Raw genomic sequence first — 109,801 nt, forward strand, 5'->3', positions numbered from 1 at the left:
ATAGAATGAAATTTACCAAGTTAGGCCAAAATATAGTGCGTTCGGCATTAGATATAATCTTTTAACTGGCGTCAGGCGGAATCGTTTATTTACAAAATGATCACTTTTCAGGAGGCCCCCCAAAAACGGTATGTTTGTTCCATCATTAATATTGCATCATCAGAGAGCGCGAAAGCCATTTTAAACACCTTAGATTGGTCTTTTCTTCTTTTTTTTTTAATATCACACAGGTGTGGACTGATCTCTGTAAAGTGTCCAACAAAATTTGCAACCAATACAAGATGGATTTCCTTGAATATATATTGAATCATGGCAACTGGTGTACACTTGTGAAACCGGGCTCCTATCGTAACTGTCCACCTATAGACAGTCAAAATGTTAATAATTCTATAGGTTTAGTATGTCTCGAGTTGGGTGAGCCTGTTATCCGGCGGATACCTGACCTTATTTCAAGTTCTTGTGTTCTTGTGACGGCACGAACCGGTATCGCCTGCGGGCTGTCCTCTTGTGGCCGTTTTACAACCAGGAACTAGAAATCTGCCATTAATTTCATGCAAATTTAAGGAAAATGCTATATTGGGATTAATATGCATTTCTTTTATCAAAAGTACTAGTGGTATCCATTGGCTAATCAAAAGATGAGTACTCGTAGTGGTCTCAGATTTGGGGGGGGGGGGGGGGGTCATTCCTATTTGTGTCACGTGATACTGAACATTAAAAAGCCATGCATTTATTGTGTCAAAAATGAATGCACAGTAACTGTGTTTGTTGTTGCAAGCATATGACTTTTGTGAATGTGAAACAATCTGCAGATCACATGCAGTTAAATTGCCAAAGTTTATTTCAATTGAATGCTTTCACACTTCTCCTCATGAATGTATGTACAGCAAACGCCACCCAAAGTCAGCTCATGATTAAATCGAGGGGAAGGCATCAAAAGCGACCAGAATAAGGAAATACACAGTCAAATCCCTAATTGTAAGGCTATATTATGTGTTTTGCTCTATACAGTCTACAAATGAGAGACTTTTAATGTCATTATCTTGCCAGTGATTTACTGTCTATAGTCACAACTGGAGGTAGGATTCTATAAACATGAAATGCTTTCTAGCAACATGGTGCCAAATAATACGTGGAGCTCCCGCTAAGTAAAGTAGCTGTATAACAGAGAGAGCGAGATACTTTTGTAACAATTGCGTATATTGTATTGTTTAACATTGACAGCAAAGGAGAATATTGAACTAATAATTATGAACAATATATATTAGATTCAATTCAATATAACATAACTGTGTATGTCCTCCTATTACAAAAGCTTTGGTTTAAAAATGTAGACTTATTGAAATGAACATGACCGCTACAATCCATTGAACATCGTAAAATAAGGCATCGTTCACTCTAAGGTCCCACATTGTAATTCATTATGAAGTAACATGCATGTGGCGCCACCCAATGAAATAGTTTCCAAATGTTTTCCACAAAGAAAAAACCCTGTTCAAGTTTGACCACGTATAGAGATCAGATCACATAATGCATGCATGCATACAAACCACTCGAATTGAAATGTCAAGGAAAAAAAGAAAGAAAGGAATTTGAAATCTTTGAGGTATAGGTAGGACTGTGCGCACAAAGTTCATCCTGAAATTTAACATTTTCGTCCCAATGGCTGAAGTAAAGCAGATACACCAAACGAAATGAATATTCACCACTTATTATCGTAACATAATCCCTCTTGATTAAATGATGCTTCAAAAGTGCACCGCAGTGGAACAAATGCATTATTATAATCATATATTTAAAAAAAAAACAAAAACATATATCACAAAAACATCTGACCCTGTCAACATTTTGTGTTGTAGAAATAGCCAAATAATCAAAGTTAAATATTTCAAACAAAACATGATTTTATATTAAATTTACTGAAGTCTTTTTTTTTTTTTTTTTTTTCTGAATTAAGTAAAGTTTATACAACAAGGCAAGCCTTTTTTTGAAAATGACATCTTAACGTTAACTGATGGAGAAAACAGACTTTGGTATAACTATTGTGTGTACATAAATACTTGTCGTGCACCGTCGCAGTAGCAGCGGATTAACGTTATCTTAACTTTCCACCTCCTCCCGCGATCAGTCATGCCTGAGAAGTCATTTTGTTAATCATTGTTTGAAAGAGGATATAGGAAGAGTATTAGGGCCACACTTGGGGGGAATACATCGGTAATCTACGAGAAAATGTAATGAGATTTATGTTGGAATGCTATAAGAATAAAGTTGGAATATTGAAGGGAAAAAAAAAACCCCTGTAATTTGAAAGAGTTCCACGTCAAAATTCCCTTAAAGGAAAGTGCATCGGTCTCAGGTCAGAAGCTGGAAACCTGACATGTTATTACAAGTCACATTTTTGTCATAACATTTTGAGTTGATTGAACAAAATGATCCTAATGGCGAGATCATTGATGTGGCACGATATTGTAGAATACTTTTTAAAACTCATTAAAACTAGCACTTAAAGGTGCAGTCTGCCGGTTTCACTCAGGAAAAGGTACCTTTTAAATACAGGATTTAAACAAGCAAACTACTCAATTTACAGATCTGGGCTTTTCTTAACATGTGGAGGTGATTTTGTCCTAAACCCCCACACCGCCAGCCTGTATTTTGCCATTTTGTGTTTGTTTTGTAAACAACGGGCCGTTTCTGTGGAGAGACAGTGATTACACTCCTCCAGCCAATCACAGAGCGCGGGTGGGGGGGTGGGATTGGCGTGTTATGACAAAATCACCACCAAAGATTAACATAAACCCAGATGTTTAGACTGAGAAAGTTAAAGTGTGTACATCCTGTATTTAAAAAGTGCATTTTCCTGAGTGAAACCTGCATACTGGGCCTTTAAATGTAATAATAATGACATTCCATTTTTAAAATTCTAACAAGTAAGATTTTTAATTTATTCAGAAAATATGTCCAACTGTATTCTCAGAATATGGCTTTATTCTAACATCTTTTTTTTTCTTTTTTCTTTCTAGTGTGGCGCTAATACAATGTACCGCTACATGACAATGTGAGGTTGGAACCGGGTCCTCCCAGTGAGATCAATTGATACATTGTGTTGATGGCTGCTACCCCGCAGCACTATCTGATGCCTCGTTTCTATTTCAGACATGCGAGCCGGCTAAAACCACCTCACAATCAATTAATTCCTCAGCCGTTTTGATTTTCTCTCGCTGTGCTTGCAAACGCATTGGTCATTTTGCCGCTAACCTCTGTGGGTGCAAAAATGCAAATAAAGGCCTAAAAAAATGACATATTAGGCACCAGGAATGGCAATGAGCAAACGTGGTTATTTATATGAGCCACATATGCCAAAGCTGCGTTTCGACACTTGTTTAAATAGTCCGATGGAAGAGAAACTGAACAACAAGGCAATGAATCAGATCTGTCACGAGAGGGGTCGGATGAGATCATATTGGAAAAATCAAACGCCCTCCTCGGTTTTTTCAGTGAACAGTTTCTGTCATTATCTTACTGCCAATAGAGTGATGTTGTCATTCTAAGGTTTGTGCTGGCAAAAACGTGTCAGAGTAACAGTACAAGAATGAACATTTCAACACATCAGAAGCACTACGGTTTATATAAGAGTTCTTGGCCCACTCGGGTTGCTGTACGGAAACGCCATCCAAACTAAAAAGCAGGCAGAGGTCACCTTTATGTTCTTCCTATATTGTGTAATGAACGCTAAACCTTAACGAAGCATGTCTTAAGACGCCGGCCGCCACTACTGCATCTACCACTTTTGGAGCACTCTATCCCTCGCGGCCTCAAGCTTCCTCAAGGGCTGCGGGCTTCTTCAGGTCCCGGATCTGCTTGACCAGATAGTTTTTCTCGTCGCAAAACTGCTCATCCTCGCACCGGTCCGTCTGGAAGTGGCTCAGGAACTCCACCAGCTTGCTTTGGTTCTTCAGCAGGATGTCCAGCACTGGCTGAGTCTTGTTGGGGTTTGCAACAAACACCTGCGACATCCAAACAAGGTAGTGTTCGTTTTGTTCACGAAAACTAAACAAAAACATTTTCCTCAACACACATTTTTCACCAGGCAAAAACTGGACTGGACTAAAACCCTCATTAATAATCAATAAATGGGACTAAATCAGCATGCAGTTTCATCGACTAACAAAGATGAGACGGAAATGTGCTTCACTTAATAAAAACTGAACTAAAATCCATGGACGTCATGAACAAAGGCGAGACAAATATGATTTTGTAAAATCATGTCTGCAAATCTGTCACGTGACACAGCCCCTTTCAAATCTGCAGCTAGCAAGTGCAGACAGACAGATGCGATAGATAGCTAGCTAGTTAGCTAGCTAGCATAGCTAGCTAGCTAGCTAGCTAGCTACGGCATCAGGAAAAAAATACCAACCAGAGAATCCAAGTAGAAAAAGAAAAGAAGTTCCGCTCACCTTAAAAACATGGAATGCTTCAAACTGGATGTTGCGGCTGTTATCTCTTAGCATGTTCATCATCAGCTTCAAGTTCTCTGCTCGGCTGATGTACTTTGTCATCACTGTGAAGTTGTGTCTATCCAGCAAAAGTTCGCCCAGGAGCTGAAAATGTGTTTCCAATCGTGATTGTCGGCGGCAAATATTGACACGGCTTCGATTCGCGTTACAGCTGTGAAGGCGGTACCTTTAAAGACTGTCGTTTGGTGACGTAATTGTCAGAGTGCAGGAGCTTCTCGTATTCTGTAAACACCTTGTAGACATTTTTAAAAGTGAATATTAGATCAAGTCACAACGTTATTTCTGTGGAGGAAATTTGAGCATTTACCGGGTCATAATTGTTCTCCAGGAAGTCAGCGCACATTAGCTTATGCCTTGTGAGAAGGTCCTGCCAGGGGAAAATAAAGCGGTGAGAAGAACTGCAATACAATGCTGAACAGACAGGATTTAAAAAAAAAAAAAAAACTGTCGTAGCATTACCTTGAATGATGCAAAGGCATCTGACGCGATGTCGAAAGTGGAGAGCTCCACATATCGGAAGAAACAGTAGAACTCTTCGGAGAAGAGTATCGTCCTAGCTAAGGGCTCATGGCGTAGACATTCTCGCAGCATCATTCCGCAATTCAGAGCCACTTCTGCACTCTCATATCTGTACAGATGCACACATACAAGTCAGGTTTATTCATTTACATCTGCACAAGGTCAGACCTGCAATAGCCTTAATTATTCTGTCAATCAAAGCAATAATGTGCAATGTGCATAATTCCGCTCTACAGTAAATTCTCACAAAACCCCAAAAAGTCGAACCGCTGACTGGATGTCAACATACCTCGTAAACTTCATCAACTCTTCTGCACCATGAATATTTAAGGATTATTTTAACTTGTGTTTTGCACATTCTTCGGCGTATTTGGGATTCTACTATGCCAGGGAGGAAGAATGATGATCATAAAATGCTACACGTGTGCCTGTCCTGGGTGGGCAATAAAATATGAGTAAGCAAAAAAAAAAAAAAAAAAAAAAAAAAAAGTTGAACAAAAATATCAAAACAAGAACAGAATGCACTCTTCCAAAGTACATTGTGAGTCATCTGCAAGTGCATGAAGTAACCATCCCTTTGTTTTTATTCTTTGAAGATGGATGAGCGGTACACAAGATGGATGGATACACAGCACGTCGATTGAATACAATTTTGCAATTGACGGCAAGGGTTAATAAAAAACACAACTGTTCTCCTCTTTGATAAAGCTTAATGAAAAGGAAAATGACCTTATTCAACACATTTTAAAGAATTTCTTTTGCTTCCGTTTCCCCGGCAATCTTTGAACGACAGAAGCTGCTTAGATAATTGTATTTGAAAAATGTAATAAATTTAAGTTAATCAATAAAATGTATTCATCACTCACACCTATTTAAGATTGTTACTTAAATGTTGCCTCTATAATTAATAATGTTTTATTTTAAATGAGAGGTCAACTTCCATCAAGACTCCACTATAAATAAATTCTAACTAAAAATTGTGGCATGCAACGTGACTTTGAAAGTAAATAAACCCTTCCGGGAGGGAGGCATTATTGCAGGACAGTCTTTATATACCGCATTATTTGATCTAGGTCATACAAAGACAGCAGCCTCAGCTGACTAACAATATACATTGCAAATCCACAATACACAACCGTTTTTACAATTAAGATAGACAGCTATAAAACTGGCATTTGACAATCATTCTTTTCATTTGCATGTCAAACGCACAAGTAAACGCAACAAGTTCAAGCTCGCACTCTGGCAGTTGTTGGAACATATTCTGGCTGGCTTAAAAATTTGCAAGGCAAGTCATCGCGTCAGAAAAAGCCTCATGGTGTGACTATAAATGGCTAAACTAGAGATAGACTGATATGTTTTTTTTTCAGGGCCAATACTGAAGTTGATTATTAGTAGTCAAGGAGGCCGATAATTGATATTTGAACCCAATATTAATTTTCAGTAAAAAGGAGGGAGTATTGGCGTCTTTTTTTTTTTTAAATACAAATGCCAATCTTGACTCTGTTGTAATGTTTGAAAGCATGTCTATTGAACAATTTTTCAGACTTTTCAAAATGACGTGTTTTTTTTGTTTGATTGTTTTTATCTTAAACAGTTGACATACTTTTAAATTTCTAACAAAACGTTCAGAGCGCTCCCAAGTTTATCAGTAAGTCTTAAAAAGTTAGATGGAAACTTAAACAAGTAAATACCATATCTCTCCACTTTTCTACAGTAAATATTTTTTTCCCCAAATTGAAAAATACCTGAAATCAAACTTTAACCTGTTTGTTTTATTGTCGAACAAAAACAAATGGTTTAGCAGGTTAACCAGGGTCAGTAGCATCTCTTATAAAGTTAAATGAAAATTTAAATAAATAGTTCCCTGAGATTAAAATGGTTTTAGATGTACCTTATATCAGCCATCAGATTTAAAAAAAAGGCCAATACCGATATTAGTCAAAATACCCCAAATGGGCGCCGATTATCGGTCTCTCTCTCTCTCTCTAGTCTAGTCTAAACTACTCTTGTTTCTGATGTGAATCAAACAAGAGGGACTTACCCTTTTAAAAGCATGAAGAGAATCTGTTGGTGTGTAGAGATGTATTCTACCGTCGGAGTGCGTGTGCCAATCTGCCGTCTCACGATATTACTGAACAGATGAACCACATCCTTCTTCCCCTGTGTAAAAATAATAATAATAATAACTTCGTTTAAGAGCTTAGTCAAGATAGCCTACATAAAAAAAAAGCATTTTGCTGTTGGCATTTATGATTTGTCGCTCACAAAACAATACTTTGTGAGGATACAGTGAAGCAATGGGGTGCATGTTTCCCTACCTCAAAGTCAATCCTTTGCAAATTAGCAATGAGTGAAATGAGAAGGTTGGTGTTGTACAGCTCCTGTGCAAGCTGAGCCACCGCCTCCGTCTGAGGCTCCTTATCACCTGTCCCACAAAGTACCTCCTTCAGGGAAGCTAGATTTTTTGAAGCTTCCTCTGCCACCTGAGAAGTACACAGTTAAATTAAGGGACGTTCATTTTCAAGTCAAAGCAATTTAAATGTTTTCATTTCCCCAACTATATCACCTTTTCACACTTTTTACTTTCCCCAGCGTCCAGCTTTTCCATGTATGCCACATTCTCCTTCAAACTCCTCACAATTTCTGCTGGACTCTTCTGTGACTTTCCGAAAGGAAAAGGCATGACTGAATGAGATGATCCAAGCCCTGCCATAAAAGAAATACGTACAACTGTGATGAGCATCAGGAAATGGTTGCAAAACGCACACCTGAGGAAATAAGGCCACGGCGACAGTAAGGTTAGTTGATTTTAGCGGTAAGTCGACAATGACTAACAAACTATGACCAGACCAGATCAACACACCTAGCAAGCGACGACATCAACTTCCTCTGGCAACTTTGCTTTGAAGTTAAAACAGTTGTCGCCGGTGTCGACTCAAACGTCAGAAGTACATCAATGTTCGTCACTAAAAGTTTAGCTAGCTTGTGACCTACTGGCAAAAAAAAAACGAGCAATCTCCGATACTACGCGGAGAGTGAACACGACGACCAACATACCAATACGGATTAAAGAGCCTCAAGTGTCAAAACTTACCAACCAAATGCGAAAGTTGGAGGAAACCTGGTGGCTAAAGGTTAGCTAGTAAGCTAGCAGTTCTTACTTTCCTTTTTTTTCACCGTTAGTTTGCGTTTAAATGTAACCTTATCACAGATCGGTCGCTTTATATGCTCGACTGGTTGCAAAATGCGGCTACAATATTCTCTGCTGGACTGCCATCGTAGCGGTACTGTAAAGCTCGCAACTTTTGACCGGCTGTCACCTATCTAGCTAGCTGCCTAGTTGAAAGGAGATGGCTGGCGTGACTGACAACTTCATTTCCCTGTTGTCTAGTGTGCAGTTGAAACTCTCGTCCTCTCTCCCCCTCTCCTCTTGCCGGGGGGCATGTTTTGCCCCATTCAATGACTGACGTCGATTTTAGCCAATCGTGTTAAGAGTACGACACACTTCTGGAACCGCCCCGTCTTTGCCAATGTTTGTTTTATGAATTAATTCGTCTTGTTTGGGCGGGTGAATTCATTACTAATTTAATGGTAATGTGCTATAATGGAGATTAAGTACATCTAAATCCACTTATCTGGTTGAAAGAGTACTTAACAGCTGTAGTGGGAGTGGTTTGCGACCCTGTACAGTACTGCATATTTTTATTTCTATTAAGTTTTCGATATTATTATTATTATTATTATTATTATTATTATTATTATTATTATTATTATTATTATTATGTAGTGAAAAGCCAGGGAATAATTAAGGTAAACCTTACTGATCTGAATACTGCAGAAAATACTGCTTTTTACTAGGGATGTTCGATACCACTTTTTTTCAGACCGATACCGATACTCAGACCCTCAGTGCTCACCGATACCGATACCAACTGCCGATACCAGTAGTACATTTTGACAAATAAAAAAAAAAAAATCACTAAAAGATATTTTAAAACAAATATATTTCCTTTAATTTTGACCAAAAAAAACAGCACAGTCACTCTTCAATAGTCTTAACGCTCAAAATAAAACACAAAAATGCTCTTTTAGTTTAAGATTCACAATTTTGAAGTATTTCCAAACCGGTGAAGTTTTGGTGAAAAACTGCTGCAAGCTAGCGCCAGTTACAGGCAAGGAGGACTCACTTAACGTCTTCCAACTCTGCCATCGGTCGCTTGTACTCGTCTGCGTCACGAGTACTCGAGTACTTGAAAAAAGGCTGCTATCGGCCCGATACCGATACCTGGTATCGGTACTCGCCCATCCCTAATTATTATTATTATTATTATTAGTATTATGTTGTGAAAAGCCATGGAATAATTAAGGTAAACCTTACTGATCTAAATACTGCAGAAAATATTTCTTTTTACGCATACATTGTCATGTCTGGATTTATTTATTATTATGAAGTATGAACCCTCCCGCACTTGTTTATGCCCTTTCAATCCACGAGAAGGATGTGTGCAAAACGTTTACGGCTGCACCCTTAACCAAATCCCCGGTTTGGACGGTTCCCCGTTATACACTAAGATACTGTGCGAATAAGCTGGCTCCTTTCTTCACTGACATTTACTGGAGTCATGCCGTGTGCCAGCCTGCTTCAAGGAAGACTATCTCAAACACAAGGACCATCAGTACCAGAATTCCTCAGCTCAGGGCTGTGTATACTTTCCCCCTGGCTCGTCTCTGCACTTCCAGCCGTCAGTTCGTAAAACTGATCAAGTTTTCGGTCAACGCCACCCTCAGGTGATGAGACTGCCATACAAGGAAGGAGGAATACAGGTTTGTGTGTACACCCAGAAAACTAGATGAAGATGGATTTCAGGAAGGTCACAGGTTACCCTTACAGCCTCATCCATCTCCACCAAAGACTCCTTCTGTTTCCTGGGCACAACAATCCTCAAGTCAAATGGGGGCTGGCCATCAGCTCATTCATCTAAAAGCCCCAGCAGAGAATGTTCTTCCTACAGCAGCTGAGGAAACTTAAACTGTCAGCTATGTTGGTGCAGTTCTACACGGCCATCATTGAGGTCCATCCTCACATGTCCTCCATCAACATGTGTGGTTCACTGGTGCCAAGTGCCCGAGATAGGCACAGACAATAGCACAATAGAAAGTTGGCTGTAAACTGCCATGCTGGACCTGACATCTCCAGGACCTGCGACGTGGAGGCTACAGTCAATGCGGACTGTAGTCTCTTGTATGAACAGAATATTCAGACTCATGAATTAGAAATAAACATGTATCGCTTAAAAATTCACACCTACACCTGATATCTATTGCCCATTGTTTTTCCTTAGTGTATTTATATTTTATTTTTATTATTATCATTGTATGTTTCATGTTGCACCATACTGGAGCAACAAACTAGTTGTAAATTAAACCTTTACTCAGGCTGCAAGAAGTTGAGAAATGCTAAAACATATTTATAAATTAGAAGCAACTATTGAAATAATTTAGAAGTTTTGCATAATGCACCTGCATACACAGTATGGTACTCCCCATTAAAGTTCGCCAACTTGGTGTAAGATTATGATTTCAACATGAATACATTCTTCCCCGCAGTGACTATGGTTTCACGTACGGTACTGTAACTATAAAGTGTCTTGCATCCGCGTTGTATGCCAAATCACATTTTCACATTTCCAGACACCAGAATGCAACTCGTCACCCACGCTTTTATTCTGAAACTCACACCCGGAAGTAGCGAGCGCAAGGCCTTGGTAACTAGCTTAACCGTAGTTGAGTGAGGGAAGCACACGATCACTTGTGAAGGACGGCGAAAATTCAGTCGCCACTTGCCACACTTTCCTATTTTAACCTCCTGGCGCCGTAAGATAATAATTGGCAGGTAAGACTTTTGTATCGCGGCCTTGCGAGAACAGCCAGCGTGCTCCGTGGCCTGCTGTGGATCGAGGCCGTTGTGCTGGCGCTCAAGCCAAGCTGCTCTCTTCTCAGGGATACATCACGTATGGCGCTCTTTGCTTTCGAAGCGGTTTGCAAAGACCCGCGCCTGTCATGACTATATCCCTCATTTAAAGGGAAATATTCGCTGCTTTTCCGCTTCCCACTACCACCGAAACAAAAAGTCCTCTTTTCAGACCTTGGCCTTTTTTTTTCTTTTTTTTTTTAAACTGGGGCCTTGTGAAACATTTCGAGGCGTTAAAACGTCCCCAGTTCCAAAAAAAATCACCATTATAGCTAGTTTGTCGGAGAAGGAGATACACACCCCCTTTAATTCAAAACTTTGTGGGAAGAAATCTGGGGGAGTTTCCTCGTTTCATGAGCAGCAGCAACGTATTCCTCACATTGTTCGCCTGTGCGATATATTGAAATGTTCATTTATGAGGATTGTTTGGCGAACAGTTGACTTTGTAATAAGACGTATTTAAGTATGGTTTTCATGGGCTTATATTGTGTTCGCACACCGATGTAGCCGCCGCAGTGAGGCGATGGTGGCTCTGCTATCATGGCAGTAATGGCTCGTTCTAGGCGTCGCAGTACATTGTTTGTCTTAAGAAAAAATAATAAAACACTTATTTTGACGTTAATATTGAATCTCATCTTCAAATGTTCCCGTCTATTACATCCATCGAGGCCGCTGAGCAGCGTTTGAAACACACCATGCCTGAAAAGAATGCACACATTTAGAGCTTAACCTTGTTGACAGAAGTGGTTTTATTTTTCCACACAAGTGCCCAATTAATGTGTAATATTAATATATTGTTAAATATGAATATGTTAATATAGTAAAAAAAAAAAAAACATAATCTTTACAAAAAAGAAAAAGGTTTTAAAGTGTAGCACAACAGATATCTTGTTCTAAAATGGCCCATTTTCTATAGAAATCATATTTTTTCTGACAGAATAGATGCAAAAAACAGATTTGGTACATATGCAGTGCACAGAAAATACTGAGAAGCTAGTGTCAGCGCAGTGTATTGCATCATTTCAGAATTGCATATGCGCAGGTACTCAGGTCCTCATGTACACTGTGTATATGATTGAAGATATAATTGGTTTGGTCCTGATTTTGCCTAATTAAACAGTTACATTTACAGTGACCACTGGTGTTGCATCCACAGGCCTCTGCTGTGCCGATAGAATCAACTACCACTGCCATTATACACAAAACAGTTTTTCTGGTTTAGTAATTTAACAAAAGTTGAATTCATACTTAATTATATGTCACATATGTGCTACATCTGTTACGGAAGAAGTGATGATTCAGCATCTATGTGGACCTCAGACATCTCAAGTCTGCGTCTTGGATGCAACGCTCTAATTTTATTTTTTCATCACCTTTTATATTCTAGTTTTTTTTCCATATCCAGTTGCATGTTTGACTCTTTTCACCTGGCTTCAGTTCATCACTCGTACTGTGGTTGAAGGAGTTTTACTTTTGATAATGAGGTGTTTCGTCTGTCTAATCAAGCTGGTCTTTTTCACTACCTTTGTTTGATTTTCATTAGGAAGTCATCCGCTCTCAGCGCTCCAGATCATGTCTGGGCAGAGGAAAGGTGCTGCGGCTCGCTTGCCTAAATGCGCCTTTTGTCGAACCAGCCGGGAAAAGGAGTGCGGGCAGCTGCTCGTGTCTGACAGCCAGAAGGTGGCAGCCCACCACAAGTGCATGGTGAGCAGAGCACAGTGGTCTTTTACTTGTAGCATGTGAATCCAGAAAGTAAGTTCACCTTCACTTGGCTTATTGCATAATTCAAACCGGAGGGAATCTTTTTTTTTTTTTTTTTTGTAATTTATTTAGTCACTGTGTAAATGTTATTTATTTATTTATTTATTTATTTATATATACAGATGTTTTCTAACCTTGGATTCGTAAATATGTTTTTGATGAATATGAATGTTAGTAAATGTAAAAGATATTATACCGTAGTGTGGAGATTTAAATATACGGTTCATACTTATGTGGATTATGACCCGGGATATAAATGATAAATTACAATATTGATTCTACCATTACTGATGGGATTTAAAACTTAAAAACCAAAAAAAAAAAAAAAAGATGGACCATGCTTATGGCTAATGCCCATAACAGGCATTTAAGAAAATTGTAGGGCTGCTTCAGTGTTGACCAAGTTGTTGTGTCACATACATGGTTGCTACATCTGTGCTATCCTAAGGGCAGTGTGGTGCACACATGCAGATAACACCACCTACAGTAGTAAGAAAATAGCAAAAAACTAAAGTCGAGAGTACACCTTATTAATGTACTTAAGTCATTTTTGTCATGTATTTCATTGTGAAAAGTGGAGGAGGAAGCGATATGTTTTACATTAATTTTCTGCACCGCGCTGCACTTTGAACATAAACCAGTCACCAATTAACAAAGTAGCTACAAGTTAGGTATTCTGGATGTAATGAAGATAAAAATGCTCAAATTAATGACACAATTATACAAAGCTAAACTCACTAAACATTGGACAAAGCCCAATTTGTTATTGCGTCATTTTTTTCCTTTTAAATAAATAAATAAATCTCTAGTCTTCGCATTTGTTTTGTGTAGAATGTGGTTAAGCATTTGTTTTAATGGTCTACTCTGGTTAGATTGCTGGTTAGTTATCTTGCACTTTTTGTGATTTTTTTGTGATAGATAGATAGATAGATTGATTGATAATGGTATGCCTTTACTTTAAGAGTGTGATATGTCCAAATAAGTTGTCTTTGTTTTATTTTTCCTTTTGTTGTTTTTAATAAAGTCACTGACAAGATATGAACTTGGGAGCTGGTGGATACAAGTGCAAATAATGTTTTTTTTTTTCATGTTTGTGGCCTAGCTTTTCTCCTCTGCCCTGGTCTCATCACACTCTGATAATGAAAACATTGGAGGGTTTTCTGTTGAAGATGTAAAGAAGGAAATCAAAAGAGGAAACAAACTGGTGAGTCTTTTTATTTATTTATTTTTTTTAAATTTTGAAAATAATAATGAGAGCGCTCCACATACCGCTACAGATGTGCTCGTCATGTCACCGGCCGGGTGCTACTATTGGCTGTGATGTGAACACGTGCCGGAGGACTTACCACTATTACTGCGCTGTAAAGGACAAAGCCCAGGTTAAAGAGAATGCATCACAAGGAACTTATCTGTAAGTTACTTTCCCTTTGGACTCCATTAGACCGTTTGAAGAATGCATCTTTTCGTGAAACGATTGAACTACTATTTGCTCCCAATTGTAGAGTTTACTGCCGCAAACATCGAGATGCTTCTCGAGATGGCATTGAAGGTAAGTCTGTCTACAGTGTAATAGAATTTTTATATTTAACTCATTCACTCCCAGGCATTTTCACTGAAGCAACCCCATTCGCTCCCGGCTGTTTTACTGGATTTGGACAGATTTTGCAAGGCCCCCACGATATTGTGTTCTATTGCTATAAAAACATGGAACCTACCAAATGAAAGATTAGAGTCTCTTCTTTCATCAGTATAAAAAGTATATTTCTATCTGTTTCCGTTTTGCAGCAATTAGCATTAGAATGTAGCTAAGTTTCATCATTATTCACAAATCTGTTTAGAATTGTGGGGAAACAGCTTATTTTCAACATGGCCCAGGTTGAGCTCTTATACTCTGCTGCCACCTGCTGGCCGGTTTTATAATTCCTACCATTTTTTCCCCCGTTCTCTGTAGTTGAGAGCCTGTGTCAAAGCCTTCTGTATGCTCTAGCGTAAAAAAACAACAAAAACGTATAAATACGTCTTTGGGACACGTAATACATTTAAAATAGAACATATATTTTGAGAGCAAATGAGTTAATATTTCTAATCCATGTACCTTTCCCCACACTTGTACAACATTCAAATGGGTAAAACGTTCAGTGTTTTTCTTAATTAAAGGTTTCGCTCTGATGTTTTGTTTTCAGGTGAGGAGGAAGGTGTGGCCAATGACTCGGACGCTTCGCCGCCGCAAAATAGGGGCAGAGGAAGGTTTGAGAAAGGACGAACCAAGCTTCGTGGCCAATCAGAAGACACGCGCTCCACTTCCTCTCAGGCTGCAGACGAGGAGACTTCCTCACACGTAAGACTTCACACAAAGACATTTCCAGTGTGGGCTGATTGAATTTGGCCTCTCAGTGGTGTCGCCCTACTGTGCGTTGCAGCGGGAAAGGTCGCCTCTTCGGGCCAGTCCGGGTGATAGCGGCCAGCGCTGTGGCTTTTGCCATGCAGGTGATGAAGAAAATGAAACGAGGGGCGTGCTTCATACCGATAACTCCAAAAAAGTGGCTGCTCACTATAAATGCATGGTAAGTAAAGGTCTGTGTGAGCGAGTGTGCATGTGTGTCGAGAGGGAGAAGGGGGACAGACATGTTGCTGCAATGAACTTAAAGGAATACAAGACTTATGAAAAACGAACAAATGGTTCATTTCAACTCTTCCCTGAAAAAAATTGTCAATTGATGTTGAGCGATTATGATCTTATCGTACTTTTTATGAATGTTTTTGCATTAAGTACAGTATCGGCCATTTTGGACAGTCACGTGATCATTGTGACGTATTGCGTGCGTAAAATACACATTGAATGACATGGCTGCAAGCGACAACAAAGTAGCACTTGTTCAAAAGCAGTACAGCCACGAAGGACTCTCCAAACATTTGTGTCCAGCCGAAAGTGAAGATGAAAGGAGGACACGTTCAGCCGGCTGGCTCAGAGCAAGTTGAAGTTGAGGAATGTCTGAAAGTCGCGTGTTAGAGAGGGATAGACCGATTATCGGCTGGGCCGATTATCGGCGCCGATATTTAGCATTTTGAGAAATATCGGCATCGGCCATTTTGACGAATCATATGGCCGATAATAGATCCATTTTTTTTTTTTTAGTGTTAACTTCAGGAAACTAATTTGAATGTAAATGTTTTAAAAAAGTTTTTATTTTCATTTTTGTCGACCCTGGGAACTCTCTGCACTTTCTGTTTTTGGTTGAAATTAAAACTGAGATAAGTAAAAATTTAATACTTTGGATATTTTTAAATTTTGGAAGACTTTTATTTCGTGTAGAAAAAAAAAAACCTTAAAAATATTTTACTAACCCTAAAAGTTGCTCAATAAACATATGCTTTAAAAAAAAAAAAAAAAAAAAGATAAGAGCTAGAGTTTGTATTTTTTCCAAATTTTGATGTCCCTTTTTAGTGAAAATGAATATCGGCTCCAAATATCGGTTATCGGCATCCTTCACTACTAATAATTGGTATCGGTATCGGGCCCGAAAAAACCTTATCGGTCTATCTCTATTAGAGAGGCTCAAATTACCAGTCAAGTCACCATTGACATTGTTCACTCTGGAAATGTAAGTTGTGGATGGTCCCTAACATGGAAGGGAAACAAACGGGTGACTTTTATTCTGCCAGGCCATGCTACATGTTGTGTGCTTAGCACGCTTTAGCCCACATTAGGAGAGGCCACCCCCCACACGGAATGACATGAGCCCTGGTTGAGAATTTTACTCTGAACAGAATTGGTGCAGTATTGGGGATCGAAGACTGTCTGTCTTTTTCTTGCCCGTTACGTCAGCAAACTCACTTTCAAGTGAATGACGGCAGCTGTCATTTTACGCACGGGATACTTCATCACGAACACGTGACCTGAATAATGGCGTTCACCAGGGTATGTTCTTATTTTGATACTTAATTGGTTTAAAAAAAATAATTTACGGCACAAGATGCCAGAGATATTTGCACTTTTGTTCTTTATATACTTATATGCTTTAAGTGTTGCAAATGTGCTGTGATTTTGAATCTCCTGTTCTTGATTGACAGCTTTTTTCGTCTGGGACAGTTCAGCTGACCACCACATCGCGCGCCGAATTCGGGAACTTTGATGTGAAAACCGTAATCCAAGAGATTAAGAGGGGGAAAAGAATGGTTAAAAGATTTTTCTCTTGATCAATTACTCTGAAATGTGCCCTGTTCTCATCTAATGCCAATTTCCGGTTGTCTTGTCGTATTTGAAGAAATGCACACTTTGCACCCAGCTGGGCGCGACCATTGGATGTGAGATCAAAGCTTGCGTGAAGACTTACCACTATCACTGCGGGGTGCAGGACAAAGCAAAGTACATTGAGAACATGGCACGCGGAATTTACAAGTGAGTACCACTCTGACCAGTCTTATTTATGGTCTAGTAAAATGCTTGCACAGTCCATTCTTTACAGTGTTTTATTGAGCCACATCTTTTGTAGGGTATGAATTCGTATTGTTCCGTTAGTTACAAATCCTCCTTTTTTTTTTTTTTTTTTTCAGACTATATTGCAAGAACCACAGTGGCAATGAGGAGCGGGATGAGGAAGATGAAGAACGAGAGAATCGCAGTAGAGAAAGAGCAGCGATCGACCACGGAGGAACACCGTCAATGCAAGTGAATGGCAACTAGTTATAATGTAAGTATTTCATGTCCATGTTTTGTAAATGTGTTTGTATTTTACATGGGCGTGCGTTTCATACACATGAGAACAAGTATATAAAAAGATAGGATAAAATAAATCAATGTTAGTGGTATCGATATGTTTTGGGAAAATCCGTAAATACGTGTAACTAACTACTCTTGTATTGCATCTTTCTGCTTTGCAAATGCACATCTAAAAATTTGTTTTTAATTAATAACCTGGTTGAATTTACTATTTCGCAGGTTCGATGGGAGTGCAAACAGCAAAACTTGTGGGAGAGCTATGCGATTTTCTACAAAATCTCAACCTACTCTCAACGTTGTGGTCTTTTTAGTTTCCCCATAAATTGTTCTCAACACCTCACCTTCCCAAAATAAATGGATGCACTGCATTGAGAGTAGACGAGCTTTTCACGCACTGGTGGTACCTACAGAGCATGGACTCCTGCAGAATTGTGAAAAGCCAAAGGATAACTTTCTCAAAGAGTTATGGACGTACCTTCAACTATTTGTGCTACTGTCATGAATAAGAGCTGGATAGACTGAAGTTATAATTGTCACCTCATAGACTACTACTACTACTACACATCGTGAACCCATTTCTTCCTTTTCCCTTACTGCAATATCTGTCTCCAGTCTCTACCAAGTTGTGCAGGTTTATCATTTTTTTTTGTTTTTTTTTGTTTTTTAAATCATATCTTTCAGAATCTCTTCATGTTAGCCTTTCTTTCTTGATATGTAATACATTTGCTACCGTGTAATCATCATGAGTAATTTTGAATGTGTGGATTTCTGATGGTCACAAGTCCAAGTTTTACTGGCATGCACTTGCATTCGTCCACGTTTGATGGTGGATTCTTGTTTTTCGGTTTAGCCGCGAAAGAGGTCAGTACGCAGCAGCTCTTCAGGAAAGTTGTGGCCTGACTTTGTTTGGTGTGATGTTACATGTATCTCTACAAATGTATCCAATCATTTTTGGAAATAGAAAATGTTTTTGTATTTTACATGTTTACTGAAAAATGTGGTCTTATTTGAGTGTTAAAAAAAAAAGAAAAAGAAAAAAAAAAGCAAGATTTACTTCTCGTATAGCTGGTAACTCGGTGTTCCGCTTGCAACAAGAGAGGAATGTCACACCAGCCAAAGTATCATGAAGTCACTGTGTATCTTTGTGAATTTAATTTTACATTCTTGAACCTGACTGAAGCTTATCTTGCTCACATGGAACATTCATTCTGCCTTTTTAGTATTTTCAATAAATTAATTTGTGCATTTGATTCATGTAAATGCACAGATTTCTTTTTGCATATTTGTTTTTATTATTCATTGTAACACTTAAATTGTGCAGTTTTCTATTCTAATTTCAAATTTCTAGATCATGATAGTAAAATGCCTAAAGAGGCTGGATTTGTTTTTTTGCTTTTTATTTTATCTTATTTTATTTTATTTGAAGTACAGGAGTTGAATCACTATTACTTTTACCACAAAATGTTGCCACTGCCATGTCCCAAACCCCAAAGCGTCCGTTACAGAAAGGGGGCGGGTCTCCCAAATCCTGCTGCTTGATTGCTCGCCTTGTTCTGACGTCACCCCGACAACGTTCTCAATCCACAGCGGAGAAACGTCATGCGAGTGTAAACCGGAAGGGTACAGCGACGCAGCTAGCTTCTCCATGTGAGCTGTCAGAGGGTACTGTAACATTAGGAACTGTATTTTTTTTTCTTTTTTCCCTCCTCCGACATTTCGGGGAGCACGGTACAGTAAAGGGAAGCCCGGTGAGAACAGACATGGCGACATCCGGCCAGTGTGTTGTGGTAGGTCACGCTCGCCTCACAGAAAAGACATGCGGGCAAACATATGGGCGAATTTCCGATGTTCGCTCCTCGTACGTGGGCATTATGTTTTTATTGAGTTCGTGTATGCCGATAATGCTTTGTTAATATGCCTTTTAAGCGTTTTGTGTTTGTCACCGTCTCAACGGTTTCAAGTGTGACCTGCGGCTACGGTTACACGCACGCGCCAACCCATGCTTTGTGGACGTGACTCGAGATTTTTTTTTCTTTTTTTAACCGCCACACTGCCATTTCGTGTGGACCTTTCAGAATAAAATCAACATTTATGACGTCACCATACTCTGTATGGTAAAGTAATCGTGCTCCCGTTTCATGAGTTCAAGTGCTGTTAAGTGCACTGTTGCCAAACATGGAATTTTCCTGTACAAACTTCAAGGTTGTCCTCAACGAGAGTTCACCTGACATTATGAGTGGAAAAAAACACACACACAACAATCTCAGTCCTCGAGGGACATCTGCTGTGTACACTACTGTTATCTGGATTTCAGATTGTTTAGCCCAAACAGATGGGCATGGTTTTGTTTTTGTTTTGTTTTTTGGTTGTTTTTTCATCCACATGCGCCATAATTGTGCTCTCATACCTCTTAACCGCATTTTCCGTTAGGACGCTTCACCACTCTATAGTCAAAACGTTTAGTCTACTTTCGATTACTCACCTTATTACCAGGGCAACTCAAGTTCTGCACCAGTTTCTCAGCTTTCACATGACACAATGTTACGTCGTCCGAGTTCATGAGACAAACAGTTGTGCAGGATATTTGACAAAATACAGGAAACATTGTGTTGGGTTTTCAAGGAAATCTATGTATGTATGGGGGTGTACCCGATATTTTCACAAAGCCTAAATTGTAAACACCTCTCAGGTTTTTAATGCCAACAACTTTGTTGTGTGCTCAAGTGTGTTGTTTTGACCTCCTGTAAAGAGATTATGGTTTGTTAGGTGCTAGTATTACATTGACCAGTGGTAAAATTTATGAATTGTTTATCTATGAGGAGGTACAATGTCATGCTTTTCCAAATTCTTATCATTTTTGCCTTGGTGAGTGTCAGCATACTATTATTGTATGTTGCAGGAGTTTGGAACCTTTTCATGGGAAAGTAAAAGCCCCAATAACCTTGTCATCTTAGCTTGTACTTTCCCTTTTATCAACTGAATCTAATGGGAACTCTCCTGCCTCGTGCTTCCTTTCAGATCACCGACGAGGAGCAGGGGTACGACCTGGACCTGTTCTGCATACCAAAGCACTATGCATGTGACTTGGAGAGGGTCTACATCCCACACGGGCTCATTTTGGACAGGTTGGGCTTTCACGGTTTTCACGAGCTTGCAAAAATATGACATTAGCTATCATATATATTTTTTTAAATATATATTCATTTATATATATTTTGTCAGCCTCTACTGCTAAAATGGGTTTTAAATATGCTCACTGGTGTCTGCCTTTGACAATTATGGCGAAAGAAAGAATGTGTTCATGATCCAAAACACACAAGCTCGTTTTTGAAGCATGGTGGAGGTAATTTCATGGCTTGGGTTTGCATGGCTGCTTCTGGAACAGGCTTACTACAGTCTCAAATGCCCATGCTGTACAGTGGTTATGGCTAGGAGGGGGCATATTTGTATTGCCTGCGAGTTTTCAAATTTGAACATCTCGAAATAGTCTGTTAATGAAATGCTTGGTGTGGTTGACCACACGACATATAGCTGAGCTTTAGAAATGACGTTATGCCTGTTGACACCAAAATATAAATAGAACCTACTGGTGCCGACTATAGCATAATACTGAGCTATCGAACCTCCCGGGCCCTTCCCTTCCCTTCCCCTCATGTGATCCCAGGACGGAGCGACTGGCCAGAGAGATCATGAAGGAAATGGGAGGGCACCACATTGTTGCCCTCTGTGTGCTGAAAGGAGGCTACAAGTTCTTTGCAGACTTGCTGGACTACATCAAGGCGCTGAACAGGAACAGTGACCGCTCCATCCCCATGACGGTGGACTTCATTCGCCTCAAGAGCTACTGTGTAAGTATTTTTATTTAAAAATAATAACAAAAACTATAATCACATTTTAAACTGCATGTTTTTCATCTCCAATGTGTTTACTTGATTCCTGTTCACGCAGAATGACCAGTCAACGGGAGAAATCAGAGTCATTGGAGGGGATGACTTGTCTACTCTGACCGACAAGGTGAGTGAGTGATACTTCAAATGATCTCATTCTAGTACAGGGCTGGGCAAGCTCTGCCCTCGAGGGCCGGAGCACTGTAAGTTTTGGAGGTTTCCCTCTTCCATCATAAGCTGATTCGTGCACACCGTAGCGGAGGAGGCGTGTCCTTGGTAAACAACGACTGTAGAGCACTTTAGCGTGTCAACAAAAAGTGAGCACCGCCAACTACTTCCACTTCTTTTCTGGGACTATTCAGCACTATTTTCTCCTTTTTTGAGGGACGTGATAGCACTTTGACTTTTTTAGTGGCAATCTGGTGGCCGGCAGTTGCACTAAAAATAAGCTTTGGCATGGATGATAAACACTTCTGCTGCCTCGGTACAGTTCAACAGCAAGTAAATACACTTACCCGTACTCGAAGCCGATTGGCTACCGCGAGGCGAAATGCGAAAAAAAGTAGATTTTTTTTTTTTTTTTAACTTTGGCGAATATGCGAGTGTGCGGATTTTCGTCACGAATGTGCAGATTTCGCTACTGCGCCCCAGCACTTAAAACGCATCGTCCGCGCTGCCCCACGCACGTTCGTTCCGGTGCGCACGAAGTTCATTGAATACTTTTTACCTCCCACTTTTGGTGTGAATGCAGCATTATGCAGAGCTTGCTGATGAGCTGATCATATATCAGCTGTGTTGGAGAAGGGAAGCATCCAAAACTTGCAGGACTCCGGCCATCGAGGACCGTGATTGCCCATCCCTGTTCTCGTATTACAACCAAGTGCCACTTATTGTCATGCACTGCTGCAGTGAACTCTCTGGGCCCTCTTTTTGTTCCAAAGTGCAGTCTAATGGTTGCACAATGCACATGGTTGGAATCTACCACTTTCACAAATAATTGCCGTAATACAAAAATTGAGATACCTTTAGTATGAGCGCAGTCTACTTTCTGTTCTCATTACCAAATTGCCAGACGCACAGAGAATCTGCCACGAGAATCGAGATGCAACACATTTTTATGCCGAGCGCACGTGCACCAGTCAACAAAAAAATAGAGCCCTCTGTGTTGCTGTGCAATGAACGGGCACAGAGAGTCATGCTCAAGTCAGCCTTCTTGAGCTGCTTGTTAAAGTAAAATGTTCATTCCATTCATTCATTCATTCATTCTCCGAATCGCTTATCCTCACTAGGGTTGCGGGAAGATAAAATGTTTCCAATCCAACTCAACTTAATTTCTTTTTCACAGAATGTGCTGATTGTGGAGGTATGTATATGCATTTGATACTCTTGTAGTTGGGTTTCTGCTTGCATACCAATTAAGAGAGCTTCTCTGGTGATGTTTTTAAGGACATTATTGACACTGGGAAGACGATGAAGACATTATTGCAACTCCTTAAACAGTACAATCCCAAAATGGTTAAAGTGGCAAGGTAATGTAAATTCCTTTGAAACTACGAAACTATGTACTTACAGTTAAGTGCAGAAGGATTTGGACAATTAGGCACAACGCCCTCTATGTCCATTTTTAAAACTTGTCTTAAAACACATTTTTATTCTTTTTTTGACTTGCATGAGTTCAGTGACTAGTCCACTTTTTTTTCTTTCTTTTTTTTTAAATTTTAAATCGTGCTTCCACAACATCAACAGAAGTCAATAATATTCTGGAGAAAGTATAGATAGTTAATTCTGTCCATTTTTATTATTATTTATGTATTTATTTATTTTCAATATATCCTTATTAAATGAAATAATGTAACTTGGTTTCCATCTACAGTTTGTTGGTGAAAAGGACACCACGAAGTGTTGGGTACCGACCAGACTGTGAGTTCAATTTTTTTTTAATTTTAATTTTTTTTTTTTTTTTTTTTTTGTGTTTTCTGTCTTGAGGTGCCTTGAATATATTTGGTGTCTGTCTTCCAGTTGTAGGCTTTGAGGTTCCTGACAAATTTGTGGTGGGATATGCACTCGACTACAATGAGTATTTTAGAGATCTAAATGTGAGTTTGCATTTTCTATTAATGAAATATAGCCACTGTCTTATTACAAGTCACTTTAAATCATTTTTTCAATTCTTAAAGGGATTACTTTACTTATTTAGCCGTTTTTGGCAGTCAAACATAAATATTTTGCCTGTAATAAATTTGATATTTCCATTATTTTTCATGTACAATTAGTATCTTTAAAAACACAACTTGCTGTCGACTGAAAACGACATCACAAGGGCTCAGGTAACCAATCACAGCTCACCTGTTTTCTCGGTTTGGTCATGTGACATTCACGAGCTGAGCTGTGATTGGTTACCTGAGCCCTTGTGATGTCGTTTTCAGTCGACAGCAAGTTGCAAAATGCGTTTTTAAAGCTACTAATTGTACGTGAAAAATAATGAAAATATCAAATTTATTATAGGCAGAATATTAATGTTTGACTGCCAAAAAATGGCTAAGTAAGTACAGTATCCCTTTAATTGTTGGCTTCTTTTGTGTTTCAGCACATCTGCGTCATTAGCGAAACGGGGAAGGAGAAGTACAAGGCATGAAGGGCACCTTTATTTTTTGATGGCTGGTTCTATTTTTTTTTTTTTTTTTTTTTTTTTTAAGACCAATTTTATTTTAGAGTGCATCAAAAAAAAAAAAAAATTGCTCAGGTTATCTACTCCCAAGTTTCAGCTTTTGCAACTTCATCGCTTACTTAGCTCTGATAAAGGAATGACTGGCCAGTACAGTATGGATATAGTCAATAGATAAGTTTGACATATTTTTTTTTTTCTTACACAACCAAAATGATTGGCAAAGTTCAAAAAGATAAGAACTTTGACATTGGTTTTAAAGATATTTGCACTGTTTGTTGGTGTGTGGTTGATCTAGTTCTGTCAAGGATGGGCAAAGAAATTACTTTTTTTTTTTTTTTCTTCCTTTTTATATTTTACTATCAACACACATTGAGTCTGGGGGTTGACAGTTGGATAATATTTCAGTGGCAGCATTTTTAGTTTTTGCCAAAGTAGAGATTGATTCCTCTTTCATAGTCTCCTCGGCACCTCTCGCAAGCTGTCGTCTCGCAGCGTTACTAAAACGAGTTTCTTTTCAGTGTTTGCTGGTGCGTGTGACGATACAAGAACATGCTGGCAAAGTTTCATAGAACAACACTTGAGGCAATTTTCTCTGGATCAACAAGATTGTTTCGTTAGCTAAATTTCAATTCATTTGTCTAATAGCATAATTGCTTAATTAATTAATTATTAATTAATAATTGCTTAAGTCATCTCTTTCTGAAAACAAGAAATTTTTTTTGTATCAAATTCATCAAACTATACGGGACAGTCGCCTCATTTCAACCTTTGCAGATTAACATGAAACATAGATGACTCAGTTAAGCAAGCGCGTGTATTTTTTTTCCCGTTGTATTGTGACAGTAAATGCAAAAAATGATTTTGGCTATTAATGTAACGAATTACAATGTACAGTTATAGACAAACCGGAAGCGATGAAGGTTGAATTTCAAGAAGTTGTTATGGATGAAACACTCGTCATTTTTGTTACTTATAGATAAAATCTGGCAAGCGGAATGTTTTTTCCACTTCACTTTTCACATGACTGCTCTTAAAATAATTCTTTTTGTTTGTTTGTTTTTCACCCCCATTTCCCCACAGAATTTCTTAAAAATCATACATTGTGTTTATTAGCTTTTTTCTTTGAAGAGTTTTTTTTTTTTTAGGTTTCGATGTGATATTTTTTTTTTCTTTATTTATTTCTTTTTGGGCCTCAATTATAAACGGACTTTTTCTATTCGTGGGCCAGCTTGGTCCCTATCAACAGTGAATTTCGGGCGTCAACTGTATTGTGTATATTATTAATAATATACTGTATAGGTTAATAATACCATTTGCCTAAGAATTGTGCCCATGTGCTTTTTGCCTCATCATTTAGCTTTTATGATTTTTGAAAGCAATGCTGCTAACTTGACGTACAATATAATACCACTGTTTTATTTTAAAAGGTTTTTAATATTTTACAAAAAAAAAAAACTGTTAGTCTGCTTTTACATGTCGACCCCCAGATACTTGCGGTTTGGCACCTGTCGATACACATATTAGTGGATTTTTTTTATTATTTTTTTTTAATACCCCCAAAATCTTTATATATATATATATATATATATATAATTTTGGACATAGTTTTTTTTTTTTATTTTGGGGTTTAAAAATATATTGATTTTTCTCTCTCTCCAATGCATTTCAGTGGCCGTTAAATATCGACGGATTTTGAGTCGACTGTACTTGTTATCAAACTGTTGTGTGATGTTTGTGCCCACATTTCAATGTTTCCACTTATTCCGCATGTACAGTATGTTGTGGGATGGCACTTATGTGTTGCTTTCCCACTGGAATCACAAATTAAGTGTTCTGTTCCAAAACACATCAACAGGCTCAAGATGAATCCTGAGGGTTTTTTGTTTTGTTTTGCTTAAATGATCATTGGATGTATTTGCGTGTCAACCTAAGTCTTAATGTCTTAGTGTTAAATTACAAGTACTCAAAAAAACAAAACAAAAACTTTTAGTTTTGAACTGTCTTAACTAGGCAGGTATGACCAATTTGTTCACCTTTGACATTTTTTTTGCTACTCTACACAAGCTCTCAACCAGTGGTGCCACCCCTGTAAATTATTGTTGCGTTTTGCTGTGCTGCTCAATAAATATTCACACCCTGAGTTGCGTATCTTAATACATTTGATCATTTAGTAGCTGCTGAATCGTTTTATGGAAATAACATTGCTTCTAAATTGATGAGTTCATACATTTAAAATGAGACAAACTGAATGTTCTATGTCACTGATGGTGTCATGGTACATTTGCCTGACTTTTGGTACAGCCAGCAAGGGTTCGGTTCCCACACTGTGAATGAGAGAGTGGATGCTTGTACATCATGTACCCTGCATGTGACTGCATGGGTGGCAACCACAGGGTGTAATCTGCCGTTTGCCCAAAGTCAGCTGGAATAGGCGCCAGCCGCCCTGTGAACCTAAAAAGAATAAGCAGAGTTGGAAATGGACGGGATGGATGAATGCATGATCCAGATTTTTGAAATGCTTTTGAGGCACAATGTCAAACATGAATGAAACCGTCATGGATATAGCATTCTGGGACTTTTTTATTTTTTATTTTTTTTTATATATTTCAGAAGTGGAATGACCGCATATTAACAGATTATTTAAAAAAAAAAAAAAAAGTATTGTCACGTGCAGATTCGAAATGAGTTAGTTTAAATTGCAACAGCAGAATGGCTGCGTAATGTAACGGAGGGATTATTTGAGGTAACTATATTCAATTAAAAGCATTAATGTCTATTTGTATTTTTGGGGGTTGGCTTTATTTTGAGTTTAGTCCTCGTCGATGGCGCGTTACCGTAATGCAGGGTCCAATTATTGAGGTGGAGGCTGGCCTGACGGCAATCCTGAAAGGGGCGTGAAGTTCGGCTATTATGCTAACAAGTAGCTGCTGCTGTTGTGATGCGATACTGTGAGGATCCAATGCATTATTGGCGGCGAGCTGCAGAAACGGAATAACGTATATTTCGAGGCCGTAAATTTCTCCATTCAAGTGCTGAGCTTGTTTCAGTGGGACGTCGTCGATAACGACTATGGACGCGAGTGTTCAGCTAATGATGAGTGACCCGCCGGCTCTCTCTGGACATGGCATTACGGCTATTGGCGCTAATGCTAATGCTAACGCTGCTAGCTAGTTAGCTTATTTGGGTAAGCCGCTGATCTAACTGGCGGTCAGCTAATGTTAGCGAGCAACAAGCTAAATCCCAACATCGCAAACAACAGCTGTGTGTTAAGGAGAAGGATAACCGCGAGTTATCAGAACCACTTGATGTAAAACTACATTTGACTGGAACGTTCATTGTGTACTTGGTTATTAGTTGGTAATTGTAGCCGCATCGAGCTACTTTATGACATGCGCTAGCTTTCAATGGTAACAGTTGTTGTCAGTAGTCACGCTCTTGCAACTCTCAGCTCGGGTCGGTGGTCATTGTACTGCGTTTAGCCATCGCATGTTAACTATCCTTCTGGAAAAGTTGGCGAACCCCACATAACGTTACCAATAACGTTAACTGGGACAATCCGTGCATGTTCTGACAATTTGGTCTCTGGAATTGCAGTGACGAAAGGTTATTTGGTTTGACAACGTGAAGTTTTCTGCACGCTCGAGTTTTGTTCAGAAAAAACGGGCCTCGTTGATTGCGCTGGCTTCTGGGTCTGATTCTGGAGCCCCCCCCCCAGTTCCTGCCTGATTGATGATTTTGTCTCAAACGTGTGAAGTTGATACGTTCCGAGAGCAAACATGTAACCGCGTAGACTTGGCCTTTTGGATCGCAAAACGAATCGCAACATTAACTTGGCAGTTGGCACGATGCACAATTCAAGAGTCCTGTCACAAGAGAAGATGGAACTAGACCTGGACGGCCCATCTTCCTTAGTTCAGACCGAGGGACAGCTGAGGAGATCCAGCAGTGCGCCCATGATTAATGGCCTCAGGTTCTCTTCCTAATTCTTTTCACTTCACGTTTATTTCATTGTATTCTGCAAGTGTAATCTCTTGGCTAAGACAAAGTTTGTCATTGCAGCGATAACTCCCAAGTGTTCCAGAGAGAGGTCTTGAGATGCCGCAGAAATAGTACGACGGTTGTCAACAGGCCCAACATGGTTACCAAAATCTCATTTCATCGTCATGTCTATTTTTTTTGGAGTTATTCAGTTTGTGAATGTTGAACCTTCGTCTTCGATCGCAGGTTCCGTCGTCGCCCATCCGTGTTCCCAGCACCAGGCTTCATCAGATCAAACAAGTAAGAAAAAGAACCTCTTCTTCAACAACGACCACTCGCGTAGTGACGTAAGCATGGCAGAACACCATCTCCCTCTCAGACCATAGAGACGAATGGTGCTTTCTAAACGTGCAAGAGTAAACATTTTGGGGTTAATAGGACCTTCGGTCTGAAAGAAATGATCGCTTGGTAGTACCAGACTCCAACAGAGACATTATAGTGATTGCGTAATTGTTGTTGTTGTTGTTGTTGTGGTTATTTCAGTCGTTAACACTTTTATGTGCTGTCTCAGGAAGAAGGTGTCGATCTGATGAACCGAGAAACGGCACATGAGCGGTAAGTGTTCAGATTTCACACTCGGATTCAAATTTGTCACCATTATGAGGTCTATAATAACTACGAAGGAATATGTTTTACAAAAACTGAGCAATCAGTAATCTCCAGTTATATCCACGTGCTACTTGTTGACATGTACTCATAAAACATCAGGAAATGGTGAAATTGTCCCTTCGGTGGTTTAAAATGATGCTTCATGTTTTCCATTTTCGTCCACACAGGGAAGTTCAAGCTGCTATGCAAATAAGCCAGTCGTGGGAGGAAAGTCTTAGTCTGGTAAGGAAGCTCACTCGACTTGACACGCGTCAATGTCATCTACTCATCTCTCGACTGTACTTCCTCATGGCATGTTTGGGCCTCCGGTCATCGCTGCTCTTTTGGTGGAGTTAGCGTGAACGAACATGCTAGAACAAATAATAAAATCACTGTATTTGGGAGTTAACAGGGCCACCAGTCTTTCAAGGTCAGGCTGAGTTGGTAGTATAATACTCCAACATTATTTTTCATGTCTTACACCATATTAGCGTATGGTGAACCAATTTTGTATTTATTTACTTTCTTTCTAGAGCGACAATGATTTGGAAAAGTCTGCATCATCATCTCCGAAGCGCATCGACTTTGTGCCCGTGTCCCCGGCACCGTCCCCAACCAGAGGGATCGGGAAAAAGGTCAATCGAACTTTTTTATTTTTATTTTTTTAAGTCTGTTAAAATGCGCAACACCTGATTGTACTGCCGCTGAGCAAGATGACCCAGCTGACCTTTTTCTACCCCAATGGCCACCTTTGGCAATTATTTTGATTGTATAATGGTGGACGACTTTAGTGTTGTCTAAACCTTTTGTTGTCTGTGCTTTTGCTGTAATTTTACATTTACAGCAGATGTTTTTAAAGATTATTTGGCCGTTAAATCTCTCATTAATGGAATATATCATCCTAGGGCTGCTCAATTATGGGATAAAAATAATCGCGATTTAGGGGTGTGAATTGCCAGTACCTGACGCTTCGATTCATATCACGATTTATAGGTCACGATTCGATTCGATACCGATTAATCCCGATATGAATTTATAAGTCGATTTGTTTTTTTTTGTATTCGTTGCTGGGAGCAGCAGTGCTTTTCTCCTTCCCTTCAAATCCTCGTGAGCAGCAACGGCCTCACCCCCAGTCCGATACCAAGTCCAACCAGGCGCTTTGGGTGAGTCTGTACTCTTCTATTGATCTTTACCATGTCACAGTTGGGGGAAATGTGCCGGTTCTGAATGAATAGCAGCCTCACTTTTGATGTCATTTGTTCTGTATTCATTTACTTTTAATGATTGTATGATGATTTAAAAATAATGCTAGAGTGTATCTCGACGACAGTCTGATTGTAAATTTTGTTTTTACCCTCAGCCGACGTAGCCAGAGCCCAATCAACTGCATCAGAGCCAGCATACTTGGCCCCATAAAACGCAAAGGTAAGTGTCAATATTTAATTATTAACTGCTGATAATTACTTTAAAGCTTCCGTTACCATTTCCTGCTCGTACCGTGTGGGGAGTGTCACCATACCACAAGCAATAATAAGAATCATAAACATCATATTAATCATCAGCATATCAGTGGTTAAAGTAACTGCGTCTTGTCAACAAGTACACGATGCATGTCATTTTAGTTTAGCAAGTTTGCTCCTTTTGAGTTTGTGATTTGTTGTTGTTTCCGCATGTATGTAACACTTGGCGTTTAAAATCCAACAGTTTTTTGAACCCCCCAAAAAATGACAATACAAAAAAATCTACTGGTAATATCATATAATTTTGTTGTTTTCTCTTACTGCGCAGGCGAGATGGAGACAGAGAGTCAGCCGAAAAGGCTCTTTCAGGGCACCACCACCATGCTGTCGTCTGACGTCTCCAACTTGGCAGATCTCGGCTCCTGGTAAGACATTCCAAGTAGAACTGGATTCCTTCGAGTCTCACGAGAAAGAAACTGCGCTTGTATTTTGGTCAATGTGCTTACATTTATTATATTATTAATTTAATATTAAAATAAAAAAAAAGTTTTATTTTATTTTTTAAATTATTTATTTATTTATTTTTTATTAAAAAATGTAAATTATTTCTTAGATTTACCTCTTGAATTTACCGGATATGTGTTCTCAAGTAATTTGAGAACAGTTGTATGTAAGTAGTTTCATTACTGTAGCCTTAACTTTTACGAAGTGGTCACTGCATATACGAGCGTTGTCCGGCTTTGCTCCCCCCAGATTTCAGACGAAGGTTTTTAATCCAGGTCTGCTGTCTTCTTTCAGTAATTAAAAATAAAATAAAAATCACCTTTTTTTGGGTTACTACTTTCGGGCCGCAGAAGTAGCTTTTATTTTTTTCTCGATTAGACCGGTTGGTACAGCACAAAACGTCGGCATTGTCTCATCTTTTTTTTTTTTATGAGGAAGTTACTTCCTGTCCGCCATCATGGGTTGGGCGCTTGTCGTGACGTCACATGAGACCGACCTATAACTCACTTTTTTAATTTGCAACACAAAACTAATTACCATATGTGGTGTTTTGCATTGTTAGAATTAAGCTAGCATAATTAGTTCTAAATATGATTTTGGCTGAAAATTATTATTTTTTTTTTGAATATACAAATTGTACTTCCTTATTGTTTTACGTGTTAGTTTTACAGTGAACTTCAAACGGGAGTGACAGCGTTAGGGTTAGTAAGTGAAAACCCCTTGCTTGTTCCTGTTCCTGTCCTCTAACTCTGCGTTTTGACGCAGCCACTCCCCAGACGGTTTGATGGACGGCAGCCTCAGCAGCGTCTGCTCCTCCACCGACTCGCCGGGCAAAATGGAGGGCGTGTCACCTTCGTCGTCCAGCAACTCCCCCTTCGCTTCCCTCCAGGATTTGTCTCCCAAGTGAGAGGCAATATAAGGAACGTCGCAAAAAAACAAAACAAAACGTCTTCTCTGGCCCAGGGAAAGTTTTGCGCTTTCTAAATGTTGCCGGTTGTCCAGATGCGTTCGTAAGTCGAGAAGCGAAAGCCATGTTGTGACTGAACGATGCTGAGCACAAGCTGCTAGCTTTTTTTTTGGATGGATGGTGCTCAGCTTCACTCGCATTAGTTGTACAATGACAGTAAGCTATCGTTCATGCGCGCGCCCCTCAAACAGAAATATGACATCAAGCACTGGACAAAAATCCATTTGGATTTGTGGATTTCCCCCCTTTTTGTGCTCTGGACCCCGATTTGTCCAAAAGGCCTTTATATGTAAAGACTCCAGATAATTTTTTTTTTTGTAAGAAAATATTTAACTTATTGTCTTGATGCATTGTTTGCTATTATGTATATACTAATCTTATGAATAGCTTGTATAGTTTTAAAGTTGGTGTGATGAGGTTCATGTTGACACATTATAGCTACAAAAAGGAATATAAGGAAACTTCACTGTTATTCCGTAGATGAAACTGTTCCTTTGGTTTAAAAAAATGTATATGTAAACTGTGGTTTGTGTTTTTACCCCCCAAGTGGCCTAAACACATGGCAAGTTACCAGGAGGAGCAATGAAAAAAAAACAAAAAACTTGCAGTTACTTGCATACAACACAAGTTGGTCTTCATAGTGTCAAACACTAAAGGCCTCTCCGAGTTTTTTTTTCCCCTTCTGGAAAATGTTATTTATGATAAAAATAAAAACTTTATATATATTGAATAGGATGATGATAGTGTTCTATCCTCCTGAGTAAAAGTGTAAATTTGTGATGTCATTTGAATGCAGTTAACATCCAAATGACGCCGATGGTTTGTTTTTACGAAAGGCTGCTGTTCCTGCTGTGGTTCTTTGTTGCACAGGGTACTCGTTTTGTTTTGTTTTTTGTTTGCAGCCTGTGCTCGTCCGAATTGAGGGAGACGTTTGACTGGACCTCCAATTATTAGAAAAGCTATAACAAACAGTATGTTAAGGATCAAACTGTTCTGTGACTTTTTTGCACCTCGATTTGTGATCAACAGTCGCTCCCTCCTGTCACCGCTTTCTGTACAAACAAGGATGTGATTGTAATCGTTTGAACTATGAAGAATGGTTTGTTTGCCGTGATGCAATTGAATGTCACTTTACTTTATATCCAAAATGAGAACCTGGAAAGAGTGATGAGTTTGCCCGGCTGTCGATGCATGAGGTTTTTCTTGGGCACAAGTTTCGTGACATCAATTGTTCAAACCTGGCTTTTGCTTTTGTGTTCATATCAAAGAAAAAAATACATTATTTCTTTGTCTGCTGCGTTTGTGGACTATCAGCTCTAGAGCATGTCACAGATTTTTGCTGTCAACCGCGAACCTCATGCACAGCATTAACAAGGCTCTTGAAATAAAAACTATCAACTCTAACAGGCTGATGTACTGACAGTTTATTATAATAGTATTTTTTGAGCAAAAAGCATTTTCTTGACATGATTGCTGAGAAAAAAAAAAAAAAAAGCATTCAGATAAGTACCAATACATGCAGATAAACTGCATTGTCTTCAATCTACACTTACATGACTTGAAACATTAGTTACAAGTAAATACAAATAAGAAAATTGGTATGGCTTTACATACATGTAATGATGCATTATTCTTTCACACTGCCGCTCACTTCACTTTCATAACAATAAGACGTGGAAGCACGGGGCGATCATGCTTCTTCACAGGTCCTGCTCGGGGGGACGGACTCCCCCCCCCCCAGGTCCGTTCACAACAATGTGCCACAAACACAAACCTGCATTCAAAAAGACAAAACGCTCAAATGTTTCAGGAGTGAAGACGTTATCGGGAGAGAAAACCTCCCCGTCGACAAATGAAACGGCGGCGTTGTGTGGCAATGTCTGATTTTGCTCGGCCCCCCTCTCGGCTTCGTGCATTTCATGTGCGAAGGATGACCATTGTGAGGAGTCCTGGAATGAAACAACAGTCATATCTTAGTCTTTTTTTTTTTTAATCTATCATCCTAACTGATCTTGCGAATGTCATAAATGTATTCAGCTCACCGAGAACATAAGCAGCTACAAGTTTCTTGTTAACACTTAAGTGGAGGTAGACAGGCACAGTGGATTCTTGCTCCCCGAGAGTTGGGAGCATCAGGGCGGCCACACACACCAGCCCGAGTAGCACCGTCAACAAGCTGGGCCCTCCGGCGGCAGGACGGCTCTCTGAGAGACGCGCATTCGTTAGCAAAACTCACACAGACAAATATTAGAATATTAAAGACAAATATTTTGAGAGTAAACGCTACAACAGCGGGCGCCATTTTGGGAAAATGTGTTCTTATCCATCTCGTGGGGCGGCCATTTTGTCGTTTGCTGTCGGCTGAAGATGACGTCACAGTTGCTCAGGCGACGACCAATCACACCTCACCTGTTTTCTGGAAGCTGAGCTGTGATTGGTTGTTACCTGAGCAACTGTGACATCATTTTCAATGTGACGTCAGAAGCGTTGGAAAACCGAGGTTTGACTGTATCCTCGACCCATTTGAAAACGCTGCCAGACTGAAAGACTACATTCCCAAATATGTGTATCTGGCTCCCTCTAGTGGTCACAGTCCCCACGCCCCTCACCTGTCTGAAAAACAGCCTGTTCAAAAAACTCGCCGTCGGCCAGCTGGTGGTCTTTGGCCCTGCGCTCATCATCTTGCGAGCGGGGGCCGGCGTGCTCGTGCGAGGCGGAGGGTCGCAGCGTGGCCGTGACCTCCTTGCGGCCCAAAGCTTTGCGTTGACTTTGCTCCGACACCTGCAGGCGGAACTTGTCGTACACGCCGTAGTGGCATGGCCGCACGTCTCGCAGGCGGATTACGCTGCAACACAGGCGGAAGTTCGGTTCAGCGGATCACATTTTTTTTTTATCACTGTTACTGATGATTGTGATGGATTTTGTTGTCTTTGTCATGTTGTTAGATAAATATTGATTATGAATCGCCCCAGGTGGACGATGCACACACATAACGAAATGAAGTTCACCTGCAAAGGTTAAAGTTTATTTTAGGCTCATCCTGAAATGTCAACTTTTTTTGCGAGTAATGTATTTTGCATGTTCAAACACACAAGAAAGCTCACATGTCAACACAACACTGCGGCTTGACAGCTCCGGTTGCATCCACCACAGTGTACTTGTTTGGCGCTGTACACAGCACTGGAAGGAAGGGGGGGGGGGGGGGAAACCAAAACAAAACAAAAAAACGGTCAAAACACAACAACGCTCATTTGCTAAAGTCAGGTCCAAGTGCTGGCGTGCGTGCTGACCTTTGAACTTGAGGGCAAACTCATAGGGGTTGTAGAGGGTGAGCACCTGCTTGTGAGACGTCTGCTCATCGGCGTAGAAGACGAGCTCAGTGGGGAACACGAACACGGGAAGGTTTCCTTCCACCAGCTCAGGCTGTCGATGCTGCTGCTGCTGCATTGGCCCCCACTGAGCTCTTTTCCGTCCCCCGTCCACAGTCTGCCCGGGGGCCCCACCTTCTTCCCTCACTCCGCAAACTCTTCGCAGGCTGTGTGGAAGAAAAAATGGCACTCCTGGGTTCTATGGCATGGCACTGTGAGGGGACAAAGGTGAACATCGATATTAAATATTAATAAGGACATTCAACTCGGTCACTCGTAGCCCTTTATATGGACACAATATTTTTATTAGGCAACTCTTTTCACGTTTTAAAAATGCAAACGTGGTACCATTTGCTTTATCTGGTAATTAGTTCATCGTGTGTCTGTAAAGTTCGAACTCAAATCATATATGACGCCAACTTGCTCCACGCGGTCGTCTGTTTACATGTTTTTATGTTCAGAGTGGGAACACGAGGGCTAGTGCTGGTGTCGCAACATTTAACGCTCCGTAAAAACACTCACGATGTCCTCTTGTTCTTCGTCGTGTGGGTACCAAAAAAACAAACAAACAAAAAACGTTTCCACGTTACACCGCATGTGTCATGTAATGGAATGTTATGTTGTCGTTCTTCGCCTGTCCAAGAAAGCTCATCTAAAAACGCACATTAAGCTTTCATGTTAATGTTGTGGTGTTCATTTTAACGGGTTATTTTACACATCTTGCGTTTATAGACACTCGCCACCAATCGCCAAGTAATCGTAAATATTTTAAATTCGTTGACATTTCATCCGATTAGTTATATTGTCATATTATTGTAGCTCAAGAGCTAGCATGCTACGACTAGCCGAATGCTAACCCAAATGCTAACCGTCTGTGAATTGTCCCGACGCTTTTGCCATACATTACAATCAAACACGTACTTTTTTTTTATAGAACAACCACAAATTAAAGTGAGGAATTACCTTAAGTCTAACGTTAATGTCACCACCGGTGATTTCTTGTGCCGACGCCACTGTGGTGCTGTTTCTTTCCAGCCTTTTTTTTTTTTTCTTTTGTCAATAATAGGCTGCAGGGTTCGCGATGCATGCCGGGAAGGCTTCCCAGAACATGCTAAGACGTCAACAAAACGACTTGACATCAAATGTTTGCTGTTTACGATCTTTACAGCCACATACACTCAAAAGTGCTGCGGAATCAAATACATGTATATAATATACTGTATATCATATTTAACCATGATCGTTGAAATCACGATAAAATCGCATTTTCACAGTGGTCATGATGCTTCACGGTCAAGCACATATTGTTTCAAAAATATATGCGTGGGCAGTGAAAACGTAATTAATGTGCGCATTTACGACACAACATATAAACAGTCACTACCGCAGGACAAACAAACGCAACACTACCACGTCGACCTCGTTGCTGCTGCTCGTTTATATAGATTTGGCACGTGATGTGGGCGTGTCTATAGCATGCCCGCTGAACCAATGACGTCGCGGCGGAGGGAGGGGGCGTTCCTTTCAGTTGGGAACAGAAGTTGAACAGCGCGAGCCGAGCCAGAACACTGGAAAGGCGGACAGAGGGAGGGCAGAGGCAGCGGCCCTCTTCTGGAGGGAGGGGGGGGCTTATTATAACAAATATATACGCACATGTGTGACCCGCTTGGCCGTACTATAGGTCATATGTGGATAACAGTTAATTAAAAAAAAAAAAAAAAAAAAAAACATACAACAGCGGCTTGCCATTTAAAATGCCTATTTTAGTTTTCCTGTTAGACACGTCCGCCTCTATGAATCAGCGCACTTATTTGGGTACGACGTATCTGGACATTGCTAAAGGCGCGGTTGAGGTCTTTATGAAGGTAACGAATGCTTTTACCCCGACTTTTTTTTTTCCCAGCAAGTGTGCACCGTTGGCGAGCGTCGGCTTCCTTGGGCGAAATCGGTCGAAATTAATATATGTTGTTTTGGTTTTCCTTTTTTTGACAGCTGCGTGCCCGAGACCCGGCTAGTAGAGGCGACAGGTACATGCTAGTTACATTCGATGATCCACCATACGGAGTGAAGGTAATTAGCAACTGATACAATTGTTACATTTGCCAGTCCAACTTGTTTTTCTGTTCGTGGGATTTTATTATCCGTCTGGTGTGTTGCCAGCATTCGGTGGCCTTCCGGTAGCAAAAGAGCGGCAAATTATTTGTTCGCGCTATCCGCAGAAGCAGAGCAGCGCTGCCTCCTTACATCCAGCGGACATTTTGCTTTTGTGTAGAGAAAACTCTCGGGCGTTGAGATGGAGGCGTAGAAATTTATTATCGACTGTGACGTCACTTTCCCCCTCACAGTTCACCGTCCTCGTTTGCCAACGAAGCCGTCACTCATCATTAACCCCGCCCCTTGGCCTATTGGCGTATTACCATTGGTCAAACATGAGCTGAAAGTTGATAAAACCTCCTTCACTGGACGTGAGTGCGATGAAACAATATATGATGATTATTTTTCATACCGATACTGCAAGCACTGTTTCAGCACACAATCACACCCACCCCTCCCTCACTCTCAGCACTCTCATGCATCCTTGCGTGTGATGGATATTCCTAGGGACTCATCATTGTTGACATATGGCATTCAAATGAATACCCAACCGTCTTCCTAATCTTCTGCCATTTACACTTGTTGTGTCCCAATAGTTAAAAAAAAAAAAAAAGTAATAAAAGCTTCCCTCCTCCAAAATACACACCCACACCATGGACAAATATTGATGCAACCTGTGATCCACTACAATTATTCCAGAGCCCCCCTCATCATGTCATCTGTTTGCGATATTTTATAACCTGGCACCTGACACTTCGGATTTTCATACCAGATGAATTTACATCCTATCTGTGAGTAGCACCAGCTCAAAGAGGTTGACAACAAAAAGATTAAAACATGTTGAAAGAGCATTCTCATCCAACTCTACTCATATTAAAACCGGGACAACGGCAAATGGAACATTTTGTTTGTTAATTCATCACAAACCTTGATCATAATATCTTGGAACTGCAACCTAATTGATTACTCTGTATAGTACGACTATATATACTGCATCCATTATAGCGCAATGATTGTGTTGATATCTAGGTTGAATGTGAAAGCAAGAATAAATAAATAAAATCAGCCATTTAAGCTGAAACTTCTTGCTTGAGCATATTTGTAGCTACTCAATTGTGTTGGCTTGTATAGTTTTATTTTATGACTTTCAGTATGAAATTAATAAGTTATATTATTATTATTATTATTATTTGTTTTTGTGCCTCTTAAAAGTGAAGTGAAGCTTTTCAATCCATCCTCAGATCAAAGCATTTTGCATTACATTCAGGAATATTCCATTTTCAAACGAATTCTTAATAACTCATATTTTTCTACTTAATCTTGTTAGCCTTATTACTGTGGATAGGAAAGCAACATCTGTGCTAAAAAATACAATTTTGCGAATGAATATGTTTATTGCATGGTTATGCAGATATTCATTTATTTTCTCAATCCCTAAACTTGAGCATTCTGTTGTATTGGCTTAACAGTCCAAGTCATATGCACACTGTTGAGGTCCCAGCATTTTTTTTTTTTTTTTAAACAGTGCTCTGATGCTGAATGTCAGTCTAGTCATAGATAATTGTTTCATGGTGAGCATCTTTGTAGTTATTTTGAAAGAGGAACAATTTTCACAGGAACATGTTGTGATGTTTATATGGCATATGCTCATTTGGCATCTCTCTTTTTTTTTTTTTTTTGCCACCATGTATCATATTGATATTATTACCGGTATATAGGCTATCCCTTTTGCTTAGATAAGTGTGTTTTTAATGATCAAGTAAACAAGCATTCATCATGCTTGGAAATGGAAATTTCTTCTGACCTTTGCATTACCTTTTCACAGTCATGTCATCAAAGTGTAGTTCACTTCTTACAGTCCCTTTATCCCCTACCCGCTCTTTGTGTTTGTTTTTCTTCCAATCATATCGCCTTATGTTGTGTGTGTCTGATTTGTGCACGGAGGTTTGTGATGGAAGGACACGATTTTTCTGCCTGGGACTACTCCAATTGTGCCGTTACGCAGGCAATAAATTGTTGATGGAGAAGGAGAGGGAGGCTGGTGGGTGGGAAGAAAATAAAAATATTCTGTAGTCTGAATTATTGAGTGCAAGCTGGGCCTTATATGTCTACCAGCCTACACGAGGGTGTATCCGCTTTACTGGAGGCTATGCCTGGCTCGGTAGCTCAGCGTTGTGGCTGCAGTGACCTAATATTATACATGCAACCACAATGGGATTCCACCTACATCATGCTTTTCTACTCTTGCGCTATTTTCGCCTAATTATGTTCTAAGTCAGCAACCTTTACTGTCAAAAGATCAATTTGTGGCCAAATAAATAACGGAAAATCTGTCTGGAGCAACAAAACATTTGAAGATTGTGATGAATGTGATGAAAGTGTTCATCTAATGTTCTGAGGGCCCAAGAGCGAATTCGAGCTGCATCCAATACATACCTATCCTCTTCCGTTTTTGGGGGGATTTTTTGTTGTTGTAATTTTTCAGACTTTGTTTATCATGTATTTTGGACTTTTTTGGCAATTTTATGGACATATGGTAATTTTCTGCCTCTCTTCTTCGTTTTTGGACATTATTTGGCTATTTTTTTGTTACTTTTTTCTACCTTTTTTGCTATCAAATTTCTGACATTTTTGACAATTTTGTGGCTATTTTATGGCGGTAATTTTCAGGATTTCTTCTTTTGTTTTTGGACATTTTATAAGTGCTTTTGAAAATATTTTCCTTTTTGCCTTTTTTTTTTTAAATATTTTTTTTCTGATTTAGCAATTAGTGGACATTTTATGGCTATTATTTGAACATTTTCTTTTATGCCTTTTTAGAAATCAATTTTCTGACTTATTTGTTTGCAATTTCAAAGACATGATAATTTTCTGACATTCTACTTTTGTTTTTTGTTTTTGGACGTTTAATGGTTACTTTTTTATGTTTTCTTTACTGCCTTTTAAAAAATTCAATTCTGTGACATTTTTGGCAATTTCATTGATTTTTTTTTATGGTAATTTATGCTTTTCCTCTTCCTCTTTTCTGTAATTTTTTAAAACTTTTTCATCTGCCTTTCGTCTCTTTTTTTCCGACAACTTAAATATGTGACTCATGTTATTTTTTGAACATTTAATTATGCATTAAAAAAAATATCCAAACCATTAATTCATGTCAGGAATATTTGATCATAAAAATGAATACGTAAAGAAACATTCATTTCTACTAATTGTTTTAGCGATCCACGGGAAACCACAGGGAGGGACGAAAGAGCCACATGTCGCAACAGAGCCGCAGGTTGCAGACGCCCTGTTTTAAGCAAACATATCGACAGTGGCACTTCGAGCTCTCTTCTGCCCCTCCCTTTTCAACATGAGAAGTGGTAATCTTGCAGGTCATCCTTAGATTAAGCATGAAGCTGCAGCAACTGAAGTACTTGACCTCTCTGGAGAAAAAGTCCAAGAACAGCTCGTGCACACCCACATCCTCTCCTTCACACAGAACAGGCAGCAGCCGAGGTGTATTTTTGGACCCTTTTGTAGGAAATTAGACTCTTCGGTGTGGATATGTCTACGTGTATTATTACCAGTTTGAAGATTTTGTCTCATGTAATGTTTTTGTCACATCTTGATAAATGTGAAGTGTTTGGATCTCAGTTAACGTGTGGAGAATGCATTAGCCATTTTCCTTTCTGATTAAACCATGTCTCTCTGGGTTAAAATTCATTGGATACCGATTCTGTTCTGCTGCGTTCACCCTCTCGCCATTTGCGTTTCAGGCCGGTTGGAAGGAGAACCATGCCACCTTCATGTGCGAGCTGAAGAACCTGCAAGCGTCTGGGCTGACGACGTTGGGCCACGCTCTCCGCACGGCCTTTGACCTGCTTAATCTCAACCGGCTCGTCTCAGGCATCGACAATTATGGACAGGTGACGTTGTCGTCCTCTTCTGCAGTGTTATTTTGTTGCTTCCAGGGATAATCGAAAGATGCGCGCAGTCGTATTCGTCACCTAGGGAGAGTGCTACTCACTTATGGTTCTCCCACTTGGATTAAATCCACTGTAAAAGATTTCAGTTCACCTCCTTGCCAACTTTCCTTCTCACCGCCTGTAGCAATGATTTTTTCTTCAGTTTTCTATTCCTTATCTTTAAACTCATAACGTGGATTTTAGCTTTCCAGATGCCTTGTATGCTTTGTGGGCTGTGTGTGTTGTGGTAAGGTCTTCCACATGACTCATTGAGGTGTAGAATTTAGTTCAAGTGCAAGAAGCATCCTGTAATTCATTGGGTGTATGCCATTACTTGGGGAAATACCCTAATTATAAGAGGTTATATTTTGTAGCTGTTGTTTTGGATGTCATTATGTGCTGTGTTCTTTTTTTTTCTGTCCAGTCCAGTGATTCTACAATTTCAATTTTTAAAAAGTTTACACTCAATGCTATATTGATTGAATTGAGCAGAAAATTCTCACATCCACATCAACTTTGCCTGCTTGAGTGAAGGATTTGATGAGCGTAAAAAGCTTGTCGTTGGGCTTTATTCAAAGAAGACGTCTCATTCTAATCCACTCCATCTGGCTTCATATTCTTCACTCCTCTCTCACGTCTCTTCCTCTGACAAGGGCCCGGGTGGATTACTATGCTGAAGTGGTGACCCCAGTTCAGGAGTGTGAAAATCTCCTTAAGCATTCTGTCTGCGTTGCAGGAAGACAAGGCCGACCTCTACAGGGCAGTCGTGGTGGCCTCTGTCTCGTGTGCGTAACACGGAGCCACTCAAGCTGTTTTAAGAGGAATTCTGTAACCAAGCAACAACAACAATCTTTCATAGCCAGCGTTTGTTGTCGACGTGATGCTCATATATTTGTAAATATTGTTTGATTGGTCTGCCTCACAGCTACATGGCTCCATTTGAGGTCTGTGGGGTTTTTTCCCTCTGTGGAGTAAGGCTGTTACTATCAAATCTTTTTAGATTTGATTATCATATTGACTACAAGTATTCCAGTTGAAAAATGTTCCCTACAAAATCCGATAGACCAGTGAGCAATGCACCTTTAAATAAGTTTGCAAAAGCTGACGTAGCCGAAAGCGCATCTTGGGTGAGCCGACGACCTGCTCAAACCAAGGACATGAGTGCGCTGGCCTATTTATTGAAACCTGAGTTCGACTATATCCAAACTACGCATGACCTTTTCAGTGTATTAGCACCCTCTATTGGTGGAAAGTTGACACTGCAGTCAATGAGGTCTCATCAGGGGTTGCCACAGTGATGATATATTTGGCACAGTATTTTACACCGGATGCCTCTTCTGATGCAACCCTCACCGACCCATTTTTTATTCGTATTTTTCGACCGGTAGCGGCGAGGAATTGGGGTTGAGCATAAAGGGTGTTGTCGAGGGACCAAATAGGACATTACCGATACCAAACGCAACTCATGCAAGAAAGCCAAACTTGGCTTAGCTTGCTGTTTAAACAGACACTTCTGTTAACAACATGTCACAAAGCAGAAACTGAGCGTGAGTGTAAGTGATGTGATTATTGTGGAAAAATTTGCACAATAAATAAAGTTTGTCTGATTGTGTGTTTGACTGGTGATCGTGTGCAGTGTGCCTCTTAATTGTCATGTGGGATAGGCTCTATTTCCCTGATGTGACACAACAAGATTAGCAAATCGAAAATGGGCGGACAGTTGAGCACTTTGTGTAAATTTGTAGTTGACTGTCGGCTGTTTCCTTTCTCAGGGCCGAAACCCTTTCTTCCTCGAGCCTTCTGTAATCATCACCATCACCGATGGCAACAAACTCACACACAGCTCCGGGGTCCCAGAGGAGGTAAACTCAAACAGCATTGACGTGTCGCCGCGCTCCGCACCACTGACGCCGGCGGGTGGCGTGAGAAGTGCAAACGCAAATCCATTTGATTTGGCCCACGTGCAGCTGCACCTGCCTCTGAACTCGCCTCTGGCCGGCAGCGAGCTGACCAAAGAGCCCTTCCGTTGGGACCAGAGGTTGTTCGCGCTGGTGCTTCGGCTCCCTGGAGCGGCGACTGCGGACAACGAGCAGCTTGGCAGCGTCCCCACTGATGAGTCCGCCATCACCCAAATGTGTGAAGTCACAGGAGGTTGACATGCTCGCTTACTCTTTTTGTTGTTTCCAAAGTGATTTTTTTTTGTTTATAGTATTTATTTTCCCATTATTGTCTTTGTCTCAGGGCGATCGTACTGTGTGCGAACACAAAGGATGCTGAATCAGTGTCTAGAGTCTCTTGTCCAAAAAGTTCAAAGTGGCGTTGTCATAAATTTTGAGAAAAGTGGGCCGGATCCGCCTCTTATAGGGGAAGGTGAGTGACTAGTTGATCATACTGAGTTGAAGCTGTTTCTGTCTTGAATTCCTTTACGGTTTATTGTAAAAGAAATAACTGACAAAATTCCATCTAAAACATCCATAACCAACCAATTACCAGTGACCAAACAATGTCCTCTTCTATTTTGTAGACAACTCGGTGGAGTCAAGCCGCTCTGTGTCGTCCTTCAGTCCGCAGCTGTGGCACAGTTGCCACAAACTCATCTACGTGCGCCCCAATCCAAAAACAGGAGTGCCAGTTGGGCACTGGCCCATTCCCGAGTCCTTCTGGCCGGACCAGAACTCTCCTACGCTGGTGAGCAAAAAAAAACAAAACACTTTGCTGTTCTCTTTTATTCCTTGTGTTGGAATTTTGCTGATCTTCGCATCTGTCAAGAACGAACTTGGTGCGTCGAATCAGATGCGCAACTCTGGTGTCTCACTGTGAGCTGTTTAATTTTTAATATTCTTGTTCTACCCGCCGTGAAGTCTGAGGAGTTTCTTCTCTACAAGAGGAGAGAAAAAAAAAAAAAACTACTGTAGATTCAAATCTTTAGAACAACCTTGTTGGAGATACTAAACCCCACCAGCTTCCTCTACGTGTTTTCTTTTCTTTTTCTGCAAATCAGGCAGTTTGGGTACTGACTTGACTCCCGTCACTCAACTGAACTCTATATAGAGCACTTGAAAACAACCACTGCCGTTTTCCTCAAATGGAAGCCAGGGGCAAGCAGGTACAATGAAAACAGCAGAGGCCTCAGAATTGAACCTTGTGGAACACCATACATTCCGTTATATATGTGAATTCACATTGCACATATTCGTCCGACCACTTTCTTCTTTTTTTTTTACAATATTGTGCAGCATTTGTCCAATTCTTGGATTTTTTTAAATTAATAATATTATCATAGATGAATCATATTAAAAAGTCACTTAGGGAGCTGAAATTTCACCCAGATTGTCCAAACATGTTGAAGTTCAAAATGGCACCATGAATCATTTCTAAATTATTATTGTCATTATTAAATGTGGGAGACAGATTTTATAGATACAGGTAGTATTTGTCTAGTGTTTGACTCCATTGACACCCATTCTAAATCATGTTTTTGTTTTTTTGATGCACTGTACACCTGTGTTATAGTGAATTTCCCATGATTACCCAATTTATCCATATAGTGGGGCCCAAACTAAATGTGGAAAGTACAAAATGTGAGTGGGGGGGCTTAAAAGCCATGATCCATCAGGCGGCGGCAATTTTTTTTTTTTAGTTTTGCTTGAGCAGTCGTATGTCTTTGCCAAGTGTGTGTGTGTGGGTGACGTGTGTCTGCGGGACAATTCTGACAAAAAAATGTGTCTTTATGTATATCATAGTTAGTTTTGCTCATTGCACACTTTTGCTTTTATTGTCCATTGAGGGCAAAAAAAAAAAAAAAAAAAGAGAGAGAGGAGCCAACTCTTGACTAAAATACCACGAGAGGGGTAATAAAGCACAAAGGATAAAGAAATCACATCACGTACCATTGTTGTGTGCAGGTGTACCTATTGTTGTGGCCTGTGAATGTGTATTGGTATTGCACCTGCCCTTAACCACATTTTTTTTTTTTACTAAAAATTAATTTCCTGCCCCCAGCCTCCTCGCACAGCCCATCCTGTGGTGCGTTTCTCCTGCGTGGACTGTGAGCCAATGGTGATAGACAAGCTTCCGTTTGACAAATACGAACTGGAGCCCTCGCCTCTTACCCAATACATTCTGGAAAGGAAGTCTCCGCACATGTGCTGGCAGGTACCGATATTCACAGTCACCACACGCAGAAAGAATCACGTTGTTATCAAAGCATCTCACGTGTCTTGTGATTCGCTGCGAAAATATCTGCCGACGCAGTCGGACTTGACTTGATGCGAGAGAATGAGACATTCATTCCTTCACTGTCTTTCGTTCAGGTGTTTGTGAGCAGCAGCGGGAAGCAAAGCGACCTGGGTCAGCCTTTTGGTTACCTTAAAGCCAGCACCACTCTCACTTGTGTCAACCTCTTTGTCATGCCTTATAACTACCCAGTGCTCCTTCCACTCCTTGGTGAGACATACTGTTCATGTTTACAATGATAAACAAACCGTTAGTGGGGGTGACTGATTTTAATCATGTATGGAATTTCCTCATGCAGCTATCATTTGCGGTCAAAATTGTCATAAACATTGTTGTAGTGGAGAGAGACGTTATTAACTCATTCACTCCCAGCCATTTTCACTGAAGCAACCAAACCCCCTTTGCTCCCGGCTGTTTTACTGGATTTTGGCTGATTTTTCAAGGCACACAGAATATTGTGTTCTTTTGCTATAATAATAATAATAATTTTAAAAAAAACATGGAACCTAGCAAAAGAAAGATTAGAGTCTCCTCTTTCATCAGGAAAAAAAAAGTATATTTCTGTTTCCGTTTTACAGAAATTAGCATTAAAATGTCACTAAGTTTCATCATTATTCATGCATCTGTTTAGAATTGTGGGGAAACAGCTTGTTTTCAACATGGCCCTGGTTGAGCTCTTATACTCTGCTGCCACCTGCTGGCCGTTTTTGTAATTACTACCATTGCTTCACCCGTTCTCTGCAGTTGAGAGGCTACTTCAAAGCCTTTTCTGCATGCTCTAGCATAAGAAAATAAAAATAAACCATAAAAAAACGTATAAATACGTCTTTGGGACACTTAAAATTTTAAAATAGAACGTATTCATACGTTTTTGGGAGCAAATGAGTTAATGTTCGATAAGCACATCATTCTGAACTCAAAAGTCAGTCGAGCTGCTCATCACTCTTTATTGTCTCGTTTCAGACGACTTGTTCAAAGTGCACAAACTCAAACCAAACCTCAAGTGGCGACAAGCCTTGGAGATGTACCTAAAGACAATGCCTCCATACTACCTCTTAGTAAGCCAACGTCATCCCTCTTTGCAGCTCTTCCGTGATGACCTTCTTGCAAATAACTGACATCTTGCATTCTCTCTGGCGTCTTTTAACAGCCTTTGAAAAAAGCCCTGAGGATGATGGGAGCACCAAATTTAATGGGAGACGGCATGGACTGTGGTCTGAGTTACAGTGTCATCTCTTATCTGAAGAAGCTCAGCCAGCAGGTAAACAAGGATCCCTTTTTAGTCTCATATCTCGGTTGTGTGAAAGCTGCAGAAGGCTGGAGTGCACTGAACAGGTCTCGGGTGGCACCTTGAAGGTCCAACAGAATCTGAAGCTCGTCTGAATTTCAATTCTCTTTTTTTTTCCTCTGTAGAAATAATAAGAGGCAAAGTACTACAAGTAACTCCTCAACATAGGTCAGCATAGTTCGTTGGCACCAAGATGGCACCAAAATATTTTTGTATTAGACGTGGCTTTGGCCTGAGTTTTTTTTTTTTTTTTTTTTTATCACATAACAGTGGATAGGATCAAAAATAGGTCAGAATGCAACTCTGCGAATATGCAGGGAACACCGGCTGTGTAATTTCACACTTTGTGGCACTCCAAAGGCGCAACTATTTGTGTAAAAGCAATTAAAAAGTCAATTTTCTATAACGATGAAAAGTGACTGATGTGGATTGAAATTTGGAGTGGGTGATTACCTTTTTGGTAGGTCACCTCACACACAGATTTCATGCTTTACCAGTTTTTAATTAGAAACGGTCAAACAAGTGTCAAAACGAGTTCCTCTGTTAACAGCAGGAAGCTATTTGCTTACATTTGAAGTGGCAAACATGATAATCAATGTCAATGTTGTCAAGTCCGAGAATGCCAACGACGCAAGTATAAAATCTCGACACACCCTTGGTCAAAGCCCACGTTTTTGTAACAACAACAAAAAAAATCACACATTGCACATATTTTTCAACCCTCGAGGCTTTCTGCGTTAGCGGATTCATAGTACAACTTACTGTAGATCCAGTGAGTTCACAATAACGAGTGAATGAGCACATTTGGTTTCTGAACAAACTTTTTTCTGTCCTTCACGAAGGCAAAGATCGAGTCTGAGCGCTTAATCGTGTCTGTGGGGAAGAAGGCGCCCCAGGAAACTGGCATACGGGCGAAGAACCACTCCAGCTCGTTGTCTCTGGCCCACCGGCGGGATTTTAAGCAGCTACTGCGTGGAATCACTGGCGAGGGTCCACTTCGCATGGTGGACGTCAACTTGAAGGAGTTTTCCGGATTCCAAATCGCCCTGCTCAACAAGGTCGGTGGAGGACAACATGTACTGTACATTTAGGAAATTGTTGTTTAACTCATTTGCTCCCAATAACGTGTAAATACGTTTTTTTTTAATGTTTCAGGTGTCCCAAAGACGTATTTATACGTTTTTTTGTTTCAATTCTTTATGATCAGAATCAAACGCAGACAATGTATGCATTTTTTCCCCTCATTAGACATATTCGATTAAATGTCCCAATTAACTCATTTACTCCCAATAACGTATAAATACGTTTTTGTTTAATGTTCTAAGTGTCCCAAAGACGTATTTATACGTTTTTTTTGTTTTGTTTTGTTTTATGCTAGAGCATACAGAAGGCTTTGATGCAGCCTCTCAACTGCAAAGAACGGTTGCAGAAATGGTAGTTATTACACAAACGGCCAGCAGGTGGCAGCAGAGCAAAGGAGATCAACCAGGGCCATCTTGAAAAAAAGCTTACAATTATTTACAATTTGAAATAGATTTGTGAAAACTGATGAAACTTAGCTCTCTTCTAATGCTAATTGCTGCAAAATGGAAACAGACAAAAACATACTTTTTTTTTCCTGATGAAAGAAGAGACGTTAATCTTTCTTTTGATAGGTTCCATGCTTTTATAGCAATAGAACACAATATTCTGTGGGCCTTGCAAAATCAGTCCAAATCCAGTAAAACAGCCGGGAGCGAACGGGATTGCGAAATGTGAAAATGGCGGCAAGTGAATGCGTTAACATGTGGAATAATGCAAGGTATCGTTTTCTCAGGATGTAAAGCCTCAAGCTTATCGAAATGCGTACGACATTCCAAGACGGAACCTTCTGGATCAGCTCACGCGAATGCGCTCTAATTTACTGCGGACTTCACAAAAACTAATCAGAGGGCAGGATGAAGGTTAGGTTATATCAATTTTCAAGCGTTTTTCATAATATGAAATGGGTTGAAATGTACTGTGCTTGTTAGATTACCTGCACAGTATCCCGGTGGCTCAGATGGGAAACTACCAGGAGTACCTGAAGATGATGCCGTCGTCTCCGCTGAGAGAAATCGACCCCGATCAACCCAAGCGATTGCACACCTTCGGGAATCCTTTCAAGCAGGATAAGAAGGTAGGAACAAAACGTAGGAGATGATTCATTTGGGACCAATTGAAATGTAACATTACGTAATCCCAATCTGGCCACAATTGGTTTGACAGTTTCATTTTGTTTCCTTGGACCCAGATCGAATTTTAGCTGTTCAAGATGATGCTCGGGCAGTTGACGTATTCGAGTGCTTGTCACGTGTCTTTCCCAGGGGATGATGATCGACGAGGCCGACGAGTTTGTTTTGGGCCCTCAAAACAAGAAAAGGGCCAATTCCGGTGACTCAAACGCGGGTGCCACTCTGAAGAGGAGGCGCAGCATGTCACCGTTGCTACGGCGACCCCAGACTCCAGCCGGCAGCACCAACCACATTCTGATTGGGAAGAGTCCAGCCGGGGTTCAAGGGCAACAGAATCTCTTGAAAGTCGTATCGCAGCACAAGGGTACGACCACATTGTTGACGGCGTGACGAAAATGAGCTGAATGTGAAGGCGGAGAGGAGAAAATGAAACGCGTTGTTGTTCAATTATCCTCTTCAGGGCCGGATGGCAATGTCGTGGAGAGCAACGGTGATGTCATCCTTGGACCCGAGTCGGTGGACAATTGGCCCAGTGAGGCGGACCCTTTGACAGGATGCCAACCTTCGCTCAGCTTGGAGGGAAAAGACACGCCAGAAGCGGGAGATGCGGGGGAGGTCGTCAACATGACCAAGGAGGAAGTCGTGGTTGAAGACGGGCAAGAGGAGCCGTCGCCGGAGGAGCGATACAACTGCGAGCGGCTGAGCCCACACGGCCAGTTGGAGGGCGCGGAGACGGAGCCAGCAGTGCTGGAGACCATATTCATACCGCCACTAGATGGCAGCCAAGCAGAACTGCGGACACGGGTCATCAAGGAGGTCCGCAAACCTGGCAGAAGTGAGTAAGGACAAGGACATCGGTTATTATGGTATAGATGGGTGTCAAAATTAGTGCAGGTCAAAATTCAGCAGTAACAAATTTTATATAAATGCAAATATTTGTGGAGACTGGTGTCAAATTGGATTTTACAATTTTTAAAATGGGCAGAATTTCGCAAGTTACTTCATCTTAAAGATTAGATGGCTCTTATCAAACCCAAAGACATATTTATACTTTTTTTTTTTTTTTTTTTTTTTTAATGGAAATTTGATGCGGCTTCTGACATCAAGAGGTGGCTTAAAGCAATGGTAGTTATTACAACAAAACAAAAAATGGCCAGCAGGTGGCAGCAGAGTATAAGAGATCAGCCAGGGCCATGTTGCAACAAGCTCTTTTTGCCAGTGTTTTCAACAAAAATGTGAATAATGATGAAAATAGCTTTATTGTAATGTTAATTGCTGCAAAACAGAAACAGATACAAATGTAGTTTTTTTTTCCCTAACCTTTTGGTGGGATCCATGTATTCATAGCAATAGAACATAATATTTTGTGGGCCTTGCAAAATCAGTCAAAATCCAGTAAAACAGCCGCGAGCTAAGGACTTAGATTTAAACTTAAACTTAGACTTAGACTTGACTTTATTGATCCCTTTGGAATGGCTCCTCTGGAAAATTTACATGTCCAGCAGCAATGAGAACAGATAATAAAATTAAAAATAATTCAATCAATCAATAAATAAAGTTATTATACTAGAGATTGAATTAATAATAATAGTAATAAAAATAAAATAAAAAATACAAATTCAATAAATAAGGTTATTACACCAGAGATTGAATTAATAATAATAATAATGATAATAATAATAAATTCAATCAATCAATAAATAACGTTATTACACCGGAGATTGAATTAAATAAATGAAAGTACATAGTTTGAAATAGTTTTTAAAGGTAATCTAGTTTCAGTTAGTTTTTCTTTTTTTTCCCCCCATTCAGTTTGAATTTTATTTTTATTTATTTTGTTCGTTTTCATTAACTAAAAATAACCTTGGTTAAAAATGTGCCTATTGTCCTGTATTCAACTTCAACAACAATATACTGTAACTTACTATTAAATCACAGCGTTCATGATCCACTTTTGGGCTTTTGTGACAACGTAAGGTGGCACATTTTCCGATATGTCTCTGTGATCAACACGATGACTTGAGCTATTATTTGTTTCTTGTCTTTGCTGCTGTCAACAGACTTTGAGGCAATACTGGGACTACTGCAGCAGGTCAAAGGGCCGCTAAATGTCCAGCGCTACTTTCTCCAGCACGCCATCAAAGAGGCCACCAGGTAAGAAAGCAAGCAAAAAAAATGCAGCCATTTATATCCATCCCGGGGCGGCCATTTTGCCACTTGCAGTCGACTGAAAATGACATTTCGTTAGGTGCTTTATTATTTCTTCAATCTTAAAGTATCCTGCTTTTATAATCTTAGGTTTATTTATGTTTCTGTCATTTTAGTCCATGCATTTTTCTTTTTATTTAAATGACATCTTTAATGTTTTCTTTCCAATGTTTTGATGTCAACCGTCATTTTTTTCATACAACTTTATTGAGCAACTGTAAACGGACAATTTCCAGCCAATCCTGTCAGGCGACGTCCTCTGAAGATCACATCTGGCACCGACAATCTCAATCTGTTTTCTGAGTTTGGTCATGTGACACTGGCAAGCTGAGCCGTGATTGGTCGTTTACCTCAGCCCTGAACAGCCGCGATGTCATTTTCAGTCCAGTGGATATTAGCCGCCGTCGGAGATGGATCAAAAACGAGTCGATTCATTTTCAAACTCGGGTTAAATGGGAGTCAGCACTAATAAAGTTCAGATGTTCCGGTAGGCTTTTTCCTGACATTTGACTTTCCCCATCTGCCCTTCTTTGAACAATCTCGTCCAGGTTCAAGAAGCGGATGCTGATCCAGCAGTTAGAGTTAACCCTCGTCAGGCTGGATGAAAAACATGGGACACCATCACAGCTTCCCGCTGATCCTGGCAGTTAAGGAAGAGCAAGTGAGCGATGGACAACACAAGAAAAAAAAAAGAGGAGCGCAGGACAAAAGCGCGTCTATGAGAACGCTCCACGTGCTGTTACGTCACATCCTGTTGGAGGCCGAGGGGAGGCTTATCGAAAAACGACACATTCGTTGGGGGATAAGTGGAGCGACTTTATGAATATAATCCTCTGCATACTGACAGATGACATCCACAATCATCCAGAAGACAAAACACTCCGCCATGCAGACAATAAGCCGTCGAACATCCCGACATGGCAGCACAGATCTCTCTCTCTCTTCAGCTGGTCTGAAAAAAAAACAAACAAAAAAAAACGTGTTTCTCGAGACGAACCACAATTTTGGAAACAATAACGCGTGACCTACTGCCACAACTGCTCTCCTTCCATCTGTTACTGATGTGTGTCGCACAAGTCATTTTATGTTCTGAAAGCAATATTACTGCTGAGGTTCCCATTGTTGCCCTCTTGGATTTCAATTGTCTTCATATCTTCGTAAAGGTCCATGCAAATGAATTAACTTTGCACAATTGGAAGTTTTTATAAACTGTAAAAGATTTCCCACTCAGCAACAGCATCCAAAATTGCTACTGTGCAAACTTTGGCCACAGTGACTCAACGCATGTCTGCGTAATATGCTGCTGCACGGCTGATTTGAAGTCACTGAAGGTTTTTCATGAGATTTGGGTCAGGCAAGCCGCGAGCGAGGTGGCCTCTTCGAAATAGTCATCCGACAAGTTTCAGTTGACATAAAGAAGTTGGTGTTATTTTCATCTGTGGGATTATTTGGCTGCCAAGAAATGCATTCAGTTTTTTTATTGGTTTTATTGGTCACTTTTGGTCAACAATTACAATTGCAAACATTGTATCACTTTGCTTTTTCCATTCCACATTGTGATGTTTAGTAACGTCAGACATTTTCTCTGATTTGTACAAGATTAGGTCATTTGCAATTATTTCTATTTTTAGCTTCTTCTCAAATTAGATGCTCAAAAGTTCACAGTTGGGTTAATAACCATCTTGACATGACTACAAAAATTCAAAAACACATTTAAAAAAAAACTAATTTTAAGGAATATGGGAATATTTTTGTCCGACCGGTAATTTGAGAGCTGTATTGATATGCTGCAATAATGTTTTTAAAGCTCGGAAATAATGGACAAATGTCCTAATATGGTCATGTATCAACGTGTCTCGATGAAATGATTGAGGTCACCCTCCTTTATAGCAAGAGAATGTTTTCTTACTCGTGTGCAGCTGTCCGTGTCCATTGAAAACACATTTTACAATGTCACCCTTTGGGAAATGAATCTGCTTTTTTTTTTTTTTACCATAACAAGTGACCTGGAAATGGCATCTCCCATTGAAGTATGCCAAGTCATGAGCGCTCACTTCTTCCCCCCGCTACGGTTTCTCGATCCACTCACTGGCAGCGTGACAGTTTCATTTGAAGGAATTTGTGCATCTGTGTGGCCTGGACTTGACTTTTAACATCTGCTGCGTCGAGGACGGAACAACCCCTTGCTTTGTTTTCATGACTAATGTTCACTACTGTTTCATGTTCATAAGGCAGACTGGTTATTTTTGTGAATTTGTTCATTTCAGAGGAAGACAAATATTTTGAAAGTCAATTTTTTTAAACTTAAGAGTTTTATTGAATTTTTGTACAAAACAAATAAATCACCACTAAAATGGTTGCTGATGAATGTGTGAGAAAAAAAACGTTTTTGAAAGCTTCCTCCCACAAAGGCTCACGACAAGTGCCCAAACTTTTGCAGGCACAATATAAAATCCTCCATTCGTTCAAATTGTGTCGTTGCACTTACTGAGCGGTCTCTGCTGACGTCTAGTGGACAACACGAGAAACAGTACCGGGAGGCGGATTTTGCTCACCAGTAATCCACGCGGCACGCCCCAGAAATAATTGACATATTAAATTTTTTTAAATAAAATATTCTTGAATCAAATTAGGATTTTTTTTTAAATGTATAATTAAATATATATTTTCTAAATGTCAGAGTCGAAATTTGTAAGTTAGAGTTAGATGAAAAAGTTTGAAAAAATACCTAAAAATATCCTAAAAAGAAGTTGAAATATATTCAAAAGTTAACCACAAAATGTCCAAAAACAAAAGGGAGAAATTGACCATATGTCGTCAAAAATGCAAAAAATATTTAAAAAAAAAAAGGGTAAAACGTTTAAAAAGTAACTATAAAATGTCCAAAACAATAGAAGAAATCCCCCAAATTACCATAAAATGCCAGAAAATTAATAGCAAAGAAGTCAAAACAGCCTTAAAATGTCTATAAAAGGAAGGAGAGGCAGAAAATTACGTGTGCATAAAATTGCCAAAAATGTCGGAAATTTGACAGAAAGGCAGGTAAGTCTACTAATGTATGAAAAACGAGAAACAAACAAACAATATATTGTATTTTCGGTTACAGTGCAGCTCTAACTTGCTCTTGGGACCTCATTACACTAGATTATTAACACTAACACAGTTTCATTCATCACAATGTTCGAAGGTTTTATTTAGCCTAAAATGGCTCTTTTGACAATAAAGCTTGCTGAGCCAAGCTAGACAGTTAATGGATGTGATGACTAGAAAATAAAGGAGAAAAGGAAACGTTTAAAGACGAAATTATCGTGAGAACATTGAGCAGGCGAAGGAACATTGAGAAAGGGGAAATTTAACATTTAACTGAATACAATGTTTTTTGTGAAATGTATAGATTACAGCCAGAGGCGCTGGCGCGACAACAGGAACAAAAGATGGAGGTGGGCGAAATGAAAGATGCTTAAGTTTAGCAGTCATCGGGTTGGACAGGATTACAAATGAACTCATGAGAGGGACAGCCAAGGCCAACATGTATCGGAGACAAAGAGAGAGTGGAGGAGACGGTTTTGGACACATCCAGTTGGAGAGACACTGATTACGTTGGCTGAAGGATGATGATGAAGATGATGAAGCTGCCAGGCAAGTGAATTAGAGGAAGACCGAAAAGAAGCTTGATAGATGCAGAGAAAGAAGTCTTTTTTTTTTCTTCCTAATTTGAAACGTCATACGTCAAAATGTGCACCACATGAAATTCAAACATCAAGAGTAAAATCTGGTTGCTTTTATTAAATTATATATGAACAACATATCAATGAAAACAGATGTTGGCATCATTCTATTCCAAGTCAAGACGAGCACGAGAGCGATGAGTCAGTATTTCCTCTCTTCCGAATGTCCTGTCACATCAATCTAACAGGAAAATTCTGCTTCAGGGAGCTTAACTTTATATATTAAAAAAAGACAAACTAAATCTTGCTTTGACATATTAAGAATGACAAATGGATGAAATGAAACTTTTGTTTTTGTTTTTATTTATACCCTTCATACAGAGAATATTCAGTGCAAAGGAGAGAAATATCCCAAGTGGTGTCGGAAGGGACATCATGGCGAGATGCTTCTGTATGTAAGAAATCCAAAGTATTTCCTTACTGTATATACAAATAAAGTGAAGGGTTGGCACACTGGTGGACATGACTATATTTAGTGAACAAGAGGTGCATGTTTGTACAGCAGGACTGATAGATTATGTACATGATGCAAAATGTTTTTTTTAAAAATCGGGGATGGTGAGTTGTGACTCCGCCCCCTTCTGTCTAACGACGACAACAAGAAAACAAAACAAAACAAAACAAAACAATCCTATCTGACATGAGTGATTTCAACAGGCAATCTCAGTGCAAATGTTCCAGCTTGCGGAGCCGCAACGGGTTGGGGAGCGCTTGCTGCGAGGACGGCTCCTCCTCGGCCGGGCGGAACAGCACTCGTCCTCGGTGGTTGAAAAGGTAAAAAGACGGATGGTTCCTCAGCGTGTCGAACGTTCTGCGGAAAAGGAGCAAGCGAGCGTTTTTGGTGTTTTAGTCGCGTGAACATTTTGCCAGTCGAACTCACTCTTGACTCATTCGCTCGCCGCCATTTTCACATTTCGCAATCCCGTTCGCTCCCGACTGTTTTACTGGATTTTGACTGATTTTGCAAGGCCCACAGAATATTGGGTTCTAGTGCTATAAAAGCATGGAACCTATCAAAAGAAAGATTAAAGTCTCTTCTTTCATCAGGAAAAAAAAAAAAAAAGTATGTTTCTATCTGTTTCCGTTTTGCAGCAATTATCATTAGAAGAGAGCTAAGTTTCATCAGTTTCCACAAATCTATTTAAAATTGTAATTGAGCTTTTTTCAACATGGCCCTGGTTGATCTCTTATACTCAGCCGCCACCTGCTGTCCGTTTGTGTAATAACTACCATTTCTGCAACCGTTCTTTGCAGTTGAGAGGCTGCATCAAAGAATTCTGTATGCTCTAGCATAAAAAAAAAAAAAAAAAAAAAACGTATTAATACATCTTTGGGACACTTAAAACATTAAAAAAAAGAAAAACGTATTTACACGTTATTGGGAGCAAATTAAAGATAACGTTTAGGCAAAACTGCGCCTCACTCAAAAAGTGTGCGTCAAAAAGGAGCAGTTGTTTGAATGATCATCATCATCATCATTTATGACATTCCACATTCCACCGGGGAATATTCTGAAGAAAAAATAATGTGAAGTTGGATTTTTATGCTGATTTCAAGTAAGTAAGAAAATTGGCATCCGACAGCTCAAAAGCTTTGACATGAGAGGCAAACCAGTGTTGGAATTTCAAATTCACATCAGGGATGGGCAATTATGATAAAATAAAAATCAATGTTATGATTGAATGATATTGAAGTTGCCAAAACAACTATTGATTGTGGGAATGCTGAAGCATTCCCACATATGTTATTGTGGTTAAACATGTTAGATACTCGTCTCATGAGACAAAAAAAAAAAAAAAAACACCACTGCATGTTGTACAAAGCAACATAGCAGCATTTCAACTTTACATGACAAATAAAGCAGATTTGTTCAATGTAACCACTTTTTTTTTTTTTTCAAATATTGTAGTTTTTTTGTCATATAGTTTGGGTTAGGCCGGTAATATCAATATATCAATAACAGCATATCTTCGATGGCAAAATCACATGAAAACTTCGTGAAAAGACACAGAAGGTGGTAAAGCGATGCAAGGTGGAAGATGTCCAATCACATCCATCAATTTGTGTATGGCACAAAAAAAAAAAAAAAAAATGTACGAAGATGGTCAGCATTTGTACTAACTTTGTGAGACTGTGAAGATACTTTATGGGACGCTAGCTTGCGTATCGAAGTGTCCAATGGAAGTCCGATTGTTTATGTGGATGCAACTTACTTGTTCTTGAGCTCTGAAGAGGCGTCCATGTCTTTAAACTCCCCAGCAATATGGACAATACCGTAGCAAGTCATGACGAACGACAGCAGCGTTTGGAGCACAATCTGCAACACGAGCAAAAAAAAAAACAACATTCGCTAATACGCAACGAGACGCTTCGACGTGCGAGTAATGAAGGAGACTCACGTCGATTGGCAGAGTTTCGTTTTCCTTCTCTGTAAGTCGCATGTAAAATCGATCTGATGGCGGAAAAAAACAACAATTTGAAATCAAGTCAACTGGACATCGAAGCACATTTTGAATACAACTGCAAACCCAAGTGTCGTTCGAAAGACTGTGACGTTTACGTCACAAATTAGGTGAAGTGCACAGTAAAAGATGTAAGGACGTCCGTCCATCCCTGCGCGAGCTGAGTTAGCATCTTGCAAGCTAGCAGTAGCAAGGCCTCGCGAGCCCGCTAAAATGCATTTCTGCCAACCCAACCGGTCTCCCGAGAGAAAAGTGAGCCGACACGCGTGCATCCACTCCACCGCAAATAAACTCACGCTGTGCCGCTGAGAACGCTGCGTGTGCTAAGGCAAAAAGTCCAACGCCGACGACACCTTTCCAAAACGACGAAGACATTTTCACCGTGTGAACTCTTGCTGTAAAGTCAAACGGTGTCGTAAAACGTCGCAATGCCAAATGTGAAAATTTGTCGCGAAAATTAAAACAATAACAAAATAATAATTTAAAAAAACACACACAAAGAGAAACAAATATTACATTGGAATGTATTGCAAATCAAAGTAAAAACAAAACAAACAAAATAAATGTTTTGAAACAGTTCTTAAATTGACAAGTATACTTGTCAATTATAACTTTTCAGAGTGGGGATAGATGGGAAGAATCTGATTATGCGCCACTGTAAATGTCAAACTTGGAAACAACTTTAATGATGCCTAACCACCGGTAGATGACATCATTGCCCCATTTTATGCGAAATAAACACAGTTCAGAGTCCATGGGGGGAAATGGCTGTATTTTGGCAAACCTACATTTTTCTACTGTCAATTATAAAAGAACGGGATCGACGGAGCAAAATGTATTCTATTATATTCTGTCATTTGGTAGATTCAGCTTATATGTAATTATTGAACATAATATCGCGTGGCTATTGAAAAATTTGAAATTTTCTAAAATGGCTGGTAGTGAAAGAGTTAAAGAGAAAATGCAAAGGTACTGAACTTAAAAGTTACACTGAAGTGTACTTAGGAAGTGAAGGCTTATTTAGGTGAATTTCTGTACCACCAATGATTTAAAACGACGAAATCTAACGACAGAAATCGATTACTCTTTGCATAATCTCATGTTCTTTACTTGAGTCGGTAGATGGCGGTAACGCACTTAATAACTCGTTGCCAACCTTCAATAACTACCAACGAAGAAGAAGGATATCCGGCACCAGCCGCTACCCTTTCCGGTACTCAGGTCCACATTCTGATAGCCGAGCTGTCATTCTTTGAGACATTAACTGAACGAACTGGTAAATTGTAGTCATATAAGCAAAGACCAACATGGCAGAGGCCATTCAAAAGAAACTAAACACTGAGCTTGAAAAGTATACGCAGATGCAAAAAGGTACGTGCTTTTAGTGTTGCAAGCTATGAGGGCTAATTGCTAGCTTCCCAGAAAGATAGTCGCTGCTGTCTGGATTCTGTACATTGTTGTTTACGGTTACGGAAGTGCTTAATGACTTAATTGCCCCTTTCTATGCTGCTTAGATGTTAGCAAGAGCATGTCAGCCCGACAGAAGCTGGAGACGCAGCTAGCAGAGAACAATATCGTCAAAGAGGTCATCTGAAAACTGCACATAACTCCACCGTTGCAATGCACAAGATGGGTTATAAATCAGCACAATCATATGGTTGATTTTTTTTTTTTTTCTGTTTCTAGGAGCTAGATATATTAGACAGTGCAAATACGGTGTACAAATTGATTGGCCCTGTTTTGGTAAAACAAGACTTGGACGAGGCCAAAGCGACTGTAACAAAAAGGCTGGAATACATCAATGGAGAAATGTGAGTGACTCCTTTTAACACTATTTGTATGTCCCACCATTTTGTGCTTTCATTGTTTTGCTGCTTCCATCCATCCATTTTCTGTGGCGGTTATTATCGATAGGGTCACGGGGTGAGCTGGTGCCTATCCCAGCTTGACTGGTGGACGAGAGGTATAATTCAATAAAAAATAAATATAATACATGGAAATGCTTGGTACGAATGAGAGGACATTTTTGAAAGGCAGTTTGCAACAGCGGAGTCCAAACCAAGATACACGTAGGACCGCCCCTTCATTCGAATAACATTTCATGACACATTTCATGGTGGCAGCATGAAATAAATATGAGAGCAGAGTGTTTTTGTTGATTAACATTTAAATGTATCTTTGTATTTATTTCCACTTTTATTTTTATTTTTGTTCTTTTTTTGTGCCTTTTTTTGTATTTGTATTTATTTATGTGTATATTTTTGTCATTTTTATTTCCATTTATATTTATTTTTTGCCTTTAATTATTGAATTATATTTTTAGATCTATTTTTCTTTTCAGTTTAACCTTTAAAGAGCACTTTAAAAACAACCAAAGCATCATGCAAAGTGCTGCACATAATGCAACAATCACACATATAAAAGGAAAGACCGTTCAAGCATGAAAACAATAAGACAGAAGAGAGAGCACATTCTTCCCCCTTGGCGCACTCGCGCTCCGAGTTGTGAATCTCTGAAGGCAGCCGTTGCATTGAACAAACACTGTGGGGAAAAATATCGAACAGGGATCAAATGAAAGGCGAGGAGAGACAGACATAACGAGGCAAACAATCAGTATCAAATTGTCTGGTCAAAAAAGAAAAAAAAAATTGTTCCAGGCTCAAATCAGTTCAACATATGTCATTGACGCCAACATTCCACCAGATGGCGCCAAACAATACTGTTATTGTTTTGACCTGGCACACAAAATACAAAATGAATTTATCACCCAGCATTTTTTTTTTAAATTTATCAAAATTTAGCTCCTGCCAGAAAGAGCCAAGAATGCAATCACCACATACCCACCATGTTGCTTTTACAGTATATTAAAATACAATATGCTGCTCACATAAGATGCCATTAATACAGTGAGAGACGCATTCAACCTTGAAAAATACGCTGCAAATGTTTCTTTTTGTAAAGTTTTATTTCTCCGTTTCTGTTGCAGTCAGCGGTATGACACGCTCCTGAAGGACTTGGAGAAGAAGTCTGACCAGCACCGACAGCTTTTGTCCAGTTTACAGCAGGAGTTTCAGAAAGCGCAAGGCCTCGGTGTTGGGAAAGTTTGAAGAATTTCAATTCATCAATACACGCGCTCACATTGACAGCTCAGAAAATGGAATTCACTCGAACCAGATTGTCATTGACTCTGTTTGTAACTAATAATAAACTTGTTCTTTTTCCATGAAATTGTTTCAAATCATTTGTATCAACTGTCCATGATGGCTTTTCTTTAGCCCAAGGTTAATTCATGCAAACCCAAAACCATGTATTTATTTATTTATTTATTTATTTTTAATGCTAAAGCGTACAGAAGACTTTGATGCAGCTTCTGACCTGAAGAGGTCGCTGAAAGCAAGGGTAGTTATTACAAAAAACGGCAAGCAGGTGGCAGTAGAGTATAAGAGATCAACCAGAGCCATGCTGGATCAAGCTCTTTTTTTTCCCCCCCCAGTGTTTTCAACAGGTTTATGAATAATTATGAAACATAGCTATATTCTAATACTAATTGCTGCAAAACAAACATACAAATTTACTTTTTTTTTTTCCTGATGAAAGAAGAGACTCCAATCTTTTCTTACACAATATTCTGCGGGCCTTGCAAAATCAGTCAAAATCCAGTGAAACAGCTCGGAGCGAAGCTTCCGTCAAAAATGGCTGGGAGTGAATGAGTTAATTCATCTTGAAATCAAATTAATCACACACAAAACAAATATTACTCAATTGCAGGTAAATAAATAAAAAATACAAGTCAAAAACAAAAAGTATTAAAATTGTTTTGTGGAACGTCCATGATTTGACTCTTCCTATCCCAGTAATATTTTGTTTTATATACACAGCTGCTACAGTTGTATATGACGCGGAAGCATTCCCGTCAAACACTTGCGAGTGGTTTGGTGTGATGTTGACACTTTGAACGATACTGGTGCGCATGCGCGAGCCTGCATCTTCTCCGACGCGTGTTTGTGACTGTGAGCGATCCCACGCTGCCATTTGACACCCGAAGGGTGGCAGTGCTCTTAATATGCGTATAGTTGATAACTTTACCTCAATATTACCCTTTATGGCTCAAGTTATTTGATGACGCGTAATAGTAGAGTTATCAGCTCTAGTGCGTACTAGTGGCTAAAAGCTATCGTGCGTCTGTGGTGCCAAAAGTGTTTAAACTGCGTCAAATAACCTCAAACGCACACAATAATTTCTCCTCTTTTAAGTACTCTTGTTAAACGGGTGCCCTCAAACTGAGCCAACTAATCCTTTTGCCTTTTTACGCAGACAATAAATGATGTTTAATCTGCTTTTCTTTTTTTTTGGGAAGCAGATGCCCCTCAATGAAAAGTTAATCTCATTCCTTTCCATTGATGTTCCTTTCCTATGGGAGGTTTAATCCGTAAGTGAAAGAGAATCATTTGGCCATGCGATCAACCCAGCGGGACTTTATAACACCTCCATTCACAGACGGCAGGCTGCGAGGAAATTGTGCTTTTCAAGTTACTTCTCGACGTGAACGCATCACTCTGTTTCGAGAATTTTCCTCACTCATGAAAGTCTAACTTAAACTTTGGTTGACGTTTCATTTGTGCATGGTTACTGCCTTACTCTTCAATTTCATTGAAAGTAATACCAATGTGTATTATTTATGCTAATTGTAATGTATGTGGAATTTATATTTACTATAGTACACGCAGCGAAATATTTATGTTTTCACAATATCATGTCATAAAGAACGAAAATGGAACCAATCAAAAAAATATTTTTAATGTAGAAATGAAGTGGCAGTTGGTCTTCTGAAAATTGTGTCGATGAATCTGTATAATAAAAAAAAAAAAACGAACTACCAACTTATTGAGAAACGCATAAAGTCCCTTTCCACATTTTGTTTTTCGGCAGCTGCTCTTTGTTGTCAGAAGACGTGCACACATTCCACAAGCATTCCTGCAGGGCTGTTGCCACTCTTTTGTTTCCTGATGCTCAATATGGATGCCCCATTAAGGTGCATAATCGTGATGTTTATCTCTGTGCTTTTATCTTGGAAAACAAACGACAGTGGCCATTAACAGACATTTCAATGGCAAATGTCTTTAAATTGCTCAACATAAAGACAATCACATAAAAGGAATATACTAGCTGGTTACTTGATAGGTTTCCAATCCAAACAGTGTGAAATAATGCAATGAGATAAAAAATAAAACTAGATACATAAAGTAGGTATATATATAGCAACTGTATTAATGTGAACTTTATTGAAGCAGTTTTAGGATACAACACGCACCATCATGATTATGACACTTGTTGTCACTTTACAACATCATATATGGCTGACGTATGTTAGCATGATGAAATTTCTCACCCAAAAAAAATGAGACATGGCTTTGTTTATGGCAATTATTAATTATATTTCTATTTTTTTAATGATGGTCCTTCGAACAAGGGGTCCTTGCAGTAGCCCTTCAGAGATGCTCAGTTAATACGAATTTCTTTCTATATTTTATTAATATTTATATAAATGTTTTAACATGTTAACGCTGTATTGGCCTTGTGGTTTCAAAGAAAACAAATCATGCCGATATTGTGTTTACGCCTTTGTAGATTGGATGCAGTCTGGATTGGTGGACGTCGTGTGAATGGCCGCTCTTGTGTCCTCCTACATGTGAAAAAAAAACAACCCGAGCATTCATTAGCATGTCAGTGGGGATGTCCAATGTGCATCAAGTATGTGTGAACGACACTCCCCTCTCACATTGGATCACCGTGGATGCCTCTGGACATCCCAGGTTAAAAAAAAAAAAAAAAAAAAAAAAAAAAAAAGTTAAAACAAAAATAACAAAGAATTTGATCCATCTGTCCATTTTCTACCGTTTATCCGGGGGAAAATGACCCAAAAAAAAAAAAGTAAAAATCCCAAATATAACCAAGACTTTTTGCTAAATTGCATCTTGTTCTCATACTCACTTAAAAAATGATCATAATAACAAAATATAATAAAAAACAAACAAATATTCAAAATTGTGCAAGTGAGTCCATATTTACATAATCTACTGCAGTGGGACATCATCATCACGCCCGCAAGGACAACATGAGCTGGCAAATGGCTCACCAGTGATGGGACATTGGGATTTCCGAGGAACGTTGTAGAAGTGATCGTTACTTGCAGAGATTTATGGAAATAACGGTATATATATATCCGTTTCCTAATAACGTATGATTGAAGGTAATTTGAGCAAATGTAACATAGAATCGAAGCGTCCTACGACATGCGAGGATTCATCACTGGGGCCAGGGCCTCCACACGAGGTCCGGACTCTGTGCGCAGGCTGAGATCCGTTTCCTGGCGTCGCAGTACTGATACTCGGCGGCCTGGCTCGGGTGAGGATGGGAGATGTTGTCCTGGAACCGGTGCTGGCTCAGAAGCGGCGGATGCAGAGAGTGGACGTGCGCGGGCGGACTCACGCAAGCGGACCGTTGAGCCGCTCGGTCGGTCCCCGGTTCGTCGCCGGCTACGAAATGTCGGATCATTTGAAGACACGACCTCATGCCCTCCTGGCGGTCGTGCGGCTCCTGGGGGCCACCGGGCTGCTGGCCGTTGGATGTCGGGACGGATTTCATTGCACGCTGATCACTCTCCTTCTTCTTTTCTGACTTCAAGAATTGCACCACGCTCTCCAGGATTTCAGCCTTCTCCACTTTGGGGTTTGTTAGCTTCTAAAATGAAGTAGAAAAGGTCCAAACAGTCAATGATAGGCACTTTTTTTATTTTTTATTTTTTATTGTAGTTGAATGTGCACTTATTTGATTCATTTTTTTTATAGTCCAGGTCAGGGGTGTCCAAACTTTTTCATTTGAGGGCCACAAACAGAAAATCAGAAGGACGCAAGGGCCACATAATGTTATGAAGCTAAATTAATTGTACAAATAATTTATTTGTGCTTTTGCATATTTAGAAAAAAATGCTACAGTATATAAACCAATTTATTTGTAATATGGCAGTAGGGTTATTATTATAGTTTTGGAATTTTTCATTTTAGTTAGTTTTTATTAGTTTTCAGGGTGGTTCTGTTAGTTTTTTATTAGTTTAGTTCTTTAAAAACATGCTTAGTTTTAGTTTACTATGTTAGTTTCAGTATTAGTATTATTATTTTTTTATGTGTATTACTTTTGTGCACAATATTTAAAAAAACACAATGGGAGCAACGTCATCTTTTGGTGCGTTTCTATTGGCTGCTGCGAGATGACGTCACTTCTGTGTGACATACTTGCAAACGTCATTATTCCGGTTTATATCAAAATAAATCTAATCAAAATCATCCCCAAAGGCTCATGTAGTAAATGAATTACCAAAGACTAAAACGAAGGACATGTTTGCTATAATTATAGTTAGTTTTAGTTTTTGTAAACATAAAATGTGGTTTCAGTTCATTTTTGTTTTTTAAAAAAGCATTTTCGTTTTTATTTTATTTCGGTAACAATATTGTTTTTTGAATTTTAGTTTTAGTTTTTCCATTAGTTTTAGTGAACTATAATAACCTTTAGTGGCACCTGTTTTTCGATACCCTCCCTTCTTACATTCACCATCTCCAAACATTTTTGTTTGTGTTTATTTTATTTGAACTGAGTCAAATGCCATTTTTAGCACATGTCGAGGGCCACTGAAACATGGAGGGCGGGCCACAAATGGCCCCCGGGCCGTAGTTTGGACACCACTGGTACAGGTTAATGTTCAAACTGCATTCAGTGACTTAGCTACATTAATATCTTTTTTTTTTTCAGTATTTTTTTTAACGTGGTACTTGGTATAAAACAGTATAAACAAATTGCCTTCAGGGACAACCAAAATTTGAAGTTTTGAGGCACAATGATTTCACTATTTCCTTTTGTTTGCCCCGCCCCCACCCCAAATATAAACGGTAGAACTAAACGTAAAGCTGGCTTCTATTGACGCACAAATTGTGGTCATGTTTGAGCCTTCGGAAGCCGGGAACATGCAGCCACGTTATAATGTGTCGGCCTGACCTCATCGCGCGTGTTCTCCAGCATCAAAACTCTCAGCGTCTCCAAACTGCGGTTTATGCGCTCCCGCCGGCGTTTCTCCATCACAGGTTTCGACACCTTTAAAATGCATTCAAATCATATCACTCGAAATCAGATCAAATTTTGTTCTATCAGTTGTAAATCCGCAACTTACCCTCCTCATTCTGTGCCTGTGAGGCTGTGGCGATGACGTCGTTAACGCTTTCATTGACCAGGCCAGTCTGACTCTGCACAAATCCAAACGGAAAACAAAAAAAAGTGGATGTTTCGCACCTGGTTTGCAAATATATTGGACGTCCCTCCGCGCCCACAAGCGTTTCAACGAGCTATTTTACATGTCAATTCAATTCAATTCCAGGCGCGGTATGCGTGATACGCATGCGTCAAAGAGGATTAATTACATGGACATGAAATTGGCCTCGCTTAACTGTAAAAGAAGTTACGTGTACCCAATGTTCGACTTGTGAAAGACGAGTTAAAGAAAAAGCGAGAGAAAAAAAACAAAAAAACAATAACCTAAAAATGAAACAAACCCGCTAAAATAAAACAATAAAATAACAATACAAGAAAGTAAAGTATAGTACAGAAAATACACCAAGGTTCATTTGTAACAACACACAGCGACACAATATCGCAGATGAAAAGTTTATTTGTGTCAATTGTGTCATTTTTTCAATGACAAAAATAAGCACACAAGAATTACATTAAAATATTATTACAATAAAATAGAAGTACATAAAGTAGGCTATATGTGCTATACTGTAGTCGGCGGCTACGTGAACATATTGCTCACACAATGTCAAATCGTGAGTTTTTACGGAGGGAAAAATAATAATAATAATACAACATGCGCACGCATGCGCACACGACCGGATCGCGCACTTCACAGTCACACCCTAAACGCCCGTGCGTGTTGTTTTGTTTTGCCTCAGTGAGTGGAGTTGGTAAACAGCAGCACGAGCACACTTGTGCGCCGCAACACGTGTCACGTGTCTGAATTCGAAGTCGATATAGTCCCATCATATTTGCCCCCCTCCGATTAGAATGTGCATGGATGGTGGCACGCTGCATTTGTCTGTCCTGATCCCCATAATAGGCTCAAGTGTGGAGATGGAGATAACACTGGGATGATCGGATCTTGGCTATCCCGCGGAGATTAAGGCGCACTGATACTTCCGTTTCAAATCAAAGAGGGTCGACTATAGTGGAGGACAGAGACCATGCTGGTAACCATGGCAACAGCCCCAAACTAACAAACTATCTATCTATCTATCAATTTGTCTGTCTGTCTCTCTCTCTCAACACACTAATAGTTATATTGATTTTTCATATTTTGAGGCTATACTTTCATTTTTTAAATGTTGTTAAAAGTGAAGCGTTATGTTACTCATACGTATATATTTCCAAATTATTATTATGTCTATAGATTACTTACTTACCAAACAAACTTTCCCATTTTGATAACAATATGCTTTAGTAAAATATAACACAACACAGACTCACTAACACTCCTTGCTCGAAATAAAATACACAAACTTTTAATGAGAAAAGCTTACTGTACTTAATAATAATAATAATAATTTGTCAATAATGTTACAAATATTTATATGTTAATACGTAAATACAGACAAGGGTAGTAAAGGTCAAATGGTTATCTCACTATAAAAAAAACCCCCCTCAAATTTATCATTTTGAATAAACAAATTAAACCATTTGTAATAAATAAATTAATTAATTCATCCATAGACTTTTTTGATGACCTAAGTTTAGGGGGAATATATGGCCAAATTAATGCAACAAATAGACTATCTTGATGACGTAACTGCTATTAATCATTGGCCGGCTTCAAGAACGGAGTGGGTGGCAAGTACCCGGATGCCCACACTTGCTGTATGCTATGAAATTACTGCATACTTGTGAAGTGTAAGGACAACAATATTGAATCTATCTAACCTAATTGAATGTAATCAAATATATTTTGTCTGGGGGAGGAGTTAAACCAAAGGTACACGCCCCTTAAACAATAAAACCAATATGCTCGCGTGAGCTGTGAGGAAACAAATTCGCTTTTTATCCCCTTTTCAACTAAACGTGCCCTCTGTGGGTACCAAATGGACCGTTGACTTCCAATCTCGCGACCCCTCCAAGCATGCACGCCGACGTAAGTTCGCGCGTGGGAACGTGTAGTGAAGGCAACAAGTGGTCGTCTGGCTTGTGAAGTGCAAACAGGAGGTTAAAGTATATGATGTTGACCCCGAGCAGCACACTTGACACGCGGGTGCAATCATCGTCCTCACACTTCATCATCACCTTCATCAGCAGCAGACAAACGTGTCCCCGACCACGCCCCCCCAAAAGCCAGTCTTCTGTTCCCATGGGAACAAAACTCCCAATAATCACGTTAAACATATAGCGCATGTCTGTCCAAAGTTACTTAAGTATAAAATTGCATCGGGTAAATTCACTGATGCTCGTCGTATACTCGCTCGCATTTGGTCTCATTTGGTCGTCTGTTCATCACTTCATGCAAAGTACTGCAGTCGATCACACGTCATAAAAAGCTGAGCAGTTTCTCACTTCATTTCTGTTCCCACGAGAAGAAAAGCATTTTCCCAGCCTCGCACTCTTTTGGGGGCATTGGAAGGTGAACGAAATCTCAATTGAATCATCAATTATTTTCTTTTTAACTTTTTTTTTTTTCTGACCACAAAGAAGAATGAAACAGGCACATCTCCGTGCAATAAAAAAAAATGTAATTAAAGACGAGCAGCTGACATATTTGTTTGCACGTTAAATAAATGCGACCCATTAATTAAATAAATACAGTATAAAATAAAACAGTCATTAGCTTATTTAAGCTTTCATTGATATTGGACAATATTTATCTTTTTTAGCTTACCCAAGACTTATGACTTGTAAATGTGATTTTGTGAAGAGGAGGAGAATTTAAAAAAAAAAGGAAAAAAAAGTTGAGACTGAGGTGTGGTCACGGACACCTGTCAGCCAATCAAAGGCGACCGGTGGGCGCTTATTTGAGCGCCCTCGCACCATCATCCCGATGGTCTTCACTACACCAGCTCTCACTTTGGGACCAACATGACGAGGACCTTTGAAAAATCGCTCGAGGAGGACAACAAGAGTAGAAAAAGGGTGAGACTGATCATTTGCTTAAAAAAAAAGTTTTCAACGTGATTTACGCATGAAAAAGTAAATAAAATAAAAAATATAGACACGGATAATTTAGTCCTTTGCAGTCGTTTTCAGTTATGTGAAGTCAAACATAATTTTCTTTTTAAATTCTCTACTTTTACCCCCGCGTGAATGAAAAATCAAACACGCATGGCAACATTGTTGCCAATCTAAATAAACTTGTACATCCACACCAGCACTTTCGTCACAATTCTAAAATCTAAAAATACGTTTAATGAATATCTGACGAGGTCAATTCAAGATGAGCTGTCGTCATCTTTGTAAAGACCACAAAGCGCGATATACTGTTGAATATGATGCTTGATCCAAACCTTTGGCAGTGCTTCTTTGATATTTTTCCGTTTTTCTCAAGTATTATTTGTCGACAAAATCTGCAGACGAGCTAATCGCTCCCTCTGCACTCTCCACCAATGAGAGCGCCACTACCGCCACCTACAGTAGCAGATTTGTAATTACACTTAGTGCGACAAAAAAACAACAACAGCAGCAGCAACATAATTTCGTGCGTTTATGTCACGTGCAGGTCCTGATTAATATAAATGGAGCACAGGTAAATTTAAGGTGGCTACGTTAGCATCCATTGGGCTATTAAGGCCTTTCAGCAACGTCATTTAATCGTGTTGCATTATTTGGTCATTTAGAAAAGCAAAACTTTCACCATCTGCTCATGTTGCTGTCAATAGATTCTCAAACCGGCCGTGGAAAAGAAGAGAAGAGATCGGATAAACAAAAGCCTCGCTGAACTCAGAAACCTGTTGTTGACTAATACAGCTGATCCGGTAAGTTGTCATTATTCTAAAAAAAAAAAAATATGCAAGCAGATAGGGTTTATTTTTTTGGAACCCTATTGAAAACATTATCACCAACAGCGTTTGCAGAATCCCAAAATTGAGAAAGCAGAAATTTTGGACTTGACTGTGGAATATCTTCACAAGTGGACAGATGGAAAGAAAATGAACAACGGTTAGTCACACAATGTTGTTAAACAATCTAGGCCAGTGTTTCCCAAACTCCATTCCGATAAGTTACATTATTTTCATACACAATTTTGCAAAAATAAATCAATGAAAATAAGTTGATGCAATTCTGCCACCTCGTGACTGCCTGTCACTATACGTCAGTGGTGTCCAAACTATGATCGGGGGCCATTTGTGGCACTCCATACAGTTTTTGCCGGTTCACGGCATATACCATAAAAATAATTTTTGACATGGCCACAATGCTATTTTTTTTTTTAAATTAAAGAAGGTGGACTAAACTAAAACTAAGCATTAAAAAATAAAGCTAATAATAACTACTAGAACCTCCTTGAAAGTAATTTAAACTAACTAAATTTAAAAAACAAAACTCAAAATGAAAAATCCAAAATTATAATAACCCCGGCAAAGACACATAAATTTACAGCTAAAATAGTAACTGAATTTCTGTTTGTAACACTATGGAGCTCAAGATCATTCAGTTCCAGAAACAACAATGGTTTCATCCACTTGCTGCTTCGTGTCAAGGTCCTGATTTGTGAAAACATCACATTAATGGTTCTTAATAGGGCTGGGTATCGATTCAGAGTTCCAAAATCGATTTGATTTGATTCACAAGGCCCGATTCGATTTGCTGTTTGAAGGAAAAACACTCCTGAAGTCGATGCCGACTTCCCGTTAGCATTTGCTAACTCCCTGTTAGCGCTAGGCTAGCGATGTTTTAAAAACGAAGCGTGTGGATGTAATTCTTAACGTTGTGTATTTAGTTTTACAGTTAACTCCAACCACGTTTAATAAATAAGTTGAAGTAAAAAAAAAAAAAAAAAACTAAAGTGGCCCTTGCATGTTTCTATTTTTCTGTAAAATTTGGCTATACGTCTCTGGCGTAGCTAGATGATCATTTACTACGCTGGTTGGGAATCACTGATCTAGTCATGTTCACGTAAACCTTTACAACCTCTAATGAGGGGACTCGAACCCTCTGTACCCCCCCCCCACCCTCCAGATGCTCCCAGCGGTGTGGTAAGTCTCCAGCCGAGCGGGCCTCCTCGCTTTACCATTGAAGGTGCAGGTTTTCAGCAGTGCGTGTGGCAAATGGCCAGCTACATGCACAAGATGCCGGCCTTGCAGCGAGCCGGTTTGATGGAGGGGCTGAAGCACCACGCCGAGAAACGGCGCGCCGAGCAGCCGCCATCTTTAAACTCCCTCTCCGGACTGACGGATGCGGCGGCGTCGGCGGAGGCCATTCGCACATCTGAGGGGCAAGACCCCCGCAATGCTCTGCTCCTGGCGCATTCTCCGCCTCAACCTCACGCTTGCTCAACTCCGCTCCACACCCCTCCCGCCTCCCCCTGGTTCTCCCCCTCGTTCTCCACATTTGCTTCCTCCTCTCCTCCTTTCCCCTCGTTCGCCCGCCACTTCTCCTTCCCCCCCAGCCTGTCACCTCCGTCGGCCAACGCCTCTTTTCCCACGCTGCCACACTCCCTTCACACCCTTCCTGCCCACGCGACTTCCTCCTCGCCCACGCTGGCTCACCAGGCGGGCCCCACGTTCTTCCACTATCCCTCGGTCACCTCCCCGAGGAGGACTCCTCCGCTCCCCGCTCAGTCACAGAAGTCTTCCTCGCTCACGTGGAGACCCTGGTTCTGAAGTATGGCGCCCTCTAGCGATGTGGGACTGGAGCTCCATCATGGACAGTGTAAATAGGAAATGGCGACTATTTTGGAATTCCCCTGTGAATAAACTCTTGTGTTTCCTTACAATTGTACGATGAATTTGCATGCGAATAGGCCTCATACAAATATTGCCCCCCCCCCCCCAAAAAAAAGACTTGCTAATCGTCAAAATTGCATCTGATGGTATTGCAAAGTAACGTTGATAATAAAAATGGCGTATGCGATTTCACAACTGTTTCAAAAAAGGTCGCCAAAAAGGGTAGATAGTGGGCAGCAGTTACATTTACCTCACAAAGACGAAAAACTCGCACACACACCAAAAATCTTTCTCATACTCTTAAAAAAAACGAAAAAAAAAAAAACTTCATACTCAAGAGAAAAGACCTTAAACACACCAAATAATCTCTCACACTTACAAAAAAAAAAAAAAATCACACATACAAAACAACTTATTGGTGATGTACTGGTCAAAACTAATATCTCTCACATTACACTATCATACAACCAAAAATACTCACGTACAACAAAACAAACAAAAAAAATCACTCTTTCACACACTAGTAAAAAACTCTCATGGCCCCACAGCCCCCCAACACCAACAGAACATTTTAGTGTTTTATTGTCCAATATAATATTGATTATTATTACAGTAAACGTTACAGAGAATGGAAGGATGGAGGGACGTGTACTGTATTTAGAAGCACCTACTACAAAACTGAGTTTTATGATAAAACTTGGCTAAAGCCGTTACACAGTATATTTCATTGTTGGCCAGAAGAGGGCAGCACTGACACATTGTTGTTGCATAGTAGAGGTGCTGAACGCCAGCGTTCATTTGCTTCTCATCTCTGCGTCCATCCGTCTCTCTTCTACAGCATATATCGGCACAACGCTCAAGCAGTCACACTGACATTCCCACCTATAGACAATTTTAATGAACCTAACCACACGTGTGCAAAGGCAGAGTCCAGCATTGAACCCCCAACCACAGAATTGTGAGCAACACTCTTCGACCCTGTCACTTCTCATCGTAAGCTCAATAATAAAAGTGTTCACTTTAGCTAAACTGGGTGCATTTTCAGTGCATGCATGTGATAAGATCAGATCATCATTCTTGTCTTCTTTTAATTCCCAGCAAAATGCGAATCATGCTCCGAACACTCTTATCGGATGACGATCAGGTTTCTAGAACAAACTTGAAACATTGAACTAGAGGGGGAAAACGAGAATTAATCACATGCTAGAACATGTACATTGGATAATGGTTATTTTTTCCCCCCCTCTTTGCTCCGAAGAAGCTCCTCTGTGTGAGTCCCATTAGTTATGAGGCGTCCATTGTTCTTTGTCAGCCAAATGAGAGGGCATGCACATCATTGAGCAGCTTGACTCTCCAATGCGCCTCATCGCATGTTTTCAGCGTATGAAAGCGGAGAAGGTTGCCCCCCGCCGCGAAAGATGCTTTCCAAGGCACGGCACACATAATTAATAGGGAAAAGGGGAGAAAAAGACCACCCTTCGGAGTGGCCTGACAATGGCGGAAAAAACTCCCTGGCATTTTCTCCTGACACGCTGATTAGAGCTGATCCTGTTACCACATCTAATCGCTGTTTTGTTTGCCGTGAATGTGCCTCAGCGTTCCTGATTGGTGATTGGGAGAAAACTTGAGATGTGGCAGGGGAGATGTCACGCGGTGAATTCCGTACAAACACCGGCATGCAGTGGTGCAGTAGCAAAGTACATATTATGTACTTAAGGGGGAAGTCAACGCCCCCACCCACCATTTTCTTTTGACAATAATATGTTCTACGCAGCCCCATTGGTGTAAAAATATGGCATTCTGATTAATATTGCGTGTGTGGAATATGAGTTAAGCAGCAAAATCCAGATGTTTTTATCAATACCGAAGGTGGCCATTTTGCCACTTGCTGTCGACTGAAGATGACATCATCAATGTTGCTCAGGGCTCAGGTAACAACCAATCACAGTTCTGCTTAAAAAACAAACAAAAAAAACAAACAGGTGAGCAGTGATTGGTTGTTGTCTGAACCTTGAGCAACTGTGATGTCATCTTCAGTCGACAGCAAGTGGCAAAATGGCCGCCCCCTAAGATGGATAAAAACAGCAGGATTTTGCTTCATAACTCATATTCCACAAATGTAATATTAATCAGAATGTCATGCCTGGACTAGTGAGCTTACATATCGTTGTCAAGAAATGTTTAAGGTTGACTTCCACTTTGATTTTGAAAGAACTTCACAATCATTGACAATCGACCAAGTGAATGGAAGGAAAACATAAAACAGTAAGCTTAAAAAAAAAACCCTCTGCTTTTTATGACATCAACGATTTACATTCAATATTACAAATCGTTCTGGTGGTCTTGGTCTTCCCCATTCCAGAGCTCCTAAACAGTTTGAAGCTAGTCCAAAAGCGGAGGATTATTTTACACAGAAGACAGACCTAACTTTTGTCCCATTAAAAAAAGAAAGCTGTACAATATCCAGACCGTTTTTGACTTAAGTACTTTACCTGATCAGCTGCACAGACTGCAGTCTTTTGTCTTCAAAACGCTTGCCTTACCATCGCTAGTAAATATTTAAAGATTGATATCACAGCCTTACAATTACATTTGTCAAAACGACCAATAAAATGAGCCCTTAATGGTTTTATCAGTTGTCTAGTCAAACAGGCGTGACTTTGCATTCTTTTGCAGTGGAGTCATTTTTGTTTTCTCATTTTTGGAAGAAGTATCTATGGACAAAGATGTTTTTTTTATTTTTTCTTCCAAGTCAGTCAATCAGATTTAAGATTTTCAGCGGCACAGGACGACCGCGCTCACATAGTGTGTCAATGCACAAGAATGTAGATCTGTCAATAGGCATAGCTAAATATCATTTTTCATCCCTTTCATTTCTTTGAATAGTGAAAGGATCCTCGACTGTAGCAAATTACCTGCAGACTGAAACATTTTTGACATAAGTCCTGAGAGAAGGGGCCGAGCCGCTTTTCCCGGCGGCCCCTTTGCCGTTTTTTAATCTGCGGCTGAGGGAGACAGCGGCGCTGACAGAATGATGGGACAGCTGGACGTGCTTCCAGGCCGCCGCCGGTAGCGGGCCAGAGAGAAGCCAGGAGGAAAGGGCCGCTGCAAGATATCTCAGCGTCGAAGCAACAAGTCAACAGAAGACCAGAGGAGTGGCCAGGGGGACGCCACTTCTCTCGGAGTCATTAAATAATAATAATAATACTTTCATGGTGTATTAGAAACACTTTCGGATCCATTTAACAGTTTCACAAGGACTGTTTCTGTGTTCAGTAATGAGTAACCTACTGTAAGTACACAAGCAGCACACTTCACACTGACTGCGGAACGGACGCGGTGCGTTTTCCGTACGGACGCCACAAGGACTTCAATTCACACCGTGTGCGTTGCGTGCCCAGAAATCTTCTCCAGACAGACCACAAGATCACGTGGGGTTCACGCTGCCGAGTTGAGTTCACCCAATAACAACCGTGTATATAGAGTCCTATTTGTAAACAATAGCCACGCTTGCCTGTTGTCACATCGATATGCTATTTGGACATTATTTCTGGGACTTCTACCATGGCTGGGTAAGTACGTTTTGTGTTTAAATAGTGTCATTTTGTCGAGCTCTTTTTTTTGTCTTAAATGTCCGACTGATGTCATGCTATGCAGCTAGCTAGCTAGCCTCCCTCCCCAAAAAAACGACTTCGCAAACTGTTTTATTTTGAAATATACCGGATTTACCTGTCAGCTCGATTTCCTGTCCGGCTCGTGTAGTTTCTTCAGCTTCATGAAAATCCGCATGCGGCGCCCGGAAGAAATAGAACGCTTGCGGGAACCTTCCGCATCGCCGCAGTCGTTCCGCACCGCACCGAAGCTGGTGTCCGTTCCGCAGTCAGTGCGAATTGGGCTTGAGGCTACTGTACTGTCAAAATAGTGCACTTGCTTCACATAGTCAAAGCCCCACAAATCTCAGCATGACATTCTGATTAATATCGCATTTGTGGAATATGAATTAAGCAGCAAAATCCAACTGTTTTGCTCCATCTCGGGGGCGGCCATTTTGCCACCTGCCACATCACAGCTACTCTCAGCTGTCAGGTAGCAACCAAAAACAGGTTTACCTGTTTCCCGCGTTTGGTCACGTGACTTCCGCAAGCTGAGCTGTGATTGGTTGTTACCTCAGCCCTGAGAGCAACTGTGATGTCATTTTCAGTCGACTGAATGTGACAAAATGGCCGCCCCTTTGAGATGGATAAAAACAGATGGATTTTGCTGTTTAACTAATATTCCACAAACAATATCAGAATTGAATTGAATGTTAATTAGACACTAGTGGGGGCACATAGAACATAATTTGGTAAAAAAAAAAAAAAAAAAAAAAAAAAAAAGTTTGGGTTGACATTCCCTTTATCAAGTTATTTGTCTCCATATTTTCATCTGAAACCTGTGCTACTGCCCCTCCTTCAACATAACAAGCTGTGAACAAATCTTCCAACAGACAACTAGTGGGCCTGCATAGAACTTATTATTGTCAAGATTTTTTTTTTTTTTGGGGGGGGGGGTTAACTTCCTCTTTAATGACGTATTACCTTTCTAACAAACAGTAATTGCAAGTCAAATTAAAGCCCAAGAACTTGACTGTGGCACACTCAGATTAGACGGGGAAGAAACCCGAGCCAAACAGGAGGGAATCAAATGAGACAAGACTTGCTTGGACAATATTTGACATAAGGCGCTTTTGACTCACGCATCAGTGCTTTCCACTATCAGGGGCTTCTATCGCGTTGGTCCGATGGTTTATCTTTCTCCCGCTCTATTTTACAACAGTCATTTTTTTTTTTGCTGGGGATGATGAACAATGACTGCCTTTTCAGAGATCCTATAACATTTTCCTCCTGAGGGATTATTGCCACTGGCTTTCAACCACTCTCATCATTTCCTCACTGATTACAGGTAGCTTTTAAAACGAATCCCGATGATTCATTTGGAATTTGCGTCCATACTCTTTCTCCTTTGGCTTTCGCAATTCCGTTTTCTCCGTTCGCCCCGTGGCGTGAGAGCGTGTTTAGGTTCTGGCGCTGTTCATTTTGGGAAAGTACTTCCTCCTCAGCCTCCGTGACCCTAATGGGTGGGCTGTGACCCCCCCCAGCCCCCCTGCTAGCCTGCAGCCACCGCAGGTTGCAAGCTAAACGTTTGCAATCCCGGGCATGTACTTCAATACACTTTGTGCACTTTGCCCTCCCTCCGAAATTCTGCGAAAAAAGCCACGGGCCACAAGGTCAGGAGACCAAACAGACCGCGGCCGATAAAAATAGTGAGCGCGTTCACAGGTCATCTAAAAATACCGGCTTGTGTCCCGGTCTCATTTAAGAAAGGACTTAATTTCCAAGGGGCGGCCCCTTATGGGAACGTCTGCCCGGATGTCAAGCAGAAACGAGAGTGCGTTTGCAGAAAAAGGAGGCTTAGTGATGTCCATGTCCCCTTTTTCCTCACATGTAACCTCATACCGCTGAGAAAATGTCAGAGTGCACAAGAAAAGAAAAAAAAAAGAGAGAGTGCGGCCATCAGATTCTCCAGGGCCTTAAGGGGCCCCATCGCCCTGACAAATAGAGCAGTCTGTCCTTATCTCTGCCATGGAAGAATTCCACCGCGACTGCGGTAGCGGCGGCATCTTAAGACGTGCGCTTTTTCCAACCATGCAGCTCACACCTAGTCTAAAATTAGTCTTATTTAAAATGTGTTTTTTTTTTGTCTCTTTGTGTTACAATGGCACTATATTTAACAGTGCAGTGATCAAAGATGGCAGGTACTTTTGCGTGCAATGCTCCAAAATATACCACCGCATGCTCCAGAGACTCAGCGAAGAATGACAAGCCTGCAATTGAAGCTATTTGTGGAATTTGAGCTCAAGTATTACAAGCATGGAAAAATAGATACATTTTTTTTTTTTTTATTGCTGTGTCAAAAGCGGCCACCTGTCATCGCCGCTTGCATATGAGCTGCGTCTTGGCTAGCCGGGGTTTCCCACCGCAACACCTGCATCCACGCAGGAACAGGAGCGGACGCTAAAAGAGGAAATTACATACCGTCGCTGCCAAATACTTTCAAAGATTATTGAGCTGGGAGGACGAGACGTAAATAGTTGTGTTAGGACGAGCCCTACGTTGGTTTAGCTATTAGCGTTGATTGCAGTAGACCTACATCGCCTAGCTTGGCCCCAAGAAGATAAATCTTCATTCTTTTTGATTCAATTGCTTTTATGTTTAACTAATTCACTCCCAGCCATTTTCATGTTCTATTGCTATCAAAACATGGAACCTACCCAAAAAAAGTGTCTCTTCTTTCATCAGGGGAAAAAAAAAAAAAAGTACCGTATATTTTTTTACCTGTTTTTATGTTTTGTAGCAATTAGCATTACAATTAGCTAAGTTTCATCATTATTCACAAACCTGTTGAAAATACTGGGGAAAAAGAGCTTGTTGCAACATGGACCTGGTTGATCTCTTATACTTTGCTGCCACCTGCTGGCCGTTTTTTTTTTCTTATTTTTTTTCTTTCTTATTGTAATAAGTACCATCGCTTTAACCACCCGCTTCAGGTCAGAAACTGCATCAAAGCCTTCATACAAAAACTCTAGCATACAAAAACCTAAAAAACGTATAAATACGTTTTTGGGAGTGAATGAGTTAAATGTGCTTCACACACACACAACAAAAGAAATTCATAATCATCACCGTGTAACTCCAAGTCAGTCTTGCCTCGGGGATATCAACCTGCAGTTGCAGGTCAGCAACCTTTACTGTCAAAAGAGCCATATTAGGCCAAATAATTAACCAAAAAATCTGTTTGGAGCTGCAAAAACATTTGAAGGGAAAAAGTGTGTCCGTGTTAGTCCAATGTAGTGAGGGCCCAAGAACTATTTAGAGCTGCACCATAACACAAAAATATGAAGCATCCAATACTTTGACATACTTTTGGCTTATATTTATTTATTATTTTTTCCATACTTAATTTTTAATACATTTTTAGACTTTTCTGTGGTCGCGTGGTTAGCACGTCCGCCTCCCAGTTCTGAGGACTCCGGTTCGATTTCAGGCTCCGGCCTTCATGGGTGGAGTTTGCATGTTCTCCCCGTGCCCGCGTGGGTCTTCTCCGGGTACTCCGGTCTCCTCCCACATTCCAAAGACATGCATGGCAGGTTCATTGGGCGCTCCGAATTGTCCGTAGGTGTGCTTGTGAGTGTGGATCGTTGTTCGTTTCTCTGTGCCCAGCGATTGGCTGGCAACCAGTTCAGGGTGTCCAGAGCCAGCTGAAATAGGCGCCAGCACCCCCCGCGACCTTTGTGAGGAATAAGCGGCCAAGAAAATGCATGGATGGATGGATAATGTTTAGATTCAAATCAATTCTTTATGCAATGTGTATGTGGCTTATGGATTCATCCATCTTCCCACCCATTTTTTTTTTTGTCCCTCTATCCTCTCTCAGATTGCGGGTGAGCTGGAAATTATTACAGCTGACTTTGGGATGAGAGGTTGGACACACACTGAACTAGTCACCAATAATTGCATGGCACATATTCACAACTTTCTTCAAAAAAGCTAAAACCTCTGTTTTCGGAGTACGCAAACAAAACCCATGCAATCATCATTTCATTTCATCCATTCTTGTCTAATCGGCGTCCGTTGCCTCCATCCTGACGTTTCATCTTTGAAGCTTCAGAACATTTGAGAGATGAGCGCTCGATCTCCTCACGAGAAGTGTTGCGTGAGACTGCGTGTGTGGAGTTTATCACCGATTTACTCTCTCTTCTTCTTCTTCTCCTGTCTGTGTGTGTGTTTGTTTTTTTTCTTTCCAAAACACAGATGCCCCCCATTGGATCCAGCACGACTTATCTTGCTGTTCAGAGCACGGTACAACAGTGTGGACCACCAAGCTCTCATCTCCTGTGAGGGGCAAAGGCGGCGAGATGTGATGAAACAGATGAATTTCTGCTTCAAGCTACGGGAGCTGGTGGTCGTCTGTCTGGCACATCTCGATGCTTCAGATAGGACGTCGCGATAAGTAACATGAAAGTGTCCTGTCATCAGCTTTTTTTTTTCTTCTCTCTTGTGTGCCCCACAGCAACACAGCATCAATAAAAAAAAAACAAAACAAAAAAACGGGTTTGCATGTTACTCCTTTTTCAGAAGTGAAACTTGGCTCTGTCAAAGTATTTATTTATTTATTTATTTTTACTATTAAATGTACTTAATTATTTTCATTGGTTTAACTCAATGGTGTCCAAACTACGGCCTGGGGGGCCATTTGCGGCCCGCCGTCCATTTTTCAGTGGCCCGCGACATATGCTAAAAATGGCATTTGACTCAGTTCAAATCAAATAAAAACAAAAATGTTTGGAGATGGTCAAAGTAAGAAGGGAGGGTGTTGAAAAACAGGTGCTATTAAAGGTTATTTTAGTTAACTAAAATTAACAAAAATACTAAAACTAAAATTCAAAAAATGTTATTCACGACATAAAATAAAAACAAAGATGCTTTTTAAAAAAAGAAAACTAACGGAAACTACATTTTATGTTTACAAAAGCTAGCTAAAATAAAATTAGCTATAATTATTGCAAAAATGTCCTTCGTTTTAGTCTTTGGTAATTATTTTAATGCATGAGCCTTTGGAGATGATCTTAAATGTGATTTTTAGTAGATTGATTTTGTTATAAACTGGAATAATGACGTCGCGCCCGTGGTGTTTTTTAAATATTGCGCACAAGTAATACACATACACCCCCACACACCCCCACCCACACCCACGCACGCACACACACACACACAAAAAAACAAAAAAACAAAAAAAACAAAAAGCCAGGAGACGTTGACGACTGCTTTTTCTGCCAAGTCTGTTATTTGAATCATTTTCATGCATTTAAAAGTAATGACATAATGGATCAAAGTAAAAAGTCGTGTAAAAAATACATAAAATAAAGTATAAAGCATTGAAGGAAAAAAAAATACTCAAGTACAGTAATTTTGTTACTTCCCATCTCTGTCCATTAGCCAACAAGATGGTCAAAACAGTTGTGATGCAAAAATGTGTAAAAAATACGCCACAGCTAAAGAATGTCTGCATTCATTTTGAATGCAAGCGTGCAAAGCAAAAACCGATCGATAAAATAAGCCCAACCAGAAAACGAGCTATCCCTTGCGAACGTGTGGATTGTGAGAAAAAGTCAAGTTTAATCAACTCTCGACTTTGAATAGATTGCACCATCGGAGTCTTCGCATGACCGGAGTTGCTTTTTCAAGTGAAATAAATAAAATGAGACAGGAAGCAGCCACCACTCCCTGTCTTCGGGAACTTGGCACTTCTGTTTTCTTTTGGCTGAACCTTCTGTCTCCAAAACTGCACTCGTCTTATAAAAAGAGGAGAAGGGACACCATTGCAAAAAAAAAAAAAAAAAAAGACAAAGACGCAATTAAATTCTTGCTAAGTCTGCGTGTCATTGCGTCCACGTTTTCCAAGTGGAAGACTTTTTTTTTTCTGCGGCTGACAGCGTGCTTGTTGACACAGCGCATGCTGAACGGATGTGTAACGTCTGCCGCTGTGCAGACGTTTAAACGCGTCCCTATCAATGTTGTTATGATTACACGCCACATCTCTCCGGGTCAGACCAAAGGAATGAGGTGGTCCTTGTGAAAATAAACACCGTCCGCGCCGTGTTTTACGCCCCCGATTGTAAAGCATCCGCCAGTGACAGCGTAAATCCTCACCTAGCTACCTTCAGGGCCTGGGATTGGAACGCCGACTTGTGATTGGTCACCGCCGATGAGGCTTGTTGTGCCGGAGAAGCATCTTTGTTTGCTTCTGACAGGGGGAATGTGCGGCTAAGCGTCCATGTGCCACTTGGAGCAGCTCAAATGGGTCCCGTTGTATTTTCCTAATGTGCGCACACGAGCGCTTTGATCTTGCCAAGCAGGTGGGCGTCAGTTGTCAAAAACAATGGCGGATTATTCCCCCTTTCTTTTTACGGAAGCTTCCACAAATTTGTCATATTGGCCAACTACGCTGCACAACATGCCTGTTTGGTCCGTGTACTTTTCGGCCATTGGTTTTTCCTTCTGAAGCAGCGGAAAACGGGAAACAAACCGATTTCCGTTTTTTGTTTTGATGTATATGAACAAATAACGGGAAACGAGTCGTCTCCCGTTTTTGTTGAATTAAAAATGAAAATGAAAAACGGGCCTTTAACTGATGTTCTATTATGTGTTTATTTAGCACAAATCGGGAAATGAAATGTGGCCGTAAACCGTTTTTGACCCGGAAGCCGTTCATCTTTTGCGGCGGGTCACTGCTGCTGCTGCTGCAGTAGCAGCTTGCTGCCCCCTAGTGTCTATTTCGAGGTCCCTGTTGGCGCCTATTCTTCGGGACTTCCAAACATGGCTTTAGATGACTATCACAACTTGATAGTGGAAATGAAAAATAACGGCATGACGTCTAGTGAAATCGCTACACATCCGTGTAGCCAATTTGGCCCTATAAGAGGACTTTCGGAGAGAAATGTCCGAAGGTGGCTCTCAGATCATTATCTGCCTCGAAATAGACACTAGGGGGCAGCAAGCTTCCACTGCAGCAACAGTTTGTGACGTGCCGCAAAAGATGAACGGCTTCCGGTCAAGGAGAAACCAGCTTGCGAAAATCGGTTTATGGCCACAATTAATTTCCCGATTTGGGCTAAGTAAACACATAATAGAACATCGGATAAGGCTCGTTTCCCGTTTTTCATTTTCATTTTTATTTCAACAAAAACGGGAGACGATCGTTTCTCGTTATTTGTTCATATAAAAAAAAAAAAAAAAAAAAAAAAAAAAAAAAAAAAAAAAACGGAAATCGATTTGTTTCCCGTTTTCCGTGTCCTTGCTTCAGAAGGAAAAACGAATGGCCGAAAAGTACACAGGCCCTGTTTGCCAACATCAAGGTACTTTTATCCCCTTTTTAGCAATTAAAACTACACGTTCTGGTTTCATAACAGGGAGCTGGCTGACCTGCTCTGTTGGCAGCAGGTCTCAGATCATCTCACTTGATAAGTTTGGCTCCAATAAAAACATACCAGGGCTAGCGCCGCAGCCGGGCCAAGCAGACATTGCTGAGAAATATTAAACCCTAATATAAAACATTCAAGACAACACATAAATAAAAATAAATAAATAAAATAGTTTTGTTTAAGTGGACAGATAATTTCACTGTGAATATGACACCACAACCCTTTTCAAAAAAAAAAATCCCACAGAGAATGAAAACAACAACACTGAACTTGAAACGTCCTTGTAGCTTTTAAAGGGAAGTCAAGTTTTTATCAGTATCAGAAGGCGGCCATAAAAAAATCCATAACATCATTGTATATCACCACATAGTACTGACTATCCACATGCCAATCTTGAACTTGAACACATTTAACATGTCATTCACACAAAAAAAAAAACTCAGAAGAAACCATACTTTGATCTGCCCTCAAACATTCGATCCTGCTCTCCGTCAGGGTCTGAACGGGCTTGTGAACGCTAATAGTCTCTAATGAAGCGGACAACATGGAGATCCTCCTGATCATGACACGGGAAATGAATTTTGGGAGGTTCAGGTGAAACTTGAGAGAACCTGACAATGATATTTCCTGTGACCATTTGACTCTCTCTTTGCCAGATCTGTGCCATGATTAGCTGCTGGGAAGTGAATGGATGAATGACTTACTAGACTGAGGAGGAGCTTGCAGAACCATTGGCAGTGTATTTTTGACCCCCCCCCCCCCCCCCTTCTGATAATTAAGTCTAGACACTCCTGTTCAAATAACTGGTATTTCAAAAAAATGATAGCCGTTAATGCGACCTTTAACCTGCCACAACCACACTTTTTGAGTGTCATTGTGTTTTGTACCAACATTATGGGAAAGAAGTTTTACCTTGGATTCATCAAACCACAACATTTTTTCCATGTATTTGGGAGGTTTTGTTATGATCCAATGAAGTGAAGGTTTGTACTGTTTTTACAAGTTGTACAGGTTATAGATCATATTAATGGTGAAAAACATTTCATAGTAATTTATCTTAAACTTAAGTATCATATCACATTTGAACAGAGATGTGTAGACCTTTTTTATATCCACTGTAAATTCAATCCAGTTCATACATACTTCAGTATTTTTATTTATTTTTTCTTCTTTTATCTTAATTTCCAACTCCACACAGCATGGCAGCACACGTCAACAGGAAGCGACTTCATTTTGGTGAATAAAGTAAGTATTTCTAGACACAATGTATTTTTGCTGTATTTTTTTATTTTTTTTTAAAAGTAGTATTTTTTTCTGTTTTATGGATTTACCCCTGTTTTTTCCCCGAGTATTTTTGTTTCTGTTTTTTGTATTTTTTCCCCTTCTTTTTTGGAATTAATTTTTTTCTAACGATAGAGAAAAAAATAAATAAAAATACAAAAAAATATATACCCCCCTCGAAAAATAGGAAAAAATATTCAGTAAAACAGAAAATGAAATTTTTTTTTTTAATCCTCAAAAATGATGCGCGTGAAGTCATCTCTAATGGCCTAAACACTATCAGAACTAGGGGTGTGAATTGCCTAGTACCTGACGATTCGATTCGTATCACGATTCACAGGTCACGATTCGATTCGATACCGATTAATCCCAATACGAATTTATAAGTCGATTGTTGCGATTTTTTTTCATTCAAATTTAGAAAATACTAATCAGTAAGCTTGTAGAGTGTAAGATTTATATGAAAATGTATTATTTATTTATCTGAAATTTCAGTCTTATAGAGGTTGTAATCTGTTTCATGTTTGAACAGCATTAAAATAAAATATTAAGGCTTAATGTTCCGTTCATATAACATTCTTCCATGCTCAAGGTGTGAATCCTAAAAAAAAAAAAAAAAAAAAAAAAAATCGATTCTGCCCTTTTTGAATCGATTCAAGAATCGCGCGATGTAGTATCGCGATATATCGCCGAATCGATTTTTTTTTAACACCCCTAATCAGAACCATTTGAAACTTACATGAAAATAACTGATTTGAATGTTACCCTTGACCCTATGAGGAGAGGTGCAATAGAAAAGGATATATAATAATTGCATTATTAAACAACGTGTCGGCTCCTTTTTTTTTCCGACTGAATGTGGAGTGTGACAAATGTGTGATTCTGCGCTCCATAAACACATTCGTGCAGAAGAGGTGAGAAAATATAGGCAGACGTATTTTTTGCACGCATACTTCCTTGCGATTGTCTTTCTTGTTTTCATATGAATTAAAATGAAAATGATGAATCAGTGAAGGGAGCAATATCAGTAACTTGCCCTCCCACTTGAACTGGATCCTGTTGGACTTGTGGCGCATTGCGCGATTTAACAAATGTTCTGTGGCTCGGACACGAGGCCAAGCAGTCCTCGGCGTTGTTCTTTCAAGGTGCCGTGTGAGTATTTTGTGTTTTGAACCACCCAGCTTGCCGCCTCTCGCACTCAATGATGTAGCGATGTGTCTTTGCTGGCCAGGGGATTTCCTTCTTCCAGAAGCACTCAAAGTTATTAGTGCGGAGGCGGATCACAGCTCTGCTGCCATAACGCCTCTCTGAAGTTCCAAATCTTATTCACGACTCTGATAAAAGACAACAAAAAAAGTCAATTACGCTAAATGATGTAATCGCATCTTGAATATCTGATTTGAAGTGATTACAAATCTATTGACTGAAATGTTTTCCTCCGGCTCATTTTTTGCTTTTTTTTGCACACGGACGGATCGGATCGCTTGCTACTTGCTGGGACTTGTCCAGGTTTTCGTCCCGTGATTTACACTGTGAATCGTAAGCGGCAGATTAATGTACTTTATGAAAAAGCCCTGTTTCAACTTTACATGGAAGCGGGCTTTGAAATGAAAACAAACGTTAGTTTAAGGATTCAGGAACAAGTAGAGGGAATGCAGCACGCTAAAAATGAGACTTGAGAAAGACAATAATGATGGGAAGCGAGTCTTGTTGTGAAAAAAAAGAAAAAACAAAGCAGTTTGAATGTGTGTGAAACAGAGATGACGTTTGGAAAACACTCAAAACAGAAACGCTGAATATTTGTGCATTGGGCCAAATCGGCTTTTATCTTGCATAGAAATGTAATAATTAGGAGTGTGAGGATCTTGCATTCCAATACAGTACTCACCTTTGAACTATGCTATACATTACTGTATATATTGTTTCAATATATTTCCAAATTGACACTAATTCAAGTGAGATTTTTAAAATGAATACCAACAAAAATGTTAGATGCAGCCTACTAGTATTTTTTTTGGTTTTATACAATAGCAAAATAAATAGATAAATAAATACATACATAAATAGACACAATTCAGTGGGGAACTATTTTTAGCACAGGCCAGAAGGCCTGTTCTGCTCACCATGTTTGTGGCCCTTGTTGCAGATCATCCTTTAAGATTGCCTCTGCCACAATATTTCCCGACAAGAATGGAATAATCATTTAATTTAGCACCCGAGGAGCACATGAGTAGCCTGCGGGCCTGTTCTAAAAATACCACTGATGAGACATTATCATTTTCTTGGAATATTGATGAAGTGCTCATTAAATTTAAAAAAAAAAATCTTATTGTGAGAAATGATTTACCTGATTAGTGTCTTCACATAGATATAATTTATTATTAACTCTTTGACCGCCAAAAACGTTTAATAACATTTAGTAAAATCGCGATGTACGCTGCCATAAACGTTAAGTGACGTCAACTACTTTTTTTTTTTTTTTTTAAATATATCAGTGGTCAGTGCAACGTCCAAGTGCAGCGCAACCGGGTCAATGAATTGTGAAATCAAAAACGCCCACTACCTATGGCCAGCAGATGGCAGCGGTAGCTGCTCGGGCCCTAACTAGAGCTGCGAATTACAATGAAACATGGCGCAATCTGATGAAATGGAACGTTTTCAAGGCTGGCGTGAATGATCAAAGCCTTTGTAACATTAAACCTAATTTGACGGAGCGTCACTAAACAAAAAAAATATTAGTATCAAAATCACTGTTGTGGAGGAAATGTATCTTTTCTTTTCAATTTTCGCTCACTGTCACTCAAATGACCTATTTTCAAATGGTGGTTGCTAAACAAAAGAATAAGTAAAAGAGTTAATACTAGCATTATGAACATATTCCAAGTGTGTATGTAACTGGCAGGCCTTTACATTAATAAGTACCATAGAAGTAGCTCTCAAAAAGTTTTGTGACCCCTGATTTAGACTGTGGGAGGAAGGCGGAGTACCTGCAAAAACTCACACGAGCACAGGAAGGACATGCAAACGTCACACAGGAAGTGTTTGAACCCACGACCTCCGAACTGTAAGCTGTCCAATCTGAAAACAAAACAGTAAATAATATTTATTTACCAGGTGTTGTGCGCTTCCTGAATGACATGACCGATAAGCGCTATAATGACTGATGTGCAAAAAAAAATCCATCGACAGCCACTAAAACAGGAAGATGGGGATTAAATCAGAAACCTTAAAAGAATGGATTGATCGAGTTCAATCATTTTCCTACGGGATCGTCGAAAGTAACAATCTGAACAATTTGCATTTGACCTCGGACGTTCTAAGACGCTCACCTGGGACGAAAGGTCATTGGTGGTATATGTTTTTGCAAGCCTTCTACCAGCTGACATTTCTGCTGCACTCAATCAAAAAGCAGCCTCTGCTCTGACCGGGCAGTAAATCAGACATTGGAAGAGTTTTTATTGCGCCGCGTCATTTATTGCCTCAAATCAACAGCTGCTGTTTTGACCAAGTGGGGGGGAAAAAAAACAACAGCACTGTTCGTCAGGAGTGATTGGTGGTATTCACATTTTGGGATGACGGCCAAATCGGACGCGCCGCATGTGCGTGTATAACTGGGCTCAAGTGCAATGGCCGATAGACGTGCAGGATTTCACGGTAAATTCTTCTCACGTATCCTTTTTCCCTGCCCTGTCTTTAACGCGCTGCCTCTAAGCCCTCTTTTCTCTCGTCCCCCCCCCCCCCTGGTTTGTTATTTTACCTGGAGGTGCAGGTGTGAAAGGGTGAGGCTGTGGAAAAACATAAGAGCTTGTCATGAAGGAATCCGCCGAGCGACCTCTGCGACTTGGCACACAATGACAAATGGCTTCGCAATTTTCCACCTGAATGAAGGGCAACAAAGCACATTTCCACTTCTACTGTTCAGTCGTCCAGTCAGTCCAGAATACAGTCTGCTCCTGTTGAACCAGCGGCACGTCAAGATGCCCAAAAATACACGAACGTCTTGATGGCGCTCGCTCTACAAAAAAAAAAAAAAAAAAAAAAAAATTCTTGTTAACTCATTCACTCGCCGCCATTTTCACATTTCGCAATCCCGTTCGCTCCCGGCTGTTTTACTGGATTTGGACTGATTTTGCAAGGCCCACAGAATATTGTGTTCTATTGCTATAAAAGCATGGAACCTATCAAAAGAAAGATTAAAGTCTCTTCTTTCATCAGGAAAAAAAAAGTATGTTTCTATCTGTTTCCGTTTTGCAGCAATTAGCATTAGAAGAGAGCTAAGTTTCATCAGTTTTCACAAATCTATTTAAAATTGCAAGTAATTGAGCTTTTTTTTCGAGATGGCCCTGGTTGATCTCCTTTGCTCTGCTGCCACCTGCTGGCCGTTTGTGTAATAACTACCATTTCTGCAACCGTTCTTTGCAGTTGAGAGGCTGCATCAAAGCCTTCTGTATGCTCTAGCATAAAACAACAACAACGTATAAATACGTCTTTGGGACACTTAGAACATTAAACAAAACGTATTTACACGTTATTGGGAGCAAATGAGTTAAGTTGTGACGTCACATGATGAGCTCATCTCTGCTGCGGGGCTGGATGAGGATGGAGATTGTACTGGCAAATGTGTTTGCAAAGATAATTTACAGAAAAAAAAGAAAAAAAAAAGATGATAAAGTGGGTGTGCTTCTTGTCTCCTTACTGGTAGCAGTGTCTCTCCCGCCAAGCACCCTGTTTAGTTTGGCAGTGTTGTCGAGAACACCACGTGCATGTTTTATCTTTTGAATTTACGGTTTCGCCAATAACTCCCTTCAAATTTGCGTTTATCCTTCTTGATCCGCAGCGCCGCAGCAAAACCAGACGGACAGCTGGTAGATGTGCACGAAACCGTATACTCTTTAATGGACTTTGCATCTGCATTGCATCATGCACAAAAAGCCATTTAACGTGAGCCAAACACGATCTGCCAAAAGGCTTGCGTGGGAATTCCTACAACATGATTATTTTGCTCCTGACAAACAGTATCACATGGGGAGTACTGTACCTTCAATACCTGACAATAATTAGATTGTGTCTTCAAAGACAATGGATATTAAAAAACAAATAAGTAGCCATCCAACATCTTCTATATATTGGGAACAGTGCTTCTCATTTTTTTTTCCGATAGATAGATAGATAGATAGATAGCAAGATAGATAGATAGATAGATAGATAGATAGATAGATAGATAGATAGATAGATAGATAGATAGATAGATAGATAGATAGATAGATAGATGGATGGATGGATGGATGGATGGATGGATGGATAGATAGATAGATAGATAGAAAGATAGATAGAAAGCTAGCTAGCAAGATAGATAGCTAGCAAGAAAGATAGATAGATAGATAGATAGATAGATAGATAGATAGATAGATAGATAGATAGATAGCAAGATAGATAGATAGATAGATAGATAGATAGATAGATAGATAGATAGATAGATAGATAGATAGATAGATAGATAGATAGATAGATAGATAGATAGATAGATAGATAGAAAGATAGATAGAAAGCTAGCTAGCAAGATAGATAGCTAGCAAGATAGATAGATAGATAGATAGGTAGATAGATAGATAGATAGATAGATAGATAGATAGATAGATAGATAGATAGATAGATAGATAGATAGATAGATAGATAGATAGATAGATAGATAGATAGATAGATAGATAGATAGATATTTATATTTGTATAGATAGATATTTTGATGAACATGCATATGGCATCTCTGATGCTGAAAATATGTCTGAAAGTCATCCGAATCATCTCCCCCAATCGCGTCCGATGCAGACGATATTTCTCCGAGGAATCCATCCATCTTTTTGGAGAATGCTGCGGCGGGTAATTCCTGCTAACCAGTGTTTTCACTGCTGATTGAATTGCTTCCAAAGCAGAGAGGAATGTTTCATGTGGAAGCTATGGAAATGAACCAATTGACCTTTTGCCTGACCCCAAAGATCTCTACGCCCTGTGGGAGAACAAACTGTCAGGCGGCACCAGAGTCTGGAAATCAAAGGGGGAGCGCTACACTGTTATTAGCGCAATGGCACTGTGAGGCATGCTGACACTCCCCCTGCAATGCATGGCTTCGGTGCACATAAGATAACACCCACTTAATAATGCAACATGCTTTTTTTTTTATTTTTTATAACCAATAATAGTATAAATGCAGGGAGTAATGATATAATAAAAAAAATGCCGAATGTGTATTGAGTACGTCCTGGCAGGGCAGTCCGGCCGGGTGCTTATGTCCTATAGGGATAACCTGTCAGAGTGCTGAGAGCCTAATTGATGCCTCATGCTTTTCGGTGGGCAATTATGGCGCCCAAATGTCAAGCCCTAATTTGTGACCGTGTAATGTGGACACACACATGGGCCAGTGGAAGGGGTGTCGTGACTTCTCCGCAGGGATTCACTCACCGGTTTGTTCAGCAGATGTGAGAGCTTACAACATGGCCGCGCAAATGCTGTCAGGGTATATTGTCATTAATCGGTCACAGCATTGCACTGCATTTTCTCTAATCTGTTTGTTTTTTGTTAGATTAAATCACCGAATACACTATTACAGCCAGACTTTTCTCAGAAACATGGAAATACGTATTCAGTTTGGATTAGTTGTTATTAATGACCTCATACTTATAAACACATGTAAGTTTTCAGTATTTGAGTACTGATGATACAAATCCAAAAAATATCAATAGTGTTCTTAAAAAGGCAGCAATAAAAATAATAAAGAACATTTGCATTTGTGCTTGGTAAACTTATGAGCACAAATGTAAAATGTACAAAAGCTGAACATCACTGAAAAAATAAACCCTTTGAATGTACTTAACTTTAATGTGTACATTGGTTCCACACAACCGTTTTGTGTTCAGCTGACATGATTTTCTCTCGTCCTCCTCACTTGCTTATTGCTTGTCAGATCCAAGTATTTTAATCGCATAAAGATTGTTGAAAATAATCACCTTGATTCAACACATTTTTTTTATTTACTGCAGCGACAATATATTATGTGTGATTAAAGTGATTTAATCACCTAAAGGAAACGTGTTTTTAATAAAAACATGACACTTGAACCGTCAGTTTGAAACGTTGAGTACATCAGGTATGCTGTTCTAATTTGCTCCTTGCAGATGCCCGACCACAAAGTCCTGCCAGTTACAACACCAAAGAGGGGAGAACTAAAACACAGCACAACGCGGCAATACATGAATGATGGATGGGTGTCGCGAAAAAAGATGCCTGTTGATGTCAAGTGGATGATGCTGCACTTAAACTGCTGAAGTAATCCAGATCAACAATCACATTTGTGTACATACTAATTTACTCAGAAATAAATTAAAAGTCACAGGATTCAATTGGCATAAAACATACAATCAGAAGAGGCTACAGCGCCATCTCAACATAGAAATGTCGCTCTGGGATCATCGAGGCCAGACAACAAAGCAGGCTATATTATTCCCTCCACTCCTCCCGCTAAAGTCTCAACCTCAACAGCAGCTCTGAGATCAGAGTCTTGAGGGAACACCTGTCGGGGTGGACCATCACCGGTTTCCACACCTGCTTGTGGACTCGTTGCACACACGCGCGCACGCACTCGATCGGGTTTCCGAGAGCCTTTCAAGGCCACCGCTGAGGAGGTGATGAAAGTCGGGGAGCGTCCAGAGTATTGACAGAGAGCCTTTAAGTGTTTTCGGCAAGTTGTTACGCACCACCTGGAAGAGTCCACAAGAGTCCAAAAACATACTTTGGGAAAAATAGGAATCGGGAATAACGTGTAACGCAGATGTGATATGTAGTGAGGAGGAGATATTGCGCAACACTGTTAACATTACATTTATTGTATTAGGACTTGAATAGTTAACATTAGGGATGTTCGATACCACTTTTTTTCAGACCGATACTCAGACCCTCAGTACTCACTGATACCAACTGCCGATACCAGTAGTACATTTGAACAAATAAAAAAAATCACTAAAAGATATTTTTAACCAAATATATTTCCTTTAATTTTGACACAAAAAACCCCCCAGCACAGTCACTCTTCAACAGTCTTAACGCTCAAAATAAAACACAAAAATGCTCTTTTAGTTTAAGACTGACAATTTTGAAGTATTTCCAAACCGGTGAAGTTTTGGTGAAAAACTGCTGCAAGCTATAGCGCCACTTACAGGCAAGGAGGACTCACTTAACGTCTTCCCCCTCTGCCATCGCTCGCTTGCACTCGTCTGCGTCACGAGTACTCGAGTACTTGAAAAAAGGCTGGTATCGGCCCGATACCGATACCTGGTATCGGTACTCGCCAATCCCTAGTTAACATGAACGTACTAATAAATCCAATTTGCAGGTCTTGCTGTTCACGGGAAAACAAATAAACATGCTTTTCTGTTCTGTCTGTAACTTATTACAACCACAAAGCGGCATAAAACCTTTTTGCACGATATCGTGTTGTTTGGATCTGTCGGAGAGATGAACCTGGAAAGGAATGACGAACACACCCCTTCCATCACTTCTATTGTGTGAAGTGAAAGAAAGATGAGCAGTGACATGAGCACATCAGAGTCGTGGATCACGACAGGCGTGTGTGTGTTTACACAGCGGCTCGTCCACACGCACGCAGGCGATAATTCCACTTGCATGTTGCTGACATTAATCGATGACAGAGGCGTGCCGATGTTCAAGGTGTGCAAGTGGGGAAAGTCCCCCGAGTATCACGCAGGAGAAATCTAGAGAGAGACGGAGAGCGAGAGCCGGCAGTCGCTTCGAGCTCGCCGGCTCACGCATGCAAATCGCGGCTCTGATCTTTCGAGCTTTAGTACGAATCTGCTCTCGACTGAGGAGAAAATGGCGCACAGATATGAGAATGTGCTGCCCTAAAAATATATCACTCATAAGTTCATCTTTTTCTTAATACAAAAAAAAACACACTAACATTTTTTTTTTTTTTTACATGAGTCAAAATATCACATGATGCAGTTATATTGTCCAATGAATAATTCTCCCACAGTGTCAGAAATAACAGATTTAATCAAAAGTGTGCAATAATATCTGTACAGAGGAACTGGGGGGGGAAAAAAGGAGTAATAGTTATTTGACAAAAACTGGTAAAGTTTTTTTTGCGATTGGCTGGCAACCAGTCCAGGGTGTCCCCCGCCTACTGCCCAGAGCCAGCTGGGATAGGCTCCAGCACCCCCCGTGACCCTTGTGAGGAGCAGAAAATGGATGGATGGATAGTAAAGTTTTTTTCACTCAGCCACTCTAAGTACATTTACAAGGAGTTTTTTTTTGTACGTTTCCACTTTATTTAACAAAAAAAAAAAAAAAGCTACTCAAGGGTTGAGGAACAAACCCACAACCTTCAACTCTACCACCTGAGCCATGCCACTCCTGCTGTGTGTTAGTATATTTATGGAGTCAGGCGCTCCGAGACCAGTTTTTGGTCTCATTTTGGAAACAGCAGCAAAGCAGCATCGTGGCAAACGGCAAGAGTGGCATGGCTCAGGTGATAGAGTGGCTATCTCCCAAGCTGAAGTTTATGAGTTCGTTCCTCAGTGCTGGAGTAACTTCATCTTTTTTTTTTCTTTTCTTTTTTTAATAAGAATAATAAACTGGTAAAATATACTCAAAACTTGAAAACAACTTCAGTAATTTATTTTTCCAAGTAAGTTTTTTTTGTTTGTTTTTTTGTTAGAAGATCTCATGAGACTTCAAGTGGTCTGTTGTTGCATATTTTCTTTATAATTCTTATAATGACCAAGAGATACATTCCTTTTCTATTAAAAAAACAAAAAACAAAAAAAACTTTTATACTTTCATTGCAAAATAATCTGGCGGCAAAGGTCACGTAATCTTTATCACTCTTAACCTCCGCTTTTATTCAGCCATTAACTCGTCGGGGCCGATCTCGAGGTCATCATTGTGATTGGCCCATTCAGCGCATTGTGGACTTTGAGGGTTTTTTTTTTTATGTGTGTATGAGCACGATGCAGCCCATGAAGAAAAGACAACAGTGATCTCGTAAATTGGGTTTATATGTTGAAACTGTGGATGATGAAGGCAACCAGTCAAGCGTGCTCCTTTTCAAAAGTGACTTTTATGAAGGAACCTAAGTTAGCTGTGATTCTCACAGCATTATGATCACATTTGTATTTATTGTTTGATCCAGATGGGTGACTTGTGCCATTGAGAATATCGGAGGCTCCATTACAAAAGTCACAAATATAGATCATATTCTTGGTGGCACGACAATATTGTGGAGCTTTTCTCTGGATATAACACATATTAATAGTACAGTGTTTCAGTCTTTACTAGTGTTGTTCCGATACCGTTTTTTGGCTCCCGATACCGATTCCCAGCTTTGCAGTATCGGCCGATACCGATACCATACCGATACTTTAATTATTTTTTTTTGAAACATGAAAAAGCTGTCCTGCCATTGGTTCAGAGTAGGGGTGTTAAAAAAAATCGATTCGGCGATATATCGCGATACTACATCGCGCGATTCTCAAATCGATTCAATAATCGGCAGAATCGATTTTTTTTTTTTTTTTTTTTTTTTTTTTTTTAAGGATTCACACCTTGAGCATGGAAGAATGTTATATGAACGGCACATTAAGCCTTAATATTTTTATTTTAATGCTGTTCAAACATGAAACAGATTACAACCTCTATAAGACTGAAATTTAAGATAAATAAATAATACATTTTCATATAAATCTTACACTCTACAAGCTTACTGATAGTATTTTCTAAATTTGAATGGAAAAAAATCGCAACAATCGACTTATAAATTCGTATCGGGATTAATCGGTATCGAATCGTGACCATTCGTATCGGGATTAATCGGTATCGAATCGAATCGTGACCTGTGAATCGTGATACGAATCGAATCGTCAGGTACTAGGCAATTCACACCCCTAGTTCAGAGCATTCAAGGGCCAATAGGATATCTTAGATCGGCATGCAGTGAACATGTCACATATCAGTGAATGTCACCGATACCGATACCACTGTTTTTACGCAGTATCGGCACCTCTGCCGATACCAGTATCGGTATCGGAACAACACTAGTCTTTACATAATTCATACAGTTCCTAGCGTTTTTCCTATATTGCATGTATCTAAATGTAAAAATATAATCTCAAATAAATAAATATATAACATAAATATATGTCTCTAAAAGGAATAAATAAAATCGCTATACTTGAGCTCTTCTTATTAAAAAAAAAAGTCCTTCAAAGTCCTCCCGAACAGACCAAAGCACCCAAATAAACACGTTCCCACAGACGTTCCCGTTGGACGTCTCCCATCAGAGGAGACGGCCGTTTCCGCTTGGACTCTTATTCCTCGCAGGTACTTTGAGGCTCTTCCATCCGCGCGGACGAAATGACCCTCTCATGCCGAGCGTGCAGACTGACAAGAGTCAGACAGTCTCGCCTGTCTGCGGCTGCTGAGAGATGCCCGTGCATTCCTACAAGGGGCCCCGGTGCCTTTATCCTCGCCGGCCGGCCGGCCGGTCGGTCGGCCCGTTGTCCTCCGGCCTGCGTCCGTCCGTCCATCCATCCGTCCCCTTATCGCTCGCCACCTGCGCGTAAAGGCAGCGGCTATTCCCGCTCCGGAGCAAGACCTCGGCAGGTCTCAGCTGTGGCCCAGGATGTCCCCGTATAGCTCTGGCACGCGATCCGGGTCAACAGGCCTGGGCAAGAAGTGTGTGAATTTCTGATGCCGCCTGGATTTGGTCCCGTCCCTCGGCGTCCCGTCTTTGTTTAAAGCCACAAAGTAACGTGTCCCTTTGTCTCCGTGTTTGTAGAGGTTGGACGAGTATGTGTTGTACCAGTTCTCCTCAAACTGCTCCCTGAAGACGCATTCGGCTGTCAGCTTCTCCTGACAACAAAGGCAAAATGTTTTTGTTTTTTTTCTCATTCAAATCACAAAACCTCAGAATGCATCGGTTTGCTAGATGGTCAAAATGGTTTCAAAAAAAAAAAAAATTAGCAGCTTCTGCTCATACACAGTCGTTCTCATAAGTTTACATATTTTTATATATAAAGTTATGAACACAATTGTATCGTGGGGAAAGAGCTTAATGCCCATAAAAATCCAAAATACTTGTAGCAACTGTTTTGATATTTTCACAGGTTGAAGTGGGCATGAGTAGAAATGAGAACGAGAATTTTGGTGACAATTCATAGCATTTTTGTATACATATATAAGTTCATATAATCTAGGGGTATGTTATAAATGTACCTACCACAGGGTTATGTAAACTTATGATGATTAATGATTTTATATGCTTTCCAAAGGTATACTTACAGAGCCATATAGCTCTCCTTTGTCATTCATCCCCAGATAGAGTCCACTGTCCACTCCTCGGATGCTTATTAGGCCAACAGCGAGGCTTATGAATTCCAAAATACCTGGAAACGTAATAAAAAAACAATAAAAAAAACCAAACATATGACAGCCAATATAAAAATGAATAAGTCATGTTTCAAACTACTTGACAACAACCAAATAAGACCATTTGCAAGTATGTCAGATGGATTATTTATTTATTTATTTAGAGTTTGGGGGTCAATTTCAGATTTATCATTGCGCTCGTCTCTTTTATTCTCAATTACCGGAAAGACTGTGGTCCTTTCTGGTCCCTTGCACGGTGCCATCCGGAAGTATCTCCAGATGGAAACCAGTCCTGCAGTACAACTGCCTCCTCCTCAGGATCCCTTTCAGGTGCGTTAAATCCGCGGCCGAGCTGCGAGACAGTCTGTCCCCCGGTAAGAGTTGCTCCCCGAGCAGGGTCGGCGCGCTGTCGGCGATTGGGGTCAAGAGGAAATGGGAACCGACGTGCGCGATGCCGTCGATGCCGTGCAGGGCGCCGCCAAGTTCCCCGAGGGAAGCAGAAGAAGCGGCCGCCATCGCGAAGTTCACAGCGGAGCACACTTTGGCGTGGAACGTGAACGCCACGATCACTTATTCCATATTGTCCATGACAAGACACACGCTTGTGCGAGCGGTTTTCCACCACTGTCCAGGCTCTGCAAAGACACGCTTCTTCCTGTCTGTCTGTCTGTCTGTCTGTCTGTCTCTCTCTCTCTCTCTCTGCGTACAAGCTGCAGTGCGGGCAGGTAAAGTAGAAGCTTCTGGGAGGTTTGCGCTCAAATTGGCAGGCAAGGTAAAAGCAGGTGCAAAAAGCGCAGAGACGTAGGAATGGGCGGGGCTGTCACACTTGAGACAAGCCCTGGCTGGGCTGACACGCCCCCTCCTCTGACACATGGGGTGGCCCACGCCTCCGTGACGACCTAAAAAAAAAAAAAAAAAAAAAAAAAAAAAAGGTTTGAATATGGGGCCTCTATGTCTGCTAATAATATTGATTAACTCATTCACTCCCAGCCATTTTTCAAGTGTTTTCCTGGATTTTGACTGATTTTGCAAAGCCCACAGAATATTGTGTTCTATTGCTCTAAAAACATGGAACCTACCAAAAGAAAGATGAGTCTCTTCCTTCATCAGGAAAAAAAAAGTATATTTCTACCTGTTTCCGTTTTGCAGCAATTAGCATTAGAATATAGCTAAGTTTAATCATTATTCACAAATCTGCTTAGAACTGTGAGGAAATCAGCTTGTTCTAATGTGGCCCTGGTTGATCTCTTTACTCTGCTGCCACCTTCTGGTCGTTTTTGTAGTTACTACATCACAGCCTTCTCTATGCACTTGCATTTAACAAAAAAAATACGTCTTTGGGACACTTAAAACATTTACAGTAGAACATATTACATCTTTGGGAGCTAATGAGTTAATGATCATCTATTGTTGAATTTTCCCCATGAGGGATTTATGTATAATTCAAAACAAAAATGACAAAATAAAACTGTACAAGAACAGATTGCGGTTGATTTAAGCCACATTCAAGTGATAAGGTCGAAGTAGTAGAACATAGGACAGGAGTCCAAAATTAGTTCTTGGTCGTGATTGGTTTATTTTTATTTTATTTATTTATTTTTAGTTTTCCTTTTTTTGGGGATAAAAAACTACCTTACCCTTTGTGAAAAAATTATTGACACTGGGTAAAAATAGCATCCACAGCAGATTTCCAATTGGAGGAGCCATCTTACTCAATTAAAAAAAAAAAAAAAAAAAAAGAATAATTCCAAGACTTTTGGGAGAATATTCTACAGATTATGAAAAGACAAAAGTTGAACTTGTTGGAAGGTTTGCGTCTCATTTCATCTGTTGTAAATGTGACAAAGCAGTTAAAAAAAAAAAAAAAAAAAAAAAAAAGTGCACTTGAGTTGTGCTGCAGGACAGAGATCCAAAATATACCGGCAAGTCAACATCTGAATGTCTTTAAAAAATTAAAATAAATTTATTAAAAACAATGTTTTTGAGTGGTCTAGTCAAAATCGAAATGCTCTAAAACCCACACTAATATAGCGATAAAAATAAACCAGTCAAGTGTGCAATTAGGGAAAAGCGTCATTTTTAAAAAAAAATATTTATTTAAAAACTACAACTCCAAAAATAACACTACTCGAGGCTCTGTTGATTGTTAATTGTTTTTGGGTGCCCCCTAGTGATTGCAGTGCCCGAAGCTGGTGCTTATTTGTTTACGTCTCAGGCAGACTCTATCAAACACATCAAATAAAACACATTGAACAGCAAAGTGTGAATCTAAACGATTAGAAACCAAACTGCAAAGGTACTCCAGGTTCTGTTTTAATACGTCATCATCACGCCGGAACTCTGCTCTAAACTCGGTTTAAGGTACAATCACGTGCCAACCACTTTGACTCCATGATGACATCATCGAGTGCATGTAAAAGTACAGTAGTCTCTCTTTTAGTGTTGTCACTATCAGGCGCTGTCCATTGCCCTCCGGTGCTGAAACAGCACAGTGACCACGTGACCTAATAGCTGTCGAAAGGTTCACATCACATGTAAATAATTCCCCAGAGCGAGTTTCTCCTCTTGGTGATGTGTCAATGCACTGATGTCACCACAAATAAAAATTGCTCGCCGCTTATGTATCCGGTATAAGTTGCCAGTGAGATGATGAAGGACAGCAAGTAATGTCGCCCAAATTTCCCATTGGCCCAACAATATGTAATGCGGGATGATCGATGGGTCGATTTCGACGGGTCTTTTCTCTAAAAACAGCAACCCAACGTTTCGAGTGTCTTAAGTGTGCTGTTATTATGTGCGGGCAACTTATGACAGTTTTTTTCCCCAGTTGCTTTGTCTTGAATCTTCCTTGACATTTTCAAAACTTTTTTTTCTCAAAACAATTCACACAAACACCATGGAATTACCTGTAAAAATCAGTCTTGCTCAACATCTCAGCAAATTGCTGATATACATATGGATATATATATACATTAGGGGTGTTTAAAAAAAATCGATTCGGCGATATATCGCGATACTACATCGCGCGATTCTCGAATCGATTCAATAATCGGCAGAATCGATTATTTTTTTTTTTTTAGGATTCACACCTTGAGTATGGAAGAATGTTATATGAACGGAACATTAAGCCTTAATATTTTTATTTTAATGCTGTTCAAACATGAAACAGATTACAACCTCTATAAGACTGAAATTTCAGATAAATAAATAATACATTTTCATATAAATCTTACACTCTACAAGCTTACTGATTAGTATTTTCTAAATTTGAATGAAAAAAAATCGCAACAATCGACTTATAAATTCGTATCGGGATTAATCGGTATCGAATCGAATCGTGACCTGTGAATCGTGATACGAATCGAATCGTCAGGTACTAGGCAATTCACACCCCTAATATATATATATATATATATATATATATATATATATATATATATATATATATATATATATATATATATATATATATATATATATATATATATATATGGCACTGTAAGAGATTGCGCAATTTTCACATTTACGCCAGTCCCCAGATGCAAAGGAGAAGTGCTCACTATCACAGATTTAGACTAGTTTGTGAACACTATTTGAGAGAACTGGTGATATTGTGTATGTGGAACAAGTTTTAGATCTTTGAGTTTATCTTATAAAAAAAAATGGGAGCAAAAACAAGTGTTGCGTTTATATTTTTGTTGAGGTTTATTATGACGATTTTTATTGCAGTGCTGTAGAACTGCACTGAATCCTACTGTCGCAGTTCCGCGACACAAAAAGGGCGACTGTGGCGTCATTTGAACATTTGGCTTTATTTCACAAATTAAAAAACAACAAAAACATGAGCACTATCTTTGTTGTTGTTTGTGTGCCTCAACTGTCCGACGCTGCATGTGTTGCATTCAAAGACCCGCATCAGAAAAACGTAAATCAGTGATACCTTCACTGGATATAGGAAAAAGCAAAAATTTGCATCCAAACATCAAATCCACCAAAGAATTTGTGAAATGAATTACCTGGGTGTCTTGCAAAAGTAATTACCATATAAACACAAATCTGACACCCTCTAATCTCCGTTTTTTTACCTCCCAAATTATTCAGTGGAATTCTTTGCCACGCATCACAACAACAAACACATTATTAAATGAATCTCAATGGGTTGTGACCGTAGAATTGTTGCTAATTGCTGTATTATCTTTGAAAGTAGGTCACGCTTGCTGTTGTGGGCACAATGCTGACTTTCGAGCGGCCGGTGTGGGATCGATTCCGTAAGTGTGAATGGTTGCCCGTCTTTAAAAGTTGTGATTCACCGGTCGGCAACTTAGTGTGTAGTCATCTGGTAAAAGGCTGCAGTTTCCCCGCAAGCCTATAGAGGATAAAGCAGTCCAAAACGAATTGCAGTTGGAGGATGGTAACGTCTGCCCGGTACACAGAGCTGACATTCGATGATTGGTGGGGTCAGTTAGTGAGGGGGGGGGGGTTAATGGTTAAGCGGTGGGGAAACACATTCTCTGTACCCATTAGAACTGGCACAGTGCCAGACCTGACTGAGAGATCCGCTCTGTCCTCACCGGTCCCGCCGGGCCGGCCGCTCTTGATCTGACCTGAGACGGGACATTTGAAGAGAGGTTATCTGAAAAATAGGGCCAAAACCACATGCACGCTGTTACTTAAATTCGATCAGTCTTTTTGTCACAAAAAAAAAAAGAGCTTACATCCATTTCAGAAAGAAACACTGTTCAATAATTCATGAATGTGTATGCGTGTTAACAGGCTCTGACTTATGGTCATAATGGAGACGGCGTGCGTGTGCCTTTGTCAGCTCAACTTGGCATTCACTCAACTCCAGTAAATGAACCAAAAGTGAGACGCTGCCGAGGAACAAAGAATTGGCACTCATGCCAAGATTGTAAAATTAATAAATAAAGTGACAGAATATAAAAGAATAATAAAGTCAAAATCCACATTCAGCTGTTTTTTCAAGTCGCTAAAGTGTAATAGAAACAGCTCACCACTGTTGGAAGCGAAAATATGTATTAGGGCCACATATAATTTGGTTTTTTGTTTTTTTAGACGGGGTGTAATCAGAGAAAAAAAACCCTCACAAATTTACAAGAAAAAAAACTTGTAGATTTGTGACATTATGGCAAATGTGCGAGAAAAAAACCTCAAATTTATGAGAAATAAACTCGCAAGAAGCTGCATATATAACGTACAGATTCGTCGGTGGTTAATGGAACAAAAAACCCCTTTTACAGTAATTTGAACAACTACTATCCTTGACTTTTGATTTTAACTCATTCACTGCCATTAACGGCAAAAGACGTCAAATGATGCTTTTTTTGCTGGGCTGGCAGTGAATGTGTTAAAATGAGTTATCCTTCAGTTTGTTGTACATAACGGCAATTAAGCATTTATATGGTTTCACGCTCATAATGGCTCTCTGAGAAAAACTGCAATCTGTCAAGCAACGAAAAAAAATGGGTTCGACACACCGGGCCCCATTTTCATGCAGCAGTGTAGCTCAAAGCGCAGTCTAACTGCATTTCGGTCAAGTTTTATTTTATTTTTTTTCTTTTGGTATTTTACTAGACGAGAGCTGGTAGAACAGGAAATTGTTCATTATTTCATTGTGCGCGGTTGTGGGAGGGAATGCAGCCGACTCCCGGTCAATCGAAGAGGCTAAGCCCAATTCTTTTTAATGAGATACTTGACTCATTTAGCCATTTTCATGCAATAAAAAGTAAATATTTTGTGTAAAACTAATTTGTAGAGGATTAGGGCCAGTGAATAGAGGGAAAAAAAGGTTGTCAGGATTGTCCGAATTGTGTGAAGAGTTGAGTTTTGTGATGTAGAAATGTGAATCACAGCATCGCAGCGCTGCCTCCAAACACTTTTTTTTTTTTTTTTTTTTCTGGAAAATGGATTCCATTGCCTCCACAAAGGTGATTTATGATGGCCACTTACTGTATTTTGTAACCTGTTGACATGTTTATACAAACATTGCAAAGGGCTGATTTTCATCTGACTGGTTGGTGATGGGGGCGTGTCCTTGTTGACTTTGTTAGTGCTCGGGTGGTTTCCAGAGTTAGATTAGGATTGTGGGGGGGGAAAAAAAAAAAAAAAAAAAAAAAAAAAGATTGTGGATGTTTCTGGTAACCGCTTTGCGGGTGTATTCCGAGTCAAACTCTCTGATGTAAAAAATGACTGCAAAGACGTTCCTATCTTTGCTTACAACTGCTGATAAAGCGAACATGTTGCTCGGTAGCGATTTGCCTAATCACACCTCGAGTCCGGTTATCTGATAAATACTTCAAACTTTTCCTTCCAACTGCAAAGATTTATCATCCAGATGGCACGTACCGACGCTTTAAAGAAGATTTTGCACGTTTGAATCCAACTGGCTTCTACTTGAAAGGCCTCACAGGTTGTCCTGTTTCATATTATCAATCTTACATCAGTCAGATTTTGATATGACGTAACTAAACTTAAGGGTTGCACTGCAAATTTAAGCTATCTCACCTAGCCATAAAGTCTTATTGATCTTGTTATGAGAATTATTTACTATACAAGAGCAGAATTTCCAAGATTATTAATCTTGCTTTAAAATTATTTGTCTCTTTTCTCACTTAGTTTGTAAATCTTAAAATTGGTTAATTTTTATGCACAATAAGCTGAACCAACCCTACAACACTGTTGCAATTTATTTTAAGCAAATTCCTGGCCATACTTACTCAGCTCATTGTCCTTCTTTCCAGTGAGCAGGATAACGACTCCGTGGTCTAATGGTCGAGTGTCGATGCTCACACACGGAGGTTGTGGGTTCGATCCCAGCCTGAGTCAACCCAAATGCAATTAAAATTGTTTATTGCTTATTTTAAGATTTAATTGCTTGTTTTGTTACTTTGAATAAGTGCATACATCTTATTTTAAGATTTAATTTCCTTGATTTGGTGCTTAGAATAAATGTTTTCAACTCATTTTAAGATGAATATAGAGCTACACGTTTTTCTTATTTCAAGAAATCAACGTAAGTAAAATTATCTGACTCACTTGTTTCGAGTAAATTTACACTAAGAACAAGTGTATTTTTTATCTCATATTAAGCAGACATGTATTTGCAGTGTGGCGATACTGTATATGAATTGTAATTTAGCTCATCTCGTTTGCCTGACAGAGAGGATATTGATCCAATCACAATATAAGTTTGACTCTTTATTCCTGCCCTTTTTCTAAACATTTTCATTTGTCACGTTGTCAAACTGCCCAAGTTGGGTCCAAGTTGTTTGAAAAGCACATGGGACGCGTCACCGGACAATATGTGCAGGCTTGATGCGCTTCAGTCATAACACCTGCATAAAGATAGGCATCTTTACCAGCAACCCCACTTTTATGGCTCATTTATGTGGCAACAAACTTGAGATCCACAGTGACCAAGCGATGCAACAGGCTTGTCATAAAGGTAATGACGAGACGTTTTGATTACCGTGATTGATTGGCATTTTTAAGGTTTCTGACCCGCTGTCCTTATTCTCTTGTCACTTGCGTGTAAAATGGTAGTCACAGTCTTTGATGGTTATATTGTATTTTTAACAGATTTCACTGATGTTCCATGTAATATTAACCATTTCTCATTGATGTTGAATGATAGTATGCATTATTTTTGGTGTTATTGAAGTAAACTTTCATTTCACTTTTTTTTATTTATTTATTTATTTATTTTTATTTTTTTTAACTCATTCACTGGCCGCCATTTTCACATTTCGCAATCCCATTCGCTCCCGGCTGTTTTACTGGATTTTGATTGATATTGCAAGGCCCACAGAATATTGTGTTCTATTGCTATAAAAGCATGGAACCTATCAAAAGAGAGATTAAAATCTCTTCTTTCATCAGGAAAAAAAAGTATGTTTCTATCTGTTTCCGTTTTGCAGCAATTAGCATTAGAAGAGAGCTCAGTTCCATCAGTTTTCAAAAATCTATTTAAAATTGTAAGTAATTGAGCTTTTTTTTTTCTAGATGGCCCTGGTTGATCTCCTTTGCTCTGCTGCCACCTGCTGGCCGTTAGTGTAACAACTACCATTTCTGGAACCGTTCTTTGCAGTTGAGAGGCTGCATCGAAGCCTTCTGTATGCTCGAGCATTAAAAAGAAAAAAACGTATAAATACGTCTTTGGGACACATAGAACATTAAAAAAAACGTATTTACACGTTATTGGGAGCAAATGAGTTAATGAGGCAGTACTGTATGTTGTCGTGCAAGTTATTCTTATTAACGCATTTGGCAGAGATCATTCACTGGTGGAGAGCACGTCACATCACAGCATTAACTATCATTCCATATTTCCATGCAGGCTCTAAAATGTGTCAATGCAGGGTTATTGGCAGCGTTATCAACGTCATTATGTCCACCATGTGTTTTTATGACCCCCCCCCCCCCCCCCCCCTCCCCTCCTCTTATCTTCTCCTTTATTGGCCATTGGAATGCATGGGCAGCATTACACAGGGTGCATTGCTGTCCACATAAACGTGGTTTTCACTTTTTGTTTCCTGGTTCTGTATTCACAACATTAAATACATTTCTGAAAGGTTTATGTAGGGACCACAAAGGAACATAACTTTTTTTTAAGGAGAGACTTTACACAATATGCTCACCAAAACAGTATGTACTGTATCGTTGTTCCTTTCTGTACCATGTATGTACTTAGCCATTTCAACTGTTTGTAACAATTTTCCCCAACATATCTTTACAACAGCCTTTTTATTTGACCAATTTGATTGAAACATTTTTAATTATTAGCTTAACGCCTTAGCTTAGCTGTTCATGATGGGAACTCCTGCAAGCCTCTGGTGAATAGTTTTCAGTTTGGAATCCGGTTTGAATTTCCCACCCTCTGTCTGCGGATGTGACGTCTTTTGCGTGTTGTGTACGTGAAGAAGGAAAAACGCAGTTTCATTTTGCGGCCACAGGTGGCAGTAGCAATTTGAAATTCACATTTATTTTTATTTTTATTTATTTTATTTTTTTTAAGTTAATTAATTTTCATTTGACTATTTTACCATTCATAGCTAATTTAATTCTACTTAACTCATTATTTGAATACAAAATATTTACAACTGTTTATTTAATTAGATAAATCAATACAAAATAAAGAAATTCAAATTTCTGCGTTTAATAGCTTTAACAAACATTTTGAAATGAGAATGGGACTGAATTGTTGAATAAAAATGGAAATTGAAATGTATGGGGCATTTTAGGTCAAAAATGTAGAATTATATGGAATGTGGAAAAGGTTTTGTGTGGGTGAAATATAGCAGATTGAATGGAAAGGTGAATTGAATGAGCTGAACATTTTGACTTTTCAATAGTAACGATACTGAATTTTGAGAAGGAATGACGCAACTCCTAACCCAGACCCTCACCTGAAAATATATTCCCTTGAAATGAATGAGGGCTTTTGTCGGTGAAAAATGTGGATTTTTTTTTCTATGTGGAAATTGGGGGATTGAACATTCATTCAAATTGCTCCCAAAGTGAATGAGCAGAACATGTTGACTTTTGAATGTGAGTGAATTGTTGAATGTTTCAATGGAAATGAATGGGGATTTGGGGGGTGAAAAATGTTGAATTGTGGGTAAACTGTGAATGTTTGTAATGAGATAAATAATAGCACACAAAGCATGAATTTTTGCAACATGTTTAAGTTGGAATGGTTTGAATCGGTCAACAAATGTGTAAGTAGTTCAAGGACAAAAACAGCGGAATTATAAAACGTAGAATAAAAATGTGTGAATGCTTTTCAGCGTTGTGGGTCTCACCTCAAGTGTGTAGTTATATATTGATTCAAACTTTAACTTCAGTGAAGGGTTTCATTAACTTGTTAGTTGCTAAATAACATCAGACTCCTTAATTGCAAACCAGCGAGGTTGCGTTGATGTGAGCAAAGCGACCGGCGTGAACGAATGGAGTTGGAAGGTTTCCACCTGAGCAAGCGCCTTTCGCTCAGTGGGTGAGGTGAGCCAGTGAAGCGTCAGCTCATCCCAACTCTGCTCTCTCCAGTTGTTGCTTTAGCTAAGTGCCAGTTTTTTGGATTCGGGGCTTTTAATCCTGCTGTTTGTCAGAGGCGGGAAAAAAAAAAAAAGAGCGGATTGATCTGGGAACAAAGCGTTGCTTTTCGAGAATGAGGGAGCCGTTTGAACCCAGCTATGTCAAGACTTGTCCCACTGGCCACCCCCTGATCACTGCGGACATTATGAAGCCTTAGAATGGCATTGGATTACATCTCCGGGACTGCCACTCTGTATGAAGTGTTTCTGTGGAATTCTCTGTATTGTCTAACAACATCTACTTGAGCTCAGAGACTGAGCGGGTGGGAGGGAAGAGAGAGAGAGAGAGGGGGGGGGGGGGTCCCCCTCTAGGAGTGAAGGTGTGTGGTATTGGTGAGACACGGCTGGAATCTTAAAAGTATTTTTTTTTCCCCCCCCTTCAACCCATTTAAGCCTTCAAGGCTTTGAAGGAAAAGATATCTTGTCATTATAGCGCCATACCTGCCAAAGTGAGAAAGCTGGGTGAGAAGTTGGAGCACTTTGACGAACTTTGGCATGTGCACGTGTTCCTCTGACTTTTATATCAACTAAAATAGCAGGTTTGTTCCACTATGGCAGTGCTTCTCAATTATTTTCTGTCATGCCCCCCAGTAAGAAGAAAACATCTCGCGCCCGCCCCCACTCGACTATAAATAGTATCATTTGTCTATAAAATTGTTATAAGCACACCTCTGCATAACACTGTATCCTTATCAACGTATAAGAGAATAAAAAAAGAAAGAAAGAAATGTGGACCAACTTACAACAAAAAAATAGCTTTATTAACTGTAACAGAAAAGATTTCAAGTGCATCTGAAATTCAAAAATAAAATTAAATCCTTAATGAAACTCTAAACATTTTTTGACTGACCATGTCAAACAATATGATACATAAATATAAAATTACATAAAATCATTCAATAATAATACATTCAAACTGATCACCAACATTAACTCGGGAGCACAATATTAAAAAAAAAAAAAACTTTAACCTACAAAACAAAAATATAAAATAATTTGTGCTGATTTTTTTTGCTGTGTGCAAAGCGCGCATGCTCAGTGCAAACAAAACCCCCACACCACCGAGGGAATGCTCCCTGCGCACACTCTGCCAATAATGAGAGCGCCACTGCCCCCTGATGTAGTGGAGGTGCAATTGCACTTTATTCTAGGACAGTAATAAACAAAATAAATTGAAAAAAATACAAGTAAAAAAGGTCTCCGGTTCGAGTCCAGGCTCGGACCTTCCTGGGTGGAGTTTGCATGTTCTCCCCGTGCCCGCGTGGGTCTTCTCCGGGTACTCCAGTCTCCTCCCACATTCCAAAGACATGCATGGCAGGTTAATTGGGCGCTCGGAATTGTCCTTAGGTGTGCGTGTGAGTGTGGATGGTTGTTTGTCTCTGTGTGCCCTGCGATTGGCTGGCAACCAGTCCAGGGTGTCCCCCGCCTACTGCCCAGAGCCAGCTGAGATAGGCGCCAGCAGCCCCCGCGACCCTTGTGAGGAATAAGCGGTCAAGAAAATGGATGGATGGATGGACAAGTAAAAAAGCATGTTCCCCGAGGTCAAACCCCTTAATTGGTTACCTTTTTTACTTTCAAGTGTTCTATTTCCTAGATGTCCCCCGACAGCGAATCCCAAACCTGATTATTCCCCCCCCCATTTCCCCATAACACCCCAAGCAGTCACCCAGAACAATCTCGCACGATTCTCTATCTTCCTGAGCAAACAAAAGCTTGGGAATGCTTTCAGAAGCAGAGGGGACAAGCTTCCCGAGACGGCTCGTGACACTTGCTCTTCCCGTCTCCGTGTCATGCAACAAAAGGAGCTGAAGGACGCGACACAAAAACCCGAATCGGCCATTCTCAATCAGTGACAGATCACTTGAGAATGTATTATTACACCTTGTTAGCCAAACACGATCAGAAGCCGTCGGCCTTAAATTTGTTTGGGTTTGCGTGGAGATAGGTCAGCTCAGTTCAGTAACAGCTTGTGTTTGTGTGAGGGGAGGGGGGGGGGGGGGGGGGCACCAAGCATGAAGTAAAAAGGCACCTTTTAAGATGTTATCAGTCAGCGTGAGAAGATTACTCTTGTCTTCTCTTTCTTTGGGAGGCTTATTCATCTGGGATGCGTGACTTTGAACATTTGTAAACACCTTAAGCAAACGATGTGACGCTATTTGATGCCACATTTGGGGAGAAAAAGGAACATCTTGTTTTTTGTTTCCTGACTAATTGTTCTCGCTGTTCTAGCTGTCATCCGCTTACACGGAGTACCGCTTTCTCAACAAGTCAGTGCAAAGTTGAGTTCGGTTTTGTTTAGGCTACTCCCTTTTTTTTTTTTTTTTTTTTAATAATTGGAAAGCACTGCCCCATGAAAAATTAGAATTGCTTTTAGCATGGGAATGGATGAATGGATTTTTCTTTTTCTTTTAAATTTTAAACATTGGAAACATTTCAAAGGATGTTTGAAAAATTAAAATAGAAATCAAGGAGCATAATCTTAAAACAGATTAGAACTGATACACTGATGATGCCGCGACACTACTTTTATAACAGATGCATCCATCTATCTTACAGGTACATCACGCTTGAAGGCCGGGACCGTTGATCAAACATTCTTACCTGAAAATGGCTCCTGTTTGCCGAAAAACAACCTTATAACTTTGAGGTAGTAGTAGGTACTTACTGAGTTGTAGAAGGTAAGAAATGTGTTAAATAAGGCACACTTAGACTTTCAATCTACTGTGCATGATAGGAAAGTACAGACAGCTCCACACAGTGCTGGTGCTCACTGCTCAAAAGTATTTTGCGTATTAATTAGGGCGCCACGATATTGGGAGATTATACGATATGCAATGTAGTTGCAGAATGTAGCGATATCGATATTTTTGCAACATTTAACATGTACCTAAAGAAATGCCATTTTTATTATCTAATGACAGAATTACAGTTTTCATGCAGCAAAATAAGCAAACTCAATATATTCTTAGTTAATTCATTTTAATGATCTCTCCATAATGTTGAATTATTGGATGGTGGTGCACATTTTAGTTGGAGGCTGACTGGTCAAATTCTGATTTATTTATTTTTTTTTCGATATATTGTGCAGCTCTAGGATTAATTACGTTTCAACCAAGTAGTTTATTTTTTTTTTCTTTTACAATTTTCTAGCTTGTTAAAAAGAACACACAATATATACAAAAAAATAAATAATTGAATGATAACTTCAATTTTGTGGGTGCTTGGATTCTCTTTAGGAATGTGCTTGTTGATATTCTCATTCATATTCTCATTTATTTATTTCTCAGAGCTTTGAATCGATCGGAACTGGACTGCTGTGGTTTTCTTAAAAGGTCAGCAGGTTTTTAGGTGGGAACGTCCTCATTAATATTCCATTCACTTGTAAGAATTGAGTGGGGACAGCGTGATTTTTTTTTTTTTTTTTTTTTTTGTAGAGCTAAAATGATTGTGTCTCTTAGAAATTGATGAAATCGTATGAACCCTAACTCTAAAAATGGCCTTGACACGCCTATGGATAATACTTTAACAGAGTTATGAATATGTGTTGATCTACCATGAATGAATGAATGAATGAATGAATGAATGAATGAATCTATGCTTGCACCACCCAAAGTACGAAATTGTCCATACAGGGCAAAACATGCCTGAAGCTTTCATCTCCAGTGTTACATGCAGGTGGATGTAAACATGCATAGTTGTATTGAGATAAGAGTTTCTCTTTGAGGTTTTATCACTCACACATGGCATAGGTGGGCCAAACCTTAGCATCTCTGGAAGGTCTCGCGTTAATCTGAAACCCGCACAACCATCAAAAAGATCATTAAAGTGGGTACTCCAAATATGAAAAT

At 39.9% G+C, this 109,801-nt stretch overlaps 11 protein-coding genes across 22 annotated transcripts; 6 read left to right on the forward strand and 5 right to left on the reverse strand.

Moving 5' to 3' along the window:
- Window positions 1-823: 823 nt before the first annotated feature.
- On the reverse strand, window positions 824-8,482 carry cab39l1 (calcium binding protein 39, like 1). Of its 3 annotated transcripts, none has more exons than XM_077531876.1 (9): window positions 8,131-8,482; window positions 7,603-7,742; window positions 7,355-7,519; window positions 7,078-7,196; window positions 4,974-5,142; window positions 4,822-4,881; window positions 4,681-4,746; window positions 4,455-4,598; window positions 824-4,004 (listed from the first exon to the last, which is right to left on the reverse strand). In XM_077531876.1, the coding sequence occupies exons 2-9, from the start codon at window positions 7,717-7,719 to the stop codon at window positions 3,813-3,815; spliced, it is 1,032 nt and encodes a 343-aa protein (XP_077388002.1). In that variant the 5' UTR covers window positions 7,720-7,742; window positions 8,131-8,482; the 3' UTR covers window positions 824-3,812. The 3 variants fall into 3 exon arrangements, with proteins under 3 accessions (XP_077388002.1, XP_077388003.1, XP_077388001.1); XM_077531877.1 differs by lacking the exon at window positions 8,131-8,482 and adding an exon at window positions 7,900-8,112; XM_077531875.1 differs by lacking the exon at window positions 8,131-8,482 and having other exon boundaries at window positions 7,603-7,880.
- Window positions 8,050-18,768, forward strand: phf6 (PHD finger protein 6). Of its 2 annotated transcripts, none has more exons than XM_077531879.1 (11): window positions 8,050-8,170; window positions 12,551-12,711; window positions 13,871-13,972; window positions 14,046-14,179; window positions 14,271-14,317; window positions 14,952-15,106; window positions 15,189-15,332; window positions 16,840-16,944; window positions 17,034-17,167; window positions 17,323-17,459; window positions 17,708-18,768. In XM_077531879.1, exons 2-10 carry the CDS (start codon window positions 12,580-12,582, stop codon window positions 17,450-17,452), a joined length of 1,083 nt encoding a protein of 360 aa, XP_077388005.1. In that variant the 5' UTR covers window positions 8,050-8,170; window positions 12,551-12,579; the 3' UTR covers window positions 17,453-17,459; window positions 17,708-18,768. The 2 variants fall into 2 exon arrangements, with proteins under 2 accessions (XP_077388005.1, XP_077388004.1); XM_077531878.1 differs by lacking the exon at window positions 8,050-8,170 and adding an exon at window positions 10,765-10,929.
- Window positions 18,769-19,058: 290 nt separating this feature from the next.
- hprt1 (hypoxanthine phosphoribosyltransferase 1) lies at window positions 19,059-26,183 on the forward strand. The gene is made up of 9 exons (XM_077532270.1): window positions 19,059-19,275; window positions 20,507-20,613; window positions 21,153-21,336; window positions 21,437-21,502; window positions 22,721-22,738; window positions 22,822-22,904; window positions 23,249-23,295; window positions 23,395-23,471; window positions 23,963-26,183. The coding sequence occupies exons 1-9, from the start codon at window positions 19,249-19,251 to the stop codon at window positions 24,008-24,010; spliced, it is 657 nt and encodes a 218-aa protein (XP_077388396.1). The 5' UTR covers window positions 19,059-19,248; the 3' UTR covers window positions 24,011-26,183.
- A 575-nt stretch (window positions 26,184-26,758) lies between these two features.
- Window positions 26,759-33,004, forward strand: pabir2 (PABIR family member 2). Its single transcript, XM_077531491.1, has 10 exons — window positions 26,759-28,013; window positions 28,103-28,181; window positions 28,268-28,321; window positions 28,593-28,636; window positions 28,858-28,912; window positions 29,203-29,304; window positions 29,747-29,832; window positions 30,030-30,094; window positions 30,458-30,554; window positions 31,399-33,004. The coding sequence occupies exons 1-10, from the start codon at window positions 27,889-27,891 to the stop codon at window positions 31,538-31,540; spliced, it is 849 nt and encodes a 282-aa protein (XP_077387617.1). The 5' UTR covers window positions 26,759-27,888; the 3' UTR covers window positions 31,541-33,004.
- A 5-nt stretch (window positions 33,005-33,009) lies between these two features.
- Window positions 33,010-36,450, reverse strand: mospd1 (motile sperm domain containing 1). 2 transcript variants are annotated; one of them, XM_077531489.1, is made up of 6 exons: window positions 35,932-36,450; window positions 34,891-35,135; window positions 34,705-34,780; window positions 34,210-34,445; window positions 33,643-33,804; window positions 33,010-33,549 (listed from the first exon to the last, which is right to left on the reverse strand). In XM_077531489.1, the coding sequence occupies exons 1-6, from the start codon at window positions 36,105-36,107 to the stop codon at window positions 33,518-33,520; spliced, it is 927 nt and encodes a 308-aa protein (XP_077387615.1). In that variant the 5' UTR covers window positions 36,108-36,450; the 3' UTR covers window positions 33,010-33,517. The 2 variants fall into 2 exon arrangements, with proteins under 2 accessions (XP_077387615.1, XP_077387616.1); XM_077531490.1 differs by having other exon boundaries at window positions 34,891-35,180; window positions 35,932-36,445.
- A 66-nt stretch (window positions 36,451-36,516) lies between these two features.
- Window positions 36,517-53,322, forward strand: ints6l (integrator complex subunit 6 like). 2 transcript variants are annotated; one of them, XM_077531488.1, is made up of 18 exons: window positions 36,517-36,833; window positions 36,961-37,038; window positions 40,821-40,970; window positions 42,782-42,871; window positions 42,977-43,160; window positions 43,251-43,379; window positions 43,534-43,697; window positions 45,012-45,164; window positions 45,323-45,455; window positions 46,209-46,303; window positions 46,396-46,506; window positions 47,376-47,591; window positions 48,350-48,476; window positions 48,546-48,691; window positions 48,879-49,110; window positions 49,207-49,581; window positions 50,807-50,900; window positions 51,503-53,322. In XM_077531488.1, exons 1-18 carry the CDS (start codon window positions 36,723-36,725, stop codon window positions 51,603-51,605), a joined length of 2,691 nt encoding a protein of 896 aa, XP_077387614.1. In that variant the 5' UTR covers window positions 36,517-36,722; the 3' UTR covers window positions 51,606-53,322. The 2 variants fall into 2 exon arrangements, with proteins under 2 accessions (XP_077387614.1, XP_077387613.1); XM_077531487.1 differs by having other exon boundaries at window positions 42,782-43,160.
- Window positions 53,323-54,720: 1,398 nt separating this feature from the next.
- On the reverse strand, window positions 54,721-57,565 carry mmgt1 (membrane magnesium transporter 1). The gene is made up of 4 exons (XM_077531958.1): window positions 57,441-57,565; window positions 57,082-57,134; window positions 56,896-56,999; window positions 54,721-55,493 (listed from the first exon to the last, which is right to left on the reverse strand). The coding sequence occupies exons 1-4, from the start codon at window positions 57,517-57,519 to the stop codon at window positions 55,346-55,348; spliced, it is 384 nt and encodes a 127-aa protein (XP_077388084.1). The 5' UTR covers window positions 57,520-57,565; the 3' UTR covers window positions 54,721-55,345.
- Window positions 57,566-58,302: 737 nt separating this feature from the next.
- pfdn6 (prefoldin subunit 6) lies at window positions 58,303-60,372 on the forward strand. The gene is made up of 4 exons (XM_077532053.1): window positions 58,303-58,515; window positions 58,659-58,729; window positions 58,831-58,955; window positions 60,131-60,372. The coding sequence occupies exons 1-4, from the start codon at window positions 58,452-58,454 to the stop codon at window positions 60,249-60,251; spliced, it is 381 nt and encodes a 126-aa protein (XP_077388179.1). The 5' UTR covers window positions 58,303-58,451; the 3' UTR covers window positions 60,252-60,372.
- A 2,140-nt stretch (window positions 60,373-62,512) lies between these two features.
- Window positions 62,513-71,060, reverse strand: her5 (hairy-related 5). Of its 6 annotated transcripts, none has more exons than XR_013285066.1 (4): window positions 65,366-71,019; window positions 65,194-65,289; window positions 63,281-63,885; window positions 62,513-62,827 (listed from the first exon to the last, which is right to left on the reverse strand). XR_013285066.1 is itself a non-coding variant. In XM_077532773.1 (4 exons), the coding sequence occupies exons 2-4, from the start codon at window positions 65,417-65,419 to the stop codon at window positions 63,451-63,453; spliced, it is 585 nt and encodes a 194-aa protein (XP_077388899.1). In that variant the 5' UTR covers window positions 65,420-65,438; window positions 70,973-71,060; the 3' UTR covers window positions 62,513-63,450. The 6 variants fall into 6 exon arrangements, 5 of the variants coding, with proteins under 5 accessions (XP_077388899.1, XP_077388898.1, XP_077388897.1 ...); XM_077532773.1 differs by having other exon boundaries at window positions 62,513-63,885; window positions 65,366-65,438; window positions 70,973-71,060; XM_077532772.1 differs by having other exon boundaries at window positions 62,513-63,885; window positions 65,366-65,438; window positions 70,935-71,058.
- LOC144026179 (uncharacterized) lies at window positions 66,157-71,125 on the forward strand. 2 transcript variants are annotated; one of them, XM_077532767.1, is made up of 4 exons: window positions 66,157-68,361; window positions 69,105-69,200; window positions 69,291-69,384; window positions 70,405-71,125. In XM_077532767.1, the coding sequence occupies exons 1-4, from the start codon at window positions 68,308-68,310 to the stop codon at window positions 71,046-71,048; spliced, it is 888 nt and encodes a 295-aa protein (XP_077388893.1). In that variant the 5' UTR covers window positions 66,157-68,307; the 3' UTR covers window positions 71,049-71,125. The 2 variants fall into 2 exon arrangements, with proteins under 2 accessions (XP_077388893.1, XP_077388894.1); XM_077532768.1 differs by having other exon boundaries at window positions 66,157-66,437.
- Window positions 71,126-94,040: 22,915 nt separating this feature from the next.
- Window positions 94,041-96,585, reverse strand: fgf20b (fibroblast growth factor 20b). Its single transcript, XM_077532137.1, has 3 exons — window positions 96,069-96,585; window positions 95,761-95,864; window positions 94,041-95,331 (listed from the first exon to the last, which is right to left on the reverse strand). The coding sequence occupies exons 1-3, from the start codon at window positions 96,361-96,363 to the stop codon at window positions 95,086-95,088; spliced, it is 645 nt and encodes a 214-aa protein (XP_077388263.1). The 5' UTR covers window positions 96,364-96,585; the 3' UTR covers window positions 94,041-95,085.
- Window positions 96,586-109,801: the final 13,216 nt, after the last annotated feature.

Source organism: Festucalex cinctus, chromosome 9 (assembly GCF_051991245.1).
Source record: "Festucalex cinctus isolate MCC-2025b chromosome 9, RoL_Fcin_1.0, whole genome shotgun sequence".
Taxonomy (NCBI): Eukaryota; Metazoa; Chordata; class Actinopteri; order Syngnathiformes; family Syngnathidae; genus Festucalex; species Festucalex cinctus.

Bases quoted from the DNA above. Each gene is read 5' to 3' on its own strand.
- mmgt1 (XM_077531958.1), bottom strand. From the start codon at position 57,519: ATGTCTTCGTCGTTTTGGAAAGGTGTCGTCGGCGTTGGACTTTTTGCC. The intron at 57,135-57,440 runs GTGAGTTTATTT...TTCCGCCATCAG, and splicing joins AGCGTTCTCAGCGGCACAGC to ATCGATTTTACATGCGACTT. The intron at 55,494-56,895 runs GTAAGTTGCATC...CCTTTTCCGCAG, and splicing joins TCTTCAGAGCTCAAGAACAA to AACGTTCGACACGCTGAGGA.
- LOC144026179 (XM_077532767.1), top strand. From the start codon at position 68,308: ATGACGAGGACCTTTGAAAAATCGCTCGAGGAGGACAACAAGAGTAGA. The intron at 69,201-69,290 runs GTAAGTTGTCAT...TATCACCAACAG, and splicing joins TGACTAATACAGCTGATCCG to CGTTTGCAGAATCCCAAAAT. The intron at 69,385-70,404 runs GTTAGTCACACA...CCCACCCTCCAG, and splicing joins TGGAAAGAAAATGAACAACG to ATGCTCCCAGCGGTGTGGTA.
- pabir2 (XM_077531491.1), top strand. From the start codon at position 27,889: ATGCACAATTCAAGAGTCCTGTCACAAGAGAAGATGGAACTAGACCTG. The intron at 29,305-29,746 runs GTCAATCGAACT...TGCTGGGAGCAG, and splicing joins CCAGAGGGATCGGGAAAAAG to CAGTGCTTTTCTCCTTCCCT. The intron at 30,095-30,457 runs GTAAGTGTCAAT...CTTACTGCGCAG, and splicing joins TGGCCCCATAAAACGCAAAG to GCGAGATGGAGACAGAGAGT.
- her5 (XM_077532773.1), bottom strand. From the start codon at position 65,419: ATGAAAGCGTTAACGACGTCATCGCCACAGCCTCACAGGCACAGAATG. The intron at 65,290-65,365 runs GTAAGTTGCGGA...TGCATTTTAAAG, and splicing joins ACAGGCACAGAATGAGGAGG to GTGTCGAAACCTGTGATGGA. The intron at 63,886-65,193 runs GTCAGGCCGACA...ACTTCATTTTAG, and splicing joins TGGAGAACACGCGCGATGAG to AAGCTAACAAACCCCAAAGT.
- mospd1 (XM_077531489.1), bottom strand. From the start codon at position 36,107: ATGTCAAGTCGTTTTGTTGACGTCTTAGCATGTTCTGGGAAGCCTTCC. The intron at 34,781-34,890 runs GTCAGCACGCAC...CCTTCCTTCCAG, and splicing joins GTTTGCCCTCAAGTTCAAAG to TGCTGTGTACAGCGCCAAAC. The intron at 33,805-34,209 runs GTGAGGGGCGTG...CGCGTCTCTCAG, and splicing joins ACAGGCTGTTTTTCAGACAG to AGAGCCGTCCTGCCGCCGGA.
- cab39l1 (XM_077531875.1), bottom strand. From the start codon at position 7,779: ATGCTCATCACAGTTGTACGTATTTCTTTTATGGCAGGGCTTGGATCA. The intron at 5,143-7,077 runs GTAAGTCCCTCT...GCATCTGTACAG, and splicing joins CTCTTCATGCTTTTAAAAGG to ATATGAGAGTGCAGAAGTGG. The intron at 4,005-4,454 runs GTGAGCGGAACT...TGGATGTCGCAG, and splicing joins AAGCATTCCATGTTTTTAAG to GTGTTTGTTGCAAACCCCAA.
- ints6l (XM_077531487.1), top strand. From the start codon at position 36,723: ATGCCTATTTTAGTTTTCCTGTTAGACACGTCCGCCTCTATGAATCAG. The intron at 45,456-46,208 runs GTGAGACATACT...GTCTCGTTTCAG, and splicing joins AGTGCTCCTTCCACTCCTTG to ACGACTTGTTCAAAGTGCAC. The intron at 50,901-51,502 runs GTAAGAAAGCAA...AATCTCGTCCAG, and splicing joins GCCATCAAAGAGGCCACCAG to GTTCAAGAAGCGGATGCTGA.
- pfdn6 (XM_077532053.1), top strand. From the start codon at position 58,452: ATGGCAGAGGCCATTCAAAAGAAACTAAACACTGAGCTTGAAAAGTAT. The intron at 58,730-58,830 runs GTCATCTGAAAA...TTCTGTTTCTAG, and splicing joins AGAACAATATCGTCAAAGAG to GAGCTAGATATATTAGACAG. The intron at 58,956-60,130 runs GTGAGTGACTCC...TTTCTGTTGCAG, and splicing joins GAATACATCAATGGAGAAAT to TCAGCGGTATGACACGCTCC.
- fgf20b (XM_077532137.1), bottom strand. From the start codon at position 96,363: ATGGCGGCCGCTTCTTCTGCTTCCCTCGGGGAACTTGGCGGCGCCCTG. The intron at 95,865-96,068 runs GTAATTGAGAAT...TTACGTTTCCAG, and splicing joins AAAGGACCACAGTCTTTCCG to GTATTTTGGAATTCATAAGC. The intron at 95,332-95,760 runs GTAAGTATACCT...CTTTGTTGTCAG, and splicing joins AAGGAGAGCTATATGGCTCT to GAGAAGCTGACAGCCGAATG.
- phf6 (XM_077531879.1), top strand. From the start codon at position 12,580: ATGTCTGGGCAGAGGAAAGGTGCTGCGGCTCGCTTGCCTAAATGCGCC. The intron at 13,973-14,045 runs GTGAGTCTTTTT...ATACCGCTACAG, and splicing joins TCAAAAGAGGAAACAAACTG to ATGTGCTCGTCATGTCACCG. The intron at 15,333-16,839 runs GTAAGTAAAGGT...CTTGATTGACAG, and splicing joins CTGCTCACTATAAATGCATG to CTTTTTTCGTCTGGGACAGT.
- hprt1 (XM_077532270.1), top strand. From the start codon at position 19,249: ATGGCGACATCCGGCCAGTGTGTTGTG. The intron at 20,614-21,152 runs GTTGGGCTTTCA...ATGTGATCCCAG, and splicing joins CACGGGCTCATTTTGGACAG to GACGGAGCGACTGGCCAGAG. The intron at 21,337-21,436 runs GTAAGTATTTTT...CTGTTCACGCAG, and splicing joins TTCGCCTCAAGAGCTACTGT to AATGACCAGTCAACGGGAGA.